The sequence below is a fragment of the Triticum urartu genome, chromosome 7A, assembly GCF_056163025.1.
Source record: "Triticum urartu cultivar PI428250 chromosome 7A, HENAU_Tu73, whole genome shotgun sequence".
In the NCBI taxonomy this organism is placed as follows: Eukaryota; Viridiplantae; Streptophyta; class Magnoliopsida; order Poales; family Poaceae; genus Triticum; species Triticum urartu.
Window position 1 is genome coordinate 60,083,535 of NC_141879.1, and position 107,176 is coordinate 60,190,710.

At 45.9% G+C, this 107,176-nt stretch overlaps 1 protein-coding gene and 1 pseudogene across 1 annotated transcript in view; both read right to left on the minus strand.

Annotated features, from left to right (window-relative positions):
- The window catches only part of LOC125523421 (F-box protein At5g18160), a 2,724-nt gene extending 1,504 nt beyond the window's left edge, over positions 1 to 1,220 (minus strand). Inside the window, 2 exon segments of the mRNA XM_048688456.2 lie at positions 839 to 917; positions 999 to 1,220. The gene's annotated coding sequence lies outside the window, so the exon portion shown is untranslated.
- A 13,495-nt stretch (positions 1,221 to 14,715) lies between these two features.
- LOC147957761 (F-box protein At5g18160-like) lies at positions 14,716 to 78,431 on the minus strand (annotated as a pseudogene).
- Positions 78,432 to 107,176: the final 28,745 nt, after the last annotated feature.

The following is a 107,176-nucleotide window of genomic DNA, read 5'->3' on the forward strand; positions in this document are numbered from 1 at the left end:
AACGTGATTTACTAAAAATCACTGTGGTGAAACTTCGAGTTTGGTCACTCTCCTCTTTTTATGGTGGACCGTTAGATTTATCAGCCGATTCTTGCTGCCATCAGTTTGGTCACTCATTTTATGGTGGACCGTTAGATCTATGCAAGTGGACCGGTGTTGGTTTTTGAACTTCTTTGTTCCTGATACCGCGCTGTGTCATTTGTGTGCATGCAGGTGTGAGGTGTGCGTGCTGGGCAACGAATCAGATCAGACTCCCTTGTATTTCAATTTTTGGTTTCAGAAAAAAATCAGTTTCATTTACACATATCAGACGTATAAATTATTCGCATTTGTTGTCATGGAGTAATTGATTTTTTTGCATGATCATAATCACCATATGAGAGCGACGACGCAATTTAAAAGAAAGTCTGCAGATTTAATAATTTTATACATTTACACATATCTGAAATGTAATGATTAAAGAGTACTACTTGCATTTTTGCAGTGACATTTACTCGTATCTAAAATGCAAAATTTACTAGTATTTGCAGAAACAAAAAAACATGTAACATCTACACGTAACTAAAATGTACTAAAAAAAATACTAGTTGTAAAAATTTATACAGATCTAGACTGACTAGATCCAGAAAGGAGCATTCTGATGAGCTCAAGCTACAGCAGTTTCATCCGTGCGGATCAGCCTTCTAAAAAGAGTTTCGTGAGAAAAGCAGGAGCGATAGAGAAACAAGAAATCATTGGACGCATGAAAATAGAAGAGAAAAAAAAGCAGATGGGCGACGATTTCGGCGATCTATCCGCTGAAAGGGGAGAATGGCAGGAGAGGGCCGAGAGGATTTACTCTGGAGGCGGCGCGACGGTGTTCCGTTCCCGGCGTCGCGACGGTGTTCCGTTCCCGGCGGCGTCTCTGGACTGACGATCTGGCGAAGCAAAGGGTCGGATGAGAAAGGGAAAAGAGGAATTAGAACGGAGCCGACGAGGCAACCTGGCACGGGACTCACCGGTCACCACGGACGGCTCGAATCTTGTCTTGGCTGGAAGACGACGGGGAAGAAGAAGGCGATGAGCAGGCGCAGAGTCTTCTTGGCGAAGCAGGTGAAACCTGCAAGCGGCCGATGGGACAAGACGAGCTGTGCTAGTGGACTGGAATTGATGAGGGGACCCAAAGGAAAGGAGGTGGAGGAGACGAAGCATCTCGGAGGCCAACCCTCGAAACACCAGCGTCAGTCCTAAAATTGAGGTAAATACATAAGTCTTAGAACTTGTTCGTGACGGTCAGTTTGGTGCATAAACTTGTAAAATACGTGTTTCTGGTCATATAACTTGCGTGGGCGTGCAAATACGGTCACATTATCCGTACATATGTGTATTCGCTGCCTATGTGGCATGCCAACATGACCAGGACCGATGTTTTTTTTTAAAACACCCTTATTTTTCTACTTTGTACAAAAGCACTCCAACAATAGTTGCCCGCTGGATCCCATTGTCAATGTACATTGTAAATATATTGGGTCCATTGTCAGTGGCTAGTGCACGTGATGTTACTGTTTTTCAGAAACACGCTTGTTTTTTTTTACTTTGTGCAAAAGCACTCCAACAATAGTTGTCCGTTGGGTCCTACGGTCAGTGTAAGTTGTAAATATATTGGGTTGGAAAAAATGGGACGAGCGAGTTCTAATCAACGACCTATTGTAATGGAGCCTGTCCACCCCAACTGATCGTACTTGGTATTTCATTTCGACTACTAAGGTATATCACCTCTAAAATAAAAAGTGCACATTCTGATTCTCTAGAATTCTATCGGTCCGCAAGCAAATCCGGGGTATTGCGGGAGTCCGGTCCACCGCCATGTTGGACTCACACATCCGGCTCAGGTATGATGCGTTTGGTTCTGGTCGTTTCGGGGTTTTAATTTTTTTTTCTCACCTAAGCATGGCTTTGGCCTTAGAGCAACTTCAATGGGGCGACCCAAACAGACGGCACATTTGTCTATTTTTTGTCCGTTTGGATCGGCCGCCCACCGGGCGTCCGTCCACTTTTGCATTTGGGTCGGCAATGCGCCCAATGCGCCAATCCATTTCATGTCTGCATTCAACTTTTAAATAAAAAAGGCCCGCGGCCGATAATGCCAGCGACCATGTCTCATGCCGGCACCATGCCAGCGCCGACATACAATGCCGACTTCAGAAAATACCACAGTTCATGCTGGCGCACTCGCCAGCCGGCCGTCACACATGCCAGCACACAAAAAATGGTGGGACTTGAGTTCGACCACGCCATCGCGGCTCCCGTGGTCATGCCGGCACACCTGCCGGCATACAAAAAGATGGCCCTCGACGCCATAGATCACTCGTCCTCGAACTTGAGCATGTCGGCCTGCATCTTCTCGAACCACGGCCTCTTCCTTGGCGACAAGGTATTGAGATCCACCTTCATGATCTCAACCCCGGTCATCATGCTTGCAAGAGCCACTTCTTTCGCCTTTGTCTTTGCGTTGGCGGCCTCGATCTCTAGCATCTTGGTTTGCTTCTCCGCCTCGAGCTCGAACATCTTGGCTTGCTTCTCGGCGTCAAGATCAAGCCTCGTTCTTTGGATCTCCATGAAAGCATCCATTTGCCCCGCCTTGAAACGCCGGCGCTCCTCCTCCCTTGAGTCCTTCTTATTCATCATGCCGTCCACGCTTGCGATCAAGGCGTTGGTGCCCGCATCTCGCTTGTCCTCCTTCTTGGAGCTTGTCTTCCCCTGCGGCCGTGCCGGCTCGCCCTCCCCAACATCCTCCACGGCGCCCTTCCCCCCACGTGCCTTGAGCGCGGCATATTGTGCCTTGAACTTCTCTTCGTTCTTGATGACCCGATAGTAATGGGAGAGGTTGAAGCACTTGCCATTGTGTTGAACCTTGAATGCCTCCAAAGCTTGAAATGCCTACAAAATGTTTCCATGCAAGCATATGGGCAAGTGATAGCAAATGAAGACGTAAAAGAATGATCTTGATGGCACAAAATAGGGCGGCTTGCTTTCTATCATACCATGTCTTGCACGCCGATGCCGCTCACGGGGCGGGCCTTGATGCTCTCAAGGGTGGCGCAAAACTTGTTGCACTCTTGTTGGATCACCCTCCACCGCTTGGAAATGGAGACCCACCAGCGCGTGCTCACAAATTGGTAAGGTGGAAACTTCTTGCGCTCATGAAACTCGCGGTGCACACGAGTCCAAAAGGTCGAATGCTTTTGCTCGGCGCCCGTCTTTGAGTCTTGTCCAATGTCTCGCCAACACTCGCAAAGAAACTTGTCCTCGGCAGCTGTGTACGCCTTCGTGCGCTTGCTCTTGCGCTTCGGCTTAGGACCGACGGTTTGGTTGGCGAGCTCGTCCTCTAAATACCACAGTTTCTTAAATTGTTTACAATTTTTTGTACGTTTAAGTTCTTTTATACATATATGTGTTGCCCTGGAAACAGTCTGTCTGAATCGGCCAAATCATCACCATTTTTTTTAGAAAAATAATGGAAACATCATGGTGAAACTGTGACCATGCAAGCTACAGATCTTCATCTAAACAAGGATGAACCGGGAATTAGCACATTGTTGAACCAAAAATATACCCGGTTCAACTACCAGGTCCTTTTTGGGGGGTACAAGGAACAAGACTATGATGAACAAAAACATCAAAATAATGCCAGCCAACACAACTCTGGTCACAGAAGCAGCAGCGAAGAAAGACGAGTATTTAATAAAAAAACTACCATAATTCGTGAAACCGTGCCTAAAAACTACCATTTTACAAATTTGTGCGAAAAATTACCACTTTTGTTCTAATCTTTGCCTAAAAACTACCAAGTCAGAAAAGTGGCCGATTCAGATTGTTTAAGCGTGATTATAACATGCTGGGCCCACCCGTCGGGGCTGAAAAAGTCAACCCCGTTACTTTGACCGTTAGCATGTGGGGCCCACACGTCAGTTCTTTCTTCTTCCTCTAAACAAGGATGAACTGGGAATTAGCACATTGTTGAACCAAAAATAGACCCGGTTCAACTACCAGGTCCTTTTTGGGGGGTACAAGGAACAAGACTATGATGAACAAAAACATCAAAATAATGCCAGCCAACACAACTCCGGTCACAGAAGCAGCAGCGAAGAAAGACGAGTATTTAACAAAAAATTACCACAATTCGTGAAACCATGCCTAAAAACTACCACTTTATAAATTTGTGCGAAAAACTACCATTTTTGTTCTAATCTTTGCTTAAAAACTACCAAGTCAGAAAAGTGGCCGATTCAGATTGTTTAAGCGTGATTATAACATGCTGGGCCCACCCGTCGGGACTGAAAAAGTCAACCCCGTTACTTTGACCGTTAGCATGTGGGGCCCACACGTCAGTTCTTTCTTCCTCCTCTAAAATTCCCTATCTTCCTATAAAATTCCCCATGGAGATCTCCGATGGCTTTCAATGGCAGACGAATTGAGCTAGCTAGCTCTAATAGCCTGGCTCCAATCGACTTTTGCTTGGGACGAATCGAGCTAGCTAGCTCCAATTTCCTCGATGTAAAATCGCGGCCGAACATGCAGCCGGGCGGAAAGGGCGGAAGGACCAGCCGCAGAACTCCCGGCCTTGGCCATGGCGCGGTCGTCGCAGATGATCACGGACCCGTCCGCCGCCACAACCCAGGACAGCTTGGCCGGAGGCGTGAATGCCAGCTTCGAGCGCGGCGGCAGCCATGGCCAGGTCGCTGAGGCCAGCGCGCAGCCATGGCCAGCTCGCCCGGAATGGAAGCTCACGCGGAGGCCAGCTTCGAGCGCAGCGGTCGCCGACGAGCTCGCCCGGCGACGCGGAGTCCAGCCAGCGCGGCGGCTCGCTTGCTCGGGCAGCTCGCCCACAGCCGGCCCGGCGACACTATGCATACAAAGTGTTTGTAGAAATGTCCCAGTGAACACGTAGGTCCCATCTGTCATAACGGTCAACATAGCGGTCAATCTAGTGTGGTTGACTATTATTATCATGTCAATGCTTACGTATGGGCTAGCCCTACCACTTTTCTGACTTGGTAGTTTTTAGGCAAAGATTAGAACAAAAGTGGTAGTTTTCCGCACAAATTTGTAAAATGGTAATTTGTAGGCACGGTTTCACGAATTGTAATAGTTTTTTGTTAAATACTCAAGAAAGACCCCAGCTATCAACACCTACAAGATTTATATCACCAACCTTTCTTCTCCCAACTGGTGAAAGTCAATCAATCAAGATCATAACTAATTCATTCATACTACCCCAAAAAAGAACCTGCAAACAAAACCAAAAGCCAAGCTCTTTTCTCCTAAATGGTTGGAACAAAGTCTGTACTTGCCAGAAAACACAAACAATAGTCGTGTTGAAGTAGGGATCAGACACATCACAGTGATAGTAGTGATAAAAAAACTTGCCACTGTAGTGACGATCAGACACAAAACCATGCTACTGAGCACCAAAATGACATGCAGCTTCCGAAAAATGGCTAATGTAACTCCACACAAAGAACAGGAGCGGCCAGTCGCCGAAATCAGCGGGACCAAAGCATGCACTGAACATGAAAGATCCAAATAAAAGCCACAGAAGGGAGTAACTGAAATACTAACCATTTCAACAACTAAAATGGCACAAATTCTCACGAAGGAATCAGCATTTCAAACCGCAACCATGCCTTAATAGCAACGCAAACTAAAAATCAACAGGGGTGAACATGAACACTATAACAGTACCACATAGCAACAACATAGACACACCATTGTTTACAACATCAACATGACGCTCAAGATAGCATAACAAGCACCAAGTGACGAGGCGCTACTTCAGACATACAAAATGTGAAGAAATATGCCCCAGAGGCAATAATAAAGTTATTATTTATTTCCTTATATCATGGTAAATGTTTATTATTCATGCTAGAATTGTATTAACCGGAAACATAATACATGTGTGAATACATAGACAAACAGAGTGTCACTAGTATGCCTCTACTTGACTAGCTCGTTGATCAAAGATGGTTAAGTTTCCTAGCCATTGACATGGGTTGTCATTTGATTAACGGGATCACATCATTAGGAGAATGATGTGATTGACCTGACCCATTCCGTTAGCTTAGCACCCGATCGTTTAGTATGTTGCTATTGCTTTCTTCATGACTTATACATGTTCCTATGACTATGAGATTATGCAATTCCCGTTTACCGGAGGAACACTTTGTGTGCTACCAAACGTCACAACGTAATTGGGTGATTATAAATGTGCTCTACAGGTGTCTCCAAAGGTACTTGTTGGGTTGGCGTATTTCGAGATTAGGATTTGTCACTCTGATTCGGAGAGGTATCTATGGGCCCTCTCGGTAATGCACATCACTTAAGCCTTGCAAGCATTGCAACTAATGAGTTAGTTGTGGGATGATGTATTACGGAACGAGTAAAGAGACTTGCCGGCAACGAGATTGAACTAGGTATTGAGATATCGACGATCGAATCTCGGGCAAGTAACATACCGATGACAAAGGGAACAACGTATGTTGTTATGCGTTCTGACCGATAAAGATCTTCGTAGAATATGTAGGAGCCAATATGAGCATCCAGGTTCCGCTATTGGTTATTGACCCGAGACATGTCTCGGTCATGTCTACATAGTTCTCGAACCCGTAGGGTCCGCACGCTTAATGTTTCGATGACAGTTATATTATGAGTTTATATGTTTTGATGTACTGAAGGTTGTTCGGAGTCCCGGATGTGATCACGGACATGACGAGGAGTCTCGAAATGGTCCAGACATGAAGATTGATATATTGGAACCCTATGTTTGGATATCGGAAGTGTTTCGGGTGAAATCGGGATTTTACCGGAGTACCGAGGGGTTACCGGAACCCCCCGGGGGCTTAATGGGCCATAGTGGGCCTTGTGGAGAAGAGGAGAGGCGGCCAGGGCAGGGCCGCGTGCCCCTCCCCACTAGTCCGAATAGGACAAGGAGAGGGGGGCGCCCCCCCTTTCCTTCCTCTCTCCCTCCTCTTTTCCCCTCCACTCCTAGTCCAACAAGAAAAAGGGAGGGAGTCCTACGCCCGGTAGGAGTAGGACTCTTCCTGGCGCGCCTCCTCTAGGCCGGCCGCACCTCCCCCTTGCTCCTTTATATACGATGGCAGGGGGGCACCCTAGAGACACAACAATTGATCGTTTGATCTTTTAGCCGTGTGCGGTGCCCCCTTCCACCATAGTCCACCTCGATAATACTGTAGCGGAGCTTAGGCAAAGCCCTGCGTCGGTAGAACATCATCATCGTCACCACGCCGTCGTGCTGACGAAACTCTCGCTCAACACCCGGCTAGATCGGAGTTCGAGGGACGTCATCAGGCTGAATGTGTGCTGAACTCGGAGTTGCCGTGTGTTCGGTACTTGATCCGTCTGATCGTGAAGACGTACGTCATCGGGCTGAACGTGTGCTGAACTCGGAGGTGCCGTGCGTTGGGTACTTGATCCGTCTGATCGTGAAGACGTACGACTACATCAACCGCGTTATGCTAACGCTTCCGATTTTGGTCTACGAGGGTACGTGGACAACACTCTCCCCTCTCGTTGCTATGCATCACCATGATCTTGTGTGTGCATGGGAATTTTTTTGAAATTACTATGTTCCCCAACAGTGGTATCAGAGCTAGGTTTTATGGTAGATGTCATATGCAAGAGTAGAACACAAGTGAGTTGTGGGCGATATAAGTCATACTGCTTACCAGCATGTCATACTTTGGTTCGGCGGTATTGTTGGATGAAGCGGCCCGGACCGACATTACGTGTACGCTTACGCGAGACTGGTTCTACCGACGTGCTTTGCACACAGGTGGCTGACGGGTGTCAGTTTCTCCAACTTTAGTTGAACCAAGTGTGGCTACGCCCGGTCCCTGCGAAGGTTAAAACAGCACCAACTTGACAAACTATCGTTGTGGTTTTGATGCGTAGGTAAGAACGGTTCTTGCTAAGCCCGTAGCAGCCACGTAAAATTTGCAACAACAAAGTAGAGGATGTCTAACTTGTTTTTGCAAGGCATGTTGTGATGTGATATGGTCAAGACATGATGCTAAATTTTATTGTATGAGATGATCATGTTTTGTAACCGAGTTATCGGCAACTGGCAGGAGCCATATGGTTGTCGCTTTATTGTATGCAACGCAATCGCCCTATAATGCTTTACTTTATCACTAAGCGGTAGCGATAGTCGTAGAAGCATAAGATTTGCGAGACGACAACGATGCTACGATGGAGATCAAGGTGCCGCACCGGTGACGATGGTGATCTTGACGGTGCTTCGGAGATGGAGATTACAAGCACAAGATGATGATGGCCATATCATATCACTTATATTGATTGCATGTGATGTTTATCTTTTATACATCTTATCTTGCTTTGATTGACGGTAGCATTATAAGATGATCCCTCACTGAATTATCAAAGTATAAGTGTTCTCCCTGAGTATGCACCATTGCAAAAGTTCTTCGTGCTGAGACACCACGTGATGATCGGGTGTGATAGGCTCTACGTTCAAATACAACGGGTGCAAAACAGTTGCACACGCGGAATACTCAGGTTAAACTTGACGAGCCTAGCATATAGCAGATATGGCCTCGAAACACGGAGACTGAAAGGTCGAGCGTGAATCATACAGTAGATATGATCAACATAGTGATGTTCACCATTGAAACTACTCCATCTCACGTGATGATTAGACATGGTTTAGTTGATATGGATCACGTGATCACTTAGAAGATTAGAGGGATGTCTATCTAAGTGGGAGTTCTTAAGTAATATGATTAATTGAACTTAAATTTATCATGAACTTAGTACCTGATAGTATCTGGCTTGTCTATGTTGATTGTAGATAGATGGCCCGTGCTGTTGTTCCGTTGAATTTTAATGCGTTCCTTGAGAAAGCAAAGTTGAAAGATGATGGTAGCAATTACACGGACTGGGTCCGTAACTTGAGGATTATCCTCATTGCTGCACAGAAGAGTTACGTCCTGGAAGCACCTCTAGGTGTACCACCTGCGCCAGCAACTGCAGACATTGTGAATGCCTGGCAGTCACATGTTGATGACTACTCGATAGTTTAGTGTGCCATGCTTTACGGCTTAGAACCGGAACTTCAACGCCATTTTGAACATCATGGAGCATATGAGATGTTCCAGGAATTGAAGTTAATATTTCAAAAGAATGCCCGGATTGAGAGATATGAAGTCTCCAATAAATTCTACAGCTGCAAGATGGAGGAGAATAGTTCTGTCAGTGAGCATATACTCAAGATGTCTGGGTACTACAATCACTTGATTCAACTAGGAGTTAATCTTCCGGATGATAGCGTCATTGACAGAATTCTTCAATCACTGCCACCAAGCTACAAGAGCTTCGTGATGAACTATAACATGCAAGGGATGGATAAGACGATTCCCGAGCTCTTCGCAATGCTAAAGGCTGCAGAGGTAGAAATCAAGGAGCATCAAGTGTTGATGGTCAATAAGACCACCAGTTTCAAGAAAAAAGGCAAAGGGAAGAAGAAGGGGAACTTCAAGAAGAACAACAAGCAAGTTGCTGCTCAGGAGAAGAAACCCAAGTCTGGACCTAAGCCTGAGACTGAGTGCTTCTACTGCAAGTAGACTGGTCACTGGAAGCGGAACTGCCCCAAGTATTTGGCAGATAAGAAGGATGGCAAGGTGAACAAAGGTATATGTGATATACATGTTATTGATGTGTACCTTACTAATGCTCGCAGTAGCACCTGGGTATTTGATATTGATTTTGTTGCTAATATTTGCAACTCGAAACAGGGGCTACGGATGAAGCGAAGATTGGCTAAGGACGAGGTGACGATGCGCGTGGGAAATGGTTCCAAAGTCGATGTGATCGCGGTCGGCACGCTACCTCTGCATCTACCTTCGGGATTAGTTTTAGACCTAAATAATTGTTATTTGGTGCCAGCGTTGAGCATGAACATTATATCTGGATCTTGTTTGATGCGAGACGGTTATTCATTTAAATCAGAGAATAATGGTTGCTCTATTTATATGAGTAGTATCTTTTATGGTCATGCACCCTTGAAGAGTGGTCTAATTTTGTTGAATCTCAATAGTAGTGATACACATATTCATAATATTGAAGCCAAAAGATGCAGAGTTGATAATGACAGTGCAACTTATTTGTGGCACTGCAGTTTAGGTCATATCGGTATAAAGCGCATGAAGAAACTCCATACCGATGGACTTTTGGAACCACTTGATTATGAATCACTTGGTACTTGCGAACCGTGCCTCACGGGCAAGATGACTAAAATGCCGTTCTCCGGTACTATGGAGAGAGCAACAGATTTGTTGGAAATCATACATATAGATGTATGTGGTCCGATGAATGTTGAGCCTCGTGGCGGATATCGTTATTTTCTCACCTTCACAGATAATTTAAGCAGATATGGGTATATCTACTTAATGAAACATAAATCTAAAACATTTGAAAAGTTCAAAGAATTTCAGAGTGAAGTTGAAAATCATCGTAACAAGAAAATAAAGTTTCTATGATCTGATCGTGGAGGAGAATATTCGAGTTACGAGTTTGGTCTACATTTGAAACAATGCGGAATATTTTCACAACTCACGCCACCCGGAACACCACAACGTAATGGTGTGTCCAAACGTCATAATCGTACTTTACTTGATATGGTGCGATCTATGATGTCTCTTACTGATTTACCACTATCATTTTGGGGTTATGCTTTAGAGACGGCCGCATTCATGTTAAATAGGACACCATCAAAATCCATTGAGATGACGCCTTATGAACTATGGTTTGGCAAGAAACCAAAGTTGTCGTTTCTTAAAGTTTGGGGTTGCGATGCTTATGGCTTCAACCTGATAAGCTCGAACCCAAATCGGAGAAATGTGTCTTCATAGGATACCAAAGGAGACTGTTGGGTACACCTTCTATCGCAAATCCGAAGACAAGACTTTTGTTGCTAAATTCAGAGTTTTTCTAGAGAAGGAGTTTCTCTCGAAAGAAGTGAGTGGGAGAAAGTAGAACTTGATGAGGTTACTATACCTGCTCCCTTATTGGAAAGTAGTTCATCACAGAAACCGGTTTCTGCAACACCTACACCAATTAGTGAGAAAGTTAATGATGATGATCATGAAACTTCAGATCAAGTTATTACTGAACCTCGTAGGTCAACCAGAGTAAGATCCGCACCAGAGTGGTACGGTAATCCTGTTCTGGAAGTTATGTTACTAGACCATGACGAACCTACGAACTATGAAGAAGCGATGGTGAGCCCAGATTCTGCAAAATGGATTGAGGCCATGAAATCTGAGATGGGATCCATGTATGAGAACAAAGTATGGACTTTGGTTGACTTGCCCGATGATCGGCAAGCAATTGAGAATAAATGGATCTTCAATAAGAAGACTGACGCTGGCGGTAATGTTACTGTCTATAAAGCTCAACTTGTTGCGAAAGGTTTTCGACAAGTTCAAGGGATTGACTACGATGAGACCTTCTCACCCGTAGCGATGCTTAAGTCTGTCCGAATCATGTTAGCAATTGCCGCATTTTATGATTATGAAATTTGGCAAATGGATGTCAAAACTGCATTCCTGAATGGATTTCTGGAAGAAGAATTGTATATGATGCAACCGTAAGGTTTTGTCGATCCAAAGGGAGCTAACAAAGTGTGCAAGCTCCAGTGATCTATTTATGGACTGGTGCAAGCCTCTCGGAGTTGGAATAAACGCTTTGATAGTGTGATCAAAGCATTTGGTTTTGTACAGACTTTTGGAGAAGCCTATATTTACAAGAAAGTGAGTGGGAGCTCTGTAGCATTTCTAATATTGTATGTGGATGACATATTGCTGATTGGAAATGATATAGAATTTCTGGATAGCATAAAGGGATATTTGAATAAGAGTTTTTCAATAAAAGACCTCGGTGAAGCTGCTTATATATTGGGCATCAAGATCTATAGAGATAATTCAAGACGCTTAATTGGACTTCCACAAAGCACATACCTTGACAAAGTTTTGAAGAAGTTCAAAATGGATCAAGCAAAGAAAGGGTTCTTGCCTGTGTTACAAGGTGTGAAGTTGAGTAAGACTCAATGCCCGACCACTGCAGAAGATAGAGAGAAAATGAAAGATGTTCCCTATGCTTCAGCCATAGGCTCTATCATGTATGCAATGCTGTGTATGAGACCTGATGTGTGCCTTGCTATAAGTCTAGCAGGGAGGTACCAAAGTAATCTAGGAGTGGATCACTGGACAGTGGTCAAGAACATCCTGAAATACCTGAAAAGGACTAAGGATATGTTTCTCGTTTATGGAGGTGACAAAGAGCTCATCGTAAATGGTTACGTTGATGCAAGCTTTGACACTGATCCGGACGATTCTAAATCGCAAACCGGATATGTGTTTACATTGAATGGTGGAGCTGTTAGTTAGTGCAGTTCTAAACAAAGCGTCGTGGTGGGATTTACGTGTGAAGCGGAGTACATAACTGCTTTGGAAGCAGTAAATGAAGGAGTCTGGTGAAGGAGTTCATATCCGATCTAGGTGTCATACCTAGTGCATCGGGTCCAATGAAAATCTTTTGTGACAATACTGGTGCAATTGCCTTTGGCGAAGGAATCCAGATTTCACAAGAGGACCAAGCACATCAAGAGATGCTTCAATTCCATCCGAGATTTAGTCTAGGTGGGAGACATAGAAATTTGCAAGATACATATGAATCTGAATGTTGCATACCCGTTGACTAAGCCTCTTCCATGAGCAAAACATGATCAGCACCAAGGCTCCATGGGTGTTAGGATCATTACTGTGTAATCTAGATTATTGACTCTAGTGCAAATGGGAGACTGAAGGAAATATGCCCTAGAGGCAATAATAAAGTTATTATTTATTTCCTTATATCATGATAATTGTTTATTATTCATGCTAGAATTGTATTAACCGGAAACATAATACATGTGTGAATACATAGACAAACAGAGTGTCACTAGTATGCCTCTAATTGACTAGCTCGTTGATCAAAGATGGTTAAGTTTCCTAGCCATTGACATGGGTTGTCATTTGATTAACGGGATCACATCATTAGGAGAATGATGTGATTGACCTGACCCATTTCGTTAGCTTAGCACCCGATCGTTTAGTATGTTGCTATTGCTTTCTTCATGACTTATACATGTTCCTATGACTATGAGATTATGCAACTCCCGTTTACCGGAGGAACACTTTGTGTGCTACCAAACATCACAACGTAACTGGGTGATTATAAAGGTGCTCTACAGATGTCTCCAAAGGTACTTTTTGGGTTGGCGTATTTCGAGATTAGGATTTGTCACTCCGATTGTCGGAGAGGTATCTCTGGCCCTCTCAGTAAGGCACACCACTTAAGCCTTACAAGTATTGCAACTAATGAGTTAGTTACAGGATGATGTATTACGGAACGAGTAAAGAGACTTGCCGGTAACGAGATTGAACTAGGTATTGAGATACCAACGATCGAATCTCGGACAAGTAACATACCGATGACAAAGGGAACAACGTATGTTGTTATGCGGTCTGACCGATAAAGATCTTCGTAGAATATGTAGGAGCCAATATGAGCATCCAGGTTCCTCTATTGGTTATTGACCCGAGACATGTCTCAGTCATGTCTACATAGTTCTCGAACCCGTAGGGTCCGTATGCTTAACGTTTCGATGACAGTTATATTATGACTTTATATGTTTTGATGTACCGAAGGTTGTTTGGAGTCCTGGATGTGATCATGGACATGACGAGGAGTCTCAAAATGGTCGAGACATGAAGATTGATATATTGGAAGCCTATGTTTGGATATCGGAAATGTTCCGGGTGAAATCGTGATTTTACTAGAGTACCGAGGGGTTACCGGAACCCCCCGGGGGCTTAATGGGCCATAGTGGGCCTTGTGGAGAAGAGGAGAGGCGTCCAGGGTAGGGCCGCGTGCCCCTCCCCCCTAGTCCGAATAGGACAAGGAGAGGGGGGTGGCGCCCCCCCTTTCCTTCCTCTCTCCCTCCTCTTTTCCCCTCAACTCCTAGTCCAACAAGGAAAAGGGAGGGAGTCCTACTCCCGGTAGGAGTAGGACTCCTCCTGGCGCTCCTCCTCTAGGCCGGCCACACCTCCCCCTTGCTCCTTTATATATGGGGGCAGGAGGGCACCCTAGAGACACAACAATTGATCATTTGATCTTTTAGCCGTGTGCGGTCCCCCCCTCCACCATAGTCCACCTCGATAATACTGTAGCGGTGCTTAGGCGAAGCCCTGCGTCGGTAGAACATCATCACCGTCACCACACCGTCATGCTGACGAAACTCTCCCTCAACACTCATCTGGATCGGAGTTCGAGGGACGTCATCGGGCTGAACGTGTGCAAAACTCGGAGGTGTCGTGCATTCGGTACTTGATCCATCGGATCGTGAAGACGTACGACTACAGCAACCGCGTTGTGCTAAAGCTTCCGCTTTGGGCCTACGAGGGTACGTGGACAACACTCTCCCCTCTTGTTGCTATGCATCACCATGATCTTGCGTGCGCATAGGAATTTTTTTGAAATTACTATGTTCCCCAACAAAATGTTCGGTTCTACTAGTACTAAAAAGTCCGTACAGCATAGATACTCCATAAGCACAACACACAACTAGTCCAAATCATTAAGATGGAGCCTGGCATCTTACAGTACTATGACGAATGGAAGCTCCTTGTTCACAGCATCTTCTTCCTACCCCTCAAACAATGGAAGTGTAATTATGATCTCTTGGAGGCGATGCATAGTTAACATAAAGCGGCTCAAAGGATCTTCGTTGCTCACATTTCCTAAAAACGCACCAGCAATGTCACAATGCAACAGACGACTAACACACTGCTCGATCAACAGTTCACGCTCGTTGATCAGGGCCATCCTAGGGGGATGTTTAATGCTCATATCAAGCGGTGGCAATGCCTCCATTGCTGACAAGTTAATCCGGTACTGAAAGCCCCACGTCTCAGCATCATAGTCCCGCAACACCCAAATATCTAAATTGACACAGACATTGGTGGTGTGATAACCCACAAGTATAGGGGATCGCAACAGTTTTCGAGGGTAGAGTATTCAACCCAAATTTATTGATTCGACACAAGGGGAGCCAAAGAATATTCTCAAGTATTAGCAGCTGAGTTGTCAATTCAACCACACCTGGAAACTTAGTATCTGCAGCAAAGTGTTTAGTAGCACAGTAATATGATAGTGGTGGTAATGGTAAAAAAAGAGTAGTGCAAGCATTAGTAAATATTTTTGGTATTTTGTAGTGATTGTAATAGTAGAAAAGGGAAAGTAAATAAGCGTAAACCAGTATATGGAAAACTCGTAGGCACCGTATCAGTGATGGATAATTATGCCGGATGCGGTTCATCATGTAACAATCATAACATAGGGTGACACAGAACTAGCTCCAATTCATCAATGTAATGTAGGCATGTATTCCGTATATAGTCATACATGCTTATGGAAAAGAACTTGCATGACATCTTTTGTCCTACCCTCCCGTGGCAGCGGGGTCCTATCGGAAACTAAGGGATATTAAGGCCTCCTTTTAATAGAGAACCGGAACAAAGCATTAGCGCATAGTGAATACATGAACTCCTCAAACTATGGTCATCACCGAGAAGTATCCCGATTATTGTCACTTCGGGGTTGTCGGATCATAACACATAATAGGTGACTATAGACTTGCAAGATAGGATCAAGAACACACATATATTTATGAAAACATAATAGGTTCAGATCTGAAATCATGGCACTCGGGCCCTAGTGACAAGCATTAAGCATAGCAAAGTCATAGCAACATCAATCTAAGAACATAGTGGATACTAGGGTTCAAACCCTAACAAAACTAACTCGATTACATGATAAATCTCATCCAACCCATCACCGTCCAGCAAGCCTACGATGGAATTACTCACGCACGGCGGTGAGCATCATGAAATTGGTGATGGAGGATGGTTGATGATGACGACGACGACGACGAATCCCCCTCTCCTGAGCCCCGAATGGACTCCAGATCAGCCCTCCTGAGAGGTTTTAGGGCTTGGCAGCGGCTCCGTATCGTAAAACGTGATGATTTCTTCTCTCCTATTTTTCTCTCTCCGAAAGCCAATATATAGAGTTGGAGTTGGCGTCGGAGGAGCCTCAGGGGGCCCACGAGGTAGGGGGAGGGGGCGCCCCCCACCCTCGTGGACAGGGTGTGGGCCCCCTGGACTTCATCTTTGGTGAGGATTTTTTATTATTTTTTATATGACACCCCGTGGAGTTTCAAGTCATTCCGAGAACTTTTGTTTTCTGCACATAAAACAACATCATGGCAATTCTGCTGAAAATAGCGTCAGTCCGGGTTAGTTCCAATCAAATCATACAAGTTAGAGTCCAAAGCAAGGGAAAAAGTGTTTGGAAAAGTAGATACGACGGAGACGTATCAACTCCTCCAAGCTTAAACCCTTGCTTGTCCTCAAGCAATTCAGTTGACAAACTGAAAGAAAGAAAAACTTTTACGAACTCTATTTGCTCTTGTTGTTGTAAATATGTAAAGCCAACATTCAGGTTTTCAGCAAAGATTATAACTAACCACATTTGCAATAATTCTTGGGTCTCACAACTACTCATATCAATAGCATAATCAACTAGCGAGCAATAATAATAAATCTCGGTTGACAACACTTCCACAAAACAATGATAATATGATATAACAAGATGGTATCTCGTTAGCCCTTTCTGAGACCGCAAAACATAAATGCAGAGCACCTTTAAAGATCAAGGACCGACTAGACATTGTAATTCATGGTAAAAGAGATCCAATCATAGTCATACCCAATATAAATTAACAATGATGAATGCAAATGACAGCTGTGCTCTCCAGCAAATGCTTTTTAATAAGAGGGTGATGACTCAACATAAAAGTAAATGGATAGGCCCTTCGCAGCGGGAAGTAGGGATTTGTAGAGGTGCCAGAGCTCGGTTTTGAAATAGAGATAAATTATATTTTGAGCCGTATACTTTCATTGTCAACATAACAACTAAGAGATGGCGATATGTTCCATGTCACACACATTATAGGCGGTTCCCAAACAGAATGGTAAAGTTTATACTCCCCCTCCACCAACAAGCATCAATCCATGGCTTGCTCGAAATAACGAGTGCCTCCAACATACATCAGGTCCCAGGGGAGTTTTGTTTGCAATTATTTTTCATTTAGTTTGCATAAAGCATGGGACTGGGCATCCCGGTGACCAGCCATTTTCTCGTGAGTGAGGAGCGGAGTCCACTCCTCTTGAGAATAACCCGCCTAACATGGAAGATAAGGGCAGCCTTGGTTGATACATGAGCTATTCGAGCATACAAAACAGAATATTTATTTGAAGGTTTAGAGTTTGGCACATACAAATTTACTTGGAACGGCAGGTAGATACCGCATATAGGAAGGTATGGTGGACTCTTCTGGAATAACTTTGGGGTTTAAGGGATTGGATGCACAAGCAGTATCACTACAAAAAAATACACTTCCGTGATGATACGTGTTTGTCATAGTAGGTCGCTTTTTTTGTCATGCATGTACATCCATGACAAATTTATGACAGAATCAAGATAGTCATACCCGTGCTGTCGTAGAAGTGTTCCATGACATTACCAAAATTATCATCACGGAAGTGTCCACTTCCATGACGATAAATCGCGCGTCACAGAAGTGCTTTCGTCAAGGGTGACCGACACGTGGCATCCACCGTAACGGAATGCCGTTAAGCTATCGGGTTGGGTTTTGGATCCGGTAACCCGTTAACAGCCCCGACCAATGGGAAATTTCCACGTGTAAAATTCTTATTAGCCGGACGAAACACGTGTCAGATCGTCAGTGGGTCAGATAGGCGCCTATGATACGTCGACACATGGCACGGCCCAACAAAGGCCCATTCCTGTGTAAAGGCCGGCCCGTTTGACTTGGTCAAAAGCTGGCGGGCCGGCCATGGAAAGCTGTTAACGGCCTGTTCGAATATAGCCCATTTACAGCCCGCTAACCCAAGGCCCGTTATGCCCTATCTGAATTAGGCCCAGTAGCGTCATCTGGGCCATCCAATATGATTCCAGCCCGTTTTTACTTCTAGCCCATGTATGGCCCATGATGTCTTTCGGCCCATATGAGGCCCTATGTAACTCTTGGCCTACTAACGGCCCATGGTGAAATTGGCCCATAATGAACAGTGTATCACTTTACACCCATTAACGGCCCATGGTGAAACTGGCCCGTGATGAACAGTGTATCACTTTATACCCATTAACGGCCCGTTATTCCGTTGGGCCGTTTCCAGCCCATGTTATCTTTCGGACTTCTCAGAGCCCATTTATTCTTGAGCTCATTTCCAGCATTTGTTTACTTACGGCCCATTGCTGTCATTTTCTGCTTGTGGGCCAAATTCAGCCCGTGGTTACTGTCGGCCCGTTTGTGGTCCGTTAAAACGTTGGGCCGTTTTCATAGCGTCATCAAATACGGCCTATTAACGATGGCCCGTTATGGTCGGCCAATGAACGGACGATTCCAACTCTAGCCCGTTTACGGCCATAATGCGGCCTGTTATTGGCCCATGTTTGGCCATCGATCATACTGCCCGTATAAGGCCCATTGATGATACGACCCGTAGAAGGCCCATTGTTTCTACGGCCCGTAGAAGGCCCATTGTCTCTACAGCCCGTAGAAGGCCCATTGTTTCTACGGCCCGTAGAAGGCCCACTGTTTCTATGGCCCGTAGGAGGCCCAGTGTCACTATAGTAAATATTAGCCCACGGTTATTATGGCCTAGTTTTAAAAAATAGGTTAATGCAGCCACTAGCAAACCGCGGAAAAAGAACTGCAATGACTAGAAGCAAACAAATAAACAAGACAACAAGGAAATAAATAAGCAAGCAACTTACGCTAGGCTATCACGGCTATCACACATATTACATCCACTGGGCATCAAAGTTCGCCACCAGTGCAAATAAACGCGCCGACAAAAGAATATACAAAACTGAGAGCACTTCAGAAGGCACTAGGCCTGGCCAGGTCGGGCCCCCCAAATAGCTGAAGAAGCTGAGTAGACCTCAGTTGTGTCAATGATAGATGCATCAACACTAGATTTAAGGCATGATGGTGCACACGGCAGTCCTATGACATCTTCATTGCATCTTTGACTTCAAGTCAGAGCTGAGCTGAAGCAAGCCTTTCCGCTTTAAGTTGAGACTGAAGAAGTCGAACTGATTGAGGCAGCGACTGCACAGAGGTTGTCTCACACCTGCTGGTGAGTAGCTTCAACTCACTGTCTTCATCAAGACAGGACCTTGGGGTCATCTCGCTGTCCTCAAGATGGTTTGGCTCACTATCTTCCCTAAAGTTCTGCCTGGCGTAAGAGATACGAGTCTGAAAGAGAAACAAGGAGACACGTAACAGGTTTCACAATTATATAAGCAAATAAATGGATCTGTTCTGCATAAGGAACATGTTTTCACAACTACAATTTGAAATTGGTAGTTGTTGCAAACATCCAATCAGATGTAAGCAGCAAAGCAAACAACAGTGGAGGAAATGATGCCTATCCTAATCTATACTAGAACAAAGTTTGAAGGCTTGAGAAGGATGAACTTACATTACATGTTAACACGGGCTGGACAAAGCCCTTCTCCATGTTGATGGAAGGATAACTCAATAAATTCCCCAAAGAAAATTCTTTATAAGCGTTGCCATTATTCTACATTTTGCAAAGAGTAAATATAGATCAAATAATATTGGAAGAAACAGAGGATAATGAAGCTCAGGTGCATACTGATGATACATAATCAAATAGCAATTAATTAAGTACAGCGTTACAAGGCAAAAGGGAGAGAGGTACTGACAAGAGCAATGCAGAGCCCGTTATTGTTTTGAGATCGTAGGATCCTTTGAGCAAGGAGATTCATCTGAAATTAGTTTTCATACAAGAGAGAAGGTAAGGCACAAGCAGAAATTTAGGAGTTCAAATTTTGAATTGATATCATAGACAGTACCTGACGCTTGGCTCCCAGCAGTTCTAATAGGGGTTTGGCCACTGGAGTAGGGGTAAAGTGTGGTACAGTTGGGCCTGTGTTTTCTGTGGCTGCTAATCTATCTGATTTAACAGGTATCACTACCTTTTCCAAATACCTAGTTTGTACTCCTTGACGACCTGCACTCACCCTCTTCCTTTTGGACACCTATTACGAAAGAACAACATTTGACTGGAAAAACATAGTGTGACAGCACATGGAATAGGTACAAAAAATGGATAGGTATGTCATATACTCATATATGATGCTTAAACTAAGCAGATGGTGTAACAAAGTAGAAGTAATGCAAGAGGTCAGAAGCAAAATATGTGCGACAATACAACTTTGCAAAGTTAGAGCAAGCACCTTGATGGGTGAATAAGATAGGCCATCCTCCACCATGCCAAGTTTGTTAGGCAGTGGATCGTTTCACAATATTCCTCTCGCGCGCCCAGTCTCATATTCATTTTGATAATGTTCAATATCTGACATGCATGAAAACATAAAAACAAGTGAGATTTTCTTTGTAATGCAGAAGTGATTCTAATCCAATACTGCCTCCCTGTAAACCCCTTTGTGCTATCTCTGCAATTCTTTTAAAAGATGCCATGCATGCTGTAATTTGTTGTGTGCATTAATATAATGTGGCCTACTACTCAAAATATGAGAGCTCCAGAAGTGATGACAATTCACAGATGATAGCTTCAACATATAGTAAAGAGGAACAAGTCGACCTGACCTGACAGATTCAAAATATACTAAGGGAGAACAACTCGACCTGACCAGTCGACCACAAGAGAAGAGTATCATCTTAAATAAGAGCAGAAGAGCAAGCAGATTGAAGATATTACAAGTCTTTTAATACAATGTTGGTTGGCCACCCATGATGAACCAGAGCCCACAGAGAAATACTATTCTTTTCGGTCTCTCCATATGTGGCTCACATCCATTTCGAAACTAAAGTAGGAACATTTAGATAACCAATTAAACATCTCTCAGTTTTACTAATATCAGCAATAATATCAGATACGAATTTGTACAACTAAGCTTGTTTAGCTCGATGGGTGGAGCAGTGCTATTATGACACGAACCACGTAGGCTGATTGTGGTCATCATAAAATGGGCAAAACATAAGCATGATGAGTACATTGTTGACCGTGGCAGTGGGATGGCAGATCTGAAGCTGCAAACCGCGCAAAGGGTAGTTAGCAACCGATGTTTGCTTTGAAATAACAACTAAGATTTGGTATGGACAAGAAAGTATGGTCAACAAGTGACAAAGAAATGCAATTATGCTGTCTCTCTATATGTCGCGACATGCATTTGGAAACTCAAGTGGGACCTTTAGCTAACCAATTAAATGTGTCGGTTAACTAATATCAGTATCATATCACAATCATATTTGAACAACTAAGCTTTCGAATTCTGAGTGTTGTGTTGTTTAGCTTGAAGGGTGGAGTAATGCTAGTACGACAGAAAGCACCTACGCAGATCATAGTAGAGTAGATAAAAGGGGAAAACCCTAAGCATCAAGAGAAAAATCAGGAAAGTGGAACTAGCTGGACCAGTGGGTGGCGCACATGCTTTTTGAAATAAATATAGGAACATTAGGTGACCAATTAAACGTTCTCTGTTTTAGTGATATGAGCATCATATCAGATTCGTATTTCAACACGTAAGCTTTGGGGTGAGGTCTTGAGGAGCAGTGCTAGCACGACATGAAGCACCTACGATGATGGTAGTGAATATAAAGGGGGGGGACCATAAGCTTTACGAGTATAGTGCCCATGCCATGGCGGATCTGAAGGTGCAAACCGAACAAAGCTACTTCGCAACCAATGTTTTCTTTCAACTAGCCACTACGATTTGGTACGGACAAGAAAAGTACAGTAAACAAATTACGATCTATTTTCCAGGTGAGATCAATAACTTAAGCACATATGGAAGAGTACCAGCTCTCTTGCGACGCCGTGTAGGCCTATGCTGATACGTTGAGGGTGCTGCGGGTGCGATGGCTGTCGGTGGCGGGGAAGAAGACTTTAGACGGCAGACGACCGGGTTGGGGGATATATCCTGTTGCCGTGGACGAGGCGGTCGTAGGAGCGGCAATGACAAGGTGGATGACGGCACCGATGAAGCGAGAGGAGGCGATGAAAGGATCCTGGTCCAGCGCCGTGGATGAGAGACGTCCTTCTCTTGCAGTGGACGACGGGGTAGGGGTAGCGGCTCCGGCAAGGTGGAGGATGCGGTGGCGGACGGAGGAGGCTGGCCGCAGTGCGGAGGTTGTCGTGCCGCCGCTGGTGTATGAATGGGGAAATGGAGGGGAGGGGGGATCTCAAACTTTGGGACGCGCTTCTCTGAAATGGGGGAAAGTTACGAACTTACCCCCTATTTAAAATTTCGGACATTGCGTCGGTTGGGGATAGGACGGTAATCTAGCATCTCCCAAATATTTGCCGGTAACTATTTAAGGCGAGGAGAGGGTGTTTTGCCGCCCACGGTTGGCGCCCACGGTGTATGAACGGGGCTGACAGGTAGGGCGGTTGTGTCACGTCTGATGGAAGTTACACATCTGCCCCTATTTAAAATATTAGCCTACATCTATTTTGGACGAGGAGAGTTTGTTTTGCCGCCCACCGTGTATGAATGGGGAAAGGAGGGAGAAACAGAGGTCTTTCGTACGAGCTTGAATCAAATGAGTTTTGCCGCCCATGTTTGGCGCCCACCGTGTCTGAATGGGCTCAGAGGCCGTCGTGTCACGTCTGATTGAAGTTACTAGTCTACCCCTATAGACAGCAGTGTAAAGTAATTTCCATCTCGCAAACACTTGCTTCGAGCAGCCCACAAATTATAGTGGGTGTTTAGCCGCTTCATTCAAAACTTGGGAGAATTAGCATTCACGTTTGCCCTGGGACCTGGCAAACTAAATTCAAATCCAATTTGTATTCCATTACAAATATCCACAGATAATTATACGTTTTGTTATTTATTTCTTCAAAACCACAACAAAGATTTATTCCACCTTTATATATGATTATGATTTAGAAATGCCGTGATCTTCGAATTTAGTAGGTTGGATACACTCTGAGTCAAACAGTTATTTCATCCAATACAATATGCAAAATATGCTTGGACTTTTTGACCGTGGTCCTGGCAGAAAATGGGCTGTAATAAATTACTTAAGAATTAGCAAATGGGATGCAAATTATAAAAAATAACAAATGGGCTTTATGTTGTCTGCCATAGATTTGGAGGCTGACTTGTGGGCCTACTAAGTTCATGCGTACACAAGGTTTCTCAAAAAAGGAACTTAGTCAACAATCAACTCTACCAGTGTCAGACCGTTAGATGTCAATCTAACGGCAATCGTGCTTCTTTAGTCTCTGATCCTCCTGCCCCAGCCGCCCAAACCAGCGCCGTCAGAACCGCCTGCTCCCGCCTCCCGTGGCCGGCAGTGCTACCGGGAAGGCCTCACGGCCCCATCATACTCACATCCCTGGACTGTCTATCCCTCTACTCACCCACACCTCCTGTTATTTTCCAGCGACGACAGTCGAACCAGTCAACCCTCGTACTCTCCATCGCGTGGGAAGCCACTGCCGTGCCTTCCCCGGCTCCGTGTCATTCCCTTCGTAGGCCTCGCCGTCCTCCACTGCCCTGGTGCTCTCGGCGCGGCGTGGTCAACGATGTCCATCCAACAGCCGTAGTGCTTCTTCAACCTCTGGTCTTCTTGCCACAGCCGCCCAAAGCAGCGCCGGTCGTACCGCATGCTCCTGCCTCCCATGGACGGCTGTGCTACCACGGAGGCCTCACCATCCCCATACTGCTCCCACCGCTGGCCAGGCCATCCCTCCACTCACCCATTCCCCCTGTTATTCTGCGGCGACGGCAGCCTCACACCAAAGCCGAACCAGTGAACCCTCGTAATCCTCTCCGCGTGGGCATCCACTGCCGCGTCTTCCCCGGCTCCGCGTCGTCCCCTTCCTAGGCCTCGCCGTCGTCCACTGCCTTGGTGCTCTCGGCGCAGCATGGTCAACGTGGTTAACGACATTCCATCGGAAGAGTACTGTACAAGGAGAGGCTGACAGCTGGGTCCATGGCCACAGCCCAGTTTTTTTGTGATTTGCCAAGTAAGTCGCTTTGTCAGGCCTGTTGGGCTGCAAATTTTTCAAGACGAGGAGAGCTTTCATGCGGCTGGCCGAAAAAATGGCCCATCAGTTATGAGAAATGGGCTATTGAAAGCACAAGTGCTCCCTGGGTGATTTTGGTAATTAATGTCAACATATCTCTTGTTGGACTAACACTTTTACCTAGTATGTTTCAGATAAGTTCAACAATGCAGTGGCATGGACTAGAGGATGTGGAACCCCTTCAAGATGCTAAGGACAAAGAATTGGCTCAAGCTTCAAGATCAAGACTCTACATTTTCTATTTTAGTGATCCAAGATCACATTGAGTCTATAGGAAAAGCCAATACTATCAAGAGGAGATGAGGTGTTGCTTAATGGCTTGCTTGCTCAAAGTGCTTAGTGATATGCTCCAAAACCCTCAACTACCTTCCCACATCCACATATGACCTAAACCAAAAGTCAAACTCGGCCCCACCGATTCTTTCTATCCGGCTCCACCGAGTTTCAGATGTCATAGCCACTGCCACAAACCCTAGCAAATCGGTTTCACCGATAGGGATCTCGGTCTCACCGAGATGGGATTGTAATCTCTCTGTGTATGTCCATTACCAAAATCGGTCTCACCGAGTTTGAGCAATCGGTAATACCGAGATTACAATGCAAACCCTCTGGTTAGCTTATTAGCAAAATCAGTCCCACCGAGTTTGTGTAATCGGTCTCACCGAGTTTGCCTGACCAACTCTCTGGTTAGCTTATTACCAAAATCGGTCCCACCGAGTTTGTGTAATCGGTCACACCAAGATTACGTTATGCCCTAACCCTAACCATATCGGTCCTACCGAGTTGCATCTCAGTCCCACCAAAAATTCTAGTGGTCACTAGGTTTGCTCAATCGGTCCCACCGAGTTTGGCAAATTGTGTGTAACGGTTAGATTTTGTGTGGAGGCTATATATACCCCTCCACCCACTCTTCATTCATGGAGAGAGCCATCAGAACATACCTACACTTCCAATACACATTTTCTGAGAGAGAACTACCTACTCATGTGTTGAGGTCAAGATATTCCATTCCAACCATATGAATCTTGATCTCTAGCCTTCCCCAAGTTGCTTTCCACTCAAATCTTCTTTCCACCAAATCCAAATTCTGTGAGAGAGTTGAGTGTTGGGGAGACTATCATTTGAAGCACAAGAGCAAGGAGTTCATCATCAACACACCATTTGTTAGTTCTTGGAGAGTGGTGTCTCCTAGATTGGCTAGGTGTCACTTGGGAGCCTCCAACAAGATTGTGGAGTTGAACCAAGGAGTTTGTAAGGGCAAGGAGATCGCCTACTTCGTGAAGATCTACCGCTAGTGAGGCAAGTCCTTCGTGGGCGATGACCATGATGGAATAGACAAGGTTTCTTCTTCGTGGACCATTCGTGGGTGGAGCCCTCCGTGGACTCGCGCAACCGTTAGCCTCCGTGGGTTGAAGTCTCCATCAACGTGGATGTACGATAGCACAACCTATCGGATCCACGACAAAAACATCCATGTCTCCAATTGCGTTTGAATAATCCAAACCCTTCTCTTTACATTCTTGCAAGTTGCATGCTTTACTTTCCGCTACTCATATACTCATTGCATGCTTGCTTGATATGTATTGTGTTTGTTAAACTTGTGCTTAAACTCCACTTAAACTTAAGAATATTAAGAACTGCAACTTTTCGCACTTAGTGTCTAATCACCCCCCCTCTAGACACCTCTTCTCGATCCTTTCAATTGGTATCAGAGCTTTGGTCTCCATTGCCTTGGTTTAAACACCTTTGGAGGAAGATGGATGTGTCTACTTTGGGGAGTCTTAGACATAGAGTGCCTATTCTTGATGAAGAGTATTTTTATGAGTGGAAAAATGAAATGCTTGAGATTTTCAATGAATATCACTTGAACAAGTACATTACTATCCCTTGTGTACCTCATATTGATCCCTTGCATCTCACACCCGAAGAAGATCTTGACATGATTCGCAATCTTAGAACAATCAATCTTATCATAAGAGGATTGCCCAAAAATTTGATTGCTAGTTTGCCTACTCTTGATTGTGTCTATACTATATGGAAATTTCTTGAGGAACGATTTCCAGATTATTCCTTGAAAAATTTAGATGAAATTCTCCATAAGTCTATTGCTTTGAGTAAGATGAACTCTAGTGATCCTAGTTTTGGTGATTGTCTATTTGAGCTTACCAATCCCATGCGTGCTAAAGGAAATATTGGAATCATTAGCGATATCATATCCGAAGCTATTAGAATTCATAAAGGTAACCATTGTGATGATCATCTTATATTTACTAATTGGAAGCACTAATCAACCCTCCACGTTAATCCTAGAAAACACAATAAATAGTCCGTTAGATCTGGAAATTATAAATCTTCAGCCATTGGATGAAGTGCCTCAAAGAGTCCTAACAATCTATCCCACCTTCAAGAAAAAAATCCCTCTACCGATCTCTAAAAAAACTATACAAAAAAATCTCTCAAAATCAAACCGGTTGGCCCTCAACCCGGTCTCCTCCCTCGGGCCTCTTTGGATTGTACCATAATTGTTTTGAGCCGTACAGTTAAAATCAAGACTGGACCTGAAAAAAAAGGACTCTGCACCCCAAAAAAAGAGAGTCTACGATCCCTATTCTGTTATCCCTCACGCATAGCTCTCCTCGCTGCTAACCTCCCAACCCACGATCCCTAGCAAACTGGTGGAAGTGAGTTCGATCGGCGGCAAATGGCGCCTCCCCGATCCTCCTCTGATTTGGCGCCTCCCGGATCCTCCTCTAATTTCTTCCTACTATATCGTTGGCTTCTCCCACATGTGCTGAATTTCATCCGAGAAGAAGAACACATGGTCTATTGATTGCCTCATCAGCCGCCTTGATCCGTTCTGGAACACTAGATGGCTTATAATGATGAGGGATCGCCATCCAGGGTCTATTGATTTTTATTATTTATCCATGGGCGCTCTCTCTTCTTACTTCTATTCTCCAACGACGTCATGCACCATGATCAGCATCATCCATCTGTAACTGCTGGCCGCCATTGTAGGAGCAACAGAGATTATATTGAGGCTGGGGACACGGGTACATAATTGGCAATACCATTGTCGACAGGGAGAAAAACGGATCTATCAGATCATCAGTGACTAATCCATGTCCAAAAGCCCGGGCGGCCGGTCAGTTAGGCCACAGGCTGTAGGCAGCAATACTACTGGCGGCCCAGCACTCTCCATCGGCATGGCCATGGACGCAACCTGGGGATGTTGTTCTGCCACACAACACGGGTTGCTTCTGTATGTCCAGTTCAATAAGCCAGATAAATCAGAATTTCTATACGAAGATGTTGAGGTATGCAATCGTCTCATATGCTTAATGATACTTAGTTAGATGGTCATAACTCATAACCGGTTTATGCTATGATGATAGTGCACCTGAGATCATATTTGATGTGCATGTCGACTTGGTGAGGCTGCTCTCTATGACCAATTTTTATGTATTGGTGGTTTGTTAGAGTACTACTTTCATAAAATTAGTAGCAGTATCCATCGGATGTTTTCTTTCTCCCCATGATACTTGATGTTGTTGATTTCTTGACTAAAAGATCAATTTAAAGGCGTGAACTGATTTAAATTGATCACATGTTGTGTATGCTACAACACTGAATCATCTTTCAATTCAATATTTTGCAGCTGAGATTAAATACTTATGTACCGGGACACTTGCTACCTTTGGTCATAACTCATATCTCCATCCAAAGGGGTAAGAAAACATCATAAGAATCTATATCTACATATATTAACTGACTTTTAGATATTCATCTGTGGTCATGCCCCTATTCAACACTTCAAAAGGCTACAATAAATATAGATTTGGTAGCGTATATATACCATCTGGAAGCTCTTTGACTAGATACCATGACTTGAAAAATCTTCCTTAACACCGCCCATTAATATTTTTTATTGTATTGCAGTATGTGCAATAAAAGGCATGTTGGAAATTGAAGACGTACATGCTAGAAGTGCTTGACTGCCTTTGTGGTTCTTATACCATTTGAAACTGCGACTCGAAGGCTGCTATCAGGCCCAGATCTTAATATTCTTATACATGGAATACGACATATATGCATACCTATATCAAAAAATTGCAGGTAATCTTTTTTGTGACTCTCCAAGTCTGAATTTTTTCTCCATATTTTCATTATCGATGCACATTTGTGTTTGTGGGCGCGCACATGTTAAAATCCATGTCATATAATGTTTTCAAATTTTTGCTTTCCTTTCTTATCTATTGTCATTGTCATTGTTCCACTCAATTCATAGATGGTCGACTAAGGTTTAGGGTCCTCCACATTCATGTTATAAACAAACTTGCCAATTTGCCAACTTCATGCGATTCATCCCATATACCCAAGAAAGAAATCTGGCAAGAGTATTTTGTTTTCAATTTCACGGGCAGAATGTGTCTAAATTCATGAAATAGTACACATATGTAGTTATTATATTTACAGTTTGATGACCGAAGTATATGTAACTTGGTCAAGGAATTTTTAACCTATTTTCACAAGGATTGGTTATGTGTCAAGTTCTCCACTATGACCATTCTGGCATGGACGCAACCAATCTGTTTGTCTCGGTAATAGTGTTCTTGACAAATTGAATTATATTTTCCATGAAGAAATTATATGTTGTGTCTTCAACCATAATATGTCTTAGGTGGATTTATAATTTTTTTCCCTGTTTCAAATTCATAAGAAATTTAACATCCCATAAATGCTATCAATACTTCTATTTTCACGTGTTTTCCAAAATAACTAGCCCGTGCAGTGGCACGGGTGGATGTCTAGTTTATCTAATGAATTACCCTCTCTAGGAATTGATCAATCACAAGATGATGTTGAACATGGATACTATGATGAAGATGATGATAGTGACTATGATCTTGATGATGCAATGAGGCATTTTGATCTTATGGAAAATCTTCGCGGCTACATGGCTGGAGGAAAGGAATGGGTCCTTGATAGTGGATGTACTGATCATATGACCGGAGATGAAGATATGTTCCATGAGCTTGCTGAAAAAGACGGCCCTCTAAAATATGTCACTTTTGGTGATAATTCAAAGGGTAAGGTGGTTGGCCTTGGTAAGGTGGCCATCTCACATTATAGCTCCATACAAAATGTCATGCTCGTTCAATCCCTTGGATACAATTTACTTTCAGTTTCCAGACTTGCTGATTTCGGTTTCAATGTCCTATTCACTGAAGTAGATTGCCAAGTGTTTCGTAGAGACAATCATAAAATGGTCTTTACTGGTATACGTAGAGGAGATCTTTACATTGTTGATTTCACTAAAAAGGCTCAACCTAAAACTTGCTTAATTGCTAAATCTTCTAAAGGCTGGTTGTGGCATAGAAGACTAGGTCATGTTGGTATGCAAAATCTTGATAAGCTTATTAAAGGTGATCATATCCTTGGAATAAAAGATGTCATATTTGACAACGATAGACTTTGTAGTGATTTTCAAGCAAGGAAACAAGTTGGAGGAAGTCACCGCGCGAAGAACATCATGACCACAAGAAGACCACTCGAGCTACTTCACATGGATCTCTTTGGTTCAAATGCCTACAAGAGTCTCGGTGGTAACTCATTTGGTCTAGTCATAGTTGATGATTTTTCAAGATTTACGTGGGTGTTCTTTCTTGATGACAAATCGCAGGTCCAAAAGATCTTCAAAAACTTCGCTAGGAAGGCCCAAAATCAGTTTGACGTGAAGATCAAGAAGGTTCGGAGCGACAACGGAACAGAATTCAAGAACGCAAATGTGGACACCTTTCTTAACGAAGAAGGGATTTCACACGAGTTCTCGGCTACGTACACACCTCAACAAAATGGAGTTGTTGAGAGGAAGAACCGGACTCTTATCGAGATGGCAAGAACGATGCTTGATGAGTACAAGACGCCAAAACACTTTTGGGCGGAAGCGGTTGAGACAGCTTGTCATGCAACAAATCGCTTGTATCTTCACAAGCAACTCGGCAAGACGGCATACGAGCTCCTCACCGCTGACAAACCCCAAGTTGGATTCTTTTGAGTATTCGGCCCAAAGTGCTACATTCTTGATAAGCATCGTCATTCTAAATTTGCTCCTAAATCTCATGAAGGTTTCCTACTTGGTTATGGCTCAAACTCTCACACTTACCGTGTCTACAACAATTTCACCCGAAAGGTTGAAGAGACGGTAGATGTGAAGTTTGATGAATCTAACGGCTCGCAAGTAGAGCGATTGCCAATTGATGTAGGAGACAAAGACCCTTCGGAAGCAATTCAAGACTTGTCCATTGGCAAGATTCGTCCAACGGAAGTGAAGGAGAGTACCTCGTCCGTCCAAGTGGAGGCTTCTACCTCACGACAAGGTGAACCAAGAGTTGATATGGAAGCATCCACAAGTGGGACACGCCAAAATGAAGAAAATGAGGAAGTACACCAAGATGAACATCAACAACCTCCTTCTCCACCACGACAAGAGAACGACAACGTCAACAATGAAGAAGGCCAAGAAGAAGCATAAGATGAAGAGGATGTTCCACCCCGATCCAAGCAAAAGCTTTCACGAGTTCGAACAAGAATTGCCAAAGATCATCCCGTCGAGCAAATCTACAATGGTATCCAAACCGGGAGAATCACTCGCTCTAAAACTCGTTTAGCTAACTTTTGTGAACATTACTCATTCATCTCTAGAATTGAACCTATGTGAAGGTTGAAGAAGCATTGAAGGATTCGGATTGGATAAATGCTATGCATGAAGAGCTACACAACTTTGAGAGAAATCAAGTGTGGACATTGGTCGAGAAGCCCGACAACAACTACAACATCATTGGTACCAAATGGGTGTTTCGCAACAAGCAAGATGAAGATGGACAAGTGGTTCGCAACAAAGTACGTCTCGTCGCCCAAGGCTACACACAAGTTGAAGGTATGGACTATGGTGAGACATATGCTCCCATTGCTAGACTTGAGTCCATTCGCATCTTACTTGCTTATGCTAATCACCATGATATCACCTCGTACCAAATGGACATTAAAAGTGCTTTTCTATATGGCAAAATTGAGGAGGAAGTTTATGTTAAGCAACCTCCCGGCTTCGTCAATCCTAAGAAACCTAATCATGTTTACAAACTTCACAAAGCCCTTTATGGTCTTAAACAAGCTCCTAGAGCATGGTATAAATGCTTGATAAGTTCCTTATTGGAAAAGGCTTTGAAATTGGTAAAATTAATTCTACTCTTTTTACTAAAAGGGTTAATGGAGAACTATTTGTGTGCCAAATTTATGTTGATGATATCATATTTGGTTCAACTAACCCCCATTTTAGTGAGAAGTTTGGAAAGCTAATGTCGGAGAAGTTTGAGATGTCTATGATGAGTGAACTCAAATTCTTTCTCGGTTTGCAAATCAAGCAAACTAAGGAAGGTACCTTTGTCTCTCAAACGAAGTACACCAAGGACTTATTCAAGAAGTTCAATATGCAAGAATGCAAAGGTATGACTACACCCATGCCTACTAGTGGGCATCTTGATTTGACCAAAGATGGTGAACCGGTTGATCAAAAAGTTTATCGCTCTATGACTGGTTCATTGTTATATCTATGTGCCTCTCGTCCCGATATTATGCTAAGTGTGTGCATGTGTGCATGATATCAAGCTGCTCCTAAAGAATGTCAGCTTAAGGCTATGAAAAGGATAGTGAGATACCTAATCCATACACCAAATTTTGGCATTTGGTATCCTAAGAGGTCCTCTTTTGATCTTGTTGGCTACTCCGATTCGGACTATGCCAGAGACAAGGTTGATAGAAAGTCCACTTCGGGTACCTGTCAATTCCTTGGTTGATCTCTTGTGTCTTGGTCTTCCAAGAAACAAAACTCGGTATCCTTATCCACCGCCGAAGCGGAATACATTGCCGCTGGTTCATGTTGTGCTCAATTACTTTGGATGACCCAAACTCTTAAAGATTATGGGATATATGTGAAACATGTTCCATTGCTATGTGACAATGAAAGTGCTATTAAGATTGCTCACAATCTCATGCAACATTCTCGAACTAAGCATATTGAAGTTCGTCATCATTTCATTCAAGATCATGTTGCCAAAGGGGACATTAACCTTAAGCATGTTCGCACCGATAAGCAATTGGCGGATATATTCAAACCACTTGATGTGAAAGTGTTTTGCAGGTTGAGAGGTGAATTGAACATCATTGATGCTTCAAACTTGGAGTAGGAACTTCATTTGATACATGCGGGGCATGAGCCTATGACTCATCCTCAATATTTCTCTTATGATGCTATTCATATGTCTTGGATATATTTGTACCTTGCATGTTATCTAACCCGTGTAGGTACTTGGTTGAATATAATTCTATGAGATTGCAACATACTCACATCTTGAGCAATTTCTACATCACCAAGTCTCTACATAATGGTGGTTGAAGACAAGGAAGCACGAAACCATTCAAACATATCCTTTGGCAAATTCTATGTTGAGTCTCATGATTGTCATTTTGGATACACAAGTGCTCTTCCTTGCAAAGCTAACCCATGTAGGTAGATGAACTCAAACTCCAAGTGGTGCTCCCGACTCTTGATGAACTACATCAACCTTGAGCAACCCACACAAGTTCAACTACATGTGCAAGATCAACACCACCACCCAAGGTATGTTATTCCATCTTAGAGAAGCTTTACTCCAAGTCATGAGCCAAAGCAACTCGACAAGATGTGAATACATCAAGATGCTTAAATGAAAAATGGTAACCCCATTTTGAGCTTAAACAATGAGTATGACCTATGATCAAGTGATCTCACTTGACTCCTAAGTCAATATACTCTAACATAGGTGACTTTGTCGCCGACCATCTCTAGATAAAGTTCTCTTGTGTTCTTTTCTGTGTTATTGCATTTGTCTCTTGCATATTTGTTTACTCTTTCAAAAAATCCATCTAGATCTTTTCTTGTCTTTTCTTTTTGTTCTGCATTTTCTGCATCCAATTCATTGCAAATCTTTCAGTAAATTCCTTGCATATCCTTGTGAGATCTTACTTGTCTAGTGAGCTGAGGTGACAAGTGGTTTCACTCTGATGAACTCGGTCACATCGGTTTGTTCTCTTCGGCCCAACCGAAATCTTTCGGTGCAACCGAAGCACACAACTCGGAGTCACCGATTCCACCACAGGAAAACCAACTTGCCACTTATCCCTGATTTTTGTTTGCTCTAGCTCCACTCAATGATTCTTGTCCTCTACCAGCATCATATTAGACATGCTGCTTTGCTCTGTGACTCGAGGACCAACCTATTTGTATCACATGTCCAGAAGAGCCCTTCTTGGAAATTGATGTCAAAGGGGAAGAGAGAGATCACATCAAAGCTTAATCTTTCTTATAGGGGGAGAAAGAGAGAATACCCAGGGGGAGAGAGTTTCTCAACAAGGAGAAAGTAATATCATCAAAGACACCAGATGCTTGGTGTTCAAGAGGAGAGATGTCACATGTCTTTAAGAGGGGAAAGACATGTTTGTTTGCTTGTTTTAGCTCAAGCTCTGTTGTTTCTTTTCTGTTGCTCTGATTTTCTGTTCCCTATCTTCTCCCAATATCCCATGCAGATTCAGGGGGAGCAAGACATCTAAGGGAAGGAAATTTCTGATTTTATTGCATATCTTTACCTTTGGGGACATGTCTATATCCAATGTGGTACTTAGTACTCACTCTAAATGTCATCCCAGTCTTGGTTCTCTTGTGGTTTCTCTTGTTTGCTCTGGTTAGTAGGTGTATCTGTGTTATTTAACCTTGTTTGCGCAGGTTCATCCCATCCTAAGCCAACTCAAGACCACAAGGTAAGTATATGCATCTCAGTCATGTGAATGAGAAGTTCTTGCTGATGTACATACTGTTTGCAAGAAGGACTCATGAGCATGAAGGTACATTTCTCATATTCACATCATTTGCTCTGATGCATATAGCCAAGATACATGTAACACATTGCTTACTCTGTCATGTTTACGCATTCACATGCTCATATATTCAATATTCACATGATTGCATACATGTAGGGGGAACCTATGCATGTTACATGTCTTTCCAAAGCTTTACTTGCTATTCTCTATATCTTTATCTAAAGCTTTGATGTGTGTTGTCATCAATTACCAAAAAGGGGGAGATTGAAAGCACAAGTGCTCCCTGGGTGGTTTTGGTAATTAATGTCAACATATCTCTTGTTGGACTAACACTTTTATCTAGTATGTTTCAGATAAGTTCAACAATGGAGTGGCATGGACTAGAGGATGTGGAACCCCTTCAAGATGCTAAGGACAAAGAATTGGCTCAAGCTTCAAGATTAAGACTCTACATTTTCTATTTTAGTGATCCAAGATCACATTGAGTCTATAGGAAAAGCCAATACTATCAAGAGGGGATGAGGTGTTGCTTAATGGCTTGCTTGCTCAAAGTGCTTAGAGATATCCTCCAAAACCCTCAACTACCTTCCCACATCCACATATGACCTAAACCAAAAGTCAAACTCGGCCCCATCGATTCTTTCTATCCGGCGCCACCGAGTTTCAGATGTCATAGCCACTGCCACAAACCCTAGCAAATCGGTTTCACCGATAGGGATCTCGGTCTCACCGAGATGGGATTGTAATCTCTCTGTGTATGTCCATTACCAAAATCGGTCTCACCGAGTTTGAGCAATCGGTACTACCGAGATTACAATGCAAACCCTCTGGTTAGCTTATTAGCAAAATCGGTCCCACCGAGTGTGTGTAATCGGTCTCACCGAGTTTGCCTGACCAACTCCCTGGTTATCTTATTACCAAAGTCGGTCCCACTGAGTTTGTTTAATCGGTCACAGCGAGATTACATTATGCCCTAACCCTAACCATATCGGTCCTACCGAGTTGCATCTCAGTCCCACTGAAAATTCTAACGGTCACTAGGTTTGCTCAATCGGTCTGACCGAGTTTAACCATTCGTCCCACCAAGTTTGGCAAATTGTGTGTAACGGTTAGATTTTGTGTGGAGGCTATATATACCCCTCCACCCACTCTTCATTCATGGAGAGAGCCATCAGAACATACCTACACTTCCAATACACATTTTCTGAGAGAGAACTACCTACTCATGTGTTGAGGTCAAGATATTCCATTCCAACCATATGAATCTTGATCTCTAGCCTTCCCCAAGTTGCTTTCCACTCAAATATTCTTTCAACCAAATCCAAATCCTGTGAGAGAGAGTTGAGTGTTGGGGAGACTATCATTTGAAGCACAAGAGCAGGGAGTTCATCATCAACACACCATTTGTTACTTCTTGGAGAGTGGTGTCTCCTAGATTGGCTAGGTGTCGCTTGGGAGCCTCCAACAAGATTGTGGAGTTGAACCAAGGAGTTTGTAAGGGCAAGGAGATCACCTACTTCGTGAAGATCTACCGCTAGTGAGGCAAGTCCTTCATGGGCGACGACCATGATGGAATAGATAAGGTTGCTTCTTCGTGGACCCTTCGTGGGTGGATCCCTCCGTGGACTCGCGCAACCGTTAGGCTCCGTGGGTTGAAGTCTCCATCAACGTGGATGTACGATAGCACCACCTATCGGAACCACAATAAAAACATCTGTGTCTCCAATTGCGTTTGAATACTCCAAACCCTTCTCTTTACGTTCTTGCAAGTTGCATGCTTTACTTTCCGCTGCTCATATACTCATTGCATGCTTGCTTGATATGTATTGTGTTTGTTAAACTTGTGCTTAAACTCCAGTTAAACTTAAGAATATTAAAAACTGCAACTTTTGGCACTTAGTGTCTAATCACCCCCCCTCTAGACACCTCTTCTCGATCCTTTTAGCTGTACATTTTTAAAACACATCAAACCGACAATTAGTAGCAAATATATTTTTTTCATTTCAAGATTTGAAACTACATTAATTTTTATGCGTGGAGAATTTGTTGGATTTTATATTGATATACACTTATTTTTAAAATCAGTTTGAGTGTGAGTCGAAATTTCGGGATTAAAAACAGTTCGGACCGCACCGAAATATGCAAAATTTCGTATAATTTTTTAACCGTGGCCACAATATGGGCTGTAATGCTAACAAAAAGAATATGGGCTCCAAAAAAACCTTAATAATTAGCAAATGGGCTGTAAATTATTAGAAATAATGGCAGATGGGTTGTATGCTGTTTTCCACAGATTTGAGGCTTTCCTAAAAAAAAGGTTGACGCACAAGCAGTGACTGTTGGATGGCCATCCAACGGCTGTCGTACTTCTTCAATCTCTGCTCTTCCTGCTCCAGCCACTCAAACAGGCGCCGGTGGGACTGCCTGCTCCCTCCTCCCCGCGGTCGGCTCTGCTGCCGCGCAGGCCTCACCGCCCCACCGTACTCCCATCGCTGGCCTAGCCATCCCTCTACTCACCCACACCTGTTGTTATTCTCCGGCGACGGCAGACGAACCAGTAAACCCTCGTACAGTCGTACTCCCCTCCGCGTAGGAAACAACTGCCGAGTCTTCCATTCCTCCGTGTCGTTCCCTTACTAGGCCTCGCCGTTGTCCACCGCCCTGGTGCCCTCGGCGCGGCCTGGTCAACGTGGTCAACGACCGACATGCATCTGAAGTGGACTTTACGTGGAGAGGCCGACAGCTGGGTCCACGGCCGCACGCAAGGAAATGCCTCCTTATTACGCGCAAAATAATGATTCCTCCACCTGACATCAGGGACCCACCAAAAGGGCCTCTGTATTTCGCCAAAAAAACGTTACCGCCGTTGACAGCTCGGACCCACCAGCTATATCTTCACACGCAAGGAAGTGCCTCCTTATTACGCACAAAAAATGAATACCCCCCTGTTAGCTGGGACCCAGTATAGTGGCAGGCTGACTTGTGGGCCTACTAAGTTGACGGGGACGGAGGGCTTTGTCAACTTAGTCAATATGCACGATTCTAGCTCCAGTGACCATACGATGTCCATCCATCGGCTGTAGTGCTTCTTCCCCGGCTCCGGTCGCCCAAACCAGCGCCGGTCGTGCCTCGTGCTCCTGCCTCCCGTGGCCGGCTGTGATTCGGCGGAGGCCTCACCGCCCCCTACTACTCCCACCGCTGGCCAGGCCATCCCTCTACTGACCCACACCCCCTATTATTCTGCGGCGATGGCAGCCTCACACCGCAGCCGAAACAGTGAACCCTCGTACTCCTCTCCGCGCGGGCTTCCACTACTGCGTCTTCCCCGGCTCCGCGTCGTCCCCTTCCTAGGCCTTGCCGTCATCCAGACCACCGCCCTGGTGCTCTCGGCGCAGCGTGGTCAACGTGGTCAATGACCGATTTCCATGGAAGACTACTGTACGTGGAGAGGCTGACAACTGGGTCTAGGCGGCCGCAAGGAAGTGCCTCCTTATTACGCGCAAAATAATTATTCCTCCACCTTACATCAGGGACCCACCGGACGGGCCACCTTATTTCGCGAAAAAACGTTTTCCCCCTGACTGCTCGGACCCACCGGACGGGCCAGCGTATTTCGCGAAACAAACGTTCCCCCCGCTGTCAGCTCGGACCCACCGGAAATGCCTCCTTATTACGCACAAAAAAAATGAATACTCCCCCTGCTAGCTGGGCCCACCATGGTGGGAGGCTGACTTGTGGGCCTACTCAGTTGACTGGGATGGGGGCCTTTGTCAATTTTAGTCAATATGAACGATTCTAGCTCCAGTGATCGTACGATGTCCATCCAACGGCCGTAGTGCTTCTTCAACCTCTGGTCTTCTTGCTCCAGCCGCCCAAAGCAGCGCTGGTCGTGTTGCATGCTCCTGCCTCCCGTGGCCGGATGTGCTGCCGCGGAGGCCTCACCGCCCCTACTATTCCCACCGCTGGCCAGGCCCTGCGGCGACAGCAACCTCACACCGCAGCCGAACCAGTGAACCCTCGTACTGCTCTCCGCGCGGGCTTCCACTGCCGCGTCTTCCCCGGCTCCCCGTCGTCCCCTTCCTAGGCCTTGCCGTCGTCCACCGCCCTGGTGCTCTCAGCGCGGCGTGGTCAATGTGGTCAAGGAACGGCTTCCATCGGACGTGGACTGTATGTGGAGAGGCTGACAGCTAGGTCCACGGCCACAGCAAGGAAGTGCCTCCTTATTACGTGCAAAATAATTATTCCTCCACCTGACAGCGGGGACCCACCGGATGGGCCACCGTATTTCGCGAAAAAAACGTTTGCCCCTGATTGCTGGGACCCATGAGCTACATCTTCACACGCAAGGAAGTGCCTGACAGTCGGGACCCACCTGGTCGAAGCGTACATAGCATTGTCATTCTAGTCGCGAACGTGTACGTACATACTGGTCGATGTAGAGGCGCGCATGTGTCGTAGTAGAGGCGCGCACGTGTCGTAGTAGAGGCGCGCACGTAGCATGTACACGTACGTACAGCGGCCAGGGTGCAAGAAAAAAATACGGCCACGTATGTGTACATACGGGCGGGGTCTCGAACGCCTACTCGCGCAACAGTTCGGCGAGGGCTCGTTGACATGGCTGGGTCGGAACGGAGAAACAGCGTCGTCGTCGTGTTCATGGGGAGGCAACGGAATGCGTCACGTTCATTGGGAGGCAACGCGGCTGGGTCGGAACGGAATGCGTGGTCGTGTTCATCGGGAGGGCTTGGACGGAAGAGGCGATGGAAACAAGGCCTGGCGTACCGCACAACGGAGGAAACGGACCTCCTACAGTCGAAACAGCGGTCCTGTTGATCGAGAGGAGTGTGGTGTACCGTAGAACGGAGGAAACGGACCTCCTACGGTCGAAACGGGGGTCCTGTTGATCGGGAGGGGTGTGGCGTACCGCAAAACAGAGGAAATGGACCTCCTATGGTCGAAACGGGGGTCCTGTTGATCGGGAGGGGTGTGGCGTACCGCAAAACGGAGTAAACGGACTTGTGTTGGAGCGCTACGGTTGAAACAGGGGCCTGTTCATTGGGAGGGGTGTGGCGTACCGCAAAACGGGACTCCACGGGATATTGTTCATCTCCACCGTCGACCCCCTCCAGCCTCCACGAGCTACTGTTCATCCACCGTCGACCTCCTCCAGCCTCCACGGGCTCCTGTTCATCTAGCCTCCACCGCGCGCTACTCCACCGGCTACTGTTCAACCACCCCTCCACCGTATACTGTTCATCCAGCCCTCCAAACCACGGGGTCCTATTCAACCACCCCTCCACGGGCACCCCTCCACCGTCTACTGTTTATCCTTCCCTGCACGGGGTGGCCATGTTCATCTAGCCCTCCACGGGGTCCTGTTCATCCAGCCCCAACCGGCTCAATCGATCAGGGTCCTGTTCATCCAGAGGCAACACCACGGGGTCCTGTTCATCCACCCCCACCGAGAATTGTTCATCCAAACCCCCACCCCTCGCAACACTCACTGTTCATCTAGAGGCATCATCGATCGGCTTCAGTTAGCAGCAGTAGCGAAGGAATCGCTCGATCGGGTTCAGTTAACAGCCATCGATCGGTCGATCGGGTTCAGTAACGCGTAGCCTGCACTGCAATCGCTCGGGTTCAGTTAGAGCCCAACGCCTCGCTCGGGTTCAGTTAGAGCCAACGCCTTGCACACACGCGCGTACGTGTACAAGAGAAACGCGCATCGCCCGGCCCCCGACCTCCCACCGTAACCGGGAACTCCCCGAAATTTTCCTCCCCCTCGCTTCTACCATGTTTTTTTCCGTCATGGATGGCCCAAAGAATGTCATGCAGCTGCGTCTCCGGCCCGCCCAGGTCGAAAAGCCCATTTTCTGTCATGATTTTTTGTCATAGAAGTAGGAGTCCACCACATCTATCATGATACCGGGTTTTGTCACAATTATCGTCATAGAAGTTTCATATGTATGACAGAAAAAAAATTCGTTCGGCCCAAAATGTCACGGATGTGTCTTTTTTTTGTAGTGTATTCCCGCTTAGTACAGGTGAAGGCTAGCAAAAGACTGGGAAGGGACTAACTAGAGAGCGACAACAGCCATGTACATGCATTAAAATTAATAAACATAGGATGCAAGCATGAGTAGGATATAATCCACCATGAACATAAATATCATGAAGGCTATGTTGATTTGTTTCAACTACATGCGTGAACATGTACCAAGTCAAGTCACTTAAATCGTTCAAAGGAGGATACCACCCCACTATACCACATCATAACCATTTCGATAGCATGTTGGCACGCAAGGTAAACCATTATAACTCATAGCTAATCAAGCATGGCACAAGCAAATATGATCTCTAATTGTCATTGCAAACATGTTTATTCATAATGAGCTGAATCAGGAATGATGAACTCATCATATTTACAAAAACAAAAGAGGTCGAGTTCATGCCAGCTTTTCTTATCTCAGTCAGTCCATCATATATATCATCATAATTGCCTTTCACTTGCACGACCGAACAATGTGAATAATAATAAGAGTGCACGTGCATTGGGCTAAGCTGGAATCTGCGAGCATTCAATAAACAGGAGAAGACAAAGTAATATGGGCTCTTAGTTAATTTAACAATAATGCATATAAGAGCCACTACAACAATTTAATCATGGTCTTCTCCTACTGACCCCCAAAGAAAAGGAAAGAAAGTAAAAACTATTTACACGGGAAAGCTCCCAACAAGCAAAAGAAGAACGGGAAATATTTTTGGGTTTTATTTTTTAGTTATTATTACTGCAGTAGGAAAGTAAACTACTACTATTTTTTTTGTTTTTCTTAAGGTTTAACAAACACACAAGAAGAAAGCAGGAAAAAGAAAATAAACTAGCATGGATAATACAGTGAAAGAGTATGAGCACCGACATCTAGCAATGAGTGTGTGTGAACATAAATGTAATGTCGGTGAGAAACACGTACTCCCCCAAGCTTAGGCTTTTGGCCTAAGTTGGACTATTGCCAGGGATAGCTTGGCGGATACCCGTAAGTGTAGCTGGGGTCGTACTGCAACGAAGAATAACTGGGATCATACTGTGATGATGAAGAGGACTCTAACTGCCACTGGCTGACAGTCATCTCTGGATCCCAAGAATAAACAGATTGTCGTGGAGGCTCATCTTGTGGTTCCGGTTCCGAGGCTGGTGCAGGATTCCGGTAAGCTTGAACGGCAGCCCACGTAACGAGATAGGGTCCTACAAACTCAAACAAAGAAGGAGCAGGCAACGTAATAGTTTCAGGATGACGTTTATCAAAGAATAATTTATACTTGAGCTCTCCATCCCTGCCCTTAACAAGAAAATCATGTGCTATCATACTCTTATAATCTAAATAAGCATTAGGCAGCATTTTTTCTTCTTTCTCATAATGCCTAATAGCTATGTTAAAGTGTGTAGCGAGGCGTGAATCATAAATGCCTCCAAAGATGGGACCCTTAGTACGGTTAAGACTTAAACGTCTAGCAACAATTCCGCCCATACTAACAGTGTTGTCGTGGTATAAACCATGGAACAGAATAATAATATCAGGAACACTAAGGTTCCCACAGTTCCCGCGACCAATCAAGCATCGACTAGCAAATAAGGCAAAATAGCGTAGTACAGGAAAATGTATGCTAGTGATTCTTGCATCAGAAACCTTCCTGGTTTTTTGTCCCATAGAAATAGTTTTAATGAACGCCTCCACCTCATGACAGTGGGGTTCATCTAACGTACCCTCATGGGGTATGTTGCAGACTGCACAAAATTCATACAATGGCATTTTCTTCACAATTTCATATAAATGAAACTCTACTGAAGGAGGTGATTCCTTAGGGAAAAAGTAGAAGTTTTGCACAAAAGTATTTGTGAGTAAGAGATACTGTGGACGTTGGTCGCGGACGAAGTCGGTGAGGCCAGCATTCTCAATCAATGAGTAGAAATCTCCATAAATTCAGGCCTCTCTCAAGAAATTATCAGAAGGCCATTCACACGGCTGTATCTCCGCGGTACGAGGCAAATTATATTTGGGCCTCTGAGCTTCTTCATTTTGTTTCTCCTTTGAGCTTCGGCTCAATGAGCCTCTCAAAAGTCTCTTCATTATTTTCTGAAATAATCTGAAAAAAAATTAGTAACTTCAAACAAAAGTGAACCAACTTCAATAAAACTGATAGCAACTACTCCTACAAGTGCCTAGAGCCTCTATCAAGCATTAGAACTACTTGGAACCATATAAATTTGACATGCAAGCTCAAGAACATGGTCACCTATGCAGCACAAATTTGCAATGAATAAAGCACTAGAACAAAAACTAATTGGACCAATGGAGGAGTCACATACCAAGGAACAATCTCCCCAAGCAGTTTTGCGAGAGGTACTTTGAGCAAGGAGATCAAAAATCACAGCAAAAGTGGCTGGAACTCGTGCTTGAGTTGGGTTTTCGGGTTTGTGTGAGGAAGAGGAAGAAGATGGGTGCAGGGATAAGTGGAGGAGGGCCCCCGTGGGCCCACGAGGCAGGGGGCGCGCCCAGGGGGGTAGGGCGCGCCCTCCACCCTCGTGACCGGGTGGCAGCTCCCCTCGCGGTAATTTTTGCACTATAAATCCTCAAATATTCCCGAAAAAATCATATTAATTTGGCATGGCATTCTCAAGACTTTTATTTTCGGGATATTTTTATATTGCACGGATAAGTCAGGAAACAGTCAGAAAAATTCTATTTTTACTTTATTTCAACTAAATAACAGAAAGTATAGAAGGGGTACAGAAGTTTGTGCTTCTAGTTTCATCCGCCTCATGCTCATCAAAAGCAATCCACTAACAAGGTTGATCAAGTCCTGTTAACAAACTCATTCCGATAATCATGAAACCGGAGAACTTTCGAATAACACTAAGTTACCTCAACAGGGATATGCACATCCCCAATAATAAGTATATCATATTTCTTCTTGACAATAGGAAGAGGAAATTCAAAACCTCCAAATATAATCGATGGAATTTTTCCAATGGAGTTGATACTATGAACTTGAGGTTGTTTCCTCGGAAAGTGTACCGTATGCTCATTACCATTAACATGAAAAGTGACATTGCCTTTGTTGCAATCAATAACAGCCCCTGCAGTATTAAGAAAAGGTCTTCCAAGAATAGTAGACATACTATCATCCTCAGGAATATCAAGAATAACAAAGTCCGTTAAAATAGTAACGTTTGCAACTACAACAGGCACATCCTCACAAATACCGACAGGTATAGCAGTTGATTTATCAGCCATTTGCAAAGATATTTCAGTAGGTGTCAACTTATTCAAGTCAAGTCTATGATATAAAGAGAGAGGCATAACACTAACACCGGCTCCAAGATCACATAAAGCAGTTTTAATATAATTTCTTTTAATGGAGCAAGGTATAGTAGGTACTCCGGGGTCTCCAAGTTTCTTTGGTATTCCACCCTTAAAAGTATAATTAGCAAGCATGGTGGAAATTTCAGCTTCCTGTATCTTTCTTTTATTAGTAATGATATCTTTCATGTACTTAGCATAAGGATTAGTTTTGAGCACATCAGTCAATCGCATACGCAAAAAGATAGGTCTAATCATTTCAGCAAAGCGCTCAAAATCCTCATCATCTTTTCTTGGATGGTTTGGGAGGAAAAGGCATGGGTTTCTGAACCCAAGGTTCTCTCTCTTTACCATGTTTCCTAGCAACAAAGTCTCTCTTATCATAATGTTGATTCTTTGATTGTGGGTTATCAAGATCAACAGCAGGTTCAATTCCTACATCATTATCATTACTAGTTTGAGCATCATCATGAATGTCATCATTAATATTTTCACTAAGTTCATGTTCATTACTAGATTGTGTTTCAACATCAGACATAGATATATCATTTGGATTATCAGGTGGTTCAGCAATAGGTTCACTAGAAGTTTGAACAGTTCTATCATTTTTCTTTTTCTTCTTTTTAGAAGAACTAGGTGCAACAGTATTATTTCTCTGGAAATCTTGCTCGATTCTCTTAGGGTGGCCTTCAGGATACAAAGGTTCCTGAGTCATTCTACCAGTTCTAGTAGCCACTCTAACAGCATAATCTTTTTTCTTACTATTAATTTCATCAAGCACTTCCTTTTGAGCTTTAAGTACTTGTTCTACTTGAGTGGTAACCATAGAAGCATGTTTACTAACAAGTTTAAGTTCACCTCTAATATTAGCCATATAATCACCCAAGCGTCTAATCATATAAGCATTTTCTTTTAATTGTCTACCAAAATAAGCATTGAAGTCATCTTGCTTAAACATAAAGTTATCAAACTCATCCAGGCACTGACTACCAATTTTAGTAGGAGGGACTTCAACTTTATCATATCTATAGAGAGAATTTACCTTTACTACCTGTGTCGGGTTATCGGGATCAGGAGGTTCTTCAATAAATAAAGGATTAAGATCATATGTTTCTTCGACAGGCGGTAGATTAAGACCATGTATTTCTTCAATAGGAGGTAAATTCTTAACATCTTCAGCTTTAATACTTTTTTCTTTCATAGATTTCTTTGCCGCTTGCATATCTTCGGGACTGAGAAATAGAACACCTCTCTTCTTCGGAGTTGCTTTAGGAATAGTCTCAGTAATTGGAGCAGGAGCTGGCTCAAGAGCTGGCTCAGGAGGTGCCCAATTATTTTCATTTGTCAACATATTGTTCAATAGAATTTCAGCTTCATCTGATGTTCTTTCCCTGAAAAGAGAACCAGCACAACTATCCAGGTAATCTCTGCAAGTATCGGTTAGTCCATTATAAAAGATATCAAGTATTTCTGGTTTCTTAAGAGGATGATCAGGCAAAGCATTAAGCAACTTGAGAAGCCTTCCCCAAGCTTGTGGGAGACTCTCTTCTTTAATTTGCACAAAGTTGTATATTTCCTTTAAAGCGGCTTGTTTCTTATGAGCAGGGAAATATTTAGCAGAGAAGTAATAAATCATATCCTGGGGACTACGCACACAACCAGGATCAAGATAATTGAACCATATCTTAGCATCACCCTTTAATGAGAACGGAAATATTTTGAGGATATAAAAGTAGCGCGATCTCTCATCATTAGTGAACAAGGTGGCTATATCATTTAATTTAGTAAGATGTGCCACAACAGTTTCAGATTCATAACCATGGAAAGGATCAGATTCAACCAAAGTAATTATATCAGGATCAACAGAGAATTCATAATCCTTATCGGGAACACAAATAGGTGAAGTAGCAAAAGCACGATCATGTTTCATTTTGTCTCTAAGTGATTCTTTGTTCCATTTAGCTAATAGCCTCTTGAGCTCATATCTATCTTTGCAGGCTAAAATAGCGGCAGAAGATTCCATATCAAAAACATAACCCTCAGGAATAACAGGCATATCTTCATCATCACTTTCATCATTATAATTAGATTCAATAATTTCTTTCTCTAAGAAATTCCATCATCCCTAGCAATTTGTTGATCAAGAAATTCACTAAGGGGCACAGTAGTATCAGGCATAGAAGCAGTTTCATCATAAGTATCATGCATAGCAGAAGTGGCATCATCAATAACATGCGACATATCGGAACGAATAGCAGAAGCAGGTTTAGGTGTCGCTAGCTTACTCATAACAGAAGGTGAATCAAGTGCAGAGCTAGATGGCAGTTCCTTACCTCCCCTCGTAGTTGAGGGATAAATTGTTGTCTTAGTGTCTTTCAAGTTCTTCATAGTGTCCAGCAGATATAAATCCCAAGTGACTCAAAGAATAGAGTTATGCTCCCCGGCAATGGCGCCAGAAAAAGGTCTTGATAACCCACAAGTATAGGGGATCGCAACAGTTTTCGAGGGTAGAGTATTCAACCCAAATTTGTTGATTCGACACAAGGGGATCCAAAGAATATTCTCAAGTATTAGCAGCTGAGTTGTCAATTCAACCACACCTGGAAACTTAGTATCTGTAGCAAAGTGTTTAGTAGCACAGTAATATGATAGTGGTGGTAACGGTAACAAAAGAGTAGTGCAAGCAATAGTAAATATTTTTGGTATTTTGTAGTGATTGTAACAGTAGCAAAGGGAAAGTAAATAAGCGTAAACCAGTATATGGAAAACTCGTTGGCACCGGATCAGTGATGGATAATTATGCCGGATGCGGTTCATCATGTAACAGTCATAACATAGGGTGACACATAACTAGCTCCAATTCATCAACGTAATGTAGGCATGTATTCCGTATATAGTCATACGTGCTTATGGAAAAGAACTTGCATGACATCTTTTGTCCTACCCTCCCGTGGCAGCGGGGTCCTATCGGAAACTAAGGGATATCAAGGCCTCCTTTTAATAGAGAACCGGAACAAAGCATTAGCACATAGTGAATACATGAACTCCTCAAACTATGGTCATCACCGAGAATTATCCCGATTATTGTCACTTCGGGGTTGTCGGATCATAACACATAATAGGTGACTATAGACTTGCAAGATAGGATCAAGAACACACATATATTCATGAAAACATAATAGGTTCAGATCTGAAATCATGGCACTCGGGCCCTGGTGACAAGCATTAAGCATAGCAAAGCCATAGCAACATCAATCTCAGAACATAGTGGATATTAGGGATCAAACCCTAACAAAACTAACTCGATTACATGATAAATCTCATCCAACCCATCACCGCCCAGCAAGCCTATGATGGAATTACTCACGCACGACGGTGAGCATCATGAAATTGGTGATGGAGGATGGTTGATGATGACGACGGCGACAAATCCCCCTCTCCGGAGCCCCGAACGGACTCCAGATCAGCCCTCCCGAGAAGTTTTAGGGCTTGGCGGCGGCTCCGTATCGTAAAACGCGATGATTTCTTCTCTCCTATTTTTCTCTCTCCAAATGCCAATATATAGAGTTGGAGTTGGCGTCGGAGGAGCCTCAGGGGGCCCACGAGGTAGGGGGCGCACCCTAGGGGGGCGCCCCCCACCCTCGTGGACAGGGTGTGGGGCCCCTAGACTTCATCTTTGGCGGGATTTTTTATTATTTTTTATAAGAAATCCCGTGGACTTTCAGGTCATTCCGAGAACTTTTGTTTTCTGCACATAAAACAGCATCATGGCAATTCTGCTGAAAACAGCGTCAGTCCGGGTTAGTTCCATTCAAATCATACAAGTTAGAGTCCAAAACAAGGGCAAAAGTGTTTGGAGAAGTAGATACAACGGAGACGTATCAACTCCCCCAAGCTTAAACCATTGCTTGCCCTCAAGCAATTCAGTTGACAAACTGAAAGAAAGAAAGAAAAACTTTTACAAACTCTGTTTGCTCTTGTTATTGTAAATATGTAAGGCCGGCATTCAAGTTTTCAGCAAAGATTATAAGTAACCACATTTGCAATAATTCTCGGGTCTCACAACTACTCATATCAATAGCATAATCAACTAGCGAGCCATAATAATAAATCTCAGATGACAACACTTTCTCAAAACAATCATAATATGATATAACAAGATGGTATCTCGCTAGCCCTTTCTAAGACCGCAAAACATAAATGCAGAGCACCTTTAAAGATCAAGGACTGACTAGACATTGTAATTCATGGTAAAAGAGATCCAATCATAGTCATACCCAACATAAATTAACAATGATGAATGCAAATGACAACTGTGCTCTCCAGCTAATGCTTTTTAATAAGAGGGTGATGACTCAACATAAAAGTAAATGGATAGGTCCTTCGCAGCGGGAAGCGGGGATTTGTAGAGGTGCCAGAGCTTGGTTTTGAAATGGAGATAAATTATATTTTGAGCGGTATACTTTCATTGTCAACATAACAACTAAGAGATGGCGATATCTTCCATGTCACACACATTATAGGCGGTTCCCAAACAGAATGGTAAAGTTTATACTCCCCCTCCACCAACAAGCACCAATCCATGGCTTGCTTGAAACAACGAGTGCCTCCAACATACATCAGGTCCTAGGGGGAGTTTTGTTTGCAATTAATTTTGATTTAGTTTGCATAAAGCATAGGACTGGGTATCCCGGTGACCAGCCATTTTCTCGTGAGTAAGAAGCGGAGTCCACTCCTCTTGAGAATAACCCGCCTAACATGGAAGATAAGGGCAGCCTTGGTTGATACATGAGCTATTCGAGCATACAAAACAGAATGTTTATTTGAAGGTTTAGAGTTTGGCACATACAAATTTACTTGGAACGGCAGGTAGATACCGCATATAGGACGGTATATGGTGGACTCATCTGGAATAACTTTGGGGTTTAAGAGATTGGATGCACAAGCAGTATTCCCGCTTAGTACAGGTGAAGGCTAGAAAAAGACTGGGAAGCGACTAACTAGAGAGCGACAACAGCCATGTACATGCATTAAAATTAATAAACATTGGATGCAAGCATGAGTAGGATATAATCCACCATGAACATAAATATCATGAAGGTTATGTTGATTTGTTTCAACTACATGCGTGAACATGTGCCAAGTCAAGTGACTTAAATCGTTCAAAGGAGGATACCACCCCACTATACCACATCATAACCATTTCGATAGCATGTTGGCACGCAAGGTAAACAATTATAAATCATAGCTAATCAAGCATGGCACAAGCAACTATGATCTCTAATTGTCATTGCAAACATGTTTATTCATAATGAGCTGAATCAGGAACGATGAACTCATCATATTTACAAAAACAAAAGAGGTCGAGTTCGTACCAGCTTTTCTCATCTCAGTCAGTCCATCATATATATCATCATAATTTCCTTCCACTTGCACGACCGAACGATGTGAATAATAATAAGAGTGCACGTGCATTGGACTAAGCTGGAATCTGCGAGCATTCAATAAACAGGAGAAGACAAAGTAATATGGGCTCTTGGTTAATTTAACAATAATGCATATAAGAGCCACTACAACAATTTAATCATGGTCTTCTCCTACTGACCCCCAAAGAAAACGAAAGAAAATAAAAACTATTTACACGGGAAAGCTCCCAACAAGCAAAAGAAGAACGGGAAATATTTTTGGGTTTTCTTTTTTAGTTATTACTACTACAGCAGGAAAGTAAACTACTACTAATTTTTTTGTTTTTCTTAAGGTTTAACAAACACACAAGAAGAAAGCAGGAAAAAGAAAATAAACTAGCATGGATAATACAGGGAAAGAGTATGAGCAACGACATCTAGCAATGAGTGTGTGTGAACATAAATGTAATGTCGGTGAGAAATACGTACTCCCCCAAGCTTAGGCTTTTGGCCTAAGTTGGTCTATTGCCAAGGATAGCCTGGCGGATACTCGTAAGTGTAGCTGGGGTCGTACTATGTCGGGGGTGCCGATCCCACGGACACCTATGGGACCACGGCGGACCGAGGCCCCTTTCGGTTCGGCAGGGGGGGCGGAGAGTGCACGAAGAGCAGATCGAGGCGAAGCGCACGAGCGATGCGATCGGTTTACCCAGGTTCGGGCCGCACGGATGCGTAAAACCCTACTCCTGCTTGTGATTGTATTGGATTCTTGCTCGAGAGCGCTGATTGCTACAGTACACACCAACAGCTAACCAGACCGAGCGTGAGAATGATTGTCCGACCCCCTCCTGCGTTGCGCATGGGCCTCCTTTTATATGTCAAAGGGGTCACCGACAGGTGGTAACGTAGGGAAGGGCAAAAATGGAAAAAGCACTGCGGTTGGCACCGCCGCCTACAACAGTGTTATCATACCTAACCTAAGCGGCAGGGGACAAAGGCATTAAATGCCTATCTGCGTCGCCTAGACGGTGCAGAAAGGGACCGCTAGGGACGCCACTGCTTGCCACGATGGCTATGTTGTCAGCACCGCTCGCCACCGTGTACCTCTGGCTGCACAGCCTTCTGCCACGTACGCCCGGAAGGGTCCCAGGGCGACACGTTGGTGGATGCGCTGGAGCGCAGGTACAGAGTGAAAGCTCGCCGCGGCAAGGGCCTTGCCGTGTTCGTTGTCTTGTCGCGTCTGGGAGCTTGTCGCTCACCGAGCCTTGGTTGGCCTTCCCGGCAAGCTCCTCTTGCCGGGGTCTTGTCTCCTTCCCGGCAAGTTCTTCTTGCCGGGGCCTTGAACACTTTGTTCTTGAATGGCTCCAAGGGAACCAGGGAGGATCTTGACGGTCACCCGGCAAGCCTTGCCGCGGGACGCTGCAACTGCCCGTGCACAAGTTCGGGATACTAAGGTACCCCTACTTTAGTACGCCGACAGGAGCCCCCGGGCCTGGGCCATACACGGTGCCGAGCGCTGTTGGGCCAGGCCCAAAACAGGGCACGCGCACGCGCGGCCTAGGTTACGCCGTAGCTCACTCCGCATCCACCGCACCCTCCCCGCACGGCACGCGTCGAACGCGGCATCGTGGGAGAGATCGTGGGTGGTTGCTTTATTTGGAAAGGCGGAACGTCCGCCCACTCCCCCCTTTATAAGCAAGGGGAAGTAGGGGTAGTGCGCCCACTCGCCCCCTTTCCGCTCCAATCTTGGAAATCTCCGCCTCGCCTCCGTCCTCCCAAAGCAAACAGAGCGCAGCGCCCTGCCCTTCGCATTGCCACCAGCACCACCAACGCTGTCGACCTCCTCCACCGCTTCCGCCATGGCTCCGAAAGCCGACAAGTGGAAAGCCGTGAAGTCGTCCGAGGCGCAGCGGCTTGCGGCGCTGCGGAAGGAGCGAGCCATCTTCCCCCCCAAGCCCGCCGCGAAGGAGCTGAGGGAGTACTACTACCTGTTCTGGTCGACGGAGACGCGAGCTCACCCGAGCACCAAGGTACTCCCAGCTGCTGCTCACAAGACTGCTCCGCAAGGATACCCCTTTTTCGTTGTCTTCTTCTACTGCGGGCTCTGCCCGCCCTTTTCCAAATTCTTCTGTGATATCATGAATACCTACAACCTCTGCCTCCTTGACTTCACTCCCAACGCCGTCCTCACCATGGCCGTTTTCGCACACCTTTGCGAGAACTTTGTCGGAGTCCACCCTAATGTAGCCCTTTTCCGCCATTTCTTCATTCCCCGGGTAGAGAGAGGAGAGCCCTTGTCTGGCGGGATTGTTGGGGAACGTAGCAGAAATTCAAAATTTTCTTACGTGTCACCAAGATCTATCTATGGAGAGACCAGCAACGAGGGGAAGGAGAGTTGCATCTACATACCCTTGTAGATCGCTAAGCGGAAGCGTTCAAGTGAACAGGGTTGATGGAGTCATACTCGTCGTGATCCAAATCACCGATGACCAAGTGCCGAACGGACAGCACCTCCGCGTTCAACACACGTACAGCCCGGTGACGTCTCCCACGCCTTGATCCAGCAAGGAGAGAGGGAGAGGTTGAGGAAGACTTCATCCAACAGCAGCACAACGGCGTGGTGGTGGTGGAGGAGCGTGGCTATCCTGCAGGGCTTCGCCAAGCACCACAGAAAAGGAGCAAGAAGAGACGCAGGGCTGCACCAAGAGAGATTGAATCGCGTGTTGTGGGCAGCCATATGCCTCACTATATATAGGGGAAGGGGAGGGGCTGCGCCCCCTCTAGGGTTCCCACCCCTAGGGGGGCGGCAGCCCTAGATGGGGAACAAGGGTGGCGGCCAAGAGGGGAGGGGAGAGGGAGGCGCACCAATATGGGCCCTAAGGCCCATATCCCCTTAGGGTTTGCCCCCTTTCCACCTCTTAGGCGCCATGGGCCCTTGTGGGAGGCGCACCAGCCCACTAAGGAGCTGGTCCCTCGCCACTCTTAGCCCATGCAAGCCTCCGGGGTTGGTGGCCCCACTTGGTGGACCCCCGGGACCCTCCCGGTGGTCCCGGTACGTTACCGATAAACCCCGAAACTCTTCCGGTGACCAAAACAGGACTTCCCATATATAAATCTTTACCTCCGGACCATGCCGGAACTCGTGACGTCCGGGATCTCATCCGGGACTCCGAACAACATTCGGTAACCACATACAAACTTCCTTTATAACCCTAGCATAATCGAACCTTAAGTGTGTAGACCCTACGGGTTCAGGAGACATGCAGACATGACCGAGATGTTCTCCAGTCAATAACCAATAGCGGGATCTGGATACCCATGTTGGCTCCCACATGTTCCACGATGATCTCATCGGATGAACCACGATGTCAAGGATTTAATCAATCCCATATACAATTCCCTTTGTCTATCGGTACGATACTTGCCTGAGATTCGATCGTCGGTATCCCGATACCTTGTTCAATCTCGTTACCGGCAAGTCTCTTTACTCGTTCCATAACACATCATCCCGTGATCAACTCCTTGGTCACATTGCGCATATGATGATGTCCTACCGAGTGGGCCCAGAGATACCTCTCCGCTTACACGGAGTGACAAATCCCAGTCTCGATTCGTGCCAACCCAATAGACACTTTCGGAGATACCTGTAATGCACCTTTATAGTCACCCAGTTACCTTGTGACATTTGGTATACCCAAAGCATTCCTACGGTATCCGGGAGTTGCACAATCTCATGGTATAAGGAAATGATACTTGACTTTAGAAAAGCTTTAGCATATGAACTACACGATCTAGTGCTATGCTTAGGATTGGGTCTTGTCCATCACATCATTCTCCTAATGATGTGATCCCATTATCAACGACATCCAATGTCCATGGTCAGGAAACCGTAACCATCTATTGATCAACGAGCTAGTCAACTAGAGGCTTACTAGGGACATGGTGTTGTCTATGTATCCACACATGTATCTGAGTTTCCTATCAATACAATTCTAGCGTGGATAATAAACGATTATCATGAACAAGGAAATATAATAATAATCAATTTATTATTGCCTCTAGGGCATATTTCCAACAGTCTCACACTTGCACTAGAGTCAATAATCTAGTTCACATCGCCATGTGATTAACACTCACAGGTCATATCGCCATGTGACTAACACCCAAGAGTTTACTAGAGTCAGTGGTATAGTTCACATCACTATGTGATTAACACTCAATGAGTTCTAGGTTTGATCATGTTGCTTGTGAGAGAGGTTTTTGTCAACGGGTCTGCAACATTCAGATCCGTATGTACTTCGCAAATCTCTATGTCATCTCCTAGATGCAGCTACCACGTTCTATTTGGAGCTATTCCAAATAACTGTTCTACTTGGAGCTATACTAAATTGTCGCTCCATTATACGTATCCGGTATCTCTACTCAGAGCTATCCGGATAGGTGTTAAGCTTGCATCAACGTAACCCTTTACGACGAACTCTTTTACCACCTCCATAATCGAGAAAATTCCTTAGTCCACTAGTTACTAAGGATAACTTTGACCGCTGTCCTGTGATCCATTCTTGGATCACTCTTGTACCCCTTGACTGACTCATGGCAAGGCACACTTCAGGTGCGGTACATAGCATAGCATACTGTAGAGCCTACGTCTTAAGCATAGGGGACGACCTTCGTCCTTTCTCTCTATTCTGTCGTGGTCAAGCTTTAAGTGTTAACTTCGTACCTTACAACTCAGGCAAGAACTCCTTCTTTGACTGGTCCATCTTGAACACCTTCAAGATCATGTCAAGGTATGTGCTCATTTGAAAGTACCATTAAGCGTTTTGATCTATCCTTATAGATTTTGATGCTCAATGTTCAAGTAGCTTAATCCAGGCTTTCCATTGAAAAACACTTTCCAAATAACCCTATATGCTTTCCAGAAATTCTACGTCATTTCTGATCTATGATATGTCAACAACATATACTCATCAGAAATTCTATAGTTCTCCTACTTACTTCTTTGGAAATACAAGTTTCTCATAAACTTTGTATACACCCAAAATCTTTGATCATCTATCAAAGCATACATTCCAACTCCGAGATGCTTACTCCAGTCCTTAGAAGGATTGCTGGAGCTTTGCATACTTATTAGCACCTTTCAGGATTGACAAAACCTTCTGGTTGTATCACATACAACCTTTCCTCAAGAAAATCGTCGAGGAAACAATGTTTTGACATCCTATCTGCAAGATTTCATAAATAATGTAGTAATCGCTAATTCCAACAGACTTTTAGCATCGCTACGTGTGAGAAAGTCTCATCATAGTCAACTCCTTGAACTTGTCGGAAAACATCTTAACGACAAGTCGAGCTTTCTTAATGGTGATACTTACCATCATTGTCCGTCTTCCTTTTAAAATCCATCTGTACTCAATAGCCTTACGACCATCGAGCCGTTCTGCCAAAGTCTACACTTTGTTTTCATACATGGATCCTCTCTCGGATTTTTTTATGGCCTCGAGCCATTTATCGGAATCCAGGACCACCACCGCTTCTCCATAGCTCGTAGGTTCATTGTTGTCTAGCAACATGACTTCCAAGACAGGATTACGTACCACTCTGAAGTAGTACGCATCCTTGTCATCCCACGAGGTTTGGTAGTGACTTGATCTGAAGTTTCATGATCACTATCATAAGCTTCCACTTCAATTGGTGTAGGTGCCACGGGAACAACTCTTTGTGCCCTGCTATACACTAGTTGAAGTGACGGTTCAATAACCTCATCAAGTCTCCCCCATCCTCCCACTCAATTCTTTCGAGAGAAACTTTTCCTCGAGAAAGGACCCGATTCTAGAAACAATCCCTTATTGCTTTCAGATCTGAGACAGGAGGTATACCCAACTGCTTTGGGTGTCCTATGAAGATGCATTTATCCGCTTTGGGTTCGAGCTTATCAGACTGAAACTTTTTCACATAAGCGTCGCAGCCCCAAACTTTTAAGAAATGACAGCTTAGGTTTCTCTAAACCATAGTTCATACGGTGTCATCTCATCGGAATTACGTGGTGCCCCTTTTAAAGTGAATGTGGTTGTCTCTAATGCCTAACCCATAAATTTTTGTGGTAATTCGATAAGAGACATCATGGTATGCATCATATCCAATAGGGTGCATTTATGATGTTCGGACACACCATCACACTATGGTGTTCCAGGCTGTATCAGTTGTGAAACAATTTCCACAATGTCTTAATTCTGTGCCAAACTCGTAATTCAGATATTCATCTCTATGATCATATCATAGATCTTTTATCCTCTTGTCACGATGATCTTTCAACTTCACCCTGAAATTACTTGAACCTTTCAATAATTCAGACTCATGATTCATCAAGTAAATATACTCAACATCTACTCAAATCATCTGTGAAGTAAGAACATAACAATATCCACTACACGCCTCAGCACTTATTGGACTGCACGCATTAAAATGTATTACTTCCAGCAAGTTGCTTTCTGGTTCCATTTTACTGAAACCGAGGCTTTCAGTCATCTTGCCCATGTGGTATGATTTGCATGTCTCAAGTGATTCAAAATCAAGTGAGTCCAAACGATCCATCTGCATGGAGTTTCTTCATGCATATACACCAATAGACACGGTTTGCATGTCTCAAACTTTAAAAAAATGAGTGAGTCCAAAGATCCATTAACATGGAGCTTCTTCATGCGTTTTATACCGATATGACTTACGTGGTAGTGCCACAAGTAGGTGGTACTATCATTATTATCTTTTGGCATGAACATGTGTATCACTACGATCGAGATTCAATAAACCATTCATTTTAGGTGTAAGACCATTGAAGGTATTATTCAAATAAACAGAGTAACTATTATTCTCCTTAAATGAATAACCGTATTGCAATAGACATAATCCAATCATGTCTATGCTCAACGCAAACACCAATCTCGATGGTAGAGGGAGCGTACGATGCTTGACCATATCAACATTGGAAACACTTCCAACACATGTCGTCAGCTCACCTTTAGCTAGTCTCCGTTTGTTCGTAGCTTTTATTTCGAATTACTAACACTTAACAACCGAACCGGTATCTAATACCCTGATGCTATTAGGAGTACTAGTAAAGTACACATTAACACAATGTATATCAATATACTTCTATCGACCTTGCCAGCCTTCTCATCTACCAAGTATCTAGGGTAATTCCGCTCCAGTGGCTGTTCCCCTTATTACAGAAGCACTTAGTCTCGGGTTTGGGTTCAACCTTGGGTTTCTTCACTAGAGCAGCAGCTGAATTGCCGTTTCATGAAGTATCCCTTCTTGCCCTTGCCCTTCTTGAAACTAGTGGTTTCACCAACCATCAACAATTGATGCTCCTTCTTGATTTCTACTTTGTGGTGCCAAACATCGCGAATATCTCAAGGATCATCATATATGTCCCTGATATATTAAAGTTCATCACGAAGCTCTAGCAGCTTGGTGGTAATGACTTCGGAGAAACATCACTATCTCATATGGAAGATCAACTCCCACTTGATTCAAATGATCATTGTACTCAGACAATCTAAGCACAAGCTCAACAATTGAGCTTTTCTCCCTTAGTATGTAGGCTAAGAAAATCATCGGAGGTCTTATACCTCTTGACATGGGCACGAGCCTGAAATCCCAATTTCAGCCCTCAAAACATCTCATATGTTTCGCGACGTTTCAAAATGTCTTTGGTGCCTCAATTCTAAACCGTTTAACTGAACTATCACATAGTTATCAAAATGTGTATGTCAGATGTTCGCAACATCCACAGACAGCGTTCGAGGTTCAGCACACTGAGCGGTGCATTAAGGACATAAGCCTTCTATGAAGCAATGAGGACAATCCTCAGTTTACGGACCTAGTCCGCATAATTGCTACTATCAACTTTCAACTAATTTTTCTCTAGGAACATATCTAAACAGTAGAAGTAAAGTGCGAGCTACGACATAATTTGTAAAATCCTTTTGACTATGTTCAGGATAATTAAGTTCATCTTATGAACTCCGACTCAGATAGACATCCCTCTAGTCATCTAAGTGATTACATGATCCGAGTCAACTAGCCCGTGTCCGATCATCACGTGAGACGGACTAGTCAACATCGGTGAACATCTTCATGTTGATCGTATCTTCTATACGACTCATGCTCGACCTTTCGGTCTTCTGTGTTCCGAGGCCATGTCTGTACATGCTAGGCTCGTCAAGTTAACCCTAAGTGTTTTGCGTGTGTAAATCTGTCTTACACCCGTTGTATGTGAACGTTAGAATCTAACACCCGATCATCATGTGGTGCTTCGAAACACGAACTGTCGCAACGGTGCACAGTTAGGGGAGAACACTTCTTGAAATTGTTGTAAGGGATCATCTTATTTACTACCATCGTTCTAAGCAAATAAGATGTATAAACATGATAAACATCACATGCAATCAAATAGTGACATGATATGGCCATCATCACTTTGCTCCTTTTGATCTCCATCTTCGAGGCTCCATGATCATCATCGTCACCGACATGACACCATGATCTCCATCATCATGATCTCCATCATCGTGTCTTCATGAAGTTGCCTCGCCAACTATTACTTCTACTACTATGGCTAACGGTTAGCAATAAAGTAAAGTAATTACATGACGTTTAAGTTGACACGCAGGTCATAAATAAATAATGACAACTCCTATGGCTCCTGCCGGTTGTCATACTCATCGACATGCAAGTCGTGATTCCTATTACAAGAACATGATCAATCTCATACATCACATATATCATTCATCACATCCTTTGGCCATATCACATCACATAGCATACCCTGCAAAAACAAGTTAGACGTCCTCTAATTGTTGTTTGCATGTTTTACGTGGCTGCTATGGGTTTCTAGCAAGAACATTTCTTACCTACGCAAAGACCACAACGTGATATGCCAATTGCTATTTACCCTTCATAAGGACCCTTTTCATCGAATCCGATCCGACTAAAGTGGGAGAGACAAACACCCGCCAGCCACCTTATGCAACTAGTGCATGTTTGTCGGTGGAACCGGTCTCACGTAAGAGTACGTGTAAGGTTGGTCCGGGCCGCTTCATCCCACGATGCCGCCGAATCAAGATAAGACTAGTAACGGCAAGCATATTGAACAAAATCAACGCCCACAACTACTTTGTGTTCTACTCGTGCATAGAATCTACGCAATAGACCTAGCTCATGATGCCACCGTTGGGGAACGTAGCAGAAATTCAAAATTTTCTTACGTGTCACCAAGATCTATCTATGGAGAGACCAGCAACAAGGGGAAGGAGAGTTGCATCTACATACCCTTGTAGATTGCTAAGCGGAAGCGTTAAGTGAACGGGGTTGATGGAGTCGTACTCGTCGTGATCCAAATCACCGATGACCAAGTGCCGAACGGACGGCACCTCCGCGTTCAACACACGTACAGCCCGGTGATGTCTCCCACGCCTTGATCCAGCAAGGACAGAGGGAGAGGTTGAGGAAGACTTCATCCAACATCAGCACAACGGCGTGGTGGTGGTGGAGGAGCGTGGCTATCCTGCAGGGCTTCGCCAAGTACCACAGAAGAGGAGGAAGAAGAGACGCAGGGCTGCACCAAGAGAGATTGAATCGCGTGTTGTGGGCAGCCCTATGCCTCAATATATATAGGGGAAGGGGAGGGGCTGCGCCCCCTCTAGGGTTCCCACCCCTAGGGGGGCGGCAGCCCTAGATGGGGAACAAGGTTGGCGGCCAAGAGGGGAGGGGAGAGGGAGGCGCACCAATATGGGCCCTAAGGCCCATATCCCCTTAGGGTTTGCCCCCTTTCCACCTCTTAGGCGCCATGGGCCTTTGTTGGAGGCGCACCAGCCCACTAAGGAGCTGGTCCCTCACCACTCTTAGCCCATGCAAGCCTCCGGGGTTGGTGGCCCCACTTGGTGGACCCCCGGGACCCTCCCGGTGGTCCCGGTACGTTACCGATAAACCCCGAAACTCTTCCGGTGACCAAAACAGGACTTCCCATATATAAATCTTTACCTCCGGACCATTCCGGAACTCCTCGTGACGTCCGGGATCTCATCCGGGACTCCGAACAACATTCGGTAACCACATACAAACTTCCTTTATAACCCTAGGGTCATCAAACCTTAAGTGTGTAGACCCTACGGGTTCGGGAGACATGCAGACATGACCGAGACGTTCTCCGGTCAATAACCAACAACGGGATCTGGATACCCATGTTGGTTCCCACATGTTCCACGATGATCTCATCGGATGAACCACGATGTCAAGGATTTAATCAATCCCGTATACAATTCCCTTTGTCTATCGGTACGATACTTGCCCGAGATTCGATCGTCGGTATCCCGATACCTTGTTCAGTCTCATTACCGGCAAGTCTCTTTACTCGTTCCGTAACACATCATCCCGTGATCAACTCCTTGGTCACATTGCGCATATGATGATGTCCTACCGAGTGGGCCCAGAGATACCTCTCCGCTTACACGGAGTGACAAATCCCAGTCTCGATTCGTGCCAACCCAACAGACACTTTCGGAGATACCTGTAATGCACCTTTATAGTCACCCAGTTACGTTGTGACGTTTGGTATACCCAAAGCATTCCTACGGTATCCGGGAGTTGCACAATCTCATGGTCTAAGGAAATGATACTTGACTTTAGAAAAGCTTTAGCATATGAACTACACAATCTAGTGCTATGCTTAGGATTGGGTCTTGTCCATCACATCATTCTCCTAATGATGTGATCCCGTTATCAACGACATCCAATGTCCATGGTCAGGAAACCGTAACCATCTATTGATCAACGAGCTATTCAACTAGAGGCTTACTAGGGACATGGTGTTGTCTATGTATCCACACATGTATCTGAGTTTCCTATCAATACAATTCTAGCGTGGATAATAAACGATTATCATGAACAAGGAAATATAATAATAATCAATTTATTACTGCCTCTAGGGAATATTTCCAACAGGGATCGCCTGGGTCTCTAGGACCGGCAAGAAGGATTCCTATTTAGAGGGCGAGTTCCGCGGCAAGTGGGAAGAGTGGAGGGCAGATTGGTGCTGGATTGTCGAGGAGAGCCCACAGCCGTTCACCGCCCGGCGCCAAGTAGCAGTAGTACGCGGCAGCGACTGGAGTGACGTGGCCCCGGAGGACAGCAGGCTAAGGATTGCCGTCACCAGGATCCAGCGCCTCAGGCTTGCCGGACTCACCGTAGGCGCCGTTGGCGCGGACTTCCTTCGCCGCCGCATCGCCCCCCTGCAAGAGCGGAGAAGGCCTGCCTGGGAGTTCAAGAACGCGGCAGACATCATGAGGCTGCGCCCGGGGCTCAACTACAATTTCACCGTCTTGGAGCTCAATGCAATGCTGCGGGAGCTCTTCAAGTATGACGCTGACCACCCAGAAGTCTTCAGGTTGCCGCAGGGCGTCGTCCCGCTATGCAACAATTCGGCGCTCGACCGCATCAGGGCGATGATGCCACTGTGCGATTCGCACGGAATCGTGCCAACCTGGCAAGAGCCAGAAGACGAGGTCGTGCAGCAGTTCTTCGACGACTTGGTGGAAGTGCCAATCCGCGCTGACGAGAAGGACGGCCTCACCCGCGACACCACCGAGGCGGAGTTGAAGCGCATCGCCACCTGGTTGGAGGCGGTGGCGGCAGCCGCTGCGGCGGGCGAGTTTGGCTTTACCTTGGAGGAGGCAGCGGCAGCGGAGGCGGCAAACCGTGCCGAGCAAGAAGATCTTGCCGGCAAGAAGGAGGTTGCCGGGCGCGATGCCGAACCGAGCAAGGCTGTCGGGCATGACGCCGAACCGAGTGGGCCTGCCGAGGATGCGAGCGGCTCGTTGGAGATTGGCTCCTCTTCCACTTTGTCCTCAGACAGCACGCCGCCAGCAGCGCCTCCGTCTCCACCAAGAAGGCGTCTCCACAAGGTCGGGGATGCAGCGAGGCGGCAGGCACGCCGACAGTCGCCGCGCCGCGCGACACGCTCCACCGCGGCAAGTACTGTTGCCGCGGGAGCGCACCATGCTGCCCCAACAACTGGAGCGGGGTCTTCTCGGACTGCCGCCTCCGCTCCCGCCAAGCGGCCAAGGGAGCCTACTCCTCCACCTTCCCGCCCTGGAGGCGGGCCGGACTTCGACTTCTCCGCGTTCAGCTCCGACGAGGAAGAAGAAGAAGAGTAAGTTTCTCTTACTGTACTTGGAATTCTTTGATTTTTGCTGTTTTTGTCTTATCTTGTTTCTCACTTGCCTTTCCCTGTATCTGTTCCTTTGTAGGACTCTGGCGCAGAGAGCGGCAAAGAGAGCCAAGGCGCCGGTGATCATCATCGAGGACGAACCCACTGCGTCAACAGGGGACGCGCCTGAAACAAACTTGTCGGACCCGGCGGCTGATCTTTAGAGCAGCCCCCAGCGTAAGTGTCTTGTTCATTTTCCGCTGTCGGGCGCGCACGAAGATCCTTACTTTGCTGATGTTTGTTTATTGACTTGTGCAGGAGCATAGCAGCCTCACCAGGAGAGCCCAGAGGCCACCCCTGAAGCGCCAAGGGAAAGTCCTCCGGCGAGGGAGAGGTCTCCGGCAAGGGAGAGCTCTCCGGCGAGGGAGGAGACTCCGGCAAGGGAGGAGCCCCCGGCAAGGGAGGAGGCTCCGGCAAGGGAGGAGCCCCCGGCAAAGGAGGGATCTCCGGCAAGGGACTGCGTCAGCGATCCCCTAGCAATGGAGACCACAGCTGCAGACCCTGGCACAGGTAACTTCCTTGTTTCAAACTCCCCTTGGCTTCTTCATCTTCTTGATCTTTCTCTTAGATTTTGCTTGAATTTTGCTTGAATCTTCTCCCCTCTTCCGGCTGTCAGATCCATCTGCTGCAGAGCCGATGGAGACTGAAGTCGCCGCCAACGACATTATTGCCGCCGAGGAAGCAGCCGGCGCCGGCGAGGAGGCCGCCAGGGCTGCCGCCGCGGAAGCGGGCGGGGAGTCTGGCGGTCGTACTAATGACCCGGAGGCCGCAGGAGCGCCAGGCGCTGCTCCGACCACCGACTCCTCCGCCGCTGCCGCCGCGCTAGGCTCCGAAGAGCCCCGGCCTGGCGTTTATCTGAAGGCCGGCGACGACATCTTCATCAACCTCCCCTGGGCGTCAAGCTCCAGGGCGCCGGCCGAGGGAGAGATGCTAGACGGAGAGGTGCTTGCCTCCGCCGGGCTGAAGCTGGTCGACGCGCCAAGTAGCAGCAGCGGTGAACCTGAAGAGGAGCGTCTGCTGCGAAAGCTAGTGGCGCTCTACCGCGCCCGGCAAGCCAAGCTGGAGTCCCGCGAAGCACTCGTCGCGAAGGCCGGTGCTAATATCGAGAAGCGCGCGGAGGAGCTCCGGGGCTGCAATCAGGAAGCTCTCCGCTCCCTGGCAAAGAAGCGGGAGCAACTTGCCGAAGCGCAGCAAACCTTCCTCCTCCAGAAGGCCGACGTCGAAGAGCGCCAACGTCTTGCCGCGGAGAAGTTGTCTTCGCAGGAGGGTGACTTGGCGCAGCGGAAGGTCAACCTCGACAGCCACGAGGAGGAGCTGGCCACGCGTGAGCGGGCAATTGGCGGGGCCCTCAAACAAGCCGAAGACGCCGCCGCAACTGCCGAGGGCGCCAAGAACGAGCTGGAGCTGAAGGTGGTGCAGCTGGAGGCGAGCCTCAAGGCGAACGGCGACGAGCTTGCCGCGCTCAAGCTCGAGCGGGAGAGGGACGCCAACAGCTATTCGGAGCTGCAGGCCCATCTCGCCGAGAAAGGCAAGGAACTTGACGCCCCCAAGAACTCCAACGCTGATCTCGAAGTGAAGCTGGCGGCTCTGACGAAATCTCTGGACGGCGCCAAGGAGCAGGAGGTGGCCTTGAAGGAAGAAGTCGAGGCTGGCAAGGTGCTGCTGGCGCGTGCTGCTGCCGCCCAGAAGACCTTGTCGGAGAACGTGGAGCACTGGACGGAGGGTCTAGTGAACGTCGCCGCGGACGTTGACAAGGAGCTGGCGCAATTGGGGATGGTGGATCTCGGGTACTCCTCCGACGAGAACCTCCAACCCAGCACCAAGCTTACTCTGTTCTTCAAGGGCGTGGCGACGGCGCTTCAGCGACTCCGGGAGCAGATCCCAAAGCAGCTTGCCGACGAGTCGCGCAAGATTTGCGAAGGAGCTCTCCAGAAGGTGCTGATGAAGGTGGCCTTCTGCAACCCAGGTCTCCGCCTCACCAATGTCCTCCGAAGCTTGCCGCCAGATGCTGATCTAGAGGAGCTCAAGGCCCTTGTCGCGCCTATTGTGGACAGGGTGAGTGGAATCAGGAGGGTCGAAGGTGACCGCGTAGACTAGGCCATCCATCTTCTTCTTTCCTTGTCGCTATTAATCATGTTATGAAAAACAGTCTGTTAGAGCTGCGACAAGTTATTTTGTAATATACTCTATCCTGGGTAGTAACGACTATGTTATTTCCTTTACTCGATTCCTTCCCTTGTATGTTTTTACCCTTACGCTTTTAGGGCACTTGCCGGCGCGAGCACCTTTGCCGCAAGCGCTGAGTGCGGAACGTCAGCAGCCTGCAGGCGGTGCCACGGCCTACAAGAAACCTTGTCGCAGAGCTAGTCGCAGCTCACTTAAGTTGTTGAGCGGACTCGAAACAACAGTAAGGGCGCAACTAGCTACGAGTTGGTTCCTCCGCGCACAGGTTTTCCATACAAGGGACGGTCGTTCAAGGAAGATAACTCTATAAATTTAAGAATCTGATTGCTCAAATTTTGGCAAACTTATCTTTTCTGTTGTTTGCTTCTCGGCAAGGCGAAACCTTCTTGAACGACGTCTTGTCCATACCGTATCTTCTCCTCCCCCCCCCAGCAAACTTGTGCGCGAGAGAACCTTCCTTTCCTTGAGAGAAAAAAAGAAGAAGGAGAAAAATCTATGGAACCTTAGGGCTCGTTGTGCTCACCGGGTGTAAGTGCTGCACAAAGTGTCAGATAACACATGCAAATAATAAAAAGCATGAAAATCGACAAGGTGTGCTGAGCACATGATATTTATGCACGGGATCTGCGCCCGGCTTTGTACAAAGGATTACATGCAACAGCGGCAAGACTTGTACAAAAGGTGGTTGCCGAAACGGGTTCCGGCAACCGCGCCCTATGGGTAAAACTTGCGAAGATGTTCAATATTCTAGGAGTTGCTCACTGGGACGCCATCTTCGGTCTCCAGGCGGACAGCACCAGGCCTAGTGACTCGTTTCACCCGGTAAGGGCCTTCCCACTTTGGCGTCAACTTGTTTGAATTCTTGGCGGACTGAACGCGCCGAAGAACAAGGTCGCCTTCCTCGAGACTCCTGGCATTAACTTTGCGGCTATGGTAGCGGCGCAAAGCTTGCTGGTAGCGAGCAGCTCGTACCGCAGCCTGAAGACGGTCTTCCTCAAGGAGCAGCGCGTCATCTTGCCGCAGCTGCTCTTGCTCAAGCTCATCATAAGCGAGCACTCGAGGCGACCCGTATACGAGTTCCGTGGGGAGAACTGCCTCCGCTCCATAGACTAGAGCGAAGGGTGTCTGGCCAGTGGTTCGATTTGGCGTCGTCCTGATCGACCAAAGAACCACCGGCAGCTCCTCGATCCAGTTTCTTTCGCACTTGTGCAGCATGTCGAAAGTTCTGGTCTTGAGCCCGCGCAGCACTTTAGCATTTGCCCTCTCCGCTTGACCGTTGCTTCTTGGGTGAGCAACAGAAGCGAAGCAGACCTTGGCACCAAGATCTTGGACGTACTGCATGAAGGTGCGGCTCGTAAATTGGGTACCATTGTCGGTGATTATCCTGTTAGGGATCCCGAAACGGCAAACAATCGACCTGAAGAACTTGACTGCTGACTGTGCTGTCACCTTCCTCACTGGCTCTACTTCCGGCCACTTTGTGAACTTGTCGATCACAACGTACAAGTACTCAAAGCCCCCGACAGCTCGGGGGAAGGGGCCGAGGATGTCGAGCCCCCAGACCGAAAATGGCCAGGATAAAGGGATCGTGTGGAGAGCTTGAGCTGGCTCGTGTATCTTCTTGGAATGGAACTGGCACGCTTCACACTTGGTTACTTGTGCAGTTGCATCCTGGAGGGCTGTCGGCTAGAAGAAACCTTGCCGGAATGCTTTGCCGACAAGTGCCCTTGCGCCAATGTGGTGACCACATATGCCTCCATGTATCTCTGCCAACAGCTTTTGTCCATCTTCCCGAGGAATGCACTTCAATTTCACACCGTTGAGTCTTCTTCTGCACAGTATGTTATCGACAAACTGGTACATACTAGACTACCGAGCTACTCTTTCTGCTACTTCTTGCTCTTTGGGAAGTTCTCTTGTCTGAAGGAAATGGACAATCTGCTGCGCCCATGCTGGAGCTTGTGGCTCGACAACAAGGACTAAAGGCATATCTGCTGCTGCGGGAACATCCGCTTCTACGGCAAGAACTTGCGGCTCTGCTGGAGCTTGACGTTCCCCGGCAAGCTTGCCGGAGCAAAACTTGTCGGGAGCGTCTGCTTCAACGGAACAAACCCTAGGGCTCGCCGGAGCAGACTGCTCCTCAGCACTGTTGGTGTTGATCTTGGGGACCTTTTTGGCGGCGGCTTCAGGAAGCTCTGCCGGAAAATAGTCGCCAGAAATCAACTTCCTCTTCTTGCTCTGTCTAGTTGACGGTGTTACGGATGGCTGAGTTAGCTTGAGCACAAAGATCCCAGGTTCCACAGGTAACTTAAGTGCAGCGCACTTTGACAGGCCATCAGCAATGTCATTCTGAGCTCTCGGGACATGCTCCGTCTGCAGGCCGTCAAAGTGCTCTTCTAGCTTTCTCACTTCGTCAACATAGGCTTCCATCAAAGGACTTTGGTAATTCTTGTTCACTTGGCGGACGACAAGCTGCGAGTCACCCCTGACAATGAGCTTCTTAATTCCAAGTTCTGCCGCGATCCTGCATCTCCGGTGGGTGCTTGAGGTGCTCTCCGGTGGGTGCGACAAGCAGCACCCCAGCACCGGCGCCTTGTAGCGAAAAGGCACCGTCAAAATACATGAGCCACTCTTTGTTCGTTTCCTTGGCGGGGATGCTCGTCTCCGGAATTTCTTCGTCTGGTGTTGGCGTCCACTCTGCTATGAATTCTGCCAATGCCCTGCTTTGGATAGTTGAAGTACTCTCAAATTTGAGACCAAAGCTTGACAGTTCCAATGCCCACTCGACAATCCTGCCTGTTGCTTCTGGATTCTGCAGTATCCTCTTCAGCGGAAAGCGAGTGACAACTGTGATCTCATGTGCCTGGAAGTAATGGCGCAGCTTTCTCGAGGCCATAAGAAGGCCGTAAAGCAACTTCTGCACACCAGAGTACCTTGACCTAGCCCCCTGCAGATGGGAACTGACAAAGTAGACTGGGCGCTGCACCATTCTCTTTTGCACCTCTTCGCATGCCTGTGCAGATCCATCCTTGTCGGGACCAGAGCTTGTCGGGGAAGCCCCTTGCTTGTCGTTGGATGCGCTTGCCGCGGTTGCTGGCTCGTCATCTGCCTCCCTCTCTGCCACTAACGCAGCACTAACCACTTGATTGGTTGCCGCTATATACAGCAGCAACTTCTCTTGCGGTTTAGGTGCGACAAGTGTTGGAGTGGAGGACAGGTATCTCTTCAAGTCCTGCAGAGCAGCCTCCGCTTCCAGAGTCCATTTCATTGGACCTGCCTTTTTCAAAATTTTGAAAAATGGCAGGGCGCGCTCAGCAGACCGAGAGATAAACCTGCTGAGAGCAGCCACGCAGCCGGCAAGTCTTCGTACATCCTTGACGCGCTTTGGTGCTTCGATCTACTCAATGGCCTTGATCTTGTCGGGATTGGCTTCAATTCCCCGCTGAGACACAAAGAACCCGAGAAGCTTGCCGGAAGGGACTCCAAACACACACTTCTCGGGGTTGAGCTTGAGGTTGATCTTGCGCAGATTTGCAAAGGTCTCGTCTAAATCTTGAATTAAGGTTGCCCTGTCTTTGCTCTTGACCACTATGTCATCCATGTAGGCTTCTACATTTCTGTGTATCTGTGGTTCCAAAGTGACATGGACTACTCTTGCAAATGTTGAACCAGCATTCTTTAATCCGAAAGGCATCCATATGAAACAGTATGTGCCACATGGAGTAATGAATGTTGTTTTCTCCTCATCCTCTTCTGCCATGAAGATCTGATGGTATCCTGAATATGCGTCAAGAAATGAAAGCAAATCACATCCGGCTGTGGAGTCAACGATCTGGTCAATGCGCGGTAAGGGAAATGGGTCTTTGGGACAAGCTTTATTAACATCAGTAAAGTCAATACAAAGCCTCCATTTTCCATTCGCCTTGCGCACGACTACAGGATTGGCCAGCCACGTGGGATGGAGCACTCCTCTGACAAGGCCTGCTGCTTCCAATTTCTTGATTTCTTCTGCTATGAATTCTTGGCGCTCCACTGCTTGTTTCTTGACCTTCTGCTTGACGGGCCGCGCATGAGGACAAACGGCAAGATGGTGCTCAATTACTTTCCTGGGAACACCGGGGATATCAGACGGTTGCCATGCAAACACGTCGACATTCGCCCGCAGGAAAGTAACGAGCGCGCTTTCCTATTTAGGGTCAAGCGTGGCACTGATGGTGAAGGTACCACCAGTGCCGTCCTCCTTGGCGGACACCTTCTTGGTATGTGGTGGAGCTGCCATTACCTTCTTACACTTGCCGGTGGAGCTCGATGGTGCGTCCTCTATGGTAGCGCAGCACTCCGAAGAGGTGCGCTTGCCGGAGTGGGCATCAGAGCTCTTGCCGGACTTGGTCTTCTTCTTCCCCCCGGGAGCTTCAGCGGCAAGCGGTTTGCGATCTGTAGCGGCTGCTGCTTCCCGGTAGATCTTGTCGGTGCAGATAAGGGCATCTTTCTTGTCGCCAGGAACGGAGATGACGCTTATCGGGCCTGGCATCTTGAGCATGTTGTATGCATAGTGAGAGGCTGCCATGAACTTGGCGAGCGTTGGACGGCCAAGTATCCCATTGTAAGGCAATGGAAAATCGGCAACGTCAAAAGTGACCCTCTCAGTTCTGAAGTTCAGCTCGCTGCCAAATGTCACCGGCAACGTGACCTTCCCTTTCGGCTTCCTCCTTCCCGGGTTAATTCCTTGGAACGTGCCGGTTTCTTCGAGCTCGCTGTCAGGGATCTGGAGTTTCTGGAGCACAGCGGAGGAGATCAGATTTAAGCCGGCCCCGCCGTCAACTAGCATCTTAGTGACTTTGAGGTTGCGGATTGTTGGCGAAACCAACAACGGCAAGCACCCGACCGCAGTTGTGCGATCAGGGTGGTCCTCAATGTCAAAGATGATAGGCGTGCTGGACCATTTCAGAAGCTTGCGTGATTCGACAGGTGGCTCTGCCGCATTAACTTCCTGCAGCCACTATTTGAGTTGGCGGTGGGAAGTATGCAGAGAAGCACCGCCGTCAACACACAAGACTTCTGTAGCTTTCTGAAACTCCTGCTCACTGTTCTCGACATCATCCATGTCTTCGTCGTCATCTTCGTCTTCATCCTTGTCGCGGCCGCGGGGAGGTCTGTCTCCTTGCCGCTGCTTGGCCTTGCCGCGGCGTCCTCCCCGGCCGGCGCGTTTCTTGCCGGCTTCTCCACCGCCTCCTTGGGCCCTCTCCTTGTCGCGCCGCTCGTACTCAGCCTTTTGTTGCTGGACAAGCTGCTCGACTTTCTTGCAGCTCTGGAGGTCATGGCCCTTGGTGCGGTGGATCTTGCAATACTGCTTATCGGTGCCGTCCTGCTTGTCGGCAGCTGCCACAGCCTGGCAGTTGGTGCACGCGGCAATCTCCTTGCCGGAGCTACCAACTTTGGCTTGCTAGGCGCCACCGTCGTTGCCGGACTGCTCAACGACTAGCACCTCTTTGCCCTTCTTCCTGTTGCGCCGCCGATTTTTCTTTGCCGGGGCGGCATCCTCACTGTCAGATCCTCCTGCTCCTATAGTCTCTCCGGGGAGTTTCCTCCCTTCCTTAGCGCGTGCGCACTTGTCGGCCAGGGCATATAGCTCACTGACGTCTCTGATCCTACTCATCGCCATCTCCTCCCGCATCCTGCGATTACGCACGTTCTGATGGAACGCGCTGATAACCGCGGCAGGGTGGATGTCTGGGATGTTGCGCTGCACACGGCTGAACCTCTGAATATACTTGCGCAGGGGCTCTCCTTCCTTCTGGGCAAGCAGGTGAAGATCACTTTCCTGGCCATGTGGCTTGTGGCCGCCTGTAAAGGCGCCGACAAACTGATGGCAAAGGTCTGCCCAAGAGGATATGGAGTTGTCCGGCAAGTGCATGAGCCAGGACCTAATTTCGGGCTTGAGCACCAGCGGGAAGTAGTTGGCAAGGACCTTGTTGTCTCGCCCCCCGGCAGCTTGCACCGCAATGGTGTAGATGCTGAGGAGCTCTGACGGGTGCGACTTGCCGTCGTACTTCTCCGGTACGTCTGGCTTAAAATGCTTCTGGCTGGGCCACTGGACTTGCCGCAGCTCACGGGTAAACACAGGGCAACCTACCGCGTATGGCAAGTCGCCTGGTTCTCCGGGCGCATGCATGTCAACAGAGGGCCCAGCACGCAGATCTGATTGACACCGCGCTTCTCTTCGGCGCTCGATGCATGTTCGAGCGTCTTCTTGCTGTCTCTTGTGAAGAACTTGGCGCTGATCGCGACGAGCTCGCGGATCTGATGACGCGGTGGAGTCGCTGTCGAGGTGGATCTGGCGAGTCGGCGATCTTGGCCTTCGAGGCGGAGAGTGCACAGTGGTTGCACCCTCCCCGGTCTTGTCACCACCGGCTCGCGCCTGACTGACTTGCCGCGGCTGCGATGTGCTCGGCTGCCGTGGGTCGTCGCCGTTGGCAAAGCCGATGAGGCTCTGGATAGTGGCCCTCCAGTCATCGATCTTCTCTGGCGCTGGAGGGTAATCTAGGAGCAGTTGAGCTCGTGCTAAAGCTTCTGCCGGAGTGGCGGGCGGCGGTGGTGAATGGCGCGATGAACTGGATATGCTCGGACTTCTAACTACGTTAGAAGGAGCAGTATCTTGTCCAGGCGACCGTGCCACGCTCGCGCCAGCATGCTAGCGTGCATGCTGGTCTCGAGCACTCCGGGATCCGCCAGCTTGATCTTGGCCCAGCAAACGTATGGTACCGTGAGTACCATGACGCTGCTGGTCCCGCGCCTCCTGAGATGGGCACGGTGCGTGTACGGACGCCGAGGTCTTGGAGTGCGCTCGGTCGTCGTGGGAGCCGACCGCGCCGCCGATGTGCAGCGCAGTCTTGTCCTTGGACTTGGCAGCACCATGAGCCTCCTCGTCGGCGCCCGTTCTCCCGTTGGCGTCTACCCCACCAGCCGTTCGCTCTTGCGGTGGTGGGCTCGGCGCGGACGGAGCAGCTGCCTCCGAAGCCTTCTTCTTCGGAGGCATGTTGATGGAGATGATGAAGATTCAGCTCGTGCGAACGCTGAATCGGATTCACACAGCCTCGACGCACCCCCTACCTGGCGCGCCAAAGATGTCGGGGGTGCTGATCCCACGGACACCTATGGGACCACGGCGGACCGAGGCCCCTTTCGGTTCGGTAGGGGGGGCGGAGAGTGCACGAAGAGCAGATCGAGGCGAAGCGCACGAGCGATGCGATCGATTTACCCAGGTTCGGGCCGCACGGATGCGTAAAACCCTACTCCTGCTTGTGATTGTATTGGATTCTTGCTCGAGAGCGCTGATTGCTACAGTACACACCAGCAGCTAACCAGACCGAGCGTGAGAATGATTGTCCGACCCCCTCCTACGTTGCGCATGGGCCTCCTTTTATATGTCAAAGGGGTCACCGACAGGTGGCAACATAGGGAAGGGCAAAAATGGAAAAAGCACTGCGGTTGGCACCGCCGCCTACAACAGTGTTATCATACCTAACCTAAGCGGCAGGGGACAAAGGCATTAAATGCCTGTCTGCGTCGCCTAGACAGTGCAGAAAGGGACCGCTAGGGACGCCACTGCTTGCCACGATGGCTATCTTGTCAGCGCCGCTCGCCACCGTGTACCTCTGGCTGCACAGCCTTCCGCCACGTACGCCCGGAAGGGTCCCAGGGCGACACGTTGGTGGACGCGCTGGAGCGCAGGTACAGAGTGAAAGCTTGCCGCGGCAAGGGCCTTGCCGCATTCATTGTCTTGTCGCGTCTGGGAGCTTGTCGCTCACCGAGCCTTGGTTGGCCTTCCCAGCAAGCTCCTCTTGCCGGGGTCTTGTCTCCTTACCGGCAAGTTCTTCTTGCCGGGGCCTTGAACACTTTGTTCTTGAATGGCTCCAAGGGAACCAGGGAGGATCTTGACGGTCACCCGGCAAGCCTTGCCGCGGGACGCTGCAACTGCCCGTGCACAAGTTCGGGATACTAAGGTACCCCTACTTTAGTACACCGACATACTGAAACGAAGAATAACTGGGATCATACTGTGATGAAGAAGAGGACTCTGACTACCACTGGCTGACAGTCATCTCTGGATCCCAAGAATAAACAGATTGTCGTGGAGGCTCATCTTGTGGTTCCGGTTCCGTGGCTGGTGCAGGATTCCGGTAAGCTTGAACGGCAGCCCACGTAACGAGATAGGGTCCTACAAACTTAAACAAAGAAGGAGCAAGCAACGTAATAGTTTCAGGATGATGTTTATCAAAGAATAATTTATACTTGAGCTCTCCATCCCTGCCCTTAACAAGAAAATCATGTGCTATCATACTCTTATAATCTAGATAAGCATTAGGCAGCAATTTTTCTTCTTTCTCATAATGCCTAATAGCTATGTTAAAGTGTGCAGCGAGGCGTGAAGCATAAATGCCTCCAAAGATGGGACCCTTAGTACGGTTAAGACTTAACCGTCTAGAAACAATTCCGCCCATACTAACAGTGTTGTCCCGGTATAAACCATGGAACGGAATAATAATAGTAGGAACACTAAGGTTCCCACAGTTCCCGCGACCAATCAAGCATCGACTAGCAAATAAGGCAAAATAGCGTAATACATGAAAATGTATGCTAGTGATTCTTGCATCAGAAACCTTCCTGGTTTCTCCCACGGAAATAGTTTTAATGAACGCCTCCACCTCATGACGGTGGGGTTCATCTAACGTACCCTCATGCGGTATGTTGCAGACTGCGCAAAATGCCGACAATGGCATTTTCTTCACAATGTCATATAAATGAAACTCTACTGAAGGAGGTGATTCCTTAGGGAAAAAGTAGAAGTTTTGCACAAAAGTATTTGTGAGTAAGAGATACTGTGGATGTTGGTCGCGGATGAAGTCGGTGAGGCCAGCATTCTAAATCAATGAGTAGAAATCTCCATAAATTCCAGCCTCTCTCAAGAAATTATCAGAAGGCCATTCACACGGCTGTATCTCCGCGGTATGAGGCAAATTATATTTGGGCCTCTAAGCTTCTTCATTTTATTTCTCCTTTGAGCTTTGGCTCGATGAGCCTCTCAAAAGTCTCTTCATTATTTTCTGAAATAATCTGAAAAAAAGTTTAGTAACTTCAAACAAAAGTGAACCAACTTCAATAAAATTGATAGCAACTACTCCTCCAAGTGCCTAGAGCCTATATCAAGCATTAGAACTACTTGGAACCATATAAATTTGACATGCAAGCTCAAGAACATGGTCACCTATGCAGCACAAATTTGCAATGAATAAAGCACTAGAACAAAAACTAATTGGACCAATGGAGGAGTCACATACCAAGGAACAATCTCCCCAAGCAGTTTTGCGAGAGGTGCTTTGAGCAAGGAGATCGAAAATCACAGCAAAAGTGGCTGGAACTCGTGCTTGAGTTGGTTTTTCGGGTTTGTGTGAGGAAGAGGAAGAAGATGGGTGCAGGGATAAGTGCAGGAGGGCCACCGTGGGCCCACGAGGCAGGGGGGGCGCGCCCTCCACCCTCGTGACCAGGTGGCAGCTCCCCCCGCGGTAATTTTTGCACTGTAAATCCTCAAATATTCCCGAAAAAATCATATTAAATTGGCATGGCATTCTGAGGACTTTTATTTTCGGGATATTTTTATATTGCATGGATAAGTCAGGAAACAGACAGAAAAATACTATTTTTATTTTATTTCAGCTAAATAACAGAAAGTATAGAAGGGGTACAGAAGTTTGTGCTTCTAGTTTCATCCGTCTCATGCTCATCAAAATGAATCCAGTAACAAGGTTGATCAAGTCTTGTTAACAAACTCATTCCGATAATCATGAAACCGGAGAAATTTTGAATAACACTAAGTTACCTCAACGGGGATATGCACATCCCCAATAATAAGTATATCATATTTCTTCTTGACAATAGGAAGAGGAAATTCAAAACCTCCAAATATAATCGATGGAATTTTTCCAATGGAGTTGATACTATGAACTTGAGGTTGTTTCCTCGGAAAGTGTACCGTATGCTCATTACCATTAACAGGAAAAGTGACATTGCCTTTGTTGCAATCAATAACAGCCCCTGCAGTATTAAGAAAAGGTCTTCCAAGAATAGTAGACATACTATCATCCTCAGGAATATCAAGAATAACAAAGTCCATTAAAATAGTAACGTTTGCAACCACAACTGGCACATCCTCACAAATACCGACAGGTATAGCAGTTGATTTATCAGCCATTTGCAAAGATATTTCAGTAGGTGTCAACTTATTCAAGTCAAGTCTACGATATAAATAGAGAGGCATAACACTAACACCGGCTCCAAGATCACATAAAGCAGTTTTAATATAATTTCTTTTAATGGAGCAAGGTATAGTAGGTACTCCGGGGTCTCTAAGTTTCTTTGGTATTCCACCCTTAAAAGTATAATTAGCAAGCATGGTGGAAATTTCAGCTTTCGATATCTTTCTTTTATTAGTAATGATATCTTTCATGTACTTAGCATTAGGATTAGTTTTGAGCACATCAGTCGATCGCATACACAAAAATATAGGTCTAATCATTTCAGCAAAGCGCTCAAAATACTCATCATCCTTTTTCTTGGATGGTTTGGGAGGAAAAGGAATGGGTTTCTGAACCCAAGGTTCTCTCTCTTTACCATGTTTCCTAGCAACAAAGTCTCTCTTATCATAACGTTGATTCTTTGATTATGGGTTATCAAGATCAACAGCAGGTTCAATTTCTACATCATTATCATTACTAGGTTGAGCATCATCATGAACGTCATCATTAATATTTTCACTAAGTTCATGTTCATTACTAGATTGTGTTTCAACATCAGACATGGATATATCATTTGGATTATCAGGTGGTTCAGCAATAGGTTCACTAGAAGTGTGAACAGTTCTATCATTTTTCTTTTTCTTCTTTTTAGAAGAACTAGGTGCAACAGTATTATTTCTCTGAAAATCTTGCTCGATTCTCTTAGGGTGGCCTTCAGGATACAAAGGTTCCTGAGTCATTCTACCAGTTCTAGTAGCCACTCTAACAGCATAATCTTTTTTCTTACTATTAATTTCATCAAGCACTTCCTTTTGAGATTTAAGTACTTGTTCTACTTGAGTTGTAACCATAGAAGCATGTTTACTAACAAGTTTAAGTTCACCTCTAATATTAGCCATATAATCACCCAAGCGTCTAATCATATAAGCATTTTCTTTTAATTTTCTACCAAAATAAGCATTGAAGTCGTCTTGCTTAAACATAAAGTTATCAAACTCATCCAGGCACTGACTAGCAATTTCAGTAGGAGGGACTTCAACTTTATCATATCTATAGAGAGAATTTACCTTTACTACCTGTGTCGGGTTATCGGGATTAGGAGGTTCTTCAATAAATAAAGGATTAAGATCATATGTTTCTTCGACAGGCGGTAGATTTAGACCATGTATTTCTTCAATAGGAGGTACATTCTTAACATCTTCAGCTTAATACCTTTTTCTTTCATAGATTTCTTTGCCTCTCGCATATCTTCGGGACTTAGAAATAGAACACCTCTCTTCTTCGGAGTTGGTTTAGGAATAGGCTCAATAATTGGAGCAGGAGCTGGCTCAGGAGCTGGCTCAGGAGGTGCCCAATTATTTTCATTTGTCAACATATTGTTCAATAGAATTTCAGCTTCATCCCGTGTTCTTTCCCTAAAAAGAGAACCAGCACAACTATCCAGGTAATCTCTGCAAGTATCGGTTAGTCCATTACAAAAGATATCAAGTATTTCAGGTTTCTTAAGAGGATGATCAGGCAATGCATTAAGCAACTTGAGAAGCCTCCCCCAAGCTTGTGGGAGACTCTCTTCTTTAATTTGCACAAAGTTGTATATTTCCTTTAAAGCAGCTTGTTTCTTATGAACAGGGAAATATTTAGCAGAGAAGTAATAAATCATATCCTGGGGACTACGCACACAACCAGGATCAAGAGAATTGAACCATATCTTAGCATCACCCTTTAATGAGAACAGAAATATTTTGAGGATATAAAAGTAGCGCGATCTCTCATCATTAGTGAACAAGGTGGCTATATCATTTAATTTAGTAAGATGTGCCACAACAGTTTCAGATTCATAACCATGGAAAGGATTAGATTCAACCAAAGTAATTATATCAAGATCAACAGAGAATTCATAATCCTTATCGGGAACACAAATAGGTGAAGTAGAAAAAGCAGGATCAGGTTTCATTTTATCTCTAAGTGATTCTTTGTTCCATTTAGCTAATAGCCTCTTGAGATCATATCTATCTTTGCAGGCTAAAATAGCGGCAGAAGATTCCATATCAAAAACATAACCCTCAGGAATAACAGGCATATCTTCATCATCACTTTCATAATTATAATCAGATTCAATAATTTCTTTCTCTCTAGCCCTAGCAATTTGTTCATCAAGAAATTCACTAAGGGGCACAGTAGTATCAGGCATAGAAGCAGTTTCATCATAAGTATCATGCATAGCAGAAGTGGCATCATTAATAACATGCGACATATCGGAACGAATAGCAGAAGCAGGTTTAGGTGTCGCTAGCTTACTCATAACAGAAGGTGAATCAAGTGCAGAGCTAGATGGCAGTTCCTTACCTCCCCTCGTAGTTGAGGGATAAATTGTTGTCTTAGCGTCTTTCAAGTTCTTCATAGTGTCCAGCAGATATAAATCCCAAGTGACTCAAAGAATAGAGCTATGCTCCCCGGCAACGGCGCCAGAAAAAGGTCTTGATAACCCACAAGTATAGGGGATCGCAACAGTTTTCGAGGGTAGAGTATTCAACCCAAATTTATTGATTCGACACAAGGGAAGCCAAAGAATATTCTCAAGTATTAGCAGCTGAGTTGTCAATTCAACCACACCTGGAAACTTAGTATCAGCAGCAAAGTGTTTAGTAGCACAGTAATATGATAGTGGTGGTAACGGTAACAAAAGATTAGTGCAAGCAATAGTAAATATTTTTGGTATTTTGTAGTGATTGTAACAGTAGCAAAGGGAAAGTAAATAAGCGTAAACCAGTATATGGAAAACTCGTAGGCACCGGATCAGTGATGGATAATTATGCCGGATGCGGTTCATCATGTAACAGTCATAACATAGGGTGACACAGAACTAGCTCCAATTTATCAATGTAATGTAGGCATGTATTCCGTATATAGTCATACGTGCTTATGGAAAAGAACTTGCATGACATCTTTTGTCCTACCGTCCCGTGGCAGCGGGGTCCTATCGGAAACTAAGGGATATTAAGGCCTCCTTTTAATAGAGAACCGGAACAAAGCATTAGCACATAGTGAATACATGAACTCCTCAAACTATGGTCATCACCGAGAAGTATCCCGATTATTGTCACTTCGGGGTTGTTGGATCATAACACATAATAGGTGACTATAGACTTGCAAGATAGGATCAAGAACACACATATATTCATGAAAACATAATAGGTTCAGACCTGAAATCATGGCACTCGGGCCCTAGTGACAAGCATTAAGCATAGCAAAGCCATAGCAACATCAATCTCAGAACATAGTGGATACTAGGGATCAAACCCTAACAAAACTAACTCGATTACATGATAAATATCATCCAACCCATCACCGTCCAGCAAGCCTACGATGGAATTACTCACGCACGGCGGTGAGCATCATGAAATTGGTGATGGAGGATGGTTGATGATGACGACGGCGACGAATCCCCCTCTCCGAAGCCCCGAACGGACTCCAGATCAGCCCTCCTGAGAGGTTTTAGGGCTTGGCGGCGGCTCCGTATCGTAAAATGCGATGATTTCTTCTCTCCTATTTTTCTCTCTCCGAAAGCCAATATATAGAGTTGGAGTTGGCGTCGGAGGAGCCTCAGGGGGCCCATGAGGTAGGGGGTGCGCCCTAGGGGGCACCCTAGGGGAGGCGCCCCCACCCTCATGGACAGGGTGTGGGCCCCCTGGACTTCATCTTTGGCGAGGATTTTTTATTATTTTTTATAAGACATCCCGTGGAGTTTCAGGTCATTCCGAGAACTTTTGTTTTCTGCACATAAAACAACATCATGGCAATTCTGCTGAAAACAGCGTCAGTCCGGGTTAGTTCCATTCAAATCATACAAGTTAGAGTCCAAAACGAGGGCAAAAGTGTTTGGAAAAGTAGATACAACGGAGACGTATCATGGTGCAGCACAAGGCAAGGGAGCCGCCCATTTCCAACAATGTCACCTTATCACCCAACTGTGTTGGGCGGCTCATCTGTCGGAATGTCTCGACTACAGTGTCAAATACTGTTATGTTGAGGCCCATTGCCCAGTGCAGGCGAGCACGATTATGGACTGGTGGAGAATTGAAGGACTAGGTAGCGGGATACCCATGTTTTGAAACTGTCAGCCATTGGATGCATCTTGGCTGGTCCGATCCCACTGTGAGGACGAAGTAATCAGGCAACTTAGTTGGGACGGCAGCCCCAATGAGTACCAAGTACGACACTTGTTTTGAGTATGACACCCAGAGAACACGGTGTTCTCCAGATGTGTGGAGCCGGTAGAAGCCGACTACGTCGACGGCGCTGGTGCGTGACCGTCATGGAGGATGTGGCTGGGAAGCACACTTGCGGGTGGTAGGGTTGCAGATGTAGAAATTGGATTGCTTCTCCAGGATGAGGAGGCCATCACAAGCGTCATGACATACAGTCATCTCGTTTGTAAAGGGATCTACGTGCCGGAGGACACGCTGTATCTTTTTATCAGTAGGGGATCCGGCATGGCGATAGATGCCCTCTATGTTTTGGATGATGGGGAGCGAGGGCTGGCGGTGGTGGTGGTTGAGGATGAACGTGTTGGTGGAAGTGCCGCTGCGCCACGACTTGTGGACGGCACGGCAGCGAAGTACATCCTTGGCCGGCAGCCGGACAAGGATCTCGTCAATGACAAGCCACTCGGGCAGGTCGTCGAACACGGTCACGCCGCTGCTGTCCGGCATGTTGGATGCTAGCTGTTAAGAAAAAAAGAACAAGCAAACATTAGTGCGGCCCATGAAGAAGAAACGTGATTTACTAAAACTCACTGTGGTGAAACTTCGAGCTTGGTCACTCTCCTATTTTTATGGTGGACAGTTCTATCAACCTTATTGCTCCCGATTAGCGAAAGTCAATCACTAGAGCTCATAACTAATTCATGCCCCGCAAAACAACCTGTACACAAATCAACAACCAAGCTCTTTCCTAAAACAAAAAAATAGTCGTATTGAAGTAGCAATCAGACACATAACAGTGGTAGTGGTAGTGATCAAATTACTTGCCACCATAGTAACAATCAGACATAAAACTATGCTGCAGAGCACCAAATCACAAACAGTTTCTGAAATGTGCTCAAGAAAAGACATCACACAAAAAAATCTCCGCACAGAGAACAAGAGCGTCCAGGTGCCAAAATCAAGTGTGCACTGAACATGAAAGATCAAAATATTGAGCTACATAAGTGAGTGCCTGAACCAAAAATTTCAACAACAAAGATGCCATAACTACTTGTGAAGGAATTAGCATTTCAAACTGCAATCATGCCTTCCATGATTTTCTAAAAGTGCAAAATGAAAGTAAATAGGGGGGAACATCATAACACTTCCAGAGCATAGATACTCGATTGCACTGAGCATGAAAGATCAAAATATCAAGCTACATAAGGGAGTACCTGAAGTAACCATTTCAGCAACTAAAATGCCATAACTTCTCGCTAAGGAATTAGCATTTCAAACTGCAACCGTGACATTCGTCACTTTTAACAATGCAAATTGAAAGTGAACTTAGGAGAACAGTCACTACAAAAAAATACACTTCCGTGATGATACGTGTTCATCACAGTAGGTCGCGTTTTTTGTCATGCATGTACATCCATGACAAATTTATGACAGAATCAAGATAGTCATACCTGTGCTGCCGTAGAAGTGTTCCATGACATTACCAAAATTATCATCACGGAAGTGTACACTTCCATGACGATAAATCACGCGTCACAGAAGTGCTTTCGTCAAGGGTCACCGACACATGGCATCCACCGTAACGGAACGCCGTTAAGCTATTGGGTCGGGTTTTGGATCCGATAACCCGTTAACAGCCCCGACCAATGGGGATTTTCCACATGTAAAATCATCATTGGTTGGAGGAAACACATGTCGGCTCATCGTTGGGACAGATGTCATCCACTCATTGGACGGAAGGCGCCTATGATACGTCGACACGTGGCACGGCCCAACAGAGGCCCATTCCTGTGAAAAGGCCAGCCCGTTTGACTTGGTCAAAAGGTGGCGGGCCGGACCATGGAAAGCCTGTTAACGGCCTGTTCGCATATAGCCCATTTACAGCCCGCTAACCCAAGGCCTGTTACGCCCTATCCGAATTAGGCCCAGTAGCGTCATCTGGGCCATCCAATATGATTCCAGCCCGTTTTCACTTCTGGCCCATGTATGGCCCATGACGTCTTTCGGCCCATATGAGGCCCTATGTAACTCTTGGCCTATTAACGGCCCGTGGTGAAACTGGCCCGTAATGAACAATGTATCACTTTATACCCATTAACGGCCTGTTATTCCATTGGGCCGTTTCCAGCCCATGTTATCTTTCGGCCTTCTTAGAGCCCATTTATTCTTGGGCTCATTTCCAGCATTCGTTTACTTACGGCTCGTTACTGTCATTTTCTGCTTGTGGGCCAAATTCAGCCCGTGGTTACATTCGGCCCGTTTGTGGTCCGCTAATACATTGGGCCGTTTTCATAGCGTCATCAAATACGGCCTATTAACAAGGGCCCGTTATGGTCGGCCCATGAACGGATGATTCCAACTCTATCCCGTTTACGACCATTATGCGGTCTGTTTGGCCCATGTTTGGCCAATCGATCATACGTCCTATATAAGGCCCATTGATGATACGGCCCGCAGAAGGCCCATTGTTTTTACGGCCCGTAGAAGGCCCACTGTTTCTACGGCCAGTAGGAGGCCCAGTGTTACTACAGTAAATATTAGCCCATGGTTATTGTGGCCTAGTTTTAAAAAATAGGTTATTGCAGCCACTAGCTAACCGTGGAAAAAGAACTGCAATGACTACAAGCAAACAAATAAACAAGACAACAAGGAAATAAATAAGCAAGCAACTAACGCTAGGCTATCACGGCTATTACACATATTACATCCACTGGGCATCAAAGTTCGCCACCAGTGCAAATATAGGGAACAAAGCAACATATCATATACACTAGTTGTCAAAGTTGGCGACCAGCGCAAATAAACGCCGCAGCAAAACAAATCCAGAACTGAAACCACTTCAGAAGATCTCAAGAAACAATATCCTGGTACCCATAATGCTGGCAAGATGCTTAGCAAGCTTATTAACTTTCTCTTGTTTGGCGCTTAAATCCTCCAGCGCTTGTTGTTGCACCAGAAAATATGCATCTGAATTTTGCAGGGACTTCCTCAGTCCTTCAGCTTCCTGTGGCAGCACATCTGATCGATGTCTTTCAACTTGAAGTTGAGACTCAAGAAGACGAACTGATTCAGGCAGCGAGTTCGAAGAGCTTGTGCCAGCAGTAGTGGCCAGTAAGTCGAACACTACATCAAGACAGGACTTTTGGGTTCCCTCACTGTCGTTAAGATTGTTTTTATCAGCTTTCTTGGAGACCAACAGGGATGTCTCACTATCTCGAACCTTATCTGCATTACTTCCTTTACCATTGGATGACGTGGTACTGTTCTCCAATATTTTGCCGCATTCTAAAAGAGAAACAAGCAGACACATCACATGTTTACCATGTTGTATATGAAACTCATTTTGGTAAATGATTTCAGTAGTAAAGTGGACAGGATAATAGCATGAAACAAACATATATCTATGTACCACGGTCACTTTATGGTCTATATCATTCTAGTTTTTGTTGCCAAATCAAGATAGAGACACAGTTCAAATAATATTTGTTCAAGACAAAGCAGAATAGACAGAATATAAGTGTGGGTAACTATAGAGCAATAACAACACTTGTAATGTGCATGACATGAGAACATAACTGTTTATTCAATTGAAACTGAAATCAACATAGAGCAGGTTACAATAGCAAACCAGTTAAAGAAACAGGTTTAAAACATACCTGTTGCGCCATTGGAGTTTCAATTCCATCCTTCAAATTTGAAAATAGTTGGTATGAGTAAATACAATAATGCAAGAGCAAAGGAGTATGAACCATAGCTATAGAACCTGACCTGAGAACAAATCTTCTTCTCCTTTAAGCGTTGAGTTGGGATTCGGAGTGGTGGTCCTCGTGCTTTGGGAACTTCAGTTCCCTTACTAACTGCTCGTGTTTGGGTGCTCTGTGGTGGAGACGGTGTTGTGTCAACTGGAACTGGGTTACTATCTGCCGGAGTTGGGGTTAGAAGGGGTGTAGCTGGTTCTCTATCCAACTGGGTAGGGGTACAATCTGCGAGAGTCTGGGTTATGTGTGGTGGATCTGGTCCTTGGGCAAGTACAACCGTGGTTCTATCTGCATCAACTGGTAGCACTATCTTTTTTGAAGACCGTGTTGTTACTCCCTTAGATACTACCATCACGCTCTCCAATTCAAATGGTTGATAAACAAGAAAAGTAATTAAAGTATAGACATTGTATGATAGACAGGTGCAATGGATAGTGGGGAATAAAAGAGGGCATGAAATAATTCATATTTATATTGTCTAACCAAACAGGATAGCACGACACAATTTCACATATATGATGGCTAACTAAACAGGATAGCATGACACAATTTCACATTATGATGGCTAACTAAAAAAGATGGAAAGACATAGTTCAAAATATGAGACTATGTAAACAGGATGACATGACATAACTATATAATGTGTTTATTAAATAGGTTGGCATGCCATAATTCACATACATTCACGGATAGAATGCCATAATTCAAAATATGATGACTATAAACTCTAAACAGGATGAGATGATATAACTATATGATGTCTTTATTAAATGGGTTGCCATGCCATAATTCAGATAGATGATGTGTATGTACTATGTAAACATGATGGCATGATATAATTCAAATATATGATTTATATAGTAAGCAAGTAAGCAGATGGCAATCCATATATGATGTAAAAACTAAGCAATGCAAGACAACATGCATGACATGGGTAATATAACCCTGCCAAGTTTGAGCATAGATCTTAGGGGGGAAATAGGACTGGTCATCAGTCTCTGAATCCTCCTCTGAGGAGCTCTCTGTAACCAGCAAGATGTCTGCTTCAGCAGGTAGCATTGTCTGCTCTGAATACCTTGTTTTCACTCCAGATACTTCCATCACCGCTTCAAATGGCTGATGCACAGGAAGAGTAGTTGAATATACAAACGTTGTCGACAAATGGAACACGTAAAACAAGAAAATGATAGCATGATATAATTCACATACATGATGATTGGCTAAACAGCATGGCATTGCATAATTCACATATATAATGCCTTTGCAACAAGATAGCATTGTATAATTCACATATATAATGTCTTGCAACAAGATGGCAAAGCATAATTCACATATATGGTAATTAGACACTGAACAGGTGGCATTCACAAAAAGCATGTCTAAACTAATCAAATGACATAGCAATGCGAGACACCATACGCACGATATGAGCAACATAACCCTGCCAAATTAGAGCATACACCTCGGGGGGGAATAGGACTGGTCATCTGTCTCTGAATCCTCCTCTGAGGAGCTATCCGTAACCAGCAAGATATGCGCTTCGTCAGATAGCATAGTCTACTCTGAAGACCTTGTTTTCACTCCAGAATTTTCCATCACCATGTCAAATGGCTGATGCACACGAAGAGTAGTTGAATGTACTAACATTGTTGACAAATGTAATATGTAACGAAAAAAAGGATGGCCTGATATAATTTACATATAAGATGACTGGCTAAGCGGGATGGCATTGCAAAATTCACATATATGATGCCTGGCTAAACAAGATGGCGTTGCATAATTCACATAAACAATGAATAAACTAAACAGATGGCATTCGCACAAAGGATGTCTAAACTAAGTAGATGACATATTTGATGTATAAAGTAAGCAATGCAAGACACCATATGCATGATATAACCAACATCAGCATGCCAAGTTAGAGCGAAGACCTCAGGGGGTAAATAGGAGTTGTCTTCTCCTTTTGAATCCCCCTCAGAACAGATATCTTCCTCTCAATTACAATATGAAATGCGTGGAGGGGGGCTGCCTTTGCGCCTGCCATGGAGCGACGTCTGCATGAAATTTTATTGCCACGCAAGGCTCGTCTCTTTTACTCTACATGTTCAGTTCCATTGTTTACAATAACTGTCATGCATAGGAATAAAACATAGTGAGATTATGTAAGGAGTGCATGCAGAAATCCAGAGTGATGGTAGCAACCTGTGGATAGACCCAAAACCAATAATAGCAGGCAGATAATGGCTTCGGTTAAAAAATACAGATAATGGCTTCTTTACTGTTTGTTTCCCACCCAACATGAAACTCATAGTAGACACCGGAGATTAACCAGATAGTAGATAGATACTATTGATAGCGGCCCCGATATGTACCCCACAACCATTTAAAAACTGAAGTTTGACCATTAGTTTGAAGCTAACTCAGAGTCTAATCGGTGAAGAGCACGATAAAGTAGCATGTAATATTAAGCGATGCATAACGTAAGCAGACAAGAAAGAGTGCGACCTCTCTTGCGGACCGTGTAGTCCTCGAGGTCATCTGCTCGGTTGATGATGGTAATGCAGTTTTCATGGCTGCCAGCGGCGAGGAAGAAGATCTGAGGCGGCGAAAGACAGTCTGGAGGCCGGAGCCCTGCTGTGCTGGACCCTTATGTCATTGGAGCAACTGAGCTGGGGTGGACGACGGCGCAGCAGGAGCGGGACAAACCACGCAAGGTTTTCTTTGACAACTATCTGTAAGAGAAGTAATTCTGTAAGGGCTCGTTTGAATTGGAGGATTCCAACAATGCAGGGATAGGAAATAGACAGGAATAGGATAGGAATGCACGTGCAAAACAGAGAATTTAAAAACACAGGATTTCTGCCAATCTGGGTGTTTGATTCACAACAATTGGAAGATCACAGGATGCAAACAAACATGGTGAGATTAATTCAAACCACAAGAAAATGTACGGTTATAATGCTATTATGCTACTATCTCTTAGCCTTGTGCTTCATGAATAGGAATTTGAAAAGGAGGACAAGTGAAAATTAAAATTCCTATGTTTTTTCTTTCAAGGAGACACTAAAGGAACAAATCCGTGTGCTCAGTGGACAATATATATAACATGTAGAGTAAAAAGGAGATGCAACAAGTGTACAACCTCTTTGGTGAAGCCATGTCGATCTCAGCGTGATTGGGTTGGCCGGTGAGGATGCACCAGCTGACTTTGTTGTCGGGGGAGGGGAAGAAGATCTTAGGCATCTAGAGATGGGGCCCGAGGTACTGCTCCGCTGTGATGGAGGGTTTCATCGTTAGAGCAGCTCCGGTGAGTTGTACGACGCTGAGGCTGAAGCAAGACAAGAGAGACAACGAACAACGTTAACCTGAGTGGAATTCTAATAGCATCTCCAATACATGACGTAAAATACATAACCACAAAGTGCTAGATGTAAAATACATCAGCCGCTCATCTCTGAACTTAACTATCAAAACTGAACTTAACTGTCGAAACTGAATTTTGCTGTCGAAACTGAACGCACTAGCAAGGTGAGGCTACACGTCGGTCGACTGACTTTTTCATCTCTGGTCATTCAATTTTGCAGCTGTTGGATACGAAATCAAGGGCCTGCGGTTCATCTTCAACCTCCACCCCCCTGAGCCGCCAGCCACCATCGGCCAAACAGCAGCCCCCCGCCGCCCTGCCCGCCTCGAAAACACTCCCCACCGCCGGTCCGCCGCCGCCCCGGCCATCCCTCTAGGCCCCCCATGCCGAGCTTTTTCTCCGGCGATCCCCACGCCACTGCCCCGCCAACGCCCCACCACCGCCCCCATCCTGAACCCTAAGATAGATAGTGGGGTACCTCTCCGGCGAGCCACCCTCCCCGCTGCAGCTGGTTCTTCCTTCACCCCGGCGAGCCCCCCCCCCTGAAAATCGACTGACCCAAAAGTCGATTCAGTCGACTGAAGTGTAGCTAAATCGGAGCAGCATCGCAAGAAAGAGCAAGAGCGAGAGCAGCAACGCGAGCAAGAGCAATAGCAAGAGCAGACCAGGCAGGGGACCGAGAGGAAGAGCAGAGCAGCAGCGTGAGCGAGAGCTAAAGCAGCAGCAACTCCTACTGATGTGGACGTCACCGCCGAGGGAGCGATGCCGTGGAGGAAGTGGCCGGCGACGCCGCCGTGGATGGAGTCGCGCCATGTCGGCTCGGGACCGAGTGCCGGCAGCATCGTGAGATCGAATCAAGAAGAAAATGCGGCGATTAGTGTACAACCTCTTTGGTGGCGTCGATTAGGCCGCAGCTTCATCCGAGGAAATGGGGATGATGATGCTCTTCTGGTGGTGTAGGTGAAGACGGCGGTGTGGGAATGGAGGTGGCGCGAGAGACGAGGGGAACGTCGGGGCAGCTCCTTGGAGGTGGAGGATGGGGTGGCTGAACCGGCGGGACGATGAGATCGACGACGGATCCTCATCCGGCACGGTGGATGAGGGACGTCGAGGTGTTGCTGTGGACGAAGTCGTCGGGGAAGAGGCTCCGGCTGGGTGGCGGACGGAGCAGGGTGTGGGGTTTCGTCGCGGGTTTTCGCGGCCTCGGTGTACGAATGGGTGGGTGGATGGGATGGCAGTGGGGAACCATGGCTTAGAGACGCGCTTGTCCGAAATTTGGGGTAAGTTACGAAAGTACCCCCACCGATTTGAGGCGGTTCTTTCGGTTCAGGGGTACCACGGGCATTTTGCGTGTCGGGATTTCACAGGAGGTGGGAGTTTTCGCGCGCGTTGTAATTTCGGAATAGCATGGCGCGGGTTGAGATGGAGGGAGTTCTCGGAGCACAACAAGACAAAGATGTATCTTAAATATTTCGGGCTAACAAGGCGCGGGTTGAAATTTCCAGACAAGCCTAACATGTACTGTGCCAAATCAATGCGCACTACAAATGTCATTCAAAACTTTGAATTCATGTTATGTTCAATTAAAATATTTCGCTACGTGTATAATGCATGCAACCTACTACTCAAATGAACGTTTTAGTGCATTCCAAACGTATATACTACCGCTTCAATATGAACTAAATTTGAATTCGTTTCTCTATTTGAATAAGATCTACAGTAATGATTGTTGTGAAGTCAAAGCATTTGAATTCATTTCTCTGCTTTAATAAGATCTACAATCATCATTATTGTCAAGTTAAAACCATCGTTTGTGTATTATCTTCACAGCACACCACATGATTTGCCTCGAGTTACATATGAACTATGTGTACTATATGAACTCGAACTAGATTTTTTGAATCCACTTTATTTTGATTTCAAATCACATTACATTTCTAGGTCTAGCTAGATCTTCATAATCTAAACCATGTCTCATATGTATAATGTGTTTATCACATTATGTATGGTGCCCCGCCCCCTACGGCTACAAGTATTTAGATGTGAGTTGCAAACACCACACATTACCACAAATTCAAATAAAATGTGAGAATGTTCTATATATAGTATTGTTTAGATTGTTCGATATTTAGTTGTAAGGTGCAAACGCCACACATTATCATAAATTCAAATAAAATGTGAGATTGTTTGATGTATAGTATGGTTTAGATTGTTCGGCATTTAACTGTGAGTTGCAAACGCCATGCATTATCACATTATGGTATAACATGTGCACAGCACGTGTATCACCGCTATATTCATGCATGCAATGTTTAAAACACTATGATCTCCTATTCAAATATATGAATCTGCTTTCATATCAAATTATGATCTTTGTTAGTCTCTTACACCCACACAATCCTCTAACCTTTGTAGCTACCACTAACTTTATCTCGTGCATGCACACGCCCTCCTCGCCCTCCCCCTCCCTCGGCATTCTATCCACCGGGCACATTCATTTTTTTTCTTTAGGTCGTTCTCCCAGAGTCTCCACAACTCCTTTCCGACACACACCGATCGATAAACCTCTCCAGTGATGCCTGCCTACAACATACACACACACCATCAATCTCCTCCTTTATGTATCCTTGCCTCGTGTCTCTCATACGGTCAGACACACGTGTAAACTCTCGTCCCTCTTTTCCTCGATCTCACAACCGCACACTCCTCCCCCTATGTAGCTAGTAGTTGGGCCTCTCACACCACCTCCTAGCTCCATTCTCTCTGTCTATCCGTCTCGCTGGGCCTTATTTGCCTCTAACAAATGGACGTACACCGACCGATCTCTCGCTATACATATAGCTAGCTAGGTCCTTATAACTCGTTTTTACCCACACGTCAATCGATCTACCTCATTAGTTGTGTCTCTCCCTTCCTCCGACAAACAATAATTGATCTACCGATCTAGTTAGGTTTTCTTACCAAACACATGGTTCCCCTTCATCATCCATGGATGCGTCCCGACGGATCTATCACGCACAGGCACACGCAGAAACACATCCCCACTCTTATTGATAACATTGCAGTTCCACCCTCAGTTTGTCTAGTAGGCCTCTCCCACCATCTTCGAGAAGCAACTCCAATACCCATCCAGCACTCTACCCCTCTCCCTCCCTCTCCCTCCCTCTCTCTCTCTCCTCTCTCTCTGTCCCATCATATTTCCCGTCCTTCAGTTATGTATGGATGTCGACCGATCTCCCTCAATACATAGCCGGGTCTCTCCTTCTCAACACATATACGAGTCATTCTACCTCTATAGTTAGGCCTCTGCCTACCCCTCCCCCACCCCCTCCCCCCCCCCCACACACACCGATACATCGGGCGCTCTAATCATGTCTCCCTGCCACACACAAACTTGACATGTACCCTTTAACGTTCCGGTAGGCCAGTCGCCCTATATCTTTGACTTGCACACACACACACACACACAATTTCGATGGCTCTCTTCATCGATCTCGCACCCACCCACTTGATCCTCTCTTCGACTCTATCGATAGCTATGACCCCTCCCTCTCTTCTCGTGGATTGCCCGACCCTCTATGTATGATATGGATAGGCCTCCATTTCACATACATTGCATGCAAAATTTTGTTTGAGATGTCATCGACACATATTCCCACAAATAATTCATGAAATCAACCCCCCACCCCACCTCCCACCCCAAAACAAAAAACACTCATGAACGCGGTTTGTATCTCTCACACACAGCCACGTAGGTGGGGGACGTGCACGAAGAGAAGAGGTGCATGCACGGCGCACGTACTCCCATCTCTTTCCCATCCACACCCGCGCGGGTACACGGTGGAGCTCATTTCTGTACGAAAAAGGCAGCCCACGGGTAATTTGGCACGTGTACTCATTGTCCACTTGGTGGAGGGAGGATCGTCTACCATGTGTGAACAAACAAATTGCGACTTGACGCGTTATGTTTAATTAAAAAAAGAGGCAAACCATGTGGGGCCTACCTTAGAGGCAAGGCTCTATACACTGGAGTACTTTTGATGTGTTCCGTCAACTCGCAGAACAAGGAGAAGCTTGCTTAGTATGCTGTCTCCCCCGCCCACGGGCGCGGTGGCTCGCAGGATGAGGTGAAGCTTGCTCCGCCTTACACCCGCTCCCTCGCCCATGCGAGCGGTGGCTCGCAGGACAACGAGAAAAATTTACTACTCCCTCCGTTTACTACTCGTCCCTACTACCTTGGTTATAGAGATTATATCATATTGTTTGGAATATATATATATATATATGTCCTTTAGTAGATTTCAATATGAACTACTAGTACATACTCCAAACACTGATGTATATAGACGTATTTTAGAGTGTAGATTCACTCATTTTGCTACATATGTAGCACTCTCCCTTGCCCCTCGACCCTTGCCCACGTGGTGGACGTGCAGCAATTCATTCGGTCTCATATAGCCAGAACGATATATACTGCACTACCATTATTGCTCGACTTCCCGAAGAGGCGAAGAGCTAATCGCAAGGTTAATATTTTGGAGATGCCAAGCGCAAGGTTATAGGAGAACGAGTAGTAGGTGACGCGTCATTTATAAATAAAGTTTTTTCTTCTTCAGTGGCACGTACGCAATATGATAGGTTCATATGGAGAGAAAAGGAAACCGCTCCACTATATACATAGTCAGGACGGGCCAGCCTACACGGTTGCTTGCTGGGGTTGCTCTCTTCACACTCTCTCGCACAAAACGACTGTGGCCACATCTCTAACATCCCGGCGGATCACGTCCGCTTGGGGAAGGGGTGGATGCTTAGTGTAGGTGCAGTGGTCGTCGCCGACGGTGAAAACCCACTGTCGGCACGTCCCGATCAGGGGTCCCCGCCATTCTCTCTCACAAAGCCGGTGAGGTTGCCTTCGTCCCTTGCTCACTGCCGCGACGTGGGCAGTTGCCACCTCCCGCCGCCCTCCGCAAGGTTGAGCTACGTCCCTCAGGTACAACTCCCTTTACAGCCGACTTGCACCACTGCTCCAGCTGCCCACATCACTCCCTGTGGATATTTCTCTACTTCTTTGCCCCGCACATACCTCTACTGGCTTCTACGTACTGTATTTGTGATGATTTTATGTCTCACCAACTAGTCCCAGTAATCTTATTCTAATCACGCTTCTTCAATTTCTTTGCCACAGGGATGCTCATCTCGATTTTGTTGGGGAACGTAGTAATTTCAAAAAAATTCCTACGCACACGCAAGATCATGGTGATGCATAGCAACGAGAGGGGAGAGTGTTGTCTACGTACCCTCGTAGACCGTTCGCGGAAGCGTTATATCAACGCGGTTGATGTAGTCGTACGTCTTCACGTCCGACCGATCCAAGTACCGAAAGCACGGCACCTCCGGGTTCTGCACACGTTCGGCTCGGTGACGTCCTCGCCTTCTCGATCCAGCAAGAGGGGCGAAGTAGTAGATGAGTTCCGGCAGCACGACGGCGTGGTGACGGTGTTGGTGAAGAACAATCTCCGCAGGGCTTCGCCTAAGTACTACGAAAACTATAACAGAGGATAAACTAGAGGAGACGGGGTTGCCGGCACACGGCTTGGTGTTTCTTGATGTGTCCTTTGTGCTAGCCCTGCCCCTCTTTTTATATGTTGAGCCCTGGGGTCGAAACTTGGAGTAAAAGCCTCCACAAAGTCGGTTTCACCCGAAAGGCAAGAGTCCTTCTCAGACTCCAGGGCCAGACGCCAGGGTTCCCGGCGTCTGGACCCAGACGCCAGGGACCCTAGCATCTGGCCCCTGGACTCCGCAAAACTTCCTTTTTCGCTTTCCAAAAACCTTGTGGGCTTTCCCCTTTGGCCCAAATAAAGTGTTCTTGTACCCAAACATTTCGGGAAACATCCGGAACCCCTTCCGGAGATTTCCGGAACCCTTCCGGTGACCAAACACTATTATCACATATATCAAACTTTATCTCCGGACCATTCCGGAGTTCCTCCTCATGTCCGTGATCTCATCCCGGACTCCGAACAACATTCGGTCACCAACATACATAACTCACATAGTACTATATCGTCAACGAACGTTAAGCGTGCGGACCCTATGGGTTCGAGAACTATGTAGACATGACCGAGACACGTCTCCGGTCAATAACCAATAGCGGGACCTGGATGCCCATATTGGCTCCTACATATTCTATGAAGATCTTTATCGGTCAAACCGCATAACAACATACGTTGTTCCCTTTGTCATCGGTATGTTACTTGCCCGAGATTCGATCGTCGGTATCCAATACCTAGTTCAATCTCGTCACCGGCAAGTCTCTTTACTCATTCCGTAATACATCATCTCACAACTAATACATTAGTTGTAATGCTTGCAAGGCTTATGTGATGTGCATTATCGAGAGGGCCCAGAGATACCTCTCCGACAATCGGAGTGACAAATCCTAATCTCGAAATACGCCAACCCAACATCTACCTTTGGAGACACCTATAATGCTCCTTTATAATCACCCAGTTACGTTGTGACGTTTGGTAGCACCCAAAGTGTTCCTCCGGCAAACGGGAGTTGCATAATCTCATAGTCATAGGAACATGTATAAGTCATGAAGAAAGCAATAGCAACATACTAAACGATCGGGTGCTAAGCTAATGGAATGGGTCATGTCAATCAGATCATTCAACTAATGATGTGATCTCGTCAATCAAATAACAACTCCTTTGTCTATGGTTAGGAAACATAACCATCTTTGGTTAACGAGCTAGTCAAGTAGAGGCATACTAGTGACACTCTGTTTGTCTATGTATTCACACATGTATTATGTTTCCGGTTAATACAATTCTAGCATGAATAATAAACATTTATCATGATATAAGGAAATAAATAATAACTTTATTATTGCCTCTAGGGCATATTTCCTTCAGTCTCCCACTTGCACTAGAGTCAATAATCTAGATTACACAGTAATGATTCTTACACCCATGGAGCCTTGGTGCTGATCATGTTTTGCTCGTGGAAGAGTCTTAGTCAACGGGTCTACAACATTCAGATCCGTATGTATCTTGCAAATCTCTATGTCTCCCACCTGGACTAGATCCCGGATGGAATTGAAGCGTCTCTTGATGTGCTTGGTTCTCTTGTGAAATCTGGATTCCTTTGCCAAGGCAATTGCACCAGTATTGTCACAAAAGATTTTCATTGGACCCGATGCACTAGGTATGACACCTATATCGGATATGAACTCCTTCATCCAGACTCCTTCATTTGCTGCTTCCGAAGCAGCAATGTACTCCGCTTCACATGTAGATCCCGCTATGACGCTTTGTTTCGAACTGCACCAACTGACAGCTCCACCGTTTAATGTAAACACGTATCCGGTTTGCGATTTAGAATCGTCCGGATCAGTGTCAAAGCTTGCATCAACGTAACCTTTTACGATGAGCTCTTTGTCACCTCCATATATGAGAAACATATCCTTAGTCCTTTTCAGGTATTTCAGGATGTTCTTGACCGCTGTCCAGTGATCCACTCCTGGATTACTTTGGTACCTCCCTGCTAGACTTATAGCAAGGCACACATCAGGTCTGGTACACAGCATTGCATACATGATAGAGCCTATGGCTAAAGCATAGGGAACATCTTTCATTTTCTCTCTATCTTCTGCAGTGGTCGGGCTTTGAGTCTTACTCAATTTCACACCTTGTAACACAGGCAAGAACCCTTTCTTTGCTTGATCCATTTTGAACTTTTTCAAAACTTTGTCAAGGTATGTGCTTTGTGAAAGTCCAATTAAGCGTCTTGATCTATCTCTATAGATCTTAATGCCTAATATGTAAGCAGCTTCACCGAGGTCTTTCATTGACAAACTCTTATTCAAGTATCCCTTTATGCTATCCAGAAATTCTATATCATTTCCAATCAGTAATATGTCATCCACATATAATATCAGAAATGCTACAGAGCTCCCACTCAATTTCTTGTAAATACAGGCTTCTCCGAAAGTCTGTATAAAACCAAATGCTCTGATCACACTATCAAAACGTTTATTCCAACTCCGAGAGGCTTGCACCAGTCCATAAATGGATCGCTGGAGCTTGCACACTTTGTTAGCTCCCTTTGGATCGACAAAACCTTCCGGTTGCATCATATACAACTCTTCTTCCAGAAATCCATTCAGGAATGCAGTTTTGACATCCATCTGCCAAATTTCATAATCATAAAATGCGGCAATTGCTAACATGATTCGGACAGACTTAAGCATCGCTACGGGTGAGAAGGTCTCATCGTAGTCAACCCCTTGAACTTGTCAAAAACCTTTTGCGACAAGTCGAGCTTTGTAGACAGTAATATTACCATTAGCGTCAGTCTTCTTCTTGAAGATCCATTTATTCTCAATTGCTTGCCGATCATCGGGCAAGTCAACCAAAGTCCATACTTTGTTCTCATACATGGATCCCATCTCAGATTTCATGGCTTCAAGCCATTTTGCAGAATCTGGGCTCACCATCGCTTCTTCATAGTTTGTAGGTTCATCATGATCTAGTAGCATGACTTCCAGAACAGGATTACCGTACCACTCTGGCGCGGATCTCACTTTGGTTGATCTACGAGGTTCAGTAGTATCTTGATCTAAAGTTTCATGATCATCATCATTAGCTTCCTCACTAACTGGTGTAGGTGTCACTGAAACCGTTTTCTGTGATGTACTACTTTCCAATAAGGGAGCAGGTACAGCTACCTCGTCAAGTTCCACTTTCCTCCCACTCACTTCTTTCGAGAGAAACTCCTTCTCCAGAAAGTTTCCAAATTTAGCAACAAAAGTCTTGCCTTCGGATCTGTGATAGAAGGTGTATCCAATAGTTTCCTTTGGATATCCTATGAAGACACATTTCTCCGATTTGGGTTCGAGCTTATCAGGTTGAAGCTTTTTCACATAAGCATCGCAGCCCCAAACTTTCAGAAACGACAACTTTGGTTTCTTGCCAAGCCACAGTTCATAAGGCGTCGTCTCAACGGATTTTGATGGTGCCCTATTTAACGTGAATGCGGCCGTCTCTAGAGCGTATCCCCAAAACGATAGCGGTAAATCAGTAAGAGACATCATAGATTGCACCATATCTAGTAAAGTACGATTACGACGTTCGGACACACCATTACGCTATGGTGTTCCGGGTGGCGTGAGTTGCGAAACTATTCCACAATTTTTCAAATGTACACCAAACTCGTAACTTAAATATTCTCCTCCACGATCAGATCGTAGAAACTTTATTTTCTTGTTACGATGATTTTCAATTTCACTCTGAAATTCTTTGAACTTTTCAAATGTTTCAGACTTGTGTTTCATTAAGTAGATATACCCATATCTGCTTAAGTCATCTGTGAAGGTGAGAAAATAACGATATCCGCCACGAGCCTCAATATTCATCGGACCACATACATCTGTATGTATGATTTCCAACAAATCTGTTGCTCTCTCCATAGTACCGGAGAATGGTGTTTTAGTCATCTTGCCCATGAGGCACGGTTCGCAAGTACCAAGCGATTCATAATCAAGTGGTTCCAAAAGCCCATCAGTATGGAGTTTCTTCATGCGCTTTACACCGATATGACCTAAACGGCAGTGCCACAAATAAGTTGCACCATCATTATTAACTCTGCATCTTTTGGTTTCAACATTATGAATATGTGTATCACTACTCTCAAGATTCAATAAAAATAGACCACTCTTCAAGGGTGCATGACCATAAAAGATATTACTCATATAAATAGAACAACCATTATTCTCTGATTTAAATGAATAACCGTCTCGCATTAAACAAGATCCAGATATAATGTTCATGCTCAACGCTGGCACCAAATAACAATTATTTAGGTCTAATACTAATCCCGAAGGTAGATGTAGAGGTAGCGTGCCGACCGCGATCACATCGACTTTGGAACCATTTCCCACGCGCATCGTCACCTCGTCCTTAGCCAATCTTTGCTTAATTCGTAGTCCCTGTTATGAGAAATGCTACTGTCTTGCTTTCTTTCCCATTTAGATAAGGTAGATGCTTCTTTTTGTTGGCTTCTGTGTCATCCACCGTTATTGACCACTAATTGTTTCCTTTGCACCTCTATGTAAATAGGGTTATCTACTTTACCTCGTTGCCATTGTGACCTTTTGTTGCACTGCACAAAACACTTTTGTTTTAAGAGTGTTTTGTGCAGTTCAACCGAAATGTCGCACCGACAACGTTGCTTGATTGCTTGATCTTAGTGGAACTGCACAAGAGGAGATCTTACTTCCTATCCGTTAAGGCGAATTTGGTTCAGATCTTCTTCTTGTGAGTTGTTTGAATTCCACATCATGAGAGGTCAGTACTAGTCTTCTTTCACATGATTCTACAGTGTGCTTTCATATGTTGTGCTACTTGTATAATAATGTTGCTTGATTTTAGTGAACTACACAAATGGAGACAAGACTTCCAATCTGTATGTATACAGTAATACCCATTGAGGTAAGATAAGGATATTTCACAAATGCTGGCATGTATTTTGCCACTTTCATCAGAAAATTAAGTTTAGTACTATACTTGTGCTCCCTAATTGACATGCCAAATCTTACATTGAAGGTGAAGCTTGTCTGTTATTGAACCAAGTGATGAAGGGGAAGAACAAGCGAAAGAAAAACAAAAATCAACTCCCGCTGCTGTAATGAAGCACTAGAACTGTGATGACACAAGAAATGATATAGTTTTGCATCTTAATTTATTGCTATGGCTGGAACGAGCAATTGTTTTGCCACTGATTTGATGCCACTCTTAATGTAATATGTAATTATCTCTACTTGTGCAAACAGGGATCTTCTTTGAAGATACCATATATTTTAGTGGAACTACACAAGAAGATGTTGGAAACATTAAACTAATCGAGGAGTATATAGTAAGCATGGCCACCACCGTAGATAGCAAGAGATGGTTCCGGAGAAGTGCTTCATCTGTATGCTCTACACAATAAGCCTCCTAACAAAGGTTGGTACTCGCCCACTGATTTCATCCATATGATTGAGCTTTGTCATCTCTATTGGTGTTGTGCTACTGTTTAGATACTGTCATGAAAAAGTGGTATTGTCCTTGAGAAGTGCTTCATCTGTGCTGTTTTCAATATTTCCTTTCCTTTTTTCGAGCAAACAGGGATGCTAGCATTTAGTAGTCCTCTTGTGTTTGCACAACAGGATCATCTTCCTCTGAAGAAGAATATGGAGTACGTGAAGTGACTAGTTCCGATTATGCCAGGATGAAGAAGCCCTGTCTATCTTCTCATCAGAAGGAGCAGTTGAAGGATGGTTACATTACTCCCCACAAGACCAAACTAACTTCAGCTCAGAAGGACTGACAAATCTCCATTTTTTTTGCTGTGATGCACGAGTACAATGTTGTTCTAGGATTCTTTCTGGTGAGTTCCATTTTTCTAAAAGTGTGCTCTACATGGACCATGTATGTGCCTGTTGAAACTGTCAATACATAGTACAGTTTGCTTTATACTAATCACTTTTTTGTATTTGTGCAAACAGGGGTGCTCAGCTTGATTTCAATGGGAACTGCACAAAATGTTCATGAATACATCGAATCATTCATTTCCACCACAAGAAAGGAGGTGCCGATAAGTTCAAGGTGTTGCAACATATAAGGGAGAAATCATACAAGCTACGCGTGAATTTGGTTGATTTTGGTGGAACTGCACAAAAAGAACAGCTGGTTTATTTAGCACGAGGTGCCATGTCAACGTCCGAACTGATGGCAAACCCTGCCCATTCCACAATCGTAGGCATTTGATATTTTCGAATGGGACAACCTTGTCAAATTTTGCTCATTGATTTTAGCAAGACATGCGTTTGATATTTTCGAATGGGACGCCCTTTGCTGTCAGCAGCGTCGATCAATTTTTTTCTTTATTCTTTAGTTGTGAAGTAAATATTGCCTCTGACATGTGAGTCGCTGAGATGCATAATCATCGATTGTTTTGAATGTTCTCTATGAATTGCCAGGCCTGTGTGTTTGATTGCAATGTACAGAAATGCTAAAAAGCTGCTCAAACTCTTTGTACTCCTTCTGTTCCTTTTTACTTCGCACATTATGAAAGTGCATACTTTTTTGTATAAGATTGGTCAAAGTAGAGATACTTTGACTACAGACAAAACTTGTATGCAGACTAGAAAGGACCGGAGGGAGTACATGTGAAACTGCTGCAAATGAGGTGATCACCCTAGGAATAATGCTAGTACGTATTGTTTTGCATGTTCATCCAATGCCAGTGATACAGGAATTCGAACTAATCGAAATAAATTCATTCATACACGGTCGGATTTCATATAAACATGCCGGATTTCATTACATTTCATACATTCTTCAACTAAAAAGGGGTGCGCTGGAGGTATAATTAATTAACCGAAGCTACCCACCTGTGTCCCGCTGAGCCGAACAGAAGCTTCAGTGACTTAACTGCAGGTGCAGGTGCGTAACTGACATGTGGCATGTTGGGTCCACGTGTCAGTCAGCCAACTGCACCAGCAGTTAAGTAGAAACAACATTCTTCTCCAGCGCAGCTCTCCGACTCCACGTCGCCGCCAAGAAGCTAACCGGCCGTCAATGGTCAACCCGCCTAGCTTGGCTTCAACCGGAGGGTAGCAGCGGTGGCCTTACTTGGACCCGAGCGGTGGCGACCTACTGTGTTCTACTCTTCCTCATTTTCTGTGTGGCGCGGCCTCGTTGGCAGCGGGGCGGGGCCTCGGCGGAGCCGGCGATGTCCTCTGTCTCGTTGCCGGCGGGTGGCACCTCAGCGGAGCGGTGGAAATCCTCCCCTGTGTTGCCGATAGGGTGGGGCCTCAGCTGAGCCGGCGATGTCCTCTGTCTCGTTGTTGGCGGGGCGGGGCCTTGGCGGAGCCGGCGATGTCCTCTGCCTCGTTGTTCGCACCGCGAGGCCTCGGCGGAGCAGGGCCTCGTCGACGCCAGCAGAGCGGGGACACGTCGGAGCTGGCATTGTCCTCTGCCTCGTCCTCGATCTTGCCAAATAGCGCCTCGCCCGCTTCATTGCCCTCTTTGCTAGCCTCTTTGTAGGCTGCTGCAGCCTCCGCCACCCGCATGCGGTACCGCCAGCGCTCGAGGCGGCCCTTGGGGGCGAAGCGGTACGAGTCGAGCAGCGCCTCCTGCTCCGCCCACTCCGCGGCGATCTGCTCCTCCGCCTGCAGGTGCTCCTGGAGGAGATGCTGGTTGTAGGCGGCGTCGGCATGCGCCTCCCGGAACTGCTCCTCACGCATCTGCCTCACACTGTCCATATATTGGGCACGGGCCTCGCCGATGGTCATGGTGCAATGCACCGGCGAGGATGGCGCGGAGGAGGGGGTTGGCGCCGGATCATCGACTACCATGTTCTCCATTGGGACGTCATCGTCCTCTGGCTGCCTGCCGGCCAGCCGGTCGGCAGCAATGGCTACCATCTCCTTATGGTCCGTCGTCCGCCCGTCCCGAAGAGCGCTGGAGCGCGAGGAAGCTATGGTGGGCAGTAGTGGTGTGGACAGGAGAAAGGGAACGGATGCGGACGACTGCAGCTATGGCCGGCGCAGCAGTTTATATAGCAATGTTGGGCGTGCGGAGGGACGGACGTGTGGTGCCAGAGTAGCCGCCTCGGCAACCGCGTATCATTAATGTGGGCGGCAGATGGACGACACTTGTATCATTTGATGAAGGCGGAGCAATTGCCTGCATCGGGAAGCAGGGCGGGCGATGCTGACTGTTTCGGGCGGAAAGCGCTCGCGGACGAGGAGATGACTTTACTTGGAGAGGATGACAATGGGGACCCACCAGGTCCATAGCCTCACGTACGCAAGTGCCTCCTTATTATATATATATAATTTATTTTGCTTCCTCCTGGTTTCCTAACATCACGGTCCCACACCATTGTCAACCTATGTAGTAGTCAATAAACGAGAGAATTGCACAAGAAGCGGCCGACAGCTGGGACCAAGCAGCTCGAGCAGTATTTGTTTTTTTGAGGTGTGAGCACTACAGACGATGTTTAGCAAAGATACTAATTTTTCTCCTCTGAACAACAACGAAAACATCGCTGCAGGTATTAACTGGGCGGGCTGTGGCCCGTCTAGCCCAGGCCAGATATCCAGCCCAGATATTAATTTTGTGGGTTAATTAGATAAATGCCACTCCAATTATGGTGATTCATTAAAATGCCACTGCAATTTCCAGACTTTGAAAAATACCACTGCGATTTTTGCAAACTTTGAAAAACCCCACTGCAGACTTCGAAAAATGCCACTAGAAATGGTATGAAATGGCATTTTTCAAAGTTTGGAAATTGCAGTGACATTTCTTGGAATCGCCAAATTTGGAGTGGCATTTGTCAAATTAACCCATTTTTTCAAGCCAAAAATGGCTAGCCCAGCTATAATTTTTTTTAGGAATACCCACGCAAGGTCAAGTTGTTATTCTCCGCCCCGCTGGGCTGCAAATCTTTCCTAGGAGGGATGCATTAGGCTTAACAAGAAAATGGGCTTTAAGAAATAATAAATGGGATATAATTAAAAAAACTGGGCAATAACTATAAAAAAATGCACCAAACACGTGATTACTTTATAAAATATTATTTTTGGATATTGAAAATTTTAATTTCATTAATTGTTGCGAGCGCAATGTTTCGTTAGATTTTTACGTAATATAAATTTATATTGAAATTGTATTTAATCTGACTAGAAATTTCCGGATAAAAATATTTTGGTCCCATCAAAATGTGAGAAATTTTATTGAATTCTGTTTTAAACGCTTGGTTGAAATGGGCTGTACTTTTAACAAACTGTAAATAGGTTGTAGTAAATTCCATTAGAATTCAAAAATAGGCTACACATTCTTACAAATCTCAAATGGGCTATAAATTCTCTACCACACACTTCTAGCCTTACTAAGTTGACGCGTCCCCTAAAAAATAGAGTTGACGCGTATGCAAGGCTTTGTCAACTTATAGTCAACAAACGGTTCTAGCAGCAGTGGCCGTTGGATGTCCATCCAACGGATGTCGTGCTTCTTCTTCAATCTCGGATATTCTAGCTTCACCCGCCCAAAAAATGATTCCTCCCCCTGACATCTGGGGCGCACCGTTTCGAAAGCTGACCTGTGGGCCTACTAAGTTGACGTGCCAAGGGCTTTGTCAACTTAGTCAATATAAACGATTCTAGCTACAGTGACTGTACGATGTCCATCCAACGGCCGTCGTGCTTTTTCAACCTCTAGTCTTCTTGCTCCAGTCGCCCAAAGCAGCGTCGGTCGTGCCGCCTGCTCCTGCCTCCCGTGGCCGGCTGTGCTGCCACGGAGGCCTCACCACCCCCTACTACTCCCACCGCTGAGCAGGCCATCCCTTCACTCACCCACACCCCCTGTTATTCTGCGGCGATGGCAGCGCAGCCGAACCAGTGAACCCTCGTATTCCTCTCCGCGTGTGCATCCACTGCCGCGTCATCCCCGGCTCCGCGTCGTCCCCTTCCTAGGCCTCGCCGTCGCCCACCACCCTGGTGCTCTCGGCGCGGCATGGTCAACATGGTCAAGGAACGACTTCCATCGGACGTGGACTATACGTGGAGAGGCTGATAGCTGGGTCCACGGCAGCCGCAAGGAAGTGCCTCCTTATTACGCGCAAAATAATTATTCCTCCACCTGACAACGGGGACCCACCGGACGGGCCACCGTATTTCGCGAAAAAAATGATTCGCCCCCTGACTGCTGGGACCCACGAGCTACATCTTCGCACGCAAGGAAGTGCATCCGGGAAAAAAATGATTCGCCCCCCTGACTACTGAGACCCACCAGCTATATCTTCACACGCAAGGAAGTGCATCCGGAAAAAGAAACAATTCGCCCCCCGACTGCTGGGACCCACCAGCTACACCTTCACACGCAAGGAAGTGCGTCCGTGCAAAAAAAGCAATTTGCCCCCCTGACTGCTGGGACCCAGCAGCTACACCTTCGCACGCAAGGAAGTGCGTCCGGGCAAAAAAAACGATTCGCCCCCCTGACTGCTGGGACCCACCAGCTACATCTTCGCACGCAAGGAAGTGCGTCCGGGCAAAAAAACGATTCGCCCCCCTGACTGCTGGGACCCACCAGCTACATTTTTGCATGCAAAGAAGTGCCTAACAGTCGGGACCCACCTGGTCGAAGCGTACTTAGCATTGTCATTCTGGTCACGAACGTGTACGTACATACTGGTCGATGTAGAGGCGCACACGTGTCGTAGTAGAGGCGCGCATGTAGCATGCACACGTACGTATAGCGGCCAGGGTGCAAGAAAGAAAATACGGCCACGTATGTGTACATACGGACGGGGTCTCGAACGCCTACTTGCGCAAACGTACGGCGAGGGCTCGTTGACATGGCTGGGTCGGAACGGAGAAACAACGTCGTCGTCATGTTCATGGGGAGGCAACGGAATGCGTCGTGTTCATCGGGAGGCAACGGAATGCGTCGTGTCCATCGAGAGGCAACGGAACGGGTGGGAGCCAACCGGCTGGGTCGGAACAGAATGCATGGTCGTGTTCATCGGGAGGGCTTGGATGGAACAGGCGATGGAAACGAGGCCTGGCGTACCGCACAACGGAGGAAACGGCCTTGTGTTCGACCGGCCATGTTCGAAACAGGATCCTGTTCATCGGGAGGGGTCTGGCGTACCGCAAAACGGAGGAAACGGACCTCCTACGGTCGAAACCGGGGTCCTGTTGATCGAGAGGGGTGTGGCGTACCGCAAAACGGAGGAAATGGACCTCCTACGGTCGAAACGGGGGTCCTGTTGGTCGGGAGGGGTGTGGCGAACCGCAAAACGGACGAAACGGACTTGTGTTGGAGCGCTACGGTCGAAACGGAGGTCATGTTCATCGTGAGGGGTGTGGCGTACCACAAAACGGGACTCCACGGGATACTGTTCATCTCCACCGTCGACCTCATCTAGCCTCCACGGGCTACCGTCGACCTCCTCCAGCCTCCATGGGCTCCTGTTCATCAGCCTTCACCGCGCGCTACTCCATCGGCTACTGTTCAACCACCCCTCCACCGTCTACTGTTCATCCAGCCCTCCACACCACGGGGTCCTGTTCAACCACCCCTCCACGGGCACCCCTCCACCGTCTACTGTTCATCCAGCCCTCCACACCACGGGGTCCTGTTCATCCATCCCTACACGGTCACCCCTCCACCGTCTACTATTCATCCAGCCCTCCACCACACCACGGGGTCCTGTTCATCCAGAGGCAACGCCACCGCTCACTATTCATCCAAACCCCCCGCAACGCTCACTGTTCATCCAATCGATCGGCTTCAGTTAGCAGAAGTAGCGAAGGAACCGCTTGATCGGGTTCAGTTAACAGTCATCGATCGATCGCTCGGGTTCAGTAACGCGTAGCCTGCAGTGCAATCGTTCGGGTTCAGTTAGAGCCCAACGTCTCGCTCGGGTTCAGTTAGAGCCAACGCCTCGCACTCACGCGCATACATGTACGAGAGAAATGCGCATCGCTCGGCCCCCGACCTCCCACCGTAACCGGGAACTCCCCAAAAATTTCCTCGCCCTTGCTTCTACCACGGTTTTTTCCGTCATGGACGACCCAAAGAATGTCATGCAGTTGCGTCTCTGGCCCGCCCAAGACGAAAAGCCCATTTTCTGTCATGATTTTTTGTCATAGAAGTAGGAGCCCACCACATCTATGATGATACCGGGTTTTGTCACAATTATGGTCATAGAAGTGTCATATGTATGATAGAAAATTTTTTCATTCGGCCCAAAATGTCATGGATGTGTCTTTTTTTTGTAGTGAGTACAACAGTTCTGTATAGCAATAGACAAACCATTGTGTTGTGGCTGGACAACAACAATGCGCTGCACAAATTCACCGACACGACAAATATGCACACTACACATCCCCCTTCACTTGTGATGAACTTTGAGGACAGCTTCAACCAACAAGTAAGCAGCGGAATAACACAAACAACACGCACATGTGACACATGATTTAACGTGAAAAAACCTCCTCAACTTGAGGAATAAAAAAACCACGGTTGTGGACCGACCGGTCCACACAACTTCACTATGAGAATAATGAGTACAAAGTCTTCTCTAGAACCTCTAGAGAGATTTACAACACACTCTCCACGTTGCCAACCAGCAACAGCAACAACAACCACAAGAGACAAGATTTCAGCAAAGCAGAGTTTACACAGCTTCTGTACCCTCCAGTGTTTTGCAAACTGCTCTTAAACCGCTGAACCAAACAGCACCAAATTTGGCACACAAGTAGACAAACGAGTTCCTGAGATACCCTCCAAATTTCAGCTCAATCGGACATCGTTTGCCTACCCAAACTGTTCGTCTCCCAAAACTACTCTCTTCTGAAACTGCAGCAGTCAGAGCTGACAAAACCACTCTCAAATCTGATGCTCCACTGACCCAATCCTCAAACCAGCTAACCAGATCGAAGTACTCAAAGTAAGGAACTAGCTCACCAAGTCTGGGGTCGATCCAAGCACGTTTGAGCCTCCAACCACCAGCTTGAACACTGTCTAGTCAAATGCAGCAAATCTGGACAGAACCTCTGCTTCTTCTTCTTCCTCTCTCAGGTTGTGTTTTCTCTTGTGTGCTCTCATTCTCACTCGCACGAATGGCAGCCACACCCAGCAAGGGGTGCGGTGGCTAGGGTTTTCTCCTTGCTCCCTTCACCAGGAAACACTCACAACCATTGGATGCAGAACAGATCAACGGTTCATATGTGTTGGACTTGTGTGGGATGATGTTGGGCTGCCAACACACCTCCATGTGGAGAGACTTAGCCCAACAAACTCCCCCTCCCGACATCATGGAGGGTCTCACTGCTTTCCGGCAGCCATGCCACGAAGCCGGCGGCATACTTCAAGCTTCTTCCTTGTCACCACTTTAGTCAACATATCAGCCCCATTGTCATCGGTGTGAACCTTCTCAAGTTGCATTTTCTTGGAATACAACACATCTCGAATCTAATGATAACGGACTTCTATATGCTTAGACCTTGAATGAAATCTTGCATTCTTACTCAAGTGGATAGCACTTTGGTTGTCACAAAACAACACATACTTGTCTTGCTTAAAACCAAGCTCACAAGCTAACCGTTTCAGCCACAATAGCTCTTTGCTCGCCTCTGTTACTGCAATAAATTCAGCTTCAGTTGTATTCAGTGCCACACACTTTTGCAGTCTGCTTTGCCATGACACCGCTCCCCCTACATAGGTAACCAAGTAACCTGAAGTAGACTTCCTTCTGTCAACATCTCCAACCATGTCAGAATCTGAAAAAGCAACCAGCTTGGCTTCACCACCACCAAAGCAAAGTTTCAGATTTGTGCTACCCCGGAGATATCTCAAAATCCACTTCATGGCTTCCCAATGAGGTCTTCCTGGATTGGACATAAATCTGCTCACAGTACTAACCGCATGAGCAATGTCAGGTCTTGTACATACCATAGCATACATCAAACTCCCAACCGCTAAAGCATAAGGAACATGATGCATTTCCTTTTTCTGCACATCAGTGGTAGGACATTGCTTTCTGCTCAACTTGAAATGGGCTGCTAGTGGACAACTCACAATTTTAGCATTTTCCATCCTGAACTTCTGAAGTACCTTCTCAATATACTTCTCTTGAGACAAGTACAACTTGTTGCAATTTTTGTCTCGCTCAATTCTCATTCCGAGAATGTTCTTTGCTGGACCTAAGTCTTTCATGGCAAAACATTTGCTCAACTCCTTCTTCAACTTAGCAATCCTAGAGACATTCTTGCCAACAATCAGAATATCATCAACATAGAGCAATAATATGATGAAATCATCACCTGAGAACCTCTGAATAAACACACAATGGTCTGAGCTACACTTCTTGTAACCTTGCTCCCCCATGACAGTTTCAAACTTCATGTACCATTGTCTTGGTGCTTGTTTCAGGCCATAGAGACTTTTCTTCAGCTTGCACACATAGTCTTCTTTGCCTTTCAAAAGAAACCCCTCAGGTTGCTCCATGTATATTTCTTCCTCCAACTCACCATGAAGGAATGCAGTCTTCACATCCATTTGCTCAACCTCCAAGTTGAGACTTGCTGCCATGCCAAGGATTACTCTGATGGATGTCATCTTCACAACCGGAGAAAAGATCTCATCATAGTCAATGCCTTTTCTCTGGCTGAATCCTTCTACAACTAGCCTGGCTTTGTACCTTGGATGTGATGTGTGCTCTTCTTGCTTGATTCTGTAGACCCACTTGTTCTTCAAAAAAAAATTGCCCTTGGGCAACTTCACCAACTCATAAGTATGATTCTTATGCAAGGAATCCATCTCTTCTTGCATAGCCTTTTTCCACTCCTTCTTGTGCTCATCTTCCATTGCATCTGCAAAGCATTCATGTTCTGAACCGTCAGATAATAACACCATGTATTGATCTGAGGGATACCTGCTGGAAGGAATTCGACCCCTGTTGGATCTTCTGAGTGGAGCAGCTGGTGGACTTTCTGGTGCTGGTGCTTCCTGCTGATCCGGATCATCAAATTCAGCATCATACTCTTGTTGTTACTGTTGGGGAGCATCTTCTTCACCTGCACCACCATGTACATCATCTTGTACATCTTCTGCATCTGCTTCAACTTGCACATAAGCTGGAGCTGCAAGAACTGGGTCAGAATCAATAATGTCTTGCTGCTGCTGAGGAGGAACCTGCCCCTTTGTCTTCACAATATCCTCAATTGTTTGGTCTTCAAAAAACACAACATCACGGCTTCTCACAACTTTCCTTGCTATAGGGTCAAACAGCTTGTAGCCAAACTCATCACCACCATAACCAAGAAAGATACACTGCCGTGTCTTCGAATCAAGCTTTGACCTTTCATCTTGAGGAATATGAACAAAGGCCTTGCACCCAAAAACCTTCAGGTGGTCATATGAGACGTCCTTGTCACACCAGACCCTGTTAGGGACATCTCCCTGGAAAGGGTAACTTGGTGAGAGATTAATAAGATAAACTGCAGTCATCAAAGCCTCACCCCAAAAGTGTTTGCGTAGCTTTGCACTTGACAACAAGCATCTAACTCTCTCCACAATTGTCTTGTTCATGCTCTCAGCAAGACCATTCAGCTGTGGTGTCTTCGAGGGAGTAAATTGATGCCTAATACCTTGCTGCTTACAATATGCATCAAATGGCCCAATATACTCTCCTCCATTATCAGTGCGAATGCACTTGATCTTATTCTCAGTTTCTCTCTCAACCGAGGCTTGGAATTGCTTGAATACACCTAGTACTTGATCTTTGGTCCTCAAAGTGAAGGCCCAAACTTTCCTGGAAAAGTCATCAATAAAAGTCACAAAGTACTTAGCACCACCAAGAGATCTTACCAACATTTTGCAAACATTGGAATGTATCAAGTCTAGCTTCTCGGGCTTCTTGTGAGGAGGTAGAGTCTTGAAGGCAACTCTGTGTTGCTTCCCTGCTAGACAATCTGAACATTTCTTGATGTGAACTCCTTTCACACCCTTCAACAATTTTTTCTTCGCTAGCACTGTCATCCCCTTCTCACTCATGTGCCCAAGTCTCTTGTGCCATAAAGCACAATGATCATCCTTCTCTAATGCGTTGACAGAAGAACTAAAGAGCTTAGCATGAACATGATACAACACTGAGACCATTTTACCTCTTGCAACAATCATGTTGCCTTTGGTGAGCTTGTACTCCCCTTTACCAAAACTGCTGAAGTAATCATCTCCATCAAGCAAACCAACTGAAATGATATTGAGATGAAGTGCCTCAACATGCCTCACAGATTTGAGGACTAACTTTGTACCATTTGCGGTCTCCAAATGCACATCTCCTTTTCCAATAATGGCTACTCTATCATTTTTCCCCATCTTCACAACACCAAAATCACCTGATATAGTTAGTGAAAAGCTCTCTGCGAGATCTAGCATGAATGGTAGCACCGCTGTCTGATATCCAAATCATCTCGTCACCATCCACAAGGTTGACGGTTTCATCAGAAACAACAGTGATCCTCTCCTCAACAGTGGAACCAAATCTGCCCTCATTTTCTTCATGCATAA